Consider the following 144,179-nt stretch of genomic DNA (forward strand, 5'->3'; position numbering starts at 1 on the left):
GGAATGATCAGAAGTTACCAGAAACATTTAGTTGCACTTATTGCTGCAAAGGGGAGTCACACCAGATACTGAAAGCAAAGGTTCACATACTTTTGCCACTCACAAATATGTAATATTCATTCATTTTCCTTAATAAATAAATGACCAAGTATAATACTTTTGTCTCATTTGTTTAACTGGTTTCTCTTTATCTACTTTTAGGACTTGAGTGAAAATCTGATGATGTTTTAGGTCATATTTATGCAGAAATATAGAAAATTCTAAAGGGTTCACAAACTTTCAAGCACAACTGTAGGTACTCTGTGCCAGACCAGTCCCAGCTTGTCCTTGATATGGACCCTCAAGTTCTTGTAGCAGTTCACCATCTTCACGACCAATCCCAGAACGGTGACTGGGTGTACAGGCAGTGGTGCGGTGAAAGTCAATAACCAGTTCTTTGGCTTTTCTGATATTAAGCTAAAGACAATTCTCTTTGTAACAAAAAACAAACTTATCCACCTGACTTCTGTGCTCTCACCCCTCTTCTCTCAATGCACCCCATTAGTGAAGAAGCATAACACAATTGTTATAAGTGACTTAGCCTAGTGTTATTACACTCACAGTCCAAGATGTACAAGGTGAACAAAAAATGAGACCAGTTCAGTGCTCCAGGGTTGCTCACATCCACAAGAGAGATACAGATGTGTAGATTATAAGAAACAGTACAATCTGTTTTCCTAACCTGCTTTTCCACTTCAGCTAGTGCCAATTCTTTGAGTCTTCTAGGCACACCTGTGGACAGGGTACCAGTTATTCTCTGGTCACACCAACACACCCATTGACACTCACTGTAGAACAGACGAGAGACTGATAATTCTGAATATTTTATATATGTGGCCAATTATTGCATCCACTTTACAATTTTTGTGGAAGCATTACAACGCAATTCTATCACATTCAAACAAACTACCATGAATTTCGGATCGAGGGACAATCTGGTTTAAAAAAGCAAAGAAAATGATATTCGCTGTGTATAATGTAGCAAACATTACGTTCCTACAACATTTACATTTGACGTGCAGTTTAGATACGATCGCCCACGGGCTGTAATCCACTTCCAGCTGACAGAGCCGTTTTGACTCGGAGTGCCCCGCATCAGCTGCTCTAAAGCCACGCCCTCTTGTCAGCTTGTTGCTAACGCCTCTGTATGCCACGATTGGATGGCACTGTCGCCTCCGTCAGTTATGTCACTTCCTGTGAGGGGTGGACCCTCTTGATTTTATTTGCTGCAGCAGTATATGCAGAATTAGCAGGAGAACGAGAGCTCGAGAAACGCAGAGAAAAAAAAAGAAATAGTGTTGTGTAATGTGAGTTTAAGCGTGCGGTGCACGGCCATGGATGTGCAGCCTGATGGATATTGGAACCTTCTGGCAAAGCGTTAAGCAAGCATCGTTTGCTGCAGTGGTTATAACAAGAGAAAACAAAAGCTAAACAATGGTGAGTAATACTCTGCTCTCAAAAGATTTTTTTTAATAATACACAGCGCTTTGTCTCCGCTTCATCACAAGCTCACGACAGCGAAAGCAACTGCAGGAGACTTCACCTTAAGTACGTTTCCCGTGCAGAGCTACTGGACCCTAATGTCGTATACGTGAAAATGGGGCAACTGCGGCTCCGGTAGCCACTCGGCGATATTTGCTGGACATTGGGATTGTGGGACTGTTTAGTGGTACGGGGCGAGGGTGCGCGCATGCGTGAGGTGGGGGCAAAGGGAGTGGGGTACAAATTCATTGTGACTGCGTTCAGGCGCAGAGCCGTTTTTTTCAGGGAGTCAGTCGGTTGATTTACGTGAATATATTGTGCTTGGGATTTCGAGTTATGTAATTCTTGAGTTTCGTAACTTGCCTGAGGGTCCCTGCTGCTTTGAAGCGAATAGTATTGCCCATTCTTTAAATGTCCAGTTTATCGCAGTAGACCGTTCAACAGCTACGTGAGCCGTAGACCGCACAAATGACGGGAACGTCGTAAATAAAAGGCAGACTGTCCACGCGCTCGCGGCGTTTAATGTCGGGGAGACCTCAGGTTTGACGCTGTCAATCAAAGGGGGGGTTGGTTTCTTCATAGTATTCGCGTTTCGTGTACTAGTCTGTGGATAACACATTGTGTATGTCTGCCTTTGTCTCGTCTTTGCGCCGTTTTGGTTTTCATCGAGTAGAGTGTCATTAATTTGATCATTGAAAGTACTCCCTTTAAACTATCAATAGGCCACCGTCCCCGCGACTCCACCGTTGTATATTGTGCGAGCTGACGCCGCTACAAGGCTTAATCGTTTCCACGAGGACCACTCTGGATATTAAGATACCTTCAAAAAGTTCTTCGACGCATTTATTTCCTATTAATATTGCTGAAGCAGCAGGAACAGTAGGTTCCTTTTCGTTGTTTTGTTCTGTAAGATTCGGACCGTTTAATAGAGCAAAGGTACTTTGAAACTAACGGCCTCGGCTTGGCAAGCGCTTGTCATTTATTTTCAAAGTGTTGATTACAAGCGTTCTCAAAGATAAGTCAAGCTTCAAGTACTGTATTTACTTGTCTTTTGTTATCGTAAGAGTCGGTTTCTTTTTCCCTTTTGAACATCCTGCGTATGTTTAGATTTTTTTTTCTTTTTTAGATTAATTTGTAAAGGAAAAGGAGACGAACTTCTACCCTGGATGTAAGCAAAGTTTAGTTTTGGAGCTATTAAAGGTCTAATTGTAAAAGTGATCTCTTGTGAAATCCTATTTTTATTAACATTTTAAAACTCGTCTTTTATTTGCTGTCCACTATGTTAGTTTATGGCTACAGTATAAAATGTGTGTTTTTTTAAAGCTTAGAAATATTAGTGTAATACAGTGACACAGCATTCGAGCATAGTAGTAGCTCATTAGATAGGCAAGAGCTTAAGTTCATACCAAGATAAATTAATTGTTTATTATGTAACAGTATCAGTTTGATTGTTCTATGGCAATTGTAGGTGTGGAGCATCATCCACTGAATAATTGTTTCTAGTGGAAAGAGCATGGAATACTCTTTCATCCATCCATCCATTCCATCCATTATCCAACCTGCTATATCCTAACTACAGGGTCATGGTAGGTCTGCTGGAGCCAATCCCAGCCAACACAGAGCGCAAGGCAGGAAACAAACCCCAGGCAGGGTGCCAGCCCACCGCAGGGCAAACACTAGGGACAATTTAGGATCGCCAATGCACCTAACCTGCATGTCTTTGGACTGTGTGAGAGGAAACCGGAGTACCTGGAGAAAACCCATGCAGACACGGGAAGAACATGCAAACTCCACGCAGGGTAGACCCGGGAAGCTCACCCGGATCTCCTAACTGCGAGGCAGCAGAGTTACCCACTACGCCACCGTGTTGCCCCATACTCTTTCAACTAGCAACAATTGCATTTACTTATTTGGCCGACGCCTTTATCCAAGGCAACTTGCAACATTTATGATGCAACTGGTTACATTTCCTTTATTTCTAATTGGAGCACAGGTAAGTTAAGTGATTTGCTCATGGTCACACGTGTCAGATGACGAATGTGAACCCACAACCTCAGGGTTTAGGTCCAAAGCCTTAGCCACTACACCGTACTGCTGGCCAATTATTCATTGGATGATTCTTGTCACCTACAACAATACCACCTTGATCATTTGACTTTCTTGAAGTTTTTTACTAATCCAGCACAGAAAATCGCATTGGCCATTACAGAGTATTAGAACAGATAAAGGATGTCACTAATGGCATCAAAGGAACATCTCCTAAGAATGAGACTGCTCTCTACCCTTTCTAATATTCTGTGCAAGAACAGTTCAGCCTGTCATTGATATGGTCCCTCAAGTTCACAGGCATGCTATGGTGTCAGATACTGATATAAATTTAACACCAATGTCTGGCACAATGAAAAATGCTTCACACTGGGTTTTGCTGTGGTGGGAGCCAACACTGCTGTCCTTGAAGCTTACAAGTACAACACCTTAGCTCTAAGTCCACTCATTTATTTTCTGACTAAAATTGCTGTGCTATTACATGTAATTTTTCCTCCTCAATTATATATAAAATGCAGAACTTTCAAAGCATAGTACTTTCTTAATACAAAGGCAACAATTTTTATAGCCTGAAGGACTAGTAAGATGAAATATTGACTGGTCCATTGTATGTCTGTAGTCCTGTCCTCAGTAGTCAAATTTCAAAATGAAACACAAAAATTCTGTTCTGCAGTTAGCATCATACACAGTGCGTTAAAGCTTAGCATTAACAAAGCAGTACTTTAGTAAAATCTGAATGTGTACCTAGAATGGGATCCGTATTTTCCAAATCTAAAGCCACACAAACAAGCATATGACAAGCAATATTAACAATGAATGTTTGTATTTCTTTCTGTTTTATGCCTGCTCCTGTTTTAATTTTGGTTACTCAAGTGTTTTCTTGTCAAGCTATCTAACAGTGTGCTATCATGCAGCTCAGTGCACCCAAGTAAACCACAAGACTTCTCTCCTGTGCACCTTTCTCACTGTGCAATTTTATTAATGCATATTAGTCATGCTCGCTTTTGTCATGCCACCAATCCATTTGAACTGCCACTCTAAGGGGAATTCCATAATAAATGTACTATTAACTGAAGTCATTGAAATAAAGGAATAATGGGCTATGAGTAGTACCAAAGTTACTAATCTGACAGAAAATCTTAGTCTTTCTCACTAATAATTGCTAATGATTTTCAAAAAGCCATCTTCAGTTATTTCAGTAGCAAAAAAAAAAAATCCATAGTTGTCATCAAACATGAACATGAATGACTGTCAACTAGAATTACATTTTGATTTGTTATATAATTAGGAAGTAGTTTTTAAAATGCTATAGGTGATTTTATTTTAGTTATGAAATGTATTGTCATAACACTAGGTTATGACTGGAGAAAAAAATAAAATCTGCAGGGGTTCCAGGCCACGAGACCGCCTAGTCCCAACTGGGCATTCTACCTAACACAAATGAAATAGTCCTCTTTGTATTTAGGGTTCTTACGGACGTACTTGATGATGATGTGATGATGATGGTCATGCAGACTTCTGGCTGTCTGTTTCATGGTAATACAAACTGAACATTTCAAAATTATGAAAAGGCAGATTGCAGAAGTAATATGCAAAAGCAGATTTGCAAAATATAGCAGGATTGCATAGTGTGTCTGGAGTACCAAACTTCCAAAATTAGCACAGGGTAGAATAAACAACCCTTCTTCCTTCTTTTACAATCAAATGTCAGATTTTGCCTTGAATTAAGACTTTTACCAGATACATTTTGAGTTGTAGTCAAATGAAGATCTTTAATCTGACGGTCCTTCTTTAGAGTATCGTGGTAAGATTCTGAATTATGGTGTGTGTGGTTTTTTTTTTTTTGTTAAGACCCAGAGCTTTCAGTAATTGTACTGATTTGACACTTCCTTTTTGTCACAAACATCCTAATAGGTTCAATTTGGTAATATTCTTCAGTCTTAGAACTGGCCTTCGCACACTGTGTATCTGTCAACGTTTGGAAAACTTTCCTTTTTTGTTGGTAGCATTTTTTTTAATTGCTTTGCAACAAAAATCTATTTTTATATTCAGCATTCAGGAAATGCCACTTATTATACCACTTAGATGAGTAATATACAAAATGCAAATAGAACAAGAATCTGAACTTTGATAAGCACTGTATGATGATGTATTATGTATGTAAGTTTTAGTATGTATTTGTGTGTTATCTTAATTGTAATGTGACTTTATGAATAGGAAACGTGTTAATAATCTGTAATTATTAATTAGCTTAAAATTAAAGGATAGTTTGACAAAAGGATGACAAAAGTTTTCTCACTCTTTTTCATTACATCGATCATAGCAGAACAGCAAGCCAGAAAATCTTACATTAGTGTACTACGGAAGATTTGATTTTCTTCAAATCAGTCATTGGTGGGCAGTGTACTGGTATTCTTGTATATTGTATATTGCGGCATGTCATGTTGGCACAAGATGGCTCAATTTAATTGGCCAGTTTAATAAATTAAAGTCGATTGTTGATTAAACTTTTATTTAATCAGAAGGCTCACTCTATCCTGAGAAATGACTTTCAGAATCAAAAATGTTTATTTGATAATCCTTAAGTAATTGCGTTTTTCTTTTTAAAGTTTATGGACTAACCTATTCTGATTCTTCCTGAAACCATTTTACTGATTCCTTTATAACTAATATTTGAGTTGGAAACATTGATAAAACTGAACAAGGATAGCTTTACATTTTAAGACCCTATAACATTCTGCACTCCCTGATCTCTATAACACTTTAATTCTTGCAAAGGAAATCCATGTTGGGTTTGCTTGTTGACTTTTGTGAAACCTTGTTAGTGGAGCAGAATGTGTGACATTCCACTTACCTTATATACCCACGTTTAAGTCGGGTCTTGAAACCTGAAAAATCGATCATAAAATCAGACCCCGACTTATATGCCCGTTCAAAAATGTGACTTTTTTTTTTTTTATACATCTTCTTGCTTCCTCCAGTTTCTCAGACACGTCAAATTCTGTTACCAATTTCTTTCGCCACTTCAATGACTTTTAATTTAAAACCAGCTTCATATTTTCTTCAGATCGAGCACTCCATCATAGATAGGGGATGCTCTTAAAATAAAGGTGTATGAGGGTGTGAGATGCAAAAAACACACAACAGTGCAATTGTCGTATTGAAATAGTTCAGATATTACTGCGTGGTTAGGTTGGGACAATACATAGGAAATAAAAGTGTGCTCCGTGGTTACTCTCTCAGGTGGGCGTTATCATAATCTCTTGGATCAATCGCGCGAGTTTTCCGTATTTGACTTCTACAACCAACATTATAGAATACCAGAAATTATACGGTAAAATCAAGCCCCAACTTCTGCGGAAGAACTTAAACGCAAGTATATATGATATTTGTATATCTCTTATGATGATTTCAGAAGAGTGGAGCTGTTCAACCTGTATTTCTTTGCTGAGTGCAACCACATACAGACATTTTCATCTTGGTCAATATGCTTTTTAGTCTGGACAGAGCTGAAGCAATACATCGGGCCAAAATATGTTTAATTTCCCTTAGTATGGCCTGGTAGATTGATATTACAGCAAACTGCAAAGTAAAGAATAGAGAAGCAAAACATCCTACAGTAAGCAACTTGAAATATGGTGTAAAAGTGGCAAAAAATTGAATGTCAAGCTAGTACTCCTCCTATGTATAAAAAGTGTTTATATAAAAAAAAATATTAAACACTTGCAGCTTAACAAAGCAAGCTGATATAAAAAGTGGCTTTGCTGCTGTAACATAATGCAGCTTGTTCACAGTGCTGCCATTCAGTACCATTATGTAAGGTGATATCATTTCTTTTTCTTCCCTAATCCTATAAGGTTCCGATGGATAGGGACTGTTTTAATGGTTCTTAATGTAAAAGGCTCAACTATCACTTTATCCTAAAACCAACTAAGAAGTCATTTAAGGAAAAGATAAGAAAAAAACAACAGTAATTACAAAGTGTGAATATGGTTAAACTTGTATTTAGGTTTAACTTCACAACATAGCACGCAGAAATAAATTTAACAGTAAGTATAAAACAGCTATTCAATAAGAATAGACTTTGTAAACAGGTTAAGCCGACTGCAACTTTCTTTTCTTTGAGTCTCCTGAAAAATAATGAAGTGGTTGAAGCAATCGATCAAGGGCTTAGAGGGAGAGTAAAGTGCTATCACTCGATGAGAAAATAAAAACCTTGGATCATTTGAAATTTTGCCATCACTTGCCAAAATCATTATCTTATAAACATCACGGTACTGTATAACAACTATTTTATATAGCATTTACCTTGTATTAGGGATTATACAGTGGTGTGAAAAACTATTTGCCCCCTTCCTGATTTCTTATTCTTTTGCATGTTTGTCACACAAAATGTTTCTGATCATCAAACACATTTAACCATTAGTCAAATATAACACAAGTAAACACAAAATGCCGTTTTTAAATGATGGTTTTATTATTTAGGGAGAAAAAATCCAAACCTACATGGCCCTGTGTGAAAAGTAAGTGCCCCTGTTAAAAAATAACCTAACTGTGGTGTATCACACCTGAGTTCAATTTCCGTAGCCACCCCCAGGCCTGATTACTGCCACACACTTTTGGGAAAATACCTTGTGGACTGATGAGACAAAAGTTGAACTTTTTGGAAGGCAAATGTCCCGTTACATCTGGCGTAAAAGGAACACAGCATTTCAGAAAAAGAACATCATACCAACAGTAAAATATGGTGGTGGTAGTGTGATGGTCTGGGGTTGTTTTGCTGCTTCAGGACCTGGAAGGCTTGCTGTGATAGATGGAACCATGAATTCTACTGTCTACCAAAAAATCCTGAAGAAGAATGTCCGGCCATCTGTTCGTCAACTCAAGCTGAAGCGATCTTGGGTGCTGCAACAGGACAATGACCCAAAACACACCAGGAAATCCACCTCTGAATGGCTGAAGAAAAACAAAATGAAGACTTTGGAGTGGCCTAGTCAAAGTCCTGACCTGAATCCAATTGAGATGCTATGGCATGACCTTAAAAAGGCGGTTCATGCTAAAAAAACCCTCAAATAAAGCTGAATTACAACAATTCTGCAAAGATGAGTGGACCAAAATTCCTCCAGAGCGCTGTAAAAGACTCATTGCAAGTTATCGCAAACGCTTGATTGCAGTTATTGCTGCTAAGGGTGGCCCAACCAGTTATTAGGTTCAGGGGCAATTACTTTTTCACACAGGGCCATGTAGGTTTGGATTTTTTTTTCTCCCTAAATAATAAAAAACATCATTTTAAAAACTGCATTTTGTGTTTACTTGTGTTTATATTTGACTAATGGTTAAATGTGTTTGATAATCTTGTTTCTCTCTCATTTTGTGTGACAAACATGCAAAAGAATAAGAAATCAGGAAGGGGCAAATAGTTTTTCACACCACTGTAAGTAGTCTAGAGATGATTTAACATATACGGGAGGAAGTGTGTTGGTTATATGCAAATACTTTATATAACAAACTTGAGCATCTGTGGGTTTTAGTATCTGTGGAGGTCCTGGGCACAGTGAGCCATCTGTATTATAGAAAATGGTATAATATTGTTCACTTGAATAACAAAGTATTTTAATAAAAAATACGTTTGACACTTTTTTTCTTTTTTTGGCCATGGTATCAAGTAATGTAGAATTTCACTGGTATTGGTATCAATACAACAAATCTGGTATCGTGACATCCCTAATTACAACAAGTTTATGATTGCTTGAAAAAAATTTGTGAAATGTTGAGGCTGGAAAACTTCAAAAAGCTGCAACCTTTTATTGTAAAGTAACTTGTATACATTACCAGAAAGATTAATGTGACATCTACAGGACATCCCATAGCTGAACATGAATCCATTGTAGCACTGCTTGGAAGTGTGTACTGTGTGTGGAACATTTTCAGCCTAAGTATATGGGGAAACCACTCCGTTCAGGCCAGAAGTTGCATAAGTGTGCATGAATCCACTTTAGCACTTTACACTGAAGTGTATGGGGGATACTGTCACCCTAAGTACATGCAAACATTATTGATGTTGAATTCGTAGACTGATAGAAATTGGTATTTATACTTTATGCACTTCTATTATTGCATTAAACAGTCTTATTTAAAATTACTTCATGAATTTTCTATACCTGTGTAATCCAGTTCAAGGTCAATGGCTAATGGTAGGGAGGCATTAGGGCAGGAACCAGCTGCAGACAAAGTGACAATCACTACATATAAAAAGTGATGAATAAAAACTTATGTTAAATGCATTTATAACATTTGTATGTGAATGAATGAATTCCCCTTGGGATTAATAAAGTATCTATCTATCTATCTATCATTTCATTTACCAGGTGTAACCTGATTTTCCTAAAAAAAAAAAAAAAATAAATAAATTAAACTACCAGCTTTTTCCAAAATAGTAATTTCAGAGTCTTTAAAATTATTAGGTACAACAACAAGATTTCAGTTGAATAGGAAACACTTAAAGAAATTATTGAAAAGCAAGCCTATAATTATTATAATATATACAATAATAGCATTTGTATAAATGATTACTGTACCTCAGTTTTTGTGGTACTGTTTATGAACATCGAGGAAAAAGGCAGGTGGACCACAATTTCTTCTAATGCCAGAGTTAACCAAAAGATTCTTTAAATATTTTAGAAATTACAGCAGCAGTCAAGGAAGAGAGAAAGTGAGATCTAAGCGCCAAAAATATTAAGTATAATTTGGTAATGTCTGTAAAGTAGAGCTACTGTGTTATCTTAGAAATTTATTCACAGTTATTTACATATTCTACAAGCAGTCAAAAGATCATACTCTCAGGAAACAAGAACAGCCTAGCTAATGTTTATACAGGTTGTCATTGGCATCAGTTGACTGTCATTGATCCGATTGGCTCTATTGGATTCCAAACAGTAATTTGGTTCGCTGTGAAAGGTTGATAAGGCAGTCTCTGATTGCCTGGAAAACTTTGAAATGCACACTCCATTTGGCAAAGATTTCCATCCTTCTACATAGAGGGATGTTATGCAGTGTTGACTAGGAAATGGGATATATGCAGATTTCATGAAGATGCAAACAACACCGAGAAATGATGTATATCATTTGAATGCTTCAATGTTCTGCTTTTAATTGGAACTTCAAGCGTCTTGAAATATCAAATAGACCTTTAATGAATAATGCCAAAAATGTGGTTCTGAAATGAATCTGCTGCTATTTATTTGGCCTCCATAGGTTTAAGTAAACAAAAATTCAAGTGTGTAAAATTATGAAGATTGTCAGTAAGGTGGATGTAAGTTGTTAGTTTAAAGCTATTCTATTTTGGACACAAGGAAATTGTCTAAATGTTATTTCTACAGAGAGAAACAAGTTACCAAGTAGTGTATTCGAAAGCAGTGGTTATGGCACAGCAGTTAGATGCCTAGTTGCCTCAGATTTTGGCCTGGTCATCTTTATATTTTGCTTATCTCCATCAACACTGAAATTTTAATTTGGACACTGGGGTTTTTCTTCCACATCCCACAGGCACAAAGGTTTGGTTTATTGTTGAGTTCCAACTTTACACAAAGCAAACTCTCTGCTGTCCATAATGAATGGCTCTGTATTGATGACTGTTTTTCTCTCTTGACACAATTTGTTTTTTATGAAATAAACCTGTATTGACATTGGTGGTGGTATTTGGTGGTATCTGTGTAGTATATTATGCGTTTTTAACTAATTTTTTCTGTTTTATTATGTTTTAATACAAATTTAAAAAAAAAAAAAAAACTTTGGAAGGGGGAAAAGCATGCCAGTAACATGCTGCAGCTATTTCCCAAAATACAGTAAATACAAGTTGGAATCCCAAATTTCATGTTATCCTATGCACTCGACAAGTATCTCCTCCATATACTGTACATTTGTTTTATAATGTGCCTATGATGGTTCTACATAAAATTAAAGATTTTCATTATTTTTTTTTTTTTTTTTGCAGAATACAAACCTGTTAGTGCTGATGTGAGGTTGTGTTTAAAGTAATAAAGAAAATTTTCTAAATTTGCGAGCATCTGTGTTATGGAGATAAGTGATGCAGTTTCTTGGCGGTGTAATTGATCAAGAAGCCACTAACCCTGTTTAATCTTTTTATTGAATGTATTTCCAGTGTTTAACAGCTGCACAGACTAATGATATTACCATTTACACTGAAAGAAAATGCCTTCTGAGAACTTGACAGTTTCTGCTTCAGCATTTAGGGCAAATGCCATTATTAATTTTCAGAAATGCTCATCCATTTCAGAACTGCTTGTTTGTTCAGGCAGTTATGGTTTCTGGTGTATGAAGGACCTCCGTACACACATACACATCTGTAGTAACTGGTAAAACGTACTAGTGTTTCTAACAGCCATCAATTGTGGGAGTAAACTTTTGTGAAAACATCCTTCAGGAGGCATGAAACCCAAACTCTAGCATAGGGTCTGTTCCTACCTGCTGGTCAGATTATTTTCAATTTTTTTTCCTTTTAAAGGATTACCAGTCCTTGAATGTTATTGAAAGTTCCTCTTGAAAACTAATTTGATCAATGTGTACATGTCGTCCTAATACTGAAAGTGTATGTTCTTAAAAGTATGGATTATTTTCGTGCATTGTGTTGCCAATGGCTTTGGGAATACCATTTAAATCATGCTTCTCTAATCCAGTATAATTTCCAAAAATTAACATTTTTCGGTAGCCAGAGCATGAATACATATACTGTAACATGATCTTTATTGCAACAGTCTGTTGCTGTGAGAATCCTTGCATCCCCTGCTGCAATGCTGTGTCTTGAAGGATGCTTTTGCTCTGTGTGTCATTTAACCTCAGACTTGATCTAAAAGGTGAAGAGGTACTTCTGATGGGAACCTTCATGACTTCATCTGAAAGCCCACCTTCATATGTCCAGAGTGCACGCCATTCAGCCTTTTCAGTTGCTCCCATTTAAGGTCACTGCAGTGTTGATACCTCTGTTCTTTTGTAGGGAGTTGCACATTGTGGTATAAATATCGGGAAATAATCTGGGTGCTTCATCACAGTTGTGGATGAGAATTGCACCACTGTTATGTAAGCATTGGAGGTGGGGGTGGACTGGAGTATGTGTTTCAGCTGCTATTAAAGGATGTGGTTTCTTTAAAGGAAGTCTGTGGGGTTTGCCAGATTGAAACATATTTGCAACAAAATGGGGATGGAGGGCTGCATGCTTTCTTTTTTGCTTTCTTTCTGGGAGGCCTGTAGTGGGTGTTTTTTGTAGTGCAATGTTGAAGAGAACCAGTGCTTATCCAGGCATAAATGGATGCAAATTTAGAGACGGTTGATATGCTATTGTGCACCAGTTTGATTTATTCAAATCCAAATGAGGGTCCAAGAACTGTAAGGCAGTGGTTGTGCCCAATTCGCCATCCACAGTGTAAATCATTTGTAGAAAATGACTTTAAGAAGTGTAGCAGCTAAGCTGCTGAACAAAAATGAAATTCAGTGACCTTCTGAGGCAGAGACGGAAAAGGGTGTTACTGTGATTTGGCAGGACTGTCAAATATGGTTCCACCAGTTTCAGGGGGCTTGTATTCATACTCAAGCTAATGATTAGGCCCCTATGACAGTGGTGCAAATGTTCATTTTTAGCTGTCTCTATCTATCCCTGTAAGGTGGCCTTAACCGTGGTATTTTTCAATATTATTATGAATTGGCTCTTTTCTAGCTAGCTGAGAGTGGTACGTATTGTTTTAGTATGTTGTGAATATTATAATCATGTAGTTTGCTTAGGGAGATGCTGCTGGAACACAGTAGTACATTTCTACCTGTATTTACATGACACCACATTCCCTTCTCCATCTGTCTATATAGGAGTCCTTCATCTGAAAGCAAAAGCAGTGTTATCTAAGGTGTAGGGTAAAAAAAATGATGCCACTCTAAGGTGCAAAAAAGCAGATTGTGCAGGCTTTGTAAAAGGCAGGGGTTATTTGATCCTGGCTAATTTCTGAATGTCCCTCATATTCTGCAGATATTGACAGAATAAAAAAGTGGCTGATACACTTCTGAATGATTTTGGGCAGGCAGTGAAGTTACCAAGTTAATACAGATATCATTGTGTCCATGTCCACAGACAGAAAGACCATGACAGTGAGCAGAGCAGACTACAAAGCTTTGAGTAGCAGATGTTACTGTATGACCCTGGAAAAGTCCTGCTGAATTGTGTCATATAAAAAACCAGCGCTGCTACAGATCATTCTGGGATTTTATTTTTTTTTTAACTTTACAATAAGTTTGTTATTGAGGGTTGGGACATGGGTGGTGTAAACCAGGAGAAGTTTAGCATGATTGATGTAAAATTCTGACAACATAATGAAAATCAGAAATCAAGAAAGAGAAATATTTGTGCTTTGGCATGTACAGTGGTGCAATAATTATGTTGTCTTATAGGTTAACATGGTCTTTGCCACTTTGTGCCTCTGAGTCCTTCATCAAATAAAGCTCTTATGCCTGATTTATTACCTTTTCTGTTATAGAAAATGAGAACAGTTGCATCTCAAAGTCATTGTGACACACATTGCCCATGACCACAGTCCAGCTCAAATGATTCTTTAGGAGAAAATGACAGAACCCATAACAATGAACGGGGAATCCCCAGTTTAAACACCAGGCCCAGGGACAGTACCCTTCATAATGTTTATTGGGGGGGGGAGCAGTGGCGGCATCGGCATCATCCATGATTTTACCCCTCTCCTCCAACAGTTTAAAATTATAAACCTAATGATTAAGGTGAGATTAAAGTGCACATTGCAGTATTTAAGGGTATGTTCATGCATTTCGGTCTGATTTCAAAAGGACAACAGTTTGATGTATCATTCATCTGCTGAACTCCATTTCTGTAGCCATCTATTGCATTTCTGGACATCATTCTTGCCTGTGCACTAGGTTTTTCTTCTGTATGAATGTATTTCTGTGTCACACATGGTGCTGTGAACTTACATGAACCACTGTAAATTGGCACACCCATCTACATTCTGCAGATGTCTTGTCAGAAGTGGTCTCTATGAAGACTGGCAACAAAGGCAAGAGATTTGCCTGTGTGCAAAAACAAAAGGATGGTGGTGCTGAACAGTGGCTGTTATATAAGTCAACATTTGAAATTTATAGCTCAAGCAGGAGACTTGTTCTCCGTAGAATTGGAAAACCGTATATGGATGAATGTCTGCAGTCATCAGTGAATCACACAAAAGGTTCCCCGCATGTTTTGGTCTGCATACCTACAAACACAGTTGGGGATCATGCCAGAATTAAAGGAATCCTCGATTCCTAGAAGTACAAGCAGATTTTCCTGTATCACTCTGTATGTGTGATTCGTACCAAGTTCATTCGGCCAAGGTCATATCTTCAGGAAAAAGAAACAAGTTCTGCAACAGAGTGCCTGATCACAACCTTCTCAAACTGTTTTAAGATTACACGGAGAGATGGAAGCAAGTAAAACTTCCAAAGTCTACAGAAGAACTGGGCCAAGCTCTCCAAGATGCTTGGGGAGAAGAAACATTGCCAGTTTTTTTTTTTTAAATAAAACTACACAACAGTGTACCTAAGAGAATGTATGCAGTTTTAAATGCAAATCTTGATTTAGTTTTGTTTTACTGTTTACTGCGTTTTTTATAACTTATTTCACTATTTTGGAAAAATTTTTGCTTTACATTTTATATCTATATATAGAAATATAACTATGCAGCTGTGTTCAAGAGGTCTGCGAATAAGCAACTGTAAATTCACTCTAAAACACATTCCAAATGTATTCAGCATAACAGAGATACCTATAATTATCATAAATTGTACTGATTGTATTTAAACAGAACATTTATTGTTGAGACTTCCTGTAAATTCTGAATATCGTGTATCCACACTTGTCTCTCCTCTCTCCATTTTCATAAATTTTGGCTTTCGGATTCCCTATGTTATTTAATCCTTGGGGGTTGAGTATAAAAAAACCTTCATATTCCTACTTGAAATATTCTGACAAAATTAGGTGAGTCTGGATTGAGATGGTTTGAGCATGTGCTGAGGAGAGGTATAGTGCATCCGGAAAGTATTCACAGCGCATCACTTTTTCCACATTTTGTTATGTTACAGCCTTATTCCAAAATGGATTAAATTCATTTTTTTCCCAGAATTCTACACAACACCCCATAAGGACAACGTGAAAAAGTTTACTTGAGGTTTTTGCAAATTTATTAAAAATAAAAAAACTGAGAAATCACATGTACATAAGTATTCACAGCCTTTGCTCAATACTTTGTCCATGCACCTTTGGCAGCAATTACAGCCTCAAGTCTTTTGGAATATGATGCCACAAGCTTGGCACACCTATCCTTGGCCAGTTTCGCCCATTCCTCTTTGCAGCACCTCTCAAGCTCCATCAGGTTGGATGGGAAGCGTCAGTGCACAGCCATTTTAAGATCTCTCCAGAGATGTTCAATTGGATTCAAGTCTGGGCTCTGGCTGGGCCATTCAAGGACATTCACAGAGTTGTCCTGAAGCCACTCCTTTGATATCTTGGCTGTGTGCTTAGGGTTGTTGTCCTGCTGAAAGATGAACTGTCGCCCCAGTCTGAGGTCAAGAGCGCTCTGGAGCAGGTTTTCATCCAGGATGTCTCTGTACATTGCTGCAGTCATCTTTCCCTTTATCCTGACTAGTCTCCCAGTTCCTGCCGCTGAAAAACATCCCCACAGCATGATGCTGCCACCACCATGCTTCACTGTAGGGATGGTATTGGCCTGGTGATGAGCGGTGCCTGGTTTCCTCCAAATGTGACACCTGGCATTCACACCAAAAAGTTTAATCTTTGTCTCATCAAACCAGAGAATTTTGTTTCTCTGAGAGTCTTTCGGGTGCCTTTTGGCAAACTCCAGGCAGGCTGCCATGTGCCTTTTACTAAGGAGTGGCTTCCGTCTGGCCACTCTACCATACAGGCCTGATTGGTGGATTGCTGCAGAGATGGTCGTCCTTCTGGAAGGTTCTCCTCTCTCCACAGAGGACCTCTGGAGCTCTGACAGAGTGACCATTGGGTTCTTGGTCACCTCCCTGACTAAGGCTTTTCTCCCCCGATCGCTCAGTTTAGATGACCGGCCAGCTCTAGGAAGAGTCCTGGTGGTTTCGAACTTCTTCCACTTACGGATGATGGAGGCCACTGTGCTCATTGGGACCTTCAAAGCAGCAAAAAATTTTCTGTAACCTTCCCCTGATTTGTGCCTCGAGACAATCCTGTCTCAGAGGTCTACAGACAATTCCTTTGACTTCAAGCTTGGTTTCTGCTCTGACATGAACTGTCAACTGTGGGACCTTTTATATAGACGGGTGTGTGCCTTTCCAAATCATGTCCCATCAACTAAATGTACCACAGGTGGACTTCAATTAAGCTGCAGAAACATCTCAAGAATGATCAGGGCAAACAGGTTGCACCTGAGCTCAATTTTGTGCTTCATGGCAAAGGCTGTGAATACTTACAGTACGTACATGTGCTTTCTCAATTTTTTTTATTTTTAATAAATTTGCAAAAATCTTAAACTTTTTTTTCACGTCATTATGGGGTGTTGTGTGTAGAATTCTGAGGAAAAAAATGAATTTAATCCATTTTGGAAAAAGGCTGTAACATAACAAAATGTGGAAAAAGTGATGCACTGTGAATACTTTCCAGATTCACTCTACATTGGGAAAAGAATGTTGAGGGTGGATCTGCAAGGCAAGAAGAAAAGAGGAAGGCCAAAGAGGTTTATGGATGTGGTGGGGGAGGACGTGAAGGCAGTCACTGTGGTAGACAATGATGTGAAAGACAGGGATAGATGGGAGACAGATGATCCATTGTGATGACACCTAAATGGAATTGGCAGAAAGAAGGAGTTCTTAGTCAACTGTTTTAATTGTAAATGTAGCCCTCATTTTTATAAGGGGTCATTCTGTACTGTTGAAAGGGAAGTCCTTTGGTAGATGGTGTCCTCGAGAATACAGACATTTCTGGTCAGCCTTGCCATCTGTTTTCACTTATTTTTGTTCTTTTCTTTCTGATTTGCAGAGTTCCTTCTTCAGCATCAGTGGAGTGACATCTTGAACCTCTTCCGTGCTGATTAATTATTGGCGGCGATCACTTACCTTGCCTAGTGTTTGCAGACCAGACTCCAAGCCATGTCTATTATGGACCATAGTCCCACCACTGGTGTGGTCACAGTAATTGTGATCCTTATTGCCATTGCTGCCCTGGGGGCTTTGATCCTGGGATGCTGGTGTTACCTGCGACTCCAGCGCATTGGGCAGTCAGAAGACGAGGAGAGCATTGTGGGAGAGGGGGAGACTAAGGAGCCTTTTCTACTTGTGCAGTATTCTGCAAAAGGACCAAGAGTGGAAAGGAAAACCAAGCTGACCCCCAATGGCACGGAAAGTCACAGTTAACTTTATAAGCCCTCGTTACGTGGGAGGTCCTCCTTTCTGACCCCATTGGAGGCTGAACTGCAGGCTGTGAAATTTCATACTGTGAAGATTTAAATGAATAAGCTGCTTCCCCCGCTCAAAGTTTCCTTTGACTCCGTAATGGACCGTTTTATGACTGGACAGTGCCTTGAGACTTTGGAGGGTGACGTTTTTAATGCAAAGACTGCATGCACTGAAGGGGAAAGTTTTGTTTTTGGAGGGGGTGGGAGAAACGACTGGGGACTTGGAGCTGTGGCTGGAAGTTGGGCACTTATAGACTTGGCTTTTTTTTTTTTTTGCACAGTACAGTATATCCAACTTGGCAAGTAAGTTGAGCCTAACCCTTCGAACAAGCAACTGCTAATCATGTAAATGTGAATTGTAAATATGCTGAAAATCGGGGAATTTGATCTCCTTTTCCTTGCTGTGTTACATACCGGACTGGAGTGACACGCTCTTGAGAGCTGTAGAGGGTGCGATGACACTACTGCTACAGGCTGTAACAAAGTTGGATTTTTTTTTTTTTTTAACAACTTGTACACCTCTAGGTTAGACGCAGGTGCTTATTTTGGAGAGTTTGTGTTTTAATACGTGAACAGTGTTCTCAGCATGGTGGATGTGTTATTGCCATTTTTTGTGTACAAGTGTAGCTGCTGTATTTTATTCTATGAAACTGTGCTAAAATTGGAAGATAGCGACTGCAGTGATGCTACCATGTTGTTGAAACCAGCAGTTTTGACCAGTGATAGATTGATTGTGAAGTGTGGTTGAGGTAGGACTGCACTCTTGGAAGCCAATCTGGATGGTCCACTGCGATCAACGGTGGTTGAGCAGAGTCTTTTTGCTAACTGTACAGAGCATGCTGAAACAATCCTGAGCAGAACTGATGTTTTATATTGTAAACTTTATTTTCCACTTGAACTGGAATGGCTGTAGTTTTCCCTTTTGTATACTGTCACCTCTTTAAAGATCAAGCGACGTTGCACATTAACAGGTTTCTTCCCTGATAAGTTTTAAAGAGCCACACTAAATGGGGGGGCAATTGTAAGTGTAGCAGATTTGTTTTTAAATGGTTGCTTTCAGATTTCAAATTTTATACCAAATTTTTCCTCCTTTTCATTTGAGATGAAATTATTTTTGGAACCTGAAGACTTCAATGGATAGCATTAATGAAACTTTAACCCTAATCATCCTTAAATACGTGTAATTGTTGTACTGTTGAAAATGGGATTTATGAAATCATTTCCACTTTAATTACCAGTTAATTCATCTTCACAGAGCAAGTGAAACATCAAGAAAATATGCAGGTGTGATGATGTTACTGTCCAAGCATGTGTAACAAAAATGTCTGCATGTTGACCCCTTTGGAGCGGCTTGTTGACACTGGCACAACCCAAGCAGCCGCTTAGCTCTCTTGTTCTTCTGTGAAAGAAAAATTAAAGAAAATCCCAAACCTCACATTTGAAGAGGGTGTATGAGTTTTTTTTTTTTTTGGTTTTCTGTTTCTATACTGATTGACATGACTTCATACCGACTAATGTACTGGTTATTCTACAACTCTCATTGGTATTTTACTGGCTTGAAAAGAAAATCAGTTGGTCTCATTAATAGGTGTAGGCTTCATTTTATAATAAATGCTGACAAGGGAAACGTCACTCATTTGCTACCAGACTGCAAGTTTTACAAAAGTGGACATCATCAGGCTCATCGGGTTAGCCGATGGCTACATTGTCCCAAAATCTCACCCAGATGCTTTCCATTTTCACTTCAGGATTCAGAAGTTTGTTTCCGATTCCCGCCTCTCCGAGCAAAAACGTTGTTCTTGGCTGTGGTCTTTAATACTCTTGGTTTACATTTCTATTGGGGTCCTCCACTATGGATTTTATTACTCTGTTGAAAGAGTTCTGCTGAATCCACCTTGGAAGACATGGATTAGGTCCACCACAGTCTCTTCTTGAGAGGTTTAAAGGACAAGTTTGAATCCCTTTAGTCGCTGTAAAAATCTGTCACGTGAAATTTAAAAATCCACTTTTAATTTTTTGCCCCATATCATGAAAGCAACAGCGAGGTGTGTGACTCCCCCCACCCCAGTTATTGTCTATTTGTGTATAAAACGGACGACAATGTTTACCTGGAAATCGACATTCGTAGACAACTTTTAAAAGTGAAACCACGTACACAGGCTGAAAGGCTGACGACGGTAGACAGTCAACAGGGTTAAGTGCACAGCTGGTCTCCATTTTAAATGGCAGAATCTCACAAAAATGATACGCTGTTTAGTAATATGTGTGCAATCTCAAGACATGGACCAATACTCTTCAGCTCTTGGCTTGAAGAGTGGACATATTTGGCAAGTTTAAAAGCCCTTGTTTTCATGTGTGGACCCCTGCCCCATCAAGTCAGTTTTAATATATGAGAAGGGACTCCTCAAAAAAAAAAAAAAAAGCAACACCACTTTTTGAATACGGGATGAGCAGGGGCTGCAGAGTTTTGTTCTAACCCAATTTATTAATTAAAAGTGCTGATGAAGCACTTACTGTTCAAGTAGTATTTCAGCTTAATTGGCGTTGTCTAACTTTTTTTAGTATTTCCCATCCTTAATTGCTTATTTTATTCTTAATTAAAAATCAGTGAATGAAAAGATTTATTTCTTACTAGAAATAAGAGGCAAATGACAAAGGAATTAGCAATTCTCCATCTAACTTGTCTCCATTTACAGTGGTGTCTGTTCATCATGTACTGTCTGGTTTAATATAATATTTGGAAGGAAACAAAAGAGGGAAAAAATGAAGGACTGCAAATTACTAATCTACTTCAGGTTACAAGTCATTTGGATGATATCTTTAGAATGGAAAAAGAAAGACGTGACAGAGTTAAAACACAAACAAGCCCTACAGTTAAATAAGGTTGGTTACTGGCAAGGCTGGTGCCCAATTAAGAAACTGGGTTGGAACAAAAACCTGCGGCCCTCCAGGACTAACGCTGCTCACTCTACTATATAACATAATTGTGAAGAAATAACTTCAAAAATGCCAAATGTATCCTTTAGCTCCCAGGTCTGTCAGACTAAGCCATGTCCTTCAGTCCCAGGATGCCCTTGGCTGTATACACCAGCTAGACCTGTTGCACCTTTTTTTTTTTTTGTTGTACTGTGGTGACCCCAGCAGTACATACAGTTGTCTAGATGGGACCTCAGTAGTCCATTATAAAGTCTAAGCATGATGTCCCCTAATTTAAATTCAACAGTTTTTATAGTATAATCTTAGATTTTACTTGCCTTCATAATTGCTTCTGCACGGTGCAACCGTCATCTTCCATGAATCAACCTAAATCCTTTTCAGAAGCTGCTTCCTTGTTATTTGTAATTGGTGCTCCTTTTGGACTTTATGTTCCATGTGCATCTTAATCACAAATCCAACTTCAGTGGAGCTGATTTGCACTGCAAGCTCAAAAGTACCCAGCGTTTCACACTGGGATTGGAGATGTCTGTGACAAGATTGATGCGATGACATCTTGTTAAACTTGTATTTCAGTAATCTGTAAAGGAAGATGTACTCCCACAGTTAAAAACATGCAGCTCTCTGGATCACTGTGTGATGAACATTTTTCATCCAGTGTAAAGGACAGGCCATTTAGAGTATGCAACTAAGAAAACAAAATAATTTATTCTTCAGATTGCAATTACGGATCACATTGCCTTCATGAATTCTGTAGTCCTGACGTAAAGCAGTAGTATGTTTAAACTAACCATGATTCTATAACCCTGAATCCCCAAAGTGTATTACAACTCGGTAATAAGGGTTTTTTCCCTCCATCCAAATGGAGAATCATTAAGAGAAGACATTAAGATTTTAGTGTCAGTTGGAAGCACCGCTCAGAATTTTTCACCTTTACCTCAGATGTTTTTGAACCTTTTGCTGATCCCAATAAAAGCCCTTATTTTTTACAGGAGCTAAAATTAAAGGCACACAATCTGTGCAATTTCTTCCCTCAGACAGCTTGTAACATAGAAACCACAATTGTCATTTTAACATAAATGCTGTAGAAATGAAATGATTACTAGAAGATTCTCCAAAAATATTTTATCCTGCTTCCTTAGTTTCTCAAACATATGTGAACATCAATTTGTTAGCGTCCAAAAAACACCTCATCACAATATGATGTCTGAACTTGGAGAAACCCACAGTGTTGTGCAGCTACCACTACCTGCTTAAGCTTGGTATTCGTCTACAGTTCTTCTCTTTGAGAATCGGACTTTTCCAGCAGATGCTCATCTGATGAAGATGAAGTTTCTGTCAGAGCAGCTTTTCTTTCTTCTTTCATGGAAGCCATCAAGATTTTAAGTAGAGTGTTCTCAGTTAGCAAGTTCTCAGAAGCATCAGCAAGCTCCTGGAGTTTCTCGACTGTGTCATCCAGCTCCTGCTTCTTCTGCTCGTAGAGTTTTTCAAGTTCGTTACCCTGAAGCTGAAGCTCTGTGTTCCTCTTCTCTAGAGTGTGGGCATGAATTGTAAGTTGCCGCTTCTCATGCCTAACCTCAGAAAGTTGCCTTGAGAGCTGATCTTTTGCTAGCTGCAAGGTATGGACCTCTCTGCGTAGTTTATGGACGTCATTCTCCAAGAGCACCATCTGAGCTTGCAGACTTCCTGCCTTAGTAGGAGGATTGGGAGCAGCCTGGCCATGAACTTCAGAAGAGGAGCGCCTACTTGAATACCGTATGACAAAGCGAACCAGATTGGGGAGGTTGATGGGCGCATCAGGAAACTTCACACTTAAGTGCTTTCTGGAAAAGGAAAAACAATTGTTACAACATGATGGAACATTCTTTTACTTTCATTCCTGATTGTAGACCAGTTCTAAATCAACTCTACAATTATAACATTAAAAGGTAGCAAGCAAATATTTTTCGGAATATAGTGTGGTTAAACCTGTTATCCAAGTAACATTCACCAGTGAAAATTTGGACATCTTTACATTAAAATTGTGGAATTTTTCGAGTCAAGGCCAACATACCACTTGAGCTCCACAATTCGGCTGTGGTCCACAATTGTTCTACTTTTGAACTCATTAGAAATTTTTGTGTTATGATATTTAGACTAACTTTGAAATGAGGGAATCTCTACATTTTGGCCTAAAAAGATGAGCTCAAGTGAAATAAACAGGCACAGAGACCTCACCCATCAGCTGCGGAGCCGCAGCCAGGGCCCGACTTCTTTAAAATGGTGATAGCGCACCGCACAACACGTCAAAAAGAAAAATGGCTGAAGTCATGTCTGAAAGGGCACTGAATTCAAGGCTAGAGAATTTCAGCATGCTATTGTGACAATGTGCCTTTTATAAAAAAAAAAAATATATATACTGTATATATATATATATATATACTGTATATATATATATATACTGTATATATATATATATATATATACTGTATATATATATATATATATATATATATACTGTATATATATATATATATATTATTGCCACTTTTATTTAAAAATTAAGTTAGTTTAGAAAACAATTCATGCATGCTTTGAAAGGAATGTTGTATACAGTTCAGGGTTGTGGAAGAACCACACATGCATCTGTCATTAAGCACATAGGACAATTGTAGCAAGTAAAAAATCAAAGAAAGTTTCAAATGAAGTGGCTGTGTGGCTTGTCTACACCAGAGATGAAATGAGCTGCTCAACTTGTTAATAATAATAATTCTTTGCATTTATATAGCGCTTTTCTCACTACTCAAAGCGCTCAGCAATTGCAGGTTAAGGGCCTTGCTCAAGGGCCCAACAGAGTAGCGTCCCTTTTGGCATTTACGAGATTCGAACCGGCAACCTTCCGATTGCCAGTGCCAATCCCTAGCCTCAGAGCCACAACTCCAACTAATACCAAAATAAGACGTATTTATTGTTTCAATGCTTCAAAGCACATCTACCTATTAATATTACATGTGCTGTACTAATTGAAATGCATATTCGCTGACACACACAGCAAAGTGAATCTGCAAACACTAAATTTGTGTCATTTGTTTGGTTTTTGAAGGCAAACTAAAGGTCATTTGTATAACCCCTGACATGTGAGGAACATACTGAAAGCACGTTATATACAGTACAGTGAGATCCATTAGTATTTGACAGTGACACAATTGTCATAATTTTGGCTATGTATGCTGTGACGATGTGGGTTCGGCTCCATGCTCCCATCGCTGCTTGGGAGCCCTTGAACCCAATACCGTTGGTAATGTCACCGATGAGCTAGTCAGTCAAGGCAACAATTGAGCAAGGGGATGGTAAAGATGTGCAAGTGCTTTTATTATAAAGACAATCAAAAACAGTGTTCAAATAAATAAAGTGCAGTGCATCAAAAGAGTCATTAAATAAACAATCCATTAAAAGAAAAACGGGGAGGTTAAAATCAATAAATAGAAAAAACAATCCTTTAAAACGAGGTTAAAACAATGCAGGAAGTAATCCTTTAAAAACACAAAGTCCGGTGTCTTTTTACCTGGTGGCTCCCCTGCTTCTCCCATTGGGCTTTGCAAGAGAGAGTCGCCATACCTGCAGCTGACCTTCTCCTACTCAACTGATCTGGTGGCCTTCCAATTCCTGGCTCTGGTTCAGCTCACCTAGACCGAGACTTGGGCTCCCCAGAAACCAGGATGCTCACACTGGGGCTTCTCTTCCCAATCTCCGACTCTTTGCTGCGGCGAGCCAACCTTCTCTCGGTCACTCCTGCTCCAAACAATCGCTCAGCAGGAGCGACCACTACCCTCGGCCCTCAGGTGCGGGCCAAACACCTCACTTGGGCTCGCCTCTCCCAGCTGCTCGTATACAGAGTGAGCCTGCACTTGCTCGCTCTCCTTCTTTCTCTCAACCGGCTTTCTCACTCCTGCTTCCTGCCTTCTTCTCTGCAACCTCTTTTTCTTTTTTTTCTTCCCCTCCTTAACCGACTCACGCTTCTTTTATCTAGCGTGGGGCCATAGTAGCGGCAGCACATTAGCCACGGGAACAATCACGGATGCGGGCAGTTCCTCACCTGTGCACTAGGTGAGAAACGCCCACACCGCAGATCGCCCCGTGGCTTGCTATGGCCCAACGCCCCCTCGCTAAGCCGCAGTGAGAGCAGTGATTATTTTAAAAAAAACGGCCTTTACTCAACGAACTATGGACCCATAACACCACATATACCAACACAATGGATCTGAAAGAAAGATGTGACTGAAGTGTAGACTTTCAGCTTCAATTTAAGGGGATTAACAAAAATATCATATGTGCCATTTAGGAACAATAGCCATTGTTCTGCATAGTCCCCTGATTTTCAGAGACTCACAATTTTATAGACATTTGACTGACGAGATGTTCCATAACCAAGTGGGAGCAGTTCCCTCATTATTTCATTTCAAGTAAAAGGTCTGGAATTGGTTCCAAGTGTGGAATTTGCACATGGAACCTGTCACCATGAACTCTCAATATGATGTCCAAAGAATGAAAAAACAGTCCATCATTAGGCTGAGAAAACAAAACAAACCCTTTAGAGAGATGATAGAAACACATGGAGTTGTTACAGTTCTTAAAGAGAAGGAACACACTGGTTAGCTCATCAAAACCAGAAGTTCTAGGAAACCACAGAAGACAGCTGTTCTGGATAATTGCAGAATTCTGTCCTTGGTGAAGAAGAACCCCTTCACACCATTTAGCCAAACCAAGAACACACACTGGGAGGTAGACCTATCATTGCCAAAGTCTACAATCAAGAAAAGACTTAATGAAAGTAAAGACAAAGGGTTTGCCACAATGTGCAAACCACTTGCAAACCTCAAGCATAGGAAGGACAGTTTAGACCATGCCACAAAACATTTTTTAAAAGCCTGTCCAGTCCTGAAACAAATTTCTTTGGCCAAAGGAAACTAAGATCAATAGGATGGAATGAGAAGAGTATGGAGAAGAAAAGGAATGGCTCATGATCTGATTCATAACCACATCGTCTGAAAAATAATGGAGGCAGTTTTATGGCATGAACATGCACTGCTGTGAATGGAAGTCAGTCACCAATGTTTATTGATGATATGACTGCTGTCAGAAGTAGTGTACTTGGTTATACTCTCTGCTCAGATTTAACCAAATTCTGCAAAACTATTAGGCCGATGCTTCAAAGTACAGATGGACAATGAGCCAAAATATACTATGAAAGCAAACCAAGTGCTTTTCAAGGGAAAGAAGTGGAATATTCTTCAATGGCAAGACACCAGTTCTTCTGGGGGGTGTGCTACATCTATCACCATGGGCATTTGATTACCTTACTGGAAAAAAGAAAATGTTTAAGCCTTTTATAGTCAACATTATGTTTTGTAATTTTATGAAGCTAAAAATATATCCCAAATTCTTTAAAACTGTTAAAAGCACTGCTGACTCAACATCAAATATTTTTGCTGTAATTTTTCTTGTCATACATCTGACTCTTTAGTGATTCACGACTGTAAGAAGGACCCAGATTTCTTTGTGATCTGACATCATTAAAATTTACCCAACTAATGCCATAGCAACCATATGCCAGAGCAGCCAGTCCACTTCTGCTTTTTAGAAGGCAAATAAACTCGTATTTGTGCATCTCACACAGAAAGTCAAGCGCATATTTCCCAGACACATCTACATATGAGCAGCAAAGTAACTAAACTTTGATTAAAGGGTGATTTAGGTGAGGGAAAAAAATTCTTTATCTTTTGTGACATTGCTCTCAATACATTTCACTACTCATTATGATATATAAGAATAGCAGCTCTGTTAAGGTAAAAAAAAAAAAAAAATGCACCAGCTTTAGTTTTATCCAGATGTGCTTTTTTGTTGGTCATTTTAAAGTACAGTATAGCAACCTAAGGAAACCATGCACACAACTGGGCTAAATTCTCTTATAAGGACATGTTCATTTCAGTGACTCTTCAATTAAATGGGATGAAAGACAGATAAAGCCGTGATGTCCAAACAGATCAAGTAAAACGTGGCCTAACTGTGCAGCACTCTGACACATTAAAAGAACAATCTAACAAAGCTCAGTTAACAGGAAAGACTTTTATAGACTGTGAATCAACAAAGAGACCAAACCATCATATTAATTTATTTTATTACTGCTTTCCTGTTTCCTGTTTATTTTGCATTGGTTATTTTGAAATATTTAATAATTAATCAGCTTGTAATCTATCAGCAATAGTTTTGTAATTGGGAAAAATTATTAAAAATATTTTATGATTTTAAATAAATGCATTTTCCAAATGTATGTCAGGATGAAACTTAAATTAATGAACAGTAGGGAAAAAAAAGTCTAAAACATCCCAGAATCTGTGCAGCTTCTAAGAAATGTTTACCTTGCCACCTCTTGTGGGTTATGAAGTTTGCTCATAATTACATATAATAAAAGGTTTTTAGTAACACACCCCTACTTTACAAAAAATAAAAGTTTCCAAATGTCACATTTCTTTCACAGCTGCTACATATTTTATTTCCCCTTGGGACAAATGAAGTAATAAAGTGCATCTATTTTAGTAGTTTTCTAATCTCTATTTTTAGTGGATTTTATTCTCAATTTACGGTACTATTTATTTTACACCCCATAAACACATCCTGAAGGTCACTTGTTTTCAAACTTAGGATGACCGCTAATACAGGTTATGATGACCAATCAATATAAAATAGGGCCAGGGTGAAGAATCAGGTATCCAGGGCACCTAAAAATGGGAGTCAGAAGTGGGTCAAAAAAGGCCTGTGCATGCAACAGATAAAAGAAAACAGTTTGGGGTATCTAAATAGACCCTTGCAAGGGTAATAATGAGATCAAATGTCAAAACAGATGAAGATCCACTTTGCCTTATATATCTGTTTAGTGATAATGAGAAATGACCACTGAGGCAAGGAGCTACCCTTCAACAGTAACTTTAGCATGGATTCTTTCTGGTTTATATCAGGCTTGTTAACTGCATCACCCAGTGAGAAAGAAGAAACAAAACAAATCCATGTACCAAAAAAAATATATATATCACTTTAGCAGCTTACCTGTCACTAGGGAAGAAAAGAATAGTTGGAAACCGGTCAACCATGTACTCCCAGGGCAGATCATTTTTAGCAGCATTTATTCTAAAATAAATATCATAAACAGTAATTTGTACCGACAATACTTCTTTTGTTAATCACACAGAACACATTTATGGTACAACTGCCAAGGCCTTGAATGGACACACTGGTCTTGGATGCTCAGGGTACAAAGCGCACCTCTTCAAAGGTATCTCCAGAATATCCACCTACCAACCTACTTCAGCATTATGAAATCTTTCAGGGCAATGAGGTAATAAGTAAGGTTATAAATTTATGGAGTCACCCAAAACCAGCCCTAAACTTCACTATTTTTGAAAATTAGTCTTGCTTAAAATTGCATTCTTATTAAAAAACAAACAGCTGTCAACTATGAGATTGTAACTTTACACACTAACCTTAAGCTAAGGCCTCTTTTGCAGAGCACAATGTGTCTGGCGATTTTTAAAAGACAGATGCTGTTACCAGGTCTGAGATCTGCTGATTTTAGCTAGTAAAGTAAAATTTATTTATAAAGCACTTTTTTCAGAAAGGCGTCATAAAGGGCTGTAGTACAATAAAAGGACAAAGAAGTTATAACAAAAATAAAGTAAAAATATACTAACAAAAACTACCCAAAAGCTTGTCTAAAAAGGTAAGTCTTAAGCTGGGCTTTAAACTGTTCAACTGAGTGCAGGAGGAAGACTGTTCCACAGTCTGGGAGCAATAGATTGAAATGCTTGATCCCCATGTGTCTTCAGCCTGGAGCAAGGGACAGAAAGAAAGCCTTGTTGGCTGGATCTCAGGGCTCGACTAGTGGTGTAATGGTGCAGGAGATCCATCATGTATTGAGGAGCCTGACCATGCAAAGCTCTATAAAAGAGTACAAAAATTTTAGCTTGTATCCTGAATTCTACTGGAAACCAATGCAAAGAGAACAAGATAGGAGTAATATGTGTCCACTTATGGGAGCATGTTAAAAGCCTGACAGCTGCGTTTTGAGTGGTCTGAAGGCGTTTTAACCAGAATTGCTTAGGCAGGTATAAAGAGAATTACTAAAATCCGTTCATGATAAGATTAAAGCATGAGTAAGTATTTCCATCTTGGCCTTAGAAACAAGAATCCTTAATTTGGAAAGATTCTCATATGAAAAAAGCAGGCGCGAATATGGGACCTCAAATGGCCATCAAAATTCAGGGATTGATCAAAAACAATACCTAAGTTGCACAAAGAGACCTGATAGAAGCTAGAAAGTGCCGGATAGCTTTTGGCTAATTGCTGTGTATAGGTCAGGAGGGGCACAAATCAGAAGCTCTGTTTTCTGAGAGTTTAGCTTTAAGTTGTTGGCTACGAGCCACTTATTAATCTCTGTCAGGCAATCAACAAGAAAAGCAAAACTGTATAGCTATTGGCTTGTAAAACAACAATATAGCTGGATGTCATCGGCATAGATATGAAATATCCTCAAAATAATTGAATATTATAAGGCATGGAGCTTGACAAGGAAGACAGCAACTGAGAGAATGTCAAAATATGGTATTGAATGAAGTGTCCAAAAGAAGTGGCAAACACCTGGTGTGTGTGTCTGAGGGCAGTGAGAACTTCTAACATCTGATGTAAGGATGCAGGATCAGTCATCAGCTAAATCCTCTTTGATCCCTGTATTTATAGACAAAAATCCTCCACATTATTTTTTTCCATCCAAAAAGTGGAAAAAGGGGTTTATGCAGACGGAATGCATGGTTCATGGTTATAAAGAGCAGGCTGTTTTAGAAGTCACCCTCCTCGGCAAACACAATGGGAACACTGACACTACCCATTCAGGTACAGACCAGATGCTTCTGATCCAGATGAGACTGTAGTGTATGAATTTAAATCAGTCTGATGCAATGATGTCTGATCAATCTCATTTGGTTGCACATCAGAGTATGCCACATTTTAGAGTATTTATCTTGGTTCAGCATATTCTGGTTCCTTTACACTGAGATATTTATTTCATAACATTTCTGAAAATAAGACAATAGTTTTGTGAAACACTTTTTTCATTTTTGTCTTGTAGTGTTGTGTCCATTGATTTAGTATAAAACATTATTTTAGATGCAAATGCATTATTGATGGAATGCTGTGTCCAAAAATTGACACCAAATTCTAATAACCATACAAACATGAAAACAGCTACCAAAATAAATCTCTGCAAGCAACTAGATATGCATCTATTCTCACAAAAATGTATAGTAAAACATGGTTTACATTTTTTATATATATATATATATATATATATATATATATATATATATATATATATATATATATATATATATATATATATAATTTTACCTGGATACAGTGAACATCTGGTTAAACTGAAAAAAATGAGCCAACTGGATGAGGACATGATTCAGGACAGAACAAAATCCACACCACTGTGTATAGTAGAATAAGAGGACATCCTGTGAGAAAAGAAATGAAAATGTCAAGTACAAGCTGGACCTGCTACAACAACACACTCTCAAGCTAAACATTTTAGATAATACAAAACTAAGATGGATAACCCAAAAAGTCCACTATCAAGGCATACTGCTTTTTAATGAACTGATGCAGTTATATGGGTCTCATTTTATTTTTGTCTGGCCAGGTGCTAAGTGAGTACATTATTAGTTATGAGGAGCACATAAGAAAATTATTGACATTATATGTGCTTTATTGTGAAAACACAACACATAATATAACAAAAATTGATTTAATTAGTAAACAGCTTATCAAATGAAGACATTTACAAATTAAGATGATACTTTTAGAACATATCTTGTGTAATGTGAAGAAAGGAAGGAAGGTAGAAAGAATGAAAGACTAACAAAAGTAAAGGAAATTCTCTTACATGGCAGGCATACAACTCCACAATCAAATGCAATTTCATCTTGATGTACTGTACTGAAGTGTTTTAAGAACAAATTAGTAACCACATTTAGTGCTATGAAAGGGAGTAATAATATAGCGATACAAATATTTAAACTTTTTTTTTTTTTTTTACTTAGAAATAATAAATATAGCACATATATATGGAAATGAAAATGTCTTCTTCAGTGATCTTTGAAATATGCTATAAAGACTGTATACTGTGTAAAAAAAAAAAACATAAAAGAGTATGAAAATACAACAATCTTGGTCCCTAGAAGTGCAAGCCAGTGGTATTCATGTGCAAATGTTACACAAAGCATTCAACATAGAAATAAATATCTGCTTATGGAATACGTGCAGGTTGCTTTGCGATAAATTGCCTGTCTTGCCTAAACTTACAGGCGACTGTTGATCATGGATAAACATCAATCATAATTTTTATATTTCTTTTCTAAATATCTTCACACGTTCCAGGCTTACAATCTGATGTCAGCCAGGTGATCCATAAATATCCTCTCCCTGCCTTGTACAAGAAAAGTAACTTATGTTTTATCAGTAGATACACTTCTCAAATCACCACAAACTTTCTCTTTTGTTTACAAAGCGTGGCTTGTACGTTTGCACAGACAAACCCACGTGTTTAAGAGGCCAACAGGTGTTTTTTGTTTGCTTTCTTGATCAGAATTCTAGTGATAATTCTCTCTCTGTGCTTTTACTTGGCACTGGTGACCACTTTATCAAAGACGACATTGTCACATACTATTTGTAAAATGCATTGTTAAAAACTTTCCATCCAGCCAGCCATTTTCTGCTCATAAGATGTAGCAAAATGCACAAACCAGTCAATTCTAATATAAAAATGTAACTTTTCACTTTGAGTACTTTGTATTGAATGGCAAACTCTGCTAAATACATTGCAATTACAAGCTGTAACAAGACACAATATGAAAACAATCCCAAAGAGGGACAATGTCTTTTAAGTCATTCTCTTTGGATTTGCTCCAGGTACAACAGATTTTAAGAAATCTTCCATTTTTTCAGTTTGCAATGACCATAAGAAACCATAATGTGCACTGATGAGTTCAGAAAAACCATTATATAAGCAATGCTCAAAGTATCACTGTATAAAAGCACATACAATATAGAAGTCATTCTATTAACTACTGTCAAGTGTTTGAATAAATAAGAAACTTCTCAGATGTAAAGAGTGATGACACAAGAAATGGTAAAACATTTTGACACAATGTACTGTATAGTTGCCTATATAATGATTAAATAATGTAGATATTCTCCATTTTATGGAATCTATACTTTAGTTAAGTATACAGTATGAGCAAGTCTAGAAATTCTGCAGAAAAAAAAATAGATGCCTTTATGATCATCGCAGCTTATTGGACTCCATACAAGAAAATGAGCAGATTTAAGTATGAAGAAAAAGGGCTGACTGTTGAGTATTATGGAATTTATATGTGGATAAATGATACTGTGATGCAATATGCAAAATCTCCAGTTAAAAATATAACTTTTTCAAATATTGAGATATATTGTGCATTATTATTAATTGTGTTTTCAAGAGACTGGAAATATGCCTAAGTGATTAAATGATTTGATTATACACTGCTAACACAGATACAATTATAACAGCCTCCTGCAGAACAAGAAAAGCTAACATTATTATTATTAACATTATGCTACAAATAATTGGCTCAAAAGGTGTTTGTTCATTAGTTAGAATAAGGGTAAATAAAATATTGTTTGAAGAATGTAGTAAAGTGAAAATAAGCTACAAATAATAATAAAATAAGCTATGAAACACCCGTGGTCAACCATATGATGGCCACCAGCACTAAGTACAATTCAGTGACCTGTTATTGTCATCTTTCAGGTTCAAGAGGGATCACCAAGAGCCTTTAATGCTTGTTTTAACCATATAGTAAATATTTCTGATAGCGTTCAAGCAAGCATACATACTTTTAACCATACTTTGCCATTAGGGTAAAATTATTAATATTCTCACTATTACAGAATTGACTTCCTTACCGTTACTCAGACCCCCTAAAATAAGCTATTACTTTGGCTGCAGCCTACTGGTCAGTGTAGGAATCCTGTAAACCACACATACAGTAGAGCATCTTATCAACTAAACAGTGTAAGACCAGGACACACTAAGCTTTCAGGTATTTTGACTCAATCAAAAATTTTGGGAGCATCCATGTAGTGCTAAAATTTGATAAAAGCTGAAATTTTGTCCTACAAAATCATTCATTCTGTTTATCCATTTCTAAACTTGTTTTTTCTTTCATGTTTAGCAAGAAGTCATGAACCCATTGCTGGAGAATCGTATGAACCGCACTGTGCAGGAAATTACTCTTGATGGAGTTTAGACATTTTCATTAGTTATTAAATCAGTACATCAGTCTGTTTGTTATATCTTCACAGAATAGGTATAACAACTTTCATTGAGAAATCCTTAACAATTATAGAGAAACAAGAATCAATATAAACATTAATGAATAAAATAGCATCGTACAAACATTTATTATTAGCTAGTATGATGCTTGGCGTGGTATATAAGCGACCTCTGAAAAAAGGGGTGTTTGTTTAGAGCAGGGGTCACCAACCTTTTTGAAACTGAGAGCTACTTCAAGGGTACTGAGTAATATGAAGGGCTACTTGTTTGATACAAACTTCCTGAATAACAAAGTTGCACGGTTCACTTTTAATGATATTATTAATATATTGAAAATTTTCCTTAGCTTTTCTGCCACGTTTAGTCATAGGGGGCTTTGACCGCAGACAGAACAGCAACACAATTAAATACAATTTTTAGACAGAGCTCCATTGTGTCTAGCTCTATTTTTAGAAAATGCCCTGTGGGCAACTCATGTGGTCCCTGTGGGTGACCAAGTGCCCGCGGGCACCGTGTTGGCCACCTCTAGTTTAGAGCTAGAAAAATCCTTCAGTTAAGGTTAGCAGTTTGCCTTTTCATGTTCCTTATCACTTTTCCATATCCCAAATCTACTTCACATAAAAGGGCTTATGTTGTTATAACATATTTCCATAACATATATTTGCAGGTGTGTGCATTTTTTTTATCTTTTTTTTCCCCAATGCTGTTTTTATGGGATTCTGAATCATGACATTATAACTACTAACGTCAGCAATAAAACAAACAATCTGCCTACTTATTCAGTATAAAACTAATGTTGAAGCCGATATTCAGTCCCAGTGCATCAAACTGCATAAATCGTTGTAAAGTGCTTTGTGAAATATGGCATAAACAGTAAAGGCTGAAGCAAGGGTGTGATAATAACCAAGTTAGGATACAGAAATAAATTAGGATTTGAAAAAAATGTGACAGACACTGCATATTTATTTTATTACCCACTTACCACTGATGAACTGTGGGTGTAAATAAGTGTAAGTAAATGGTATTACAAAACTGCATTATAAAAAATTTGTTCAATTACATAATAATATGTACGCCCCATGGTAGTGAGGGCCAGTGTGTAAGAAGAAGCAGTTCGCTCCTACACACCAGTGTGAGAGCAGCACTAACCTTAAACTCTCAAAGGTAACTTACCGACTAAAATACTCCAGACCCAATCTCGCCTAAAAATCACACAGCTAATCTGCTTGCTATTCTGGACTTGTATACTGTATTAGATTTTTGTGCATTTTTAAACTTAAACTTAAATTGCATTAAGTGCAGAAAAAAAATATGCTAAAATTACTTAATGGAACATAAGAAGTGCCACAAATGCATGGTTTTTCCTCTCACATGTAAATATAAATTAATTTTTGGTTAGTAATGGTAAAGGCTGCAATCACAGTTCTGCTCCTACCCATATGTTAGTTATCCTAGCTAACATATAATATTCAATGCTAACTTCTGCAAGCCAATTTCCAAGATGCATGACGGAAAGACTGAAAGAATTAAACCTTATAATGGGTTTTGTCATTCACACACTTTATAAACCAGGGGGGTTGGAGGAGGGAGAAAAGCGTGAGAAGTTGGATGTAATTTCAAATATGTTCAGTGAACATACGACATAGTAATAACAAATATTCACTACCAGTGGCAATTTTGTATACTGTGTATACACATATTTTTTTTGCTGTTTCACTTACAACAAAAGATAATCAACAGGAAAAACCTACCATGGGACACTCGCTTATCATTCAGCTTACTCAGACACAAAAACAAACACATACTGTACCCACACTCATTCAATTAAAGCCAATTTAACTAACATGCACAAAAAAGTAACAAGAAAAGTGTGCCAGTCTACAAATACAGGTCTAAGGAGCTTGGAGACAAAAACACTGACCACTACACAGCATGTTGATGAAGCAATTCATTGAAGTTAAATTAATCATAATGTAACCAGAACTCTCTCTCGCTCCCTGCAACTTTCAATGAACTGGGCAGATTCTGAAAACAGATGCAGGCTATGATAGTGTTAAAGAAATAACTGAGGTGCATCACCTCTCATTTGTTATTTTGAATAAAGAAATGGATATGTAATATACAGTGGATACGGAAAGTATTCAGACCCCCTTCAATTTTTCACTCTTTGTTATATTGCAGCCATTTGCTAAAATCATTTAAATTAATTTTTTTTTCTCATTAATGTACACACAGCACCCCATATTGACAGACAAAAAAAGAATTTTTGAAATTGTTGCAGATTTATTAAAAAAGAAAAACTGAAATATCAGTTTTCAGTATTCAGTATTCAGACCCTTTGCTCAGTATTTAGTAGAAGCACCATTTTGAGCTAATACTGTACAGCCATGAGTCTTCTTGGGAAAGATGCAACTGTGTAATTTAAAATGAGCAGTTTGTTAGAAAATTGCAAATTACCAAAAGTCTTTGCAATATATTTAAACCCTTTTTGGCTATTGACACATGTTCTTTTAAAAATCAGAATGAGTACATGAATTAAAAATAGTGAACTTCCCCTTTAAACATTTTAAAATTATGTTTGTTTTTTTAACATATAAACTAACTAACTAGATTTCCGAATGAATGAATAATAATAACCGTAATTTAGTTGAGGTATGACCGAGTTCATTATCCAAGAGTGTCACATTTCAAACATGCATATAATTTAAGGATATATTCATTGTTCGAGTCATCAGAGTACAATTCAGTGTTAAGACTTGTATGAGCACCAGGTTGAATTCAGAATAACCAGTCCTTTAATATCTCTTGCTTCCAATTTACAGTTAAAGATATATGCTTAGATCAAGTTTTTTCTTCCAGTGAGATGTGGCAAGAAAGTGACAAGTCCGAGATGATATTTTATCAGGAGGTCAAAATCAACTTTGAAAAAGTTGTTTAAAGCATGTTTACTCTTAAATGTGTTGAGTCCTCTGTAGACATACATAAAAACAAGCCTCTTTAAAAAATTGCCTGCTTTTTGTACTTTTTGGCAATTTTTAAAGAGGCTTGTTTTTATGTATGTCTACAGAGGACTCAACACATTTAAGAGTAAACATGCTTTAAACAACTTTTTCAAAGTTGATTTTGACCTCCTGATAAAATATCATCTCGGACTTGTCACTTTCTTGCCACATCTCACTGGAAGAAAAAACTTGATCTAAGCATATATCTTTAACTGTAAATGGGATGCAAGAGATATTAAAGGACTGGTTATTCTGAATTCAACCTGGTGCTCATACAAGTCTTAACACTGAATTGTACTCTGATGACTCGAACAATGAATATATCCTTAAATTATATGCATGTTTGAAATGCGACACTCTTGGATAATGAACTCGGTCATACCTCAACTAAATTACGGTTATTATTATAATTCATTTGGAAATCTAGTTAGTTAGTTCATATGTTAAAAAAACAAACATAATTTTAAAATGTTTAAAGGGGAAGTTCACTATTTTTAATTCATGTACTCATTCTGATTTTTAAAAGAACATGTGTCAATAGCCAAAAAGGGTTTAAATATATTGCAAGACTTTTGGTAATTTGCAATTTTCTAACAAACTGCTCATTTTAAATTACACAGATTAGTTGAAATGTAATCTATCGACCATTACAATTTATAGTGTCTTAATATCAAAACTTTTCAATACAACAATTGCCTACTTCTTTGCACAAGTCTATCACCTCTTCTTACAGTTTGCTTTTATCCACAAGAGGCTCAATAAGGGAAGATATTTTACTACTACACAAAACACTATTGCTAAAATGCAATCTGACATACATATCAGCCATTTCCAAATAATAATAGCCACAATGGAAATGATCTCTTACATATATTTCTCTTCTGGTTCGTCCTGCTTTCACTTCAAAACTGGTCCAGCCCACACGCAGCTGACACAGTATTTCTTGATTCCTATTCGTCCTCTTCCAAACCCTTCTCCATGCTGCCTGCAGCCCCTCTTCAAAACTGGTCCTACCCACACGCAGCCAACACGGCATTTCTCGATTCCTATTCATCCTCTTCCAAACCTTTCCTCACGCTGCCTGCGGCCTCCCATACACCTTGCTATTTTCGTTATACTGCAACGGTTGTTTCCTAAGCCTTTGTTATAAAATGAACGACAGTATCTTCTCTGTCGACATGTTTTAGTACAATGACATCTCTATTCCAGGATCCGGCAACTGTCGTCTCCAGCAAAACACCTATTCAAAACTTCACAGGGAGCCAGTGAAGTTGAGAGACAGTAGGTGTAATATGTTCAGTGGATTTAGAACAGCAGGTTATTATCCTGGCAGCAGAATTTTGAATACGTTGTAAGTGATGGATAAGTTTTTGTGGGATGCCAGTTAGAATAGCATTACAGTAATCTATACATGAGGTAACTCGGGCATTAACCAATACTTCATTACTGTGTTATGTAAGAACAGGACGAAGTCTAGAAATGTTTCGGAGATGGAAGAAGGCAGTCCGAGAAATGTTACTTATATGGGAGGAATTATTAAATAATAATAATTATTATTTAATAATTGCCATTATTAATGTATAAATGGATATAAATAATTGTATGTAAATGGTACTGTTTTAAACATTGTTTTTTCATCAGAAAACCCAGTTTCCACGTCTACCTGTATTAGTTTAAATGGCACTTTTCCACTCATATAGGGCGGACGCACTGGACGTATTGTGTCGACTGGGCAACACAGTGAATGTGGCGTCTATCTATATATGTCTATGCTCTCGACCACTGGCATTGGTTTTGCTCCTTGCTATTTTCGTTACACTGCGACGGTTGTTTCCGAAGCCTTTGTTATAAAATGAATGACAGTATCTTCTCTGTCGACGTGTTTTTGTACAAAGTCATCTCTATACCGGGATCTGGCAACTGCCTGTTCCTATCAGTGGGTTATTCCTTCACACAAATCGTCTTCAGCAAAACACCTATTCACAATTGTGTCTTTCAAGAAATATTTCTTTGTCCTTGATCTCTGAATTCCTTTCTCACCGTTTTCCATTCCTATTCTTATTCTTATTATTTTTGCGGGCGTCAGCTAGTACACTGATAAATCACTAATTCGTGCCTTTCAAAATGTGAAAAAAAAAATATACAATTTAGTATTTGGTGGGAAAAAAAATCTTGGTGACACTCAATTAAGGACTGCTACAGTCCAAGAAAAAGTACTGTTTGGGTATACATATTGTAAGCTGGGGTTTGACTTTAACAGCTTTCTCTGGGGAGAAATAATTGCATAAGTTTATTGATGTAAATCAGTTTTCAAGCAACACATGTAAAAATAGCCACTGACCCTAATGAATGTTACAATGAGCCCAGAGACAAAGATGAACTTCCACTGGCATCAAAAAGGAATGACTCAAAGACCTTACTTTGCCCCCTGCATAAAATCATTTTTGTACATGAAAATGAGGCAAGAGGCACAATGCTATTTGTTAACAACATCCTGCCTAAATTTGTTACGATGTAGGATGAAGACAGGAGGTTTTAGTTTGCCAACAGAAATGTTTCATTTACCTTTTCAGGATCCATCACTGTATCGTTAAATGTTTTTGTTGTTACTTCTTTAATTAAGGTATCTCTCAAAGTTTCGGAATTAGTATCTCCAACAAGATGTCTCTTCAGGGGACTGTATGGGATGCTGTAGTTATGAATAAACGCTTCTGTTGAGAATCAGAGTTTTTAGTTAATCCACCTTCTTGAAAACTTTCATAGTTACTTAAAACTTTTTAATTCTCTTTTTCCATCATGGGTTTATATTGTTTTCTAAAAGTAAACACGGTCATGGAAAAAGATAAAATCTCACTTAGCTCTTGCTCCCTGCAACAATAATGAAAATCTGTATTCTGTATAAAAACATGGAATGTTTAGTGTCTATTACTGTATTTATAAAAGTTTCAAGACGACTTCCAAGCTTAAATATACCCCGATATACACAAGGTGAAGCAAAACTCTTGTTGTTAAAAAAAAAAATCTTAAAAAATGGAAGCTAACTGGCAAAAAAGAAACTAGTTTGTACTTGAGATGGGCAGATCATTAATCTAATAAAACAACTGGTCAGGTATTGAAATTACTTAATGTCTAGTTACTAAGCAATATCCTTACACTATCCTATATGTGGACAACAGCGAGAGATATTTGTTAACACTTAAACCCAAAAAAGGCAAAAGGCATGTAAAAATATTTTCTTAAGATAATGTAAAAGTAGCCCAGTAGTCTCACAGCTCCAAAGTCCCGAGTTTGAATCCTGGGGTCAGGCTCTGTCAATGTGGAGTTTTGTATGCTCTCCCTGTGTTTGGGAGGGTTTTCTTCCTACATCCCAAAACATGCATGTTAGTTTATTTAGTGACTCTCAATTGGGTCAGTATGAGTGAGTTAGCATGTGCCCTAGAATGAACTGGCACACCATACAGGTATAGCCTGGACTAGAAAAGCTGTTTAGAAAAAGGATGAAAGGCTAGATAACAAGCTGCTATATTACATTTTAATATTTTGATTTAAACTACAAAAAAAAGTTATTAGCTGCAAGTTCCCTTTTCCTCATAGCTATTTTTAGTTTTCATAATGGATATACCTTAGTTATGAAGCCCAAAAATATAATTTTTGATGTATTTTTTTCACTTATAATTCATCAAGATATCTTATGTTAGACCTGCACAGTGTCCTCTCACTACAGTTTTATCAAATATTGATTAGGCTGTATCTCAGTAATTACAGAATATAAATTGGCAGTTAATTTGCTTTTAAACTGATTCTGTAGATTTCAAACTGGAAAAGAATGTTTTCTCATTCTTACAAGTCACGCTTCCACTTAAAAGCCCAGTGCATTATTTATGACTGCAAGCAACAGTGCAGTATACTTAAATTAAAACACAACCCGACATGCAACAAAAACACAAATCTAATTCTGAAGACAAAGAAAAAAATGCATCTTTCTTGCTGTATTTTCAAGGCCTTGCAAATATTAAATCCCATTGAAAGCAATCACATTCTCTGAATTTCAAAGTTTCATACACATCATTACTTAAAGTGGGACGGTTCTCACTGGTACCAGCACCTCTTTCTATGTCTGTTAGCATCACTGAGTACCAGCATGCAGTACCAGTAGCACTCAAAGTTTCAATGGGTTAAAGCTCTTTGATTGTTATTTTACTGCAGTGGTTGAAGTGTAAGGGTGGCACACACCTCACTCTTGTCTTCGATCAAATGTCATTGCCTGACTTCAAAAGTGGAGCCCCACCCCTGCTTGACTAAAATGTTGTGAAAAAACAAAACAAATAAATAAATAGCAAAAGGCAAGACACCAACTAAACAGAGCACCACCAGTAATTTGGTTCCACTTCAAGCACTGATACATTTATTCCTCTAGTAAGTATTTTTATTGATGGCCAAAGCAAATAATTTGTCAAAGATGTACTTCTAAAAACTGAAAAAACACTGTTTGTGTAAGTATTCAAACCCTTCAAGCTCCAAAGTCTTAAAAGCAGCAAAATATTCCAAAACAAGACACATTTACCTCTCATTTGGACTTAATTATTTTCTACCAGTGAACAATCAGAGTAAAGGTCACATTTTCGGGAAACAATTCACCCTGTGTAGAAATCATCAGCAAGACTGTAAATCCACTACTAAAATGAACACTAAAGAGCATACCATAGAAGAATACACAAAGTGATAGAAAAGGCTACAAAAAATATCAAAGTGCATGGATAGTGAGTCCATCATCAGGAAGTTGTAGGTGTATCACACAACTCAGTCATTGCGTAAAGAAAGCCATCTATCAAACCTTAGCACCAAAGCAAGATATTGACCGGTAAGGGAAGCAAAAAAGAAGGTAGTTCTCACTTCAACGGAACTACAGACATCATTTGCTGAAATTGGGATACATGGGCATGAGCCCACAATATTAACAGCTCTTCGTAGCAGTAGTCTATTTCGGAGGGTGGAAAGAAAGAAGCCACTACTCAGAACAATACACAATACATTAGATTGACTCAGTTAGGATGTGAAAAAATATTTGATAGTCAGATGAAACTAAAATAACTAAATAAACTTTTTGTTCAAAAAACACTACATATGGTGCAGGACCAACATTGAACATGTCTTAAAAATTCCATCCCTACAGGAAAGTGTGGTGGCAGAATGATACTGTGAGGATGTTTTTCATCTGCTGGGACTGGGAATCTTCTTAGGGTTAATGAAAGAATGGATGGAACTAAATAGAGGGACATACTGGATGAGATTCTGTTCCCATCGGGTAAGAAACTGAGGCTTGGGAGAAGGTTCACCTTCCAGTAAAATAATGGTTCCAAGCACAACGACATGGAAACACCAGCGTGGCTCTAAAAACAAAAAAACGAGTGTCCCAAAATAGCCTAGTCAAAGTCCTGTTCAGAATCTGCGGGACACTTCGAACCAACTAATCAAAATTATTTGCACAAAATCTCTCAGGAAGAATGGAACAGAATCACTCCTGAGCAGAGTACAAACCCAAAGGGGTTAAAGGAGGCCCTACTAAATATTGACGTGTGAGAACTGAATACTTATAAGCAAGCAGTGTTTTTTCAGTTTCTTTGTTAGCAAATACTTTAAAAAATGCATTCATTTTTAGAACTTTTTTTTTTTTTTTAAACGTATTAATTGTTAGAACAAGTCGGTTGTCAGTAAAAAAAACTTATTGGAGGAATATGTATGTACAGTATGTCTTTTGAAATCTAAGGAATGTTGAGATTGGATAAATTTGCAAGGAACTGTACTGCAGAATATTTGGATCCTTCTGTTTAAAATTTTAAACTTTACATCAAAATGCACTTTTAGAGAACTTGCCAAGTTTTGAACACTAACCGACTCGTTTATATATTTTTGCTCTTTCATCAGCGTATTTATAAGAAATCTGCACAACCTCACAAGTTTACTGACAATACTTGGGTCTACATGATTTGTATAAATCTCAAAGTTCTAAAACAGACTAATTACAAGCTTACCTGAGTGAATACTGTCTTTTCTTTAGTTTGCTTTCTGTATACTAATCACTTAGAATAAACTTTTCATATTTTTACATTTGTTGCTTCTAATACAATATGTCCTTTTATTTACTTAACTTATTAATATCTAATTTCCTGCCTTTTATTTTTTTAAGAAATTGAATATCATGCTTGAAAATTTCTGTACTGTTCAACACAATTTTCAATGCAAAGCTTAAGTATCCCCCTGCTGTTTAAAGGTTTTTGACAAATTTTTGTATTTCCTTTTATTTTGATTTCTTCTTTTCAAACCTCTATTAAAATCACTCTTTTCACTGTACTTTTAGTATTTTATTTATTCACGTAGGTTATAATCTTTTTTGCTTTTAGAATTTTTTTTTTGTATCTGCATGTCTAAAACATAGCAATGTGTTAACAAAATGCATGTCTTGATGTCCAATCCTAATTTTTAAAGATTTTTATTTTATTGCCCAAAAGTCCACATTTTATAGCTTTTTTCTTTTAGTGCTGATGCTTATTTGAGTGTATACAAACAAAACGCTAACTTAACTTTGATGTGAACAGTGTTCATGGTAGATCAAATGCCATACTTAAGTAGCAGAATGAATGAGGAGTAATCATATGTCCTGTCTTAAACTATATTTATAAATATATGCAGCACGCAGGGCTTGTAAATGGAAGTCCGATATACAAGAATTAATCAATCTGAACTGCTTTTCTGCATTTTTACTGGGGTAATGAGAATGAATAAAACCTTTGATCTTCCCATGTTACTAATAAAGTTTTGTTATTTTTTCCTTTGCATTTAGGCAATTATCTCAGACAGAAACATTAAGGATAAAAATGTTCTATTAATCTCCACTTTACTTTTAGCTAGAAGACTGGAATATAATTTTAGCATATCCTGGGGAAACCAAATAAACTAACTTTAGGGGTTAAATAGTAATGAAAGACATACAGGCAGCAGGCACCACTTAAAAGAGATTCAGATATCTAATTACTGCAAAATGTTGTGAGGGTTACAGGCAGATGTTATATTTGCAATCTAGCATTAGGCCTGTGCACAAACAAGTTTATTAAAATCAATGTTCAAATGAATATGCTCCAAGGCTCATTATTAAATTATGCACTTCCAAACCTGACAGGATCTAATCAATTACATTTTAGAATAAGTATGTTAATTGAGGCAGTAGATTCTTTACCCTCTTTTTTTTGTTTTACTCTAATTTTATCCGTTTATTAATTTATCTATTACTCTGCTGGCCTAGCTCTCTTTCTCATGGGTGGGGGTTGATTTGTTTCGAACCTAGTTTTGTAAAACTTGACTTATTTGTATGGAATGTTATTTGATTTGAATAAAATCAATAAAATAAAAAATAAATAAATTATGCACTTCCTAAAAATAGTAAAATAAATAAAATAGTATTTGATTATTGCAACCATTCTCCCTCCTCCAAAAGAAATGATTAAAAAAACAAGAGATTTAGGATAAAAATATATAGTCATACCTAGTGGATTTTTCTTAATTGCTTCTTTCTGATCCAAAACATGGTGAATCTCTTCAGGAAGATTCACTATAGTTACAAACTTCTTCATGGTCTCATTCTCTGAAGCACCTAGTCGTACTGCAAACGTCCAGTGCAAATAAGAATCCAACAGATAAAAATGAAGAGTCTTATTTGTTATACATTTGAGCCCAGTAACACTGGTAGTCCTAAAGGGCAAATAAATGTCATCCTCAATGTGAGGAACAATATTTTGAGGATCCTTATGAGCTTCTTTGACCTGTGAAAATGTTATATACCCATGCCTCCAAATGGCAGATGGGTGCAAAAATGCTGTATTGTTTGCAAGGCTTGTATTTACAGTTTTACAACATGCTGAATAGTAACGGAAAGGGTTGTGTAAATCATGGATGTTACTACACTCAACATTTGGTGACATAAAGCGAGTAAAAGTGTGTTCTCTGAGGTAGAATGAGTCTAGAGCAGCCCCCATCTCCTGAAATTGGCAGTGCCCTGCCTCAAGCTTGGTTGGCTGAATGCTGAGAGAGTGATTGATGCATAGTTCACACACATTGTGCTTTCTGGAGACAGAGTGCCACTGAGGAATAACCACCGTGTTACAGCATAGAAAGCGGCTTGACTGGAAGGCAGAGTATTCTGGTGAGGTCCTAATACCCATTGCTTCCAGAGATGGACTCAAAGTTGGGATTCTATTACAGTTATGATATTGTAGAGCAATGTCTGCTACCTGAAAAAGAGACAAAAAAAACTCTCCGTTATCAAATATAAAAGCAATATGTGGCGCTTGTCAGAGATGGCTTGTAACTAGAGAAAACAAATGGGCTTCATCCACCGTCTATACACTCTCCAGGGATTAAGATTTGTATACCATACCTGTTTTTTTGGAACAAGATAGCAACATGTATTGTATAATAAAAAACAACAAAGCATTAAAAAATAAACATTTGTGGTGAAAAGTCTATTTTTGAATCTATTTATTTAATGTCATTTATTCTTTGGAACTTGAGCCAGTCCTGATCATGATGGTTGCCATCACATGACCCATGTAGTTCAGGCAAGCTACATGCAAAGAAACCACTGTGTGAACTTACCATGCATAAAGCAAAGGGAAAATGTAGTATCAGTCAGGTGACAGACATACCCCATATACTGGGACAGATCTAGGCGGACTACACCCTTGACAATGGAATATGACTATTAGGACGTAGAATGTTAGCAGTGTCAAGGAAAAGGCACAAAGACTGTACTGTAAATCCAAGATAAAATATAAATCACATATTCATTTAAGATGAACAAGTGCAAGCTGAAAATCACTTTTCTCTCAAACCTACAACTATGCAAAACTCCTTACAGAAATAAAAATGTGAGTTACCTTGTGAAGATATGTTATTAGGTACCTCTTGGTGCGCACATTGTAAATGCAGGCCTGCATCTGACATACATACTGTTCTGCCCATTTGGTAACAGTGGCTTACACTTATGAGCACCCAATAAGTAAAAAAGAATCCTTTACAAATGGTAACAACTTTGTTTATAACTTAACTCTACAAACTATTGATGCTCCTTCCTACCCCTCTTTTTCCTGCTTTTGTAAAATATACAGTCATTAGCAAAAATAGTTAAACATTTCTTTACTGACGCAGAATTTTGTTTCATGGAAAATAGCTAAAAAATTCAATTTTACTTGGTATCATATTGTTCAGTCTCATTGAAGGAAAGGGTGGTGCTCAAGGCAGAGAGAGAGAGATCATACATAAAAGCAGCATATTTATCTACTAGAAAAGGGGCTTTGCTGATTAATAAATCAGCAGATTATTTTATGCTAGCAGAAGATGACAATTGTGTGTGACCTTATAAGACTCTAGCTGCTATACAGAGTAACATGACAAGGTGCAACCTTTTAGACAGCATTAGAGAGACTGTATTTCTTTAATGAATAAAAATGGCTTTATTTTAAAACACAGTTCCCAAGGAAAATTAATGCACATCAAGATGGTGGAAAAATAACTGAATTCCAAAATACCAAAGTTTTAATTCAAACACCACATTCATACAGAACATTGCTCATGAAGTGTACCTTGTTTCATGTGAAAAAGGTCAATGATAAACTTTGTAGTTGTGCAATCTCACTTTAAGTTATATGCTGTGGAAAACTGGCCAAAGGGAGATGCACATCTGTTAATGGACTACTTAGTGGCGAGTTTGTTCAGATGATCAAGGAAACAGCTGAACAGACCAGAGGACAAAAGGTAAGCAATGGTCTCCTAGAGACACCTATTAGATGCCTTAATTTTAGCGGAGATCATTTGTTACTTCCAAATAACCTTCTCTCATGTCAGTGAAGGTCAGGGACAAAGTGCACTTTAATTGATGTTATTCAAGACCTCAGAAGCAGAGAAGATTAAACAATCGTTACACCCTGTCATGAGGATAACCCTAGAATGAGATGTTTAATTAAAATGAGTCATCATTCCATGAATAATAGCCAGGTTGTGTCTAAATCTGAGAAGGATGCCAAACATATTGAGAAAATAGAAGTGGTCAAAGTCTCAGAGTAAAATAAGATTGGTGAGGTTGTAGAGTGACTCACGAGTGGCCTTAAAGAAAAAACAGCAGCTGGGACATTACTCTGGTTGTTCTCAGTAAAGGTGGAGAAACATTGCTGCTAATGGAAAACAAAACTTGGAAGGAGGACTATACAGAGCCTCAGAAGCAGAAATCCTGTAACTTATTAAATACATTTTAAAGACTTTATTTTCATCTTTGGAACAAACCTAACTTGTTTTAACTACAAGTCACCTGGGAAAAGGCTTTCGTTTTTAAATAACAGTACCTCTTTGCCCAACAATGTTATTTTCCATGACAAATGAGTACACCACAATTATGAGAGAGAGAAAAAAACATTGAATTCTTTATTCTCAAATCTCAATATGAACCCGAAAAGCCCTCATCCCCTTCTGCAGGCCTGAAGTTCAAAACAGAATCCTGCAAAAAATATTTGTAAGCAACAGTTGACAAAAAATAAGATACTTATCTGCTACATACATTTTTTATTTCTGGACAATAAATTCACCAAACTACTTTGTACTTTTCACTGATGATGATATAAACTACTGTAAAGCCAAAACGTTCTGGATAGGTATACAGAATAATGCTGCTTCTACTTTAAAAAGGGTTTAAAGATAATTAATCCCACACCCTGGCACTGTAACCTTGCTGTAGCGGGGTGGCTTGTGTGCTTCGAGCCTTAGAGCCACATTATCTGTACATATATGGTTTTGATAGGTGTACCCATAATAAATTAGTGAAAAGTAAGTGGATAGTCAAAGAAAAACCTAAAATGAAACCCAGAACAATATGCTAATTAAATTTAGAGGCACCTTTCCTAGAAGAGGCTCACATCTGCAGCCAGGCCCGAGAGTGTTGTTCGCTGGCCTGGTGGTGGGGTGATTCATGTATTGCAGTTAAGCCTGTAAGATGGACTGACATTATCCATTTTTGCTATGGCTAGACACAAGTCCTGGCTTAAAAGCCAGGGCCTGACACACTTAATTCCAGATAAAAAGTCCCAGTTTCGATGACAGAGCCTCTCTGTCTGGGGTGCAGATTTCACCAGTTTATCCGATAAGATGATTGATACAAGACCATGTAGCACTGCAGAGACATCTCTTAGAGGCACAAACTAAACACCTAAGTTTGAACAGAGGACCATATTCTCAAGGATAAATAACATTGATGAACAGAACTTTGCACCAATGGTTAACCAAAAGGATGTGCACCCAAGAAACAATGGCAAGACCTCTATTTCTTCCTTTAAAAACCTCAAAACATAATCGTCAATGCTTTCCTATAACAGCTCACTGTATGGAAGAGGAAAATTTATACATTAGCATAAATAGCATATGTTAGCGTAAATAGCCATACAAGTAATTAACAGCTTCTGAAACATTAGATTTAGCATAAATTAGAATGTCAAGCAAATAAGATATGTCAAGCAAATAGTTAAATAAAAAACATTAATCATATTTCATTATTTTTAAGCTTGAAGCAGAATTACCAATTTGGGAAAGGAAGGACAGAACAGAAACAGAACGACGCATAGAAACTATCAAGGACAGAAGAAGGGGGAACATGTGCACCTGTTGTTCAAAAGTTAGGAAGCTGAGGAACGGTATCTATACTAATAAAAGGCAAAGCCCTCACTCACTGACTCATCACTAATTCTCCAACTTCCCGTGTGGGTGGAAGGCTGAAATTTGGCAGGTTCATTCCTTACAGCTTCCTTACAAAAGTTGGGCAGGTTTTATATCGAAATTCTACGCGTAATGGTCATAACTGGAAGCTGTTTTTCTCCATTTACTGTAATGGAGATGAGCTTGAACGCCGTGGGGCGGAGTTTCATGTGACATCATCACGCCTCACGTAATCACGCAGTACATAGAAAACCAGGAAGACCTCCAAAAAGCGCTGAAGAAAACATGCATTATATAATTGAGAAGGCAGCGAAACAATAAGAAGCGAGCGAGTGACATATACAACCATATTTATGAGTTCTGCTACTTCGGAAACAAAGCACGATGTAAACCTACACTTTAAATTAAGTTCATAGACAGGCTGCCGCTGGCGTTTGTAATTTAGTGCCTGCCCATATAAGGCCGTCCGTCAGCGGAAATCCAATAGCAAACTCCCACTAAATATTCACGGGTTAAGGACTGTGCTTATGCAGAGGAAGATGAGATGGTCAGGGTGGTGTTTGACACAAACTCAGCGAAACTGCGAGAGAAAGTTTTAAGTGCCAGGACTAAGGTAACATTAAATACAGCCATGGACATAGCACGAGATGGCACCAGCACAGCTGGGAAACTTCGATGCATGTACACCGAGCGGCTCACGTGAACTGGCGAGTGCACAGATAAAAGCAACAGTTCCAAAGAGCTGAACAAAACCGAATTACACAATTGAAAAGGCAGCAAAAATATGAAGCGTCTGATACATACAAGCATATTCATAAATCCAGCTACTGCGGAAACAAAGCACACGGTGGAAAAAGTCAATGTCCCGCTAAAGGAAGACAGTGTAAAAAACCCGTGCATGCAGTGTGTCAGGTCTCAGATAAAGAAGAAGACGAGCTGTTTATTGATGCAGTAAGAAACGAATCGATGAATGAAACCTGTCATCTTTACAACGATTGACAAACACGGAATGTAACTTGAACACAACACATCCTACAAATACGAACCTGATTGAAAGAAATAATGATAATCAAATCCTTGATGACAGCAACACTCAGTAACACTCACAAAACAAATACTGTATATTGACAGTCATGTTACGTTATTTTTAAAATGTTCCCTTTTCTTTTCTAGCTTTTTAACACACTACTTCTCTGCTGATATACGGGTATATATATATGTATATATATATATCCCGATCTACATACTCGAATAATGGATACTTTATTCGCCATCAATGATTGTTTTGGTAAAGCCATACTCAGTGTATTCATTAGATGAGCGGTAAAAAGTAAGAGCGAGGGAGGATGACTTATTGAGGCATGCAGGCTGTAGTCTTGCGTCAACTCTATCTGAATTGCGATCACATTTGAAAAAATATATCTTTTCAAGTTCTATTTAGTCCATATGTGTCAAACTCAAGGGCGCGGGCCACATCCGCCCGGCGTGTAATTATATCCGCCCCGAGATCATTTTATATACTGTATTATTGTTATTAATGGCCGGGTATATGAAGCGCTGGTAACACAATAAACTACAGATCCCATAATGCAGCGCTTCAGCTGCCTTGGCCGAACACTTATCGCGTTAATCAAGTCTAGCTTATGATGCTGCAAGTTATTGCGAAGCTAGCTCACACGATGCTGAAGAGAAAAGTTGATTCTAAAAATAGAGCCTTTAAAAACCGATGGGAGGCTGAGTATATGTTTACTGAACCCGTGTGTCTCATTTGTGGAGCTAATGTGGCTGTAATTACAGAATTTAATCTAAGACGGCACTATGAGACAAAACATCAGGGTAACCTAGACCTGAATGCAATGCAGAAGATACAGAAAGCAGAAGAATTAAATAAGAATCTGACACTTCAGCGGACGTTTTACCGTGCACAATCACAAAGTGATTTCAAGTGAAGCTGCTTTTATGGGAGACACAAATGCACCAGTGCAATTTGCCCCACTTTCCCTGTTGCCAAGTAATGTTAAACCAAGTCGTCACTACGGTGTTCCCAAATCGCACTTTGCTGATAAACTGGCGCACTGAGTTTGCACGGCGCTTTGGTGACTTTGAAGAACAAAAAGTCCGTCTACATGCGGCTCGAACCTTGTGCATGTTTGGTAGCACATATCTGTGTGAGAAGCTCTTCTCAGTGATAAAGACTAACAAAACAGCACACAGGAGTCGCCTCACTGATGAGCACCTGCAATCCATCCTGAGAATCTCCACAACACAGAACCTCACACCAAACATAAACGAACTTGTTGCCAAAAAGATGCCAGGCGTCCAGCTCTAAAATGACATATGAGCAAAGACAACTGAATGATTTGATTTGTTATTGCTGAAAGGAACACATTTTATTTATATTTCTAGGTTTTGTTATGCAGCATGTTCATATTTGAATTTGTATAATTTTGACAGGATATATTTTTATGGAGAGCAAAATCTTTTGGGATATTTAAAATCTAAGTTTATTTTTATATAAAATTACATAAGAGTAAAGAAATTTGAATGTTTGTTCTTTTAACGTTTACTTTATTTCTAACTTGTATAATTTAGACAGGATATATTTTTATGGAGAGCAAAATATTATAAGTTGTTTAAGGTTTGAGTTGATTTATTCAGAATAATATTCCTGTCTGTTTTACCATTCCTACCAAAGATATTTCTGTCGACTAAATAAAAATTCCTTCTATTTAAAATTTAAATAGAACTTGAACAAATCTGATAGTTCATAATATCCACGCAGACTTGCACGTAAGAGCGGAGTTATCCGTTTTAACAAGCAGCGTATTGCACTGATACGAAATAGCTGTGTGTGTATATATGTAGATATGTATGTATATGTATATATGTGTATGTATGTATGTATGTGTGTATGTATATGTATGTGTATATATGTAGATATGTATATATGTTTATGTGTGTGTGTGTATATATATATATATATATATATATATATATATATATATATATATATATATATATATATATATATATATATATGACAACAACACTCATCACTCACAACAGTGACAAAACAATTACATTGACAATCATGTTACGTTATTTTCAAAATGTTTCCTTTTCTTTTAATTGCTTCTTTAACACACTACTTCTCCGCTGCGAAGCGCGGGTATTTTGCTAGTCAATGACATAATATAGAAAAATGGTCCTGGTAGACACGTGAGAAGCCAGCTAGAATAGTGAATCAGCAGAAACAGCAAAAGAAATTGCTGCTAACAAGGTCAAGATGATGTAATGCATGAAAAATAAAATTACTATATTCATGTACTAGTATAAATAAATATAGAAAAATATATAAGCATTAACCTTAGTGATTTTTACTTGAAAATTACTGCAAGTCAAGCACACCAAGCAAATGATTAAATAAAGGCACATGCCATATTTCTTTTTAATTAAAGCTTAGCTTTGGGTACCAAATAAACTAGCTTGAAGGCCAAGGAAGGGGAAGCAATAAGAGAAAGCCTATAAATGGAAGAGAGGGAACGTCTGTACCGGCCTTGGCCAATAAAAAAAATAAACAAAACAGAAACTAAAGATGGACAATAGACAGTAAAAATACCGGAGGCCAGCTGCAGGGGTAATAATGATTCCCATGAGAACTCGAGGTATTGGCTGGACAGGTGCAGAGGGTAGTCACAGAAAAACAGCAAATGAGCTAATCTGAGTGAAGTCGGAGTGATAAGAAATTACTATACAAGTTTTGAGTTCTGAACTGTTCGGGACTCAATCTGATTTGGCTGAATTGGGTTGAGTCTGTGTTATTGTTTCATTGCAATAAAGCTATAAACTCTGTTTGCCTATCCTGAGTCCTAATAGCCTTCATTTCAGGTAAAAAGCTCTTTGGTGGCAATTTTTCGCCACGACAACTGCTCAACCTGGCCATTACGTCTGCTACATACAAGAGACCCAAGTGCTTATAGGATGTGGCCATTATGAGTTTCTCATTATAAATCCAGTATGAAAGTGCAGAGCAGCATCTAACACACAGAAACTGCTATCTGGGGGTGGTGAGCCAATACAGATTAGCTGTGGGCAAATGAATGCCACGGTGCAGAAAAATGAAGCTAAATAATTAGCTAAATACCTTAAACATCCTGAAGGTATGAATTGGAAGTGGCAAAAGGTGGGAGGCCATGACAGTGGGCAAAGTGAATACCCTTGTGTTGGTTGAGGTTAGGGAGGCTATGGAAAATTACTTTTGGACAGCTTCAAAGAAGTTCTTGATGACCCAGAAAATACTGGATTAACATTACCCAGGCTGTTCTCATCAAGGTTGGGGAATCCAGTGTACATGTTCTTTGTGGATCTGGGAAACATTTATGATCATGCACCTAAAGGCATCTTGCTGACAGTGATATGGGTATGGAGTTCAAGAGTCTCTCCTGCATGTTATTCAGTTCCATGTATTTATGAAGTCAGGTCAGGTTGAGGAGCATGCAGTGGTACAGTGCGTTGCCACACTCGCTACACGATGAAACAGCTCAGGATCCAGGTTAGCAACCCCCCAGGCAGACATGTGGTCCAGTCCTACCCTCCAGAAATTTCCCCATATCTGGAGTTACATGTGCATCCCCTTGGCCAGGTCCAGCCTCTCAAGTCCTCAACAAGGATCACCCTTGGGGAATCGCGCCACATGGTCGAAGTGCCGTAACTGATGCTCCCTCACAATGCAGGTAATGTGCCTCATTCAGGACTCCATAAGCAACACAAGTTCAACACAAAGTCAAACCAGTGGTACCTAAGGATTCTCCAAAGAGACACAGTACCAAAGGAGTCCAGTGTTCATCTCAGGACAGGAGGAATGTCTTGCAGAAGACCTCCTGAGAAGCCATTAGTTAGGCATACAGAATTTATGAAATGTTACGTCTATTATTGCCAGTTACGAAACTTACTGTTTCACTGATATTCAAATGTCAGTTGGAAATTCATATTATATTTCAATTGAAGTTGCATCATAGAAAGCTATAAATACACAACTTCAAAGACAGTTGCCATCAATAAATTACCTCCTATAGACTTTTTAATGTTTATATGTCAAAAAGTGCTTAATATCGACTATATACTGTAGAGTGTACCAATAGTCAATTACAGAATTATCGGTTTAAAAATTCTACAAATGGTGACACTTTATGGCAAGAAGAAAACGGCATAGATTACTATTTTAAATAAATTAAATATTAACTGGATGATGCAAGTACCAGCATTTTTACTACAACGGATTCATATTCTATCAATAACAGATGCATTTACATTTAGTAGGCTGTATTCTTTCCTGTACTGATATCACAACACTAGGTACATGGAATTAGAATTGGTATAGCTCATATAAAGAAAAGAACAATAAAAAACAAAAGGGTAAGACAGTAATAATTAATCAATAACAGCATTCAATCTTCCAATTTAACAAAACAAGCATATCCATCAAACTAGTACAACAGACTCTAATATCTACACGCTAAGTTAATGCATGTCACATTTTGTAGATACAATATATAATGAAACAAGTGATTGGGCAATATCCTGGCAGAGACATAGCCAAACCACACAGTGAAGGAGAATGACAAAAAGGTCACCACTTTCTTTTATATTCCTAACTTCTTTAATGATCTCAGAAGCAGTATCTTCTGATCTCTGTTTACCATAACAGGTGTACTTAATTGCCATCCTAGAACATTTAAAATGGTGCTTCTCCAGAACTTGAACTTCTTTACTGCATCTACAATCTAACCTATGACATATACAATAAATGTAAGAGTGTTCTATTGCATTGCTTAAAAATTACGACGTCATGTTTTCTTTTCGATTTGACATTGAGTTGCAGGCAACTTTACTTTAACAATCTGATTACCTCACTCCTGCACACTGACCCATCATAAATTTTGATGCTGTCATTCACATACAATTAGCATGAACACTTTCCTAAAAAATAGTTCAGGGCATCTGTAATAAAAGGGAGAGTAGGTTTTAAAATAGTATCATTGGGGGGTGGGTGTTGGAGGGGAAATAAATAACAACCATAGAATTGATTGGTACCTATACTTAGTTTTTTAGAGGGAGAACTATGTTAGAATGAGGGCCTCAGACACACTGCTCAACTGATTTATGTGCTTTACAGGAACATTTGTATGGTTACAAATGTATATTAGACAATACACTGCGAGTCATTAAAATACCTTCACTGTGGCAGATGTCAAGGAAATGTGTCTGTAATCATCAAGGACATGCACAGAGAACACTTGTTCACAAACATGAACTTTGTAATATATTTTTTTTAAATCATATCTTACATTAAATTAATAGATCGAATTAACATGTAATGTAACTTAGTATTCCATAACAGTTTTAAACTTAGTATTCCATAACAAACAGTGCTCATTTTATATATACACAAAACAGTAACATTTTAACTGTAAACTATTCTACATATACAGTAGCTAAGGTTTCCACATCTTTTATGAGAGTCTTCATTGTCCAAAGATAAAAGTACTAACCTCATCAATTTGCGGTTGGCTCTCAGCCAGTGGGTCAAATGGGAGGAATACCAACAAAGCAGCCCCTTTTTTCAACTCCTTGTCCATCAAACGGCTCTTTCCACCATGTGGTCTCAACCATCGGTAAAACAACTCCAGATTTTCATATGCCCATTTACAAATATTCTCAGATGTAAAGTTTAGTGCATGACGTGGGAAAATCTACAAAATAAATATTAAATACATGAAAAAAATAAAGAGAAAAGTAAGTGTAGAACAAGTTATGTACAGAACTACAAAATTAAAAAAAAATATATATATATATATATATATAAAATACAAACCGGATTCCAAAAAGTTGGGACACTATACAAATCGTGAATAAAAACTGAATGCAATGATGTGGAGGTGCCAACTTCTAATATTTTATTCAGAATAGAACATAAATCACGGAACAAAAGTTTAAACTGAGAAAATGTATCATTTTAAGGGAAAAATATGTTGATTCAGAATTTCATGGTCTCAACAAATCCCAAAAAAGTTGGGACAAGGCCAATTTCACCACTGTGTGGCATCTCCCTTCTTCTTACAACACTCAACAGACGTCTGGGGACCGAGGAGACCAGTTTCTCAAGTTTAGAAATAGGAATGCTCTCCCATTCTTCTCTAATACAGGCCTCTAACTGTTCAATCGTCTTGGGCCTTCTTTGTCGCACCTTCCTCTTTATGATGCACCAAATGTTCTCTATAGGTGAAAGATCTGGACTGCAGACTGGCCATTTCAGTACCGGATCCTTCTCCTACGCAGCCATGATGTTGTGATTGATGCAGAATGTGGTCTGGCATTATCTTGTTGAAAAATGCAGGGTCTTCCCTGAAAGAGATGACATCTGGATGGGAGAATGTTGTTCTAGAACCTGAATATATTTTTCTGCATTGATGGTGCCTTTCCAGACATGCAAGCTGCCCATGCCACACGCACTCATGCAACCCCATACCATCAGAGATGCAGGCTTCTGAACTGAGCGTTGATAACAACTTGGGTTGTCCTTGTCCTCTTTGGTCCGGATGACATGGCGTTCCAGATTTCCAAAAGAACTTGAATCGTGACTCGTCTGACCACAGAACAGTCTTCCATTTTGCCACACTCCATTTTAAATGATCCCTGGCCCAGTGACAACGCCTGAGCTTGTGGATCTTGCTTAGAAATGGCTTCTTCTTTGCACTGTAGAGTTTCAGCTGGCAACGGCGGATGGCACGGTGGATTGTGTTCACTGACAATGGTTTCTGGAAGTATTCCTGAGCCCATTCTGTGATTTCCTTTACAGTAGCATTCCTGTTTGTGGTGCAGTGTCGTTTAAGGGCCGGAGATCACGGGCATCCAGTATGGTTTTACGGCCTTGACCCTTACGCACAGAGATTGTTCCAGATTCTCTGAATCTTGGATGATGTTATGCACAGTTGATGATGATAGATGCAAAGTCTTAACAATTTTTCGCTGGGTAACACCTTTCTGATATTGCTCCACTATCTTTCTCGCAACATTGTGGGAACTGGTGATCCTCTACCCATCTTGGCTTCTGAGAGACACTGCCACTCTGAGAAGCTCTTTTTATACCAATCATGTTGCCAATTGACCTAATTAGTGTTTATTGGTCTTCCAGCTCTTAGTTATGCTCAAATTTACTTTTCCAGTCTCTTATTGCTACTTGTCCCAACTTTTTGGGATTTGTTGACACCGTGAAATTTTGAATTAACATATTTTTCTTAGAAATGATACATTTACTCGGATTAAGCGTTTGATCTGTCATCTACGTTCTATTACAAATAAAATATTGACATTTGCCATCTCCACATCATTGCATTCAGTTTTATTCACAATTTGTTTAGTGTCCCAACTTTTTGGAATCCGGTTTGTGTGTGTGTGTGTATAATATATACACTCACCTAAAGGATTATTAGGAACACCATACTAATACGGTGTTTGACCCCCTTCGCCTTCAGAACTGCCTTAATTCTACGTGGCATTGATTCAACAAGGTGCTGAAAGCATTCTTTAGAAATGTTGGCCCATATTGATAGGATAGCATCTTGCAGTTGATGGAGATTTGTGGGATGCACATCCAGGGCACGAAGCTCCCGTTCCACCACATCCCAAAGATGCTCTATTGGGTTGAGATCTGGCGACTGTGGGGCCATTTTAGTACAGTGAACTCATTGCCATGTTCAAGGAACCAATTTGAAATGATTGAGCTTTGTGACATGGTGCATTATCCTGCTGGAAGTAGCCATCAGAGGATGGGTACATGGTAGTCATGAAGGGATGGACAAGGTCAGAAACAATGCTTAGGTAGCCCGTGGCATTTAAACAATGCCCAATTGGCACTAAGGGGCCTAAAGTGTGTCAAGAAAACATCCCCCACACCATTACACCACAGTGGTAACAAGGCATGATGGATCCATGTTCTCATTCTGTTTACGCCAAATTCTGACTCTACCATTTGAATGTCTCAACAGAAATTGAGACTCATCAGAGTCCAATTTGGGTGTGCTTGTGCAAATTGTAGCCTCTTTTCCTATTTGTAGTGGAGATGAGTGGTACCCGGTGGGGTCTTCTGCTGTTGTAGCCCATCCGCCTCAAGGTTGTGCGTGTTGTGGCTTCACAAATGCTTTGCTGCATACCTCGGTTGTAACAGTGATTATTTCAGTCAAAGTTGCTCTTCTATCAGCTTAAATCAGTCAGCCCATTCTCCTCTGACCTCTATTTCAACAAGGCATTTTGCCCACAGGACTGCCGCATACTGAATGGTTTTCCCTTTTCACACCATTCTTTGTAAACCCTAGAAATGGTTGTGCGTGAAAATCCCAGTAACTGAGCAGATTGTGAAATACTCAGACTGGCCCGTCTGGCACCAACAACCATGCCACGCTCAAAATTGCTTAAATCACCTTTCTTTCCCATTCTGACATTCAGTTTGGAGTTCAGGCGATTGTCTTGACCAGGACCACACCCTAAATGCATTGAAGCAACTGCCATGTGATTGGTTGATTAGATAATTGCATTAATGAGAAATTGAACAGGTGTTCCTAATAATCCTTTAGGTGAGTGTGTATATATATATATATATATATATATATATATATATATATATATATATATATACATATATATATATACATACACACAGTGGTGTGAAAAACTATTTGCCCCTTCCTGATTTCTTATTCTTTTGCATGTTTGTCACACAAAATGTTTCTGATCATCAAACACATTTAACCATTAATCAAATATAACACAAGTAAACACAAAATGCAGTTTTTAAATGATGGTTTTTATTATTTAGGGAGAAAAAAAAATCCAAACCTACATGGCCCTGTGTGAAAAGTAATTACCCCTTGTTAAAAATACCCTAACTGTGGTGTATCACACCTGAGTTCAATTCCGTAGCCACCCCCAGGCCTGATTACTGCCACACCTGTTTCAATCAAGAAATCACTTAAATAGGAGCTGCCTGACACAGAGAAGTAGACCAAAAGCACCTCAAAAGCTAGACATCATGCCAAGATCCAAAGAAATTCAGGAACAAATGAGAACAGAAGTAATTGAGATCTATCAGTCTGGTAAAGGTTATAAAGCCATTTCTAAAGCTTTGGGACTCCAGCGAACCACAGTGAGAGCCATTATCCACAAATGGCAAAAACATGGAACGGTGGTGAACCTTCCCAGGAGTGGTCGGCCGACCAAAACTACCCCAAGAGCGCAGAGACGACTCATCCGAGAGATCACAAAGACCCCAGGACAACGTCTAAAGAACTGCAGGCCTCACTTGCCTCAATTAAGGTCAGTGTTCACGACTCCACCATAAGAAAGAGACTGGGCAAAACGGCCTGCATGGCAGATTTCCAAGACGCAAACCACTGTTAAGCAAAAGAACATTAGGGCTCGTCTCAATTTTGCTAAGAAACATCTCAATGATTGCCAAGACTTTTGAGAAAATACCTTGTGGACTGATGAGGCAAAATTTGAACTTTTGGAAGGCAAATGTCCGTTACATCTGGCGTAAAAGGAACACAGCATTTCAGAAAAGAACATCATACCAACAGTAAAATATGGTGGTGGTAGTGTGATGGTCTGGGGTTGTTTTGCTGCTTCAGGACCTGGAAGGCTTGCTGTGATAGATGGAAGCATGAATTCTACGGTCTACTAAAAATCCTGAAGGAGAATGTCTGGCCATCTGTTCGTCAACTCAAGCTGAAGCGATCTTGGGTGCTGCAACAGGACAATGACCCAAAACACACCAGGAAATCCACCTCTGAATGGCTGAATAAAAACAAAATGAAGACTTTGGAGTGGCCTAGTCAAAGTCCTGACCTGAATCCAATTGAGATGCTATGGCATGACCTTAAAAAGGCGATTCATGCTAGAAAACCCTCAAATAGAGCTGAATTACAACAATTCTGCAAAGATGAGTGGGCCAAAATTCCTCCAGAGCTGTAAAAGACTCACTGCAAGTTATCGCAAACGCTTGATTGCAGTTACTGCTGCTAAGGGTGGCCCAACCAGTTATTAGGTTCAGGGGGCAATTACTTTTTCACACAGGGCCATGTAGGTTTGGATTTTTATTTCTCCCTAAATAATAAAAACCATCATTTAAAAACTGCATTTTGTGTTTACTTGTGTTATATTTGACTAATGGTTAAATGTGTTTGATGATCAGAAACATTTTGTGTGACAAACATGCAAAAGAATAGGAAGGGGCAAATAGTTTTCACACCACTGTGTATATATATTAGTTTAATTACGTAAGAATACTCAGTGAAGGAGCTGCTTCTATGTTTACTCATATAGTAAATAGACCTAAGCAGTATAACAGGCTGGAAGCTACTAGATAACAAAAAAGTAAAATGCTTAATTTGGAAACCACCCTGATATGAATTAATCTGGGCTCCAGAAGAAGCATGCCATCTTTAATTATATTTACCGATTATTAGTTGATTTATAAAAGTAATTACATGTATTCTACATTTTCGACTGTTCCTATCTGGTTCACTTTCACATTTAGCATACAGTATTACTCGAAGAGAGGAGTAGAAAATAATGATGTAGTAAATTCACTACATACAGTATATTTTTACTACTGAGTTTGCCTCTATATAGGCAGAACAAATTGGCGGCAATTGGGTTGGGCACTTGATCATTTCTCTTCTGGTAAAATCATGTTTGTTGATTTTTAAGTAGTTGTCATAATAGAATAAAACTGAAAAAAAAACACAATCATAATATATTTTGTATGGTTCCTGCTTTACCTACCAAAGAAGTGTTAAAATGCCTGTGCATGAAGACTGTCCCATGGCTGGTCAAGGAAATACGGTTTGCCAGCTGCCTACTTGTTATTACACCAAAGCGTAACACACCTTGGAAATCTGCAACAATAATTCAAACATACTTTAATTTAAATGAAAAATACAGAAATGTTTTATGTTTATTTAATTTATGGATCTATTTATAAACAAAATTTATTGTACTTGCTATTGTTAATGTTAAAAAGAAAAATTTACTTAGAACTTGTTACATCTATATAGACTTGCTATATATAATGCCTTAAGATTAGTAACATTCAAAATATTTATAGATATCTAAGCCACTTCTTGCTATTACTGGCAAATCAAATTCGGTGCAATACAGTTCCAGTTAATTTCATGGCTATGACAAAATAATAAAAACTGAACAACTTTAGTATCATACTTGCACCAATTAAAAGTACTTCAATGTAATCTTTGTGTATCCTTCTATCTTCCTCCCCCACACTATGTGAGTCTTCAATTCCACCCGGGGGAGTAAATGCTGACATTAATTTTATTTTAATTTTAAATTTTTATTTTTTTTTCCATTTGTATTACTATTTAATTTAATATTGTTTCTTTGTATCAGTATACTGCTGCTGGATTATGTGAATTTCCCCTTGGGATTAATAAAGTATCTATCTATCTATCTATCTATAAAGAAGGCAGTTTAGACACATGGAGTATTTTAAGCATACTCTCTCATTAGAAGTATGCATATACCTATACTAATTGTTTGCTTATAGGCCTGTAATGGACAACTGCTTTTATATTTTCTTTATTACAATCACTTCCACTAATTTACACACAATACAAATTAACTGGCTTGTAATTACCAGGTTCAGTCCCATTGACTTTTACTGCATATTATAAATGTTTGCCAGTTGCCAGCCCTAAAATTTCTCCAGTGTGAAAAAACTAGGAAGTACACAGAACAGGATTATAGCAATATAATCACTAGCTTCTACAAACACGTATCCTGCTTCTTCAAATTCTTGGCATAATATTATCAACTATATAAACTTACATTTCTTATATTTGCTTTTAATTTGCCCTTCTTTGTGTCTTTGAAACACGTTCCTTAACAATTGTCAGAACGATTCCCTCTTAGAGAATCGCTGCTGATAATCAACACATGGCAACCCCCCACAGGTCACTTTGGAAATCATACATAATCCATTCTTATTACATACAACAGTGAAATTAGGTTTGGGGATTATTAGAGACTTTAGTCTCTGATCTGTTACACCAAGTAACTTTAGCTTTTTTCAGGACTGTATAATAAACAGTTAAGCCCCTTATTGCTTTATCTGTCCTGTTTGATTCAGCCCCTGATCACAGCACAAAATGGAAAACCTCTTTGAATTTATAAACTGGACAGATAACTGTACAACTTCAAGAGGAAAGCCACTTGCCGCACAATCCCCATATCCACCCCATGGGTTCCTATAATGCACCTGCTATGCGCTTCCATTCTACATGTGTTAAAATATCTGTACCAAAATTATTCAACTTTAATCTGAATAAAATTCAATATATGCTAAATAACGTTTGTTCAGTTATTGTCCCTTGATTGCAATATATGTGTTTTCTTCACCTCTCCCTCCACGCATATGCGTAGGTTTCCAGGCTAGCAGTAGGTTGTTTCTTGTCTTATACCAGGGGTCTCCACCTCCAGTCCTAGAGAGCTACTGTGGCTGCAAGTTTTCATTCTTATTTTTTTCTTAATTAGTGACTTGTTTTTGCTGATAATTAACTATTTCCCTTTATTTTAATTGACTTTTCTTGAGACTCTAACGGCTGAATTGATTCTTTTTTACTTAAATGGCACCTAAACATAAACCTGAAGTCTAGTATGCCAACAGATGACCAATGGGGCCTCAAACTCCAACCTTCATTCAGTTTCTTAACTTGAAGTCAATTCTCATTGGTAATTAAACCCGTTATGTAATTCCATGGTGCTCATTCTGCCATGGCAGACATTTCCAAAACTGTTGATGTTTTTTTTAGTTTTTAAGAGCGCTGTCAAAATGTTTTGTGGACCTAAGCAGTTCAACATTACTGAGGCCTTCACCTTTCTTTACTTTCAGCTATTGTGTGATGGGCGCAGGTTGTTGTTTATGTGTTGGTTCATTTTGTGTCTTAATATTGTTTGGTTGCTAATTAAGGAAAAAAGGAAATAATTAAGGGGCCTGAGTCTTAAGTTGTACATCAATTAAAATTAAGGCAAAGAGTTAATTAGCAGCAAAATCTGGTCACTAATTAAGAAAAGGGTTAGAATGAAAACCTGCAGCCACAGTAGCTCTCTAGAACTGGAGCTGGAGACCCCTGTCTTATACCCTCTTCTGTTGTGATGATCACTGCCTCCCTGTGACCCTAAACTGTGCAGATTAAATTCACTCCTCAGCACTTGCTGCATTAAATGTATATGTATTACTTTTGTTAGGTTCTGTCCAGAACACACGCATGCACAAGGACACTGAATAAACAAGAGCAATATCTATTGTGAAATAACAATACTTTGCTAGACTATAACCTAACCCTTAACAAATAATTAATTCTTGCTCTAAAAAGAAATATTAGAGCAACAACTAAAATACACAAATGTTAAAAAAAAAAAACTAAAGCTTGTTAAATTTAAACAAGCTATTTAATGACTTTTTTAGTTTATTTATTGTTTCTTATTATTATACTTCTGTTTTCTTTGTGATACAAAATAATTCCTCGCATTAAAGGAAAATTAAGAAATTAATACAAGACAAATAAATGGCAAATTTATTAACCAGCATTATTACTTACAAAGACAAAAACTAAGACATGCAGTTATAATGCGAATAAATCCTCAGTCTATCATTTTATATTGCCAACACAGAGAAACAATGAACAAGGCAAGTTCTGTGCATTAAATTTCAAAGCATTATATTGCTGAAATATTACAATAATTACCTCTCTTAAGTGCCTGTAAAGCTGACATAAGAAATGTTAGGTATCCAGGTGGCTGAGGTGATGTATTGAATTCAAAATAACCCAGAACTCCAGGCTTAAAAAGAAAATAAATGTACCATGTGTCAGAAGTATTTGAAAAATGCAAGGCATACACAGTGAAACTTAGAAAAAAAAAAATCTTTTAACATTAACATTCAGAATTGGCTGACTTGGAACCTAGAATAGTCTGGGATTTTACTCACTGATAAATTAGATATTCCTTTATATTTCTGAAAGCCTCATAAAAGACTAACTAGATAAAAGAATACCACTAGTCTGCCATCTGTAATATATTGTACATCTGAAAAATAAATGTTGTCTACTGTGTTACTTTAACAGTATATCTTAATTGTGCATGCTGTGTTTATAAATAATCAAATGATTTACATTCAAAAATGTGAATTTTATATATTATCAGATCCATATTTTGTAATGATTAATAGACATATTCTTAACTCATCAAAATGGAAAAAAGATTCCTGTGCATTAAAAGAAAACACAACCTTAGGTACAATTTTACCTTCCCCCCCCCATATTAAATTATATTTCCTTTTGAGCTAGATGAAAATAGGTACAACAGTAATCTGTTTGGAATAGTATTCAGATATGGTCTGATAAAAAGCATATGAAAGCCCTTTAATTCTTTCAGTCTTTACTGTTTAGTAAACCTGTAATTTCACTCTTCTCCATCAATGCTTTAATATTTGGAATTCTAATTTAAGAGCACATTCTATCACAATACCACAATGAGTTTCTTTGTGCTTGTACTGCTTTTTGAGAAAAACCACTATTTTTATAATCCTCCGTTAATGACAAATTACACATTTTGCAGGTGTGGTTTTTCCCTTCAATTAAAAAGTTACTGTTTCAAGCAATGTTGATCAATTTGATTTTCTAGATGTTGCACTGTTCTGGTTTTAAACTGTACTGGAAAGGGTAGAAACTGATAAAATTAGACTAAAGTATGAAATTTCAAAAAAGTGATAATTACATTTTGAACACAAACACCACAAAAAAAGGAATACTGTACATTTTGACGGTCTACAAGGTTAAATAGTTATAAAGCCATTTACCAAAGCTGTATTTTTCCACATCCGTGAATATTAAAGTCACCCATAAAGAATACCTCTATAATGTTTAACAACTATGGGCTATAACCCAGGAGGGTTTATAGGTTAGTAATAAAATTATATTTTATTCTGATCAAATTTATTCTCATCAGAGGAATATATTTCAATCATATTCTTCAGTCAATACACAATTCTGATCATTACTTATCCACTTAAATACAGCTTCATTAATTCTTACTGTACAAACCTCTTCTAACAAGACACTTGTGGAAATACATTTACAGATAACATACAAATCACTTTAAAAACAAAAGGAATCAAAACTGAGTTTATGATCCAAAATCACTTGATTCCTTATGACACTGTTCTGTTTAAGTATCATCTACTTTACCTTTTGACTGCAAATGCAAAGTATTACATATAGGAAGGAAAAATGGTTAATCTAAACACAAATTTGGGAGGTTTGCAACCTGTAAATGCATCTTACGAGAAACACCTAGGAGGTGTGGACTGTTCAATTTCTACATTAAGACAGCACACAGAAGCCACTAAGAAGGTTAATAGAATGTTAGGTAATAAAATGAGTTATGAGATCAGGTTTTGATTTAACTATATAACACACTGACGAGACCTCATTTTGAATACAGTCTGCAGTTTTGATCACCTTGTTACAAAAAGAATGCAAGACAGAATCCAATGGAGAGTGACTAGGCTTACTCTGGGACTGTGAGGTACAGTTTGAGTTATGAGAAAAAACTATGGGAGATGAAACTTTTCAGTTTAAGAAAACAGAAATTAACAGGTGACATGATTGAATCATTCAAAATCACAAAAGGAATCAGAATAGTGGATCCAAGCTGTTTGCGGTAAATAAGACTTTAAGAGACCTTCAAATCTTGCCTTGATGTTGTTTTGGGTAATTTAACTAAACATAGTTTACACAGTTTACTGAATTAAATGACCTTTTTTGTCCAAATTGTTCTAATATACTAATGTTCTAATCAGCAGACCAATTCCAATAAAGTCATTATATTAAAATGTGATGCAATAAATTACAAAACTTGTCAACTAGAGTTATTGTAATAAGTAGAAAATCCCAATTTTGTTTTATAGTTTCACTTCAAAAATTATTTGAAGCATTCCATATTATCCATCTCTAAAGAATATTGTATAACATGGACTTATTTTGCTATTATTTTGATTGATACCTTGTTCTGGGTACATTAAAATGTTTCAAAGCTGCTGATCAATTAGCTGTGCCATCTACCATTGACTACAGGAGGCTGTCCAACATACTGTAGTGTGGAGGTGCCCCCAGTATTTGTCTTTATATTTGAATTAATATGCTTTTGGTTTACTTGCAAAGAACTTAACAAGATGTCAGCAACTGTACAGAAACTAATCTTAAGTTTTACATAAGTGCATTGAAACATCAAATTTTGTTTTTAAAGTTTTGTGTTTGTCCTTGAAAACATGTTTAAGTATAAGTTTTGTTATAAAGATGTGACAACAGTCTTCAATTATGAAATATTATGCATTTCTTGAGCATTACACCTTGCAAGGTGTATCAAGTCTCAAAGCTAACTTGTGTAGAAGGAGTATCTTCAAAATGCACTATGGAACGTACAGACGTGGTTAATCACAAATTCAGCAAAGAAATTAAGGCTAAAGACTACTGAAAGGGATAGTGCTGTAATATTTGTCACACATCTACAAACCTGTTACTACAAAATGGAAAAGGTGGCTTATATTTACAATAAATGCTATAAAAGAGTGTAAGTAAGCTTTGTTTATATTGACATGATAAATTATGTATCTGGAATTTAGCTGGAGTACTTCGCATTTTTATTAACACTCCATATTACGAGTTTCAGATATCCTTGTAAATGTAATCATTGACTTCATTTCAAATTGTACATTTACATAACAAAGACAGTCGCACAAAGCCACCAAACAGTTAAAATATGATGTGACCACTGTGTGGTGGTTACTGCTAGTTAAGCATAAAACGCATGTCTAAGTCGTTATTTTCAGCATTGGAACTGCTATTACCATTTAGGGTATTCATGATTTCAAGTTTTTAGCTTTTACAAGAAAAAGATTTAGGGCTACCTCCCGCTATTTTTAAATAACCAATAACTGCACCCTAACTGTAATTTGATCTACAGGAAAAATCTGTTAAAAGTATGAGTATTAAAGACAATAGTTTCTAGTTCACAAACAATAATAATCAGTTTACAGCAAGCATTCTATGAATGTTTACTCAAAAGAATAAAGGATCAATAATTAAGAGTGAGTTCATAGAAATTACTTTTATTACCTGCAATAAGCAATTGGACAACTGAAGTAAAAAGGAAATTATCTTCCAGAAATAAAAGATACTCTCTTGTAATCACCAAAAAGGCAAGACACAATGTCTCTTCGCTTGACATAATGGGAAGAATCAAAAGAAATCAGCCAATACCTTGGAAAAAAAAGTGTACCTCCACAAATGTGGTTCATCCTTGGGAACAATTTCCAAATGCCTGAAAGTTCAATGTTCTTCTGTACGAACAGTAATATGCTGTTTGGCCATATATTTGCAAGAACAAGGGTGAGGTCTGCAAGCCAAAGAACACCATCCCAAACACCAAGCATGTTGTAGAGGGGCTTTGCTGCAGGATGGGACTGGTGCACTTCACAAAATAGATGGCATCATGAGGAAGGAAAATTATCTAGATATACTGCAGGAACATCTCAAGAGCTCAGCAAGGAAGATGAAGCTCAGTTGCAAATGGGTTTTCCAAATGGACAGTGACCCCAAGCATACATCTAATGTTGTGGCAAAATGGCTTGAGGACAACAAGGTCAAGGTATTGAAGAGACTACCAAAAACCCCTGACCTCAGTCCAACTGAAAATTTGTGGACAGAAAAGAAAAAGTGTGTAGGAGCAAGGAGGCCTACAAATCTGTTTCAGGTCCAACAGTTCTGTCTGGAGGAATGGGTCAAAACTCCAGCAGTTTACTGTAAGATGCTTGTGGAAGGCTACCCAAAATGTTTGGCTCAGGTGAAACAATTTAAAGGCAGTTCTGCCAAATATTAACAAAGTGTATGTAAACATATGACCCACTGAAATTGTGACATAGTCAATAAAAAGTGAAATATTCTCTTTGTGAACCATGTTGAAAAAAATAACTTTTGCCCAACACAAAGTAGATATCTTAAATGATATGCCAAATTTATAGTTTGTTAGTACAAAATCTGTGGAGGGGTTATAAACTAAGTTTTAAAGTATTCACCATAGTCTGACTTTAACTGTAAGCATTAAACCATTTTTGCAGTACTGTACTGTATTTCATTTAAGCTCACTCATGAAAACACAAATAATTAAGGAAAACACATAAAGCTTTTAAAATATAGTGAACCTTCATTTACGTCGCGATAAGCAAGACAGTCAGAATAAACAAGTAGAGCACACACAATTGTACACTCCCATAGTTTCACTGAACATGTAGTGCTTTCAGGAGTAGGTCTGAGTTGCTCTGCACATATTATATTTTTATTCCCAATTTTTGTTTACTGCTCTATACGCCACAGATTTGTGGAGGTACTAAATGGCCTGTGTGTACTTCAGAAAAGGAGGACAGGGAGAGCCAGCAAATGGAAAAAATTAATTACCTTTGCTACTTTCACTGTTATTCCCCAATTAATTATTTATCCTACAAATATTACTGCAAGAGAATATTGTGCAAGCCTGAAGAAAGTAACATCTATTACATGTAATAATGTCTGTAACCATGACACTATGATAAGTAAAAAGCACTACAAAAAAAAACAAAACACACACACAACAAGTGGTACTCAATAGAGGTACCACATAGTAAACCACCTTCTCCAAACAAAAACACTGCTCCCTATATTAGGTTTAACACTGGAGCAAAATGTTTTAATAAATGCACACAACACATATAAGTGGACATATCAACAAAACTTCATATCAACTGTGAAGTTTGGTGGAGGGAGCATTATGGTATCAGATTGAACTGAACTTTCAAAGCTTGCATAGAAACAATGAATTCAAAGTTGTATGCAGAAATTCTAAATGAGAGTATTAGGGCAGCAACCCCATCTAAGGTACAAAAGAAGCTGAGTGATGCAGCATAACAATGATCGTAAACACAAGAATAGATCAGTGACACAGTGGTTAACCAGAAGACATTCTGCATTTTAAAATGGCCAATACAGGGTCCAATCTTTATTTTCTATTGGGTCTTTTTCCGTAGCAGAAAACATCCCATGATAGTTCATAAGTAATGGCTAATAATAATATTGTTTACTTTGTTTTTTTATATTAGGAGCACAAGCAGGTTAAGTGACTTAATCTGAGTTACACAGTTAATCGAAGGAATAATTAAACTGGTCAAATGTTGGTTTAACTACTCAATAACTGAACCACACTCCTTAACAGCAAAAAGACATGCAGAATACTTTTCCCCCCACATCCATGACTTTTATAAAGTAGGTTGAATATTGTTATCATACTGTCATTATATGCACAATACATGATTATATGTGCTATGTGTTTAATGAGACTATCTTCATCTATTATTAAATGAAGAGCAGATCACATTTTAGAAGCTATTTATACAGGAATCTGTAATAATTCCAAAAGTTTAACATGATTGTACATTTTTATTATGAAAAAAAATATACAGAATTAGAATTAATTTCTAAAATAAAATGTATGATTAACAAAGAAGCTCCATGCAATGTAGGTATTGTTAATTTCACTTCATTAATTCTTCATATAAATGAAGATATAAAGAATAAACTACCTCATAATGGGACAAGAATTTTTTGAGCCTTTCTTCAGAAGGTATGTAAACAAGAGGAGCAATAACTCTTCGGACAAATTTCTCCAAATAGGCAGCAGTAAAAGGGCCAGTGTACTCAATAGGCCCAAACCTAAAGAAAAGAAAAACAGAGTTCCTAACCAAAGTTTCACAGAAAAAAAGAAATAGTAAATCAAAACTACCTTCTAAAAATAGTTGTTGGTTTCATTAAAAATGCAAAAGTAAGATACAATTAAAAAAAAGGCCAAAAAGACATTCATCTCCTTATATTTGTGATGATCCAGTGCTAACAACACAACGCTGACACCAGCATACATCACTGCAAGAACAGAGCTAAAAAGTCAGTTTAAGAGTATGTATACAGAGCAAACATACAGTATACAAAAGTAAGCCAAAAATAGCAGTACTGGGAAAAGCTGGATCTTTTAACTTTAATATTTCAAATGCTGTCAGTCAAGTTGAGAAAAAAAAGTCATTTGTTTATTCCATAGTTAAATTTTCTCATTCTGAACTTACCGGTGTTGCAGCAACTGCTTTAGCAGTTTAGTTAGTTACAGGTAACTCATTTCATTATTCACAAATAAGTGCTATGCAGCTAGATGACAAGTGTCCTCAAAAGACCTCTTAAAATAGGGCAGTAGTGCTGTGTTACTAAAAGAAATGATCTGTAATCAGAAAGGTGGTGTTTTAAATGTATATAAAGCAGCAAACTGCTCTTCACGGCTGAAAGGATTCAAGTAACATTTGAGAGTCATATGTTCCAAGTACTAAGGTTGTCAAGACACCAGAATTTTTGCACTCGACCAGTACCACAGAAAATTCACAATACTCAATACCCATTCAGTACCACAGCAATAACAGAATGCCATCCAACATGCTCTCATTCAATAAAAAAAACATTTTCATGCACAAATAAAAAAAAATAATAATGGCATGCAGCCCTTCAAGTAACTAAACAGTTGCTTTTAATTAAAAGTACAGCCATCTTTAAAGTTATATATATTGTGCTTTGATTCTGTAACATATACATTTATATATATATATATAAACTGCTCAAAAAAATTAAAGGAACACTTTGAAAACACATCAGATCTCAATGGGAAAAAGAAATCTTCCTGGATATCTATACTGATATAGACTGGGTAATGTGTTAGGAACGAAAGGATGCCACATCGTTTGATGGAAATGAAAATGATCAACCTACAGAGCCCTGAATTCAAAGACGCCCCAAAAATCAGAGTGAAAAAATTATGTGGCAGGCTAGTCCATTTTGCCAAAATTTAATTGCAGCAACTCAAAATTGTACGCAGCACTTTGTATGGCCCCTGTGTTCTTGTATACTGTACATGCCTGACAACATTGGTGCATGCTTCTAATGAGATGACCGATGGTGTTGTGGGGGATCTCCTCCCAAATCTGGACCATGGCATCACTGAGCTCCTGGACAGTCTGAGGTGCAACCTGGTGGCATTGGATGGACCAAAACATAATGTCCCAGAGGTGTTCTATTGGATTTAGGTCAGGAAAGTGTTGTGGCCAGTCAATGGTATCAATTCCTTCATACCTCCAGGAACTGCCTGCATACTCTCACCACATGAGGCCAGGAATTGTCGTGCACCAGGAGCCACTGTACCAGCATAGGGTCTGACAATGGGTCCAAGGATTTCATCCTGATACCTAATGGCAGCCAAGGTGCCTTTGTCAAGCCTGTAGCGGTCTGTGTGACCCTCCATGGATATGCCTCCCCAGACAATCATTAACCCACCACCTAACTGCTCATGCTGAATGATGTTACAGGCAGCATAATGTTCTCCATGGCTTCTCCAGACCCTTTCACTTCTGTCACGTGCTCAGGGTGAACCTGCTCTCATCTGTAAAAAGCACAGGGCACCAGTGGTGCATCTGCCAATTCTGGTATTCTATGGTGTATGCCAATCGAGCTGCATGCTGCTGGGCAGTGAGCTCAGGGCCCATTAGAGGACATGAGGCCCTTGGGTCACCCTCATGAAGTCTTTCTAGTTGTTTCGTCAGAGACATTCACACCAGTGGCCTGCTCGAGGTCATTTTGTAGGGCTCTGGCAGTGCTCATCCTGTTCCTCCTTGCCCAAAGGAGCAGATACTGGTCCTGCTGATGGGTTATGGACCTTCTATGGCCCTCTCCAGCTCTCCTAGAGTAACTGCTTGTCTCCTAGAATCTCCTCCATGCCCTTGAGACTGTGCAGGGAGACACAGCAAACCTTCTGGCAATGACACGTATTGATGTGCCATCCTGGAGAAGTTGGACTACCTGTGCAACCTCTGTAGGGTCCAGGTATCGCCTCATGCTACCATTAGTGACAATGACTTTAGCCAAATGCAAAACTAGTGAATAAACAGTCAGAAATGATGAGGAGGGAAAAATGTTAGTGGCCTCCACCTGTTAAACCATTCCTGTTTTGTGGGTCATCACATTGTTGCCCCTCTAGTGCATCTGTTGTTGATTTCATTAACACCACAGCAGCTGAAACTGATTAACAACCCCCTCTACTACTTAACTGACCAGATTAATATCCCATAAGTTTCATTGACTTTATGCTATACTCTGATTAAAAAGTGTTCCTTTAATTCTTTTGAGCAGTATATATATACACACTATATATATATATATATATATATATATATATAGGGAAGCGATTATCATAGAAGGACCAGCGGAGAGAGCAGATTCAAGGCATTACCTCCCCGGGTCACTAGGTGACAGCCCCCTTGGGTTACAGTGGTGCCTCGGACTCCCACAGGGCTCCATGGGAGCTGGAGTTTGGAGCAGCCCTGTTGGGTTCCACAGGTGCTGCCTAAGGAGCCAAGCGCCACTACTCTAAGAGTCAGAGTCAGGAGGGAGGGGACAAAGATTGTCGGAGAAGGAGTGGAGGCAAAGGAGAAAAAGAGAGCAAGAGAGAGGAAAAAGAAAGAAGAGAAAGTACTATGTTTCTTGTCCTTGTGCTTGGTCCTTTGTACTATGCTGCTTTGAGGAGCGAGAGAAAAGCGCTCCCCACATGAATAAAAAAAAAAAGTGTGTTGTGCTGGAACTTATGTCTTGGTGTCTGCTTGTGTTGGGTTTGGACAACTGAAGCACCCCTGTCAGGTCACTATGTATGTATGTATTGTATATCCTCTTTAATAAAACCCCTGTGTGCATCCAGGTGTCCATGTGTGTGTGTCTTCTGGTGAAGTGTGCATGCGCGGGGCCGCACCGCACCGCACATCGCACCGTGCCCCGCCCATGCGCACAACAAGGTGGACGCACACACACTGGAAGCTGGGCACACAGTGAATGGCCTAGCAGTGGCCGCGCATGATAAGCAAATAAAGGACACCATTGCTGGGGAAAGTGCTGATTGGGTAGTCACGACCACGCACTTAAAATCTGTTGCTGGGGAGACACCACAAATACAATAATCAGCTGCACACCACCACAGATTAAAATACTTGTTGGGGAGATGCCACAGGCACGATTATAAGCTGCACGCCACACATTACATCAGTTGATGGGGACACTCTGCTGATTGCCCACTGTTGTGACAGAAAATTAAAGTCATATTACGGAAATCAAAGCCAGTATTACAGTCAGAGAAAATTACAGGCATTTTATGGAAATACAAACCAGTATTACTGCGAAAGAAAATTAAAAGCACACAATACAGTGACGCATATTACAGCCACATACAAGCCAGTATTACTGTAAGAGAAAATATTACAGACGTATCTACTAACAACATGCCACCCAAAAAAAAAAGACACGTCAAGTAGGACAAAAGACAGAGACAATCAAATCCTCTATATAAGCAATATCTCCTGGAACAACGGTCAGCTCAACAAGTAAACATCAACAAAAGAAAGGCTGAAAGACAAAGAAAAATACAAGCAAATAGATCGATTGAAGAAAAAGAAAATGAAAAACGCTAAAAGAGCAAGACTCAGAAGAGCAAACCTTAGAAAAAGTTGGCATTTACTTGCCAGAACCAGTATTCAGCCACGGTCAGTTATATGTTGCCTTATCAAGAGTTAGAAGTTTTCCAGATGTTGTTGTCAAGGTTGTAGATGGTCCTGAACAAGGCAAACTGTTGCCAAACTCTGACAGAATATTTACAAGAAATGTTGTCTATAATGAAATTTTATAGAAACATTTCATGAGGTAAAAAAATTGAAAATTTTTCCTAAATATCTTCTTCATATATTGTGTATTACAGATTGTTACAAAGTTTTACACTAAGGCAATATTAGTTATACTTACTGTGTTGTCATATACGTTTTTATTTTATTTTTATTATTATTTTACTTTAGACTTCTTGCAAAAATATTTTGGACAAAAAAAAAAAAAAAGACAATAAACAGAATGAGGTCAAGGTCCGTTGCCATTTAATAGAGACTGTTCCTTACTAATGACTAATGTTTATGCACTACTGTTCTAGTGTCCGTTATTGTAAAGGGCTTAATGTCTAGTATATTATATATATATATATATATATATATATATATATATATATATATATATTGTGGAAGACTGCCGGCTTCGAGGCGGTCCGCACCCCCAGGCCGACAGGAGGAGCTCTCCCGACAGCGGGATCATGCCCCGAGGTCCAGCAGGGCCTTATGGACTCTGTGGTGTTTATACACAGCCCTGCTGGATACCTTGGCGCCACCAGGAGTCGCTGTGGGGGACTTATGGGCTCTGTTGTGCCTTATGACCGGGAGTACGCCACGGTCACGTGACAGGAAGGTATGGCGTGCTCCGGGTTGAAGTAATGGACTGATTGCCCTGACCCGGAAGGAATAAGGAACTGTGGACTGCTGGGACAGGAACACCTCCGGGTCAGGGGCTATAAAAGGACGCTGCCTCAGTCCAGACACTGAGCTGTGCTGGGTGGGAGAGGAGCAAAGTGTCTGGGCGAGGAGGAGAGGTCATTGTGGTTATTATTAGTGTGAGAAACAGATTTGTGAGGAGTGTGGGAGGTGCTTGGTGCACTGCGAAAAATAATAAAAAGATTCGTGGACTATTACCTGGTGTCAGGAGTCGTACCTGAGGGTTCAAGGGTGCACTACTGCCCCCTACTGCCACACTGGCGTAGCCGGCAGGATTCTCTGGCCGTCTGTTGGCAGAGGACCTGCATAAAAAACAAAATTTGTGTGGGCAGACAACCCTCGGTCGAATCCCCATTTTACACGGAGGTGCACAACACCACCCGCTGCCAAGGAAGCGCAACAGTGCGTGCTATCCCGCTCTACAGGGCCATGGGAAAGAAAACAGGAAAAAGAAGGTCAGTCCCAGCCGCCTGCAGGGCATGACGGACGCCGCGATGTCCTGGACCCTCCTGACCGGAGCGAGGAAGACAAAGCGCTGATACGGGCCAAACAAGCCCGGCCGCGGCGACCCGCACACGGACAAATCCCGGGCGCAGCGTACTCCTTAGACGGTCCGGGGGTGCCGCATTCCGTTACGGAGGCGGCTGCAGGTAAACCGCCCGATGTCCCGTCTTTGTTGTTTTCCTATTTTGCAGACGTCCGCCGGGAGGATTGCAGCGGCGTCTTGGATGACGGCCTCATGCCTCGGCAAAATGGCCGCGGCTCCCAGAAGGCAAGTCGCGGTGAAAGGCGGCTAGAGACAGCGCGGTTGGTGACAACAGACTGGTCACCAGCGGGGTTGTCGGGACGGTGGAGGAAACCCGGAGTCCGCCGACGAGGCCGGTCGTCCCCTAACGGGTCCGAGCCTCCTCGAAGGGGAGGGGAAGGCGGCGCGCCGCCGAAAGAAAAAGCTGCCGACAAAGAGGGGCGGGTTGTGGCTGACGAGTCTGCCGCGGTAAAGGAGAAGGCAGATCGCAGCCGGCTTGTAGTAGCCAGCCGTCCCTCTGAGGACTCCAACTCCCAGGAGCCTTTGCGACCCAGCGGAACACGTGCCTGGAGGCGGCGTGCTCATTGGTTCCCGGCCGGAAGGTAAGCACACGCGAAGCGAAAATGCAGCCGGCCGTAGTAACTGACTGTTTGGACTTACGGGTCTCGAGAAATACCTCGAGCCCCTGCACCGTTCTTGCAGGGTATCAAGACCTAAAGGAACGAGTGGAGGAACTAGAGCGACGGCAGCAGCACCTGTAAAGGCGCTGAAGGATTTCGTGCAGCGGCTGCGCCGGAAGCTCGGAGATGATCGCGCGGGAGTACAGGTGAGTCCCTCCCGTGTCGTAGAGAGTAAGGGGACACAGTGCGATCGGGCACCGCTGAGAATGAGTAGCGCGTGTCAAAGCACTGTGTACCCGACAAGAGACTGGGGCACGATGACCGATTGGTCGGGGACTGGAGCAAACAGCCCGGGGCATGCGGCGTGGCGCGGCTTTCGGGCAGTACGGCTCACCAGGACCCGACCGGTCTTAAGTGCGGGGTAGCGCCGATGGTAGGAGTGCCGGGGGATGCGCCGCTCGTGCCGGTGCAGCTGAATAGTGCTGTTCATCGGTGCGGGACGGGGCAAATGACGCCGACTCCCAGTAAGCGGAAGGTAACGGGTGTGCAGACAGCACAGAGGCTCTCCTCTTCCCATGGAGGGCCTCAGGCTGAACGCAAGCCCACATTAGCGGAGATCCCCAAAAGGAATGGTGGGTCTCCCAACAGGATGGAAGGAAGGCTTGAGGGCGCCAGGCGGCCATGATGACTTCCCTGGCAGGTGAAGGGCGGAGACGACGCTGACGGAGTTCCCGAGATGTTTTTGGTCCCGCAGAGGGGAACAGCCAGGAGGACTCCGTCGGTGCTATAATTGCCGGCGACCGGGCCACGAGAGGCGCCATTGTCCCCGGAGAGACAGGAGGTACACCGTCCCCCCAAGGTTCGCTCGAGGACAGGGGCAACGCACTCAAGGCCCGGACGACGCGTCCTCCTGGAGGAGGACGTCCCTCGGGCCGGACGCCCGCCCAGAAGTCGCCACTAAGGGGAACTGTGGAAGACTGCCGGCTTCCGAGGCGGGTCCGCACCCCAGGCCGACAGGAGGAGCTCTCCGACAGCGGGATCATGCCCGAGGTCCAGCAGGGCCTTATGGACTCTGTGGTGTTTATACACAGCCCTGCTGGATACCTTGGGCGCCACCAGGAGTCGCTGTGGGGGACTTATGGGCTCTGTTGTGCCTTATGACCCGGGAGTACGTCACGGTCACGTGACAGGAAGGTATGGCGTGCTCCCGGGTTGAAGTAATGGACTGATTGCCCTGACCCGGAAGGAATAAGGAACTGTGGACTGCTGGGACAGGAACACCTCCGGGTCAGGGGCTATAAAAGGACGCTGCCTCAGTCCAGACACTGAGCTGTGCTGGGTGGGAGAGGAGCAAAGTGTCTGGGCGAGGAGGAGAGGTCATTGTGGTTATTATTAGTGTGAGAAACAGATTTGTGAGGAGTGTGGAGGTGCTTGGTGCACTGCGAAAAATAATAAAAGATTCGTGGACTATTACCTGGTGTCAGGAGTCGTACCTGAGGGTTCAAGGGTGCACTACTGCCCCCTACTGCCACAATATATATATATATATATATATATATATATATATATATATATATATATATATATATATATATATATATATATATATATATATATATATATGGTGTGGCAGAAAAGTAATGAGACTGATTTTTTATTTACCAAAGTTTTTATTTTTTTCAAACATCAATGTTATCCCCTTCAAAGTAGTTCCCTTGGGCAGCTACACACAGATGGAGACGTTGGTAGCAGCGCTGGAAGTCTTCAACCGGTATGGTCTTCAGCATGTCCGTTACACTCTTTTGGATGTTTTCTAAAGTCCCGAAATGACGTCCTTTGAGGACATTTTTCAGTTTAGGAAAAAGGAAAAAGTCACACAGACTGAGGTCAGGTGAATAAGGGGGCTGGGGAACCACAGGAATTCCTTTTGAGGTCAAAAATTCTGTTATGGAGAGGGCAGTTTTTGCACCATTTCGCACAGACCTTTTACATGTGCAAATGTTCAGTCAAAATTTGATGAACGGTAAATCTGTTCAAATTTAATTGTTCACTCAACATTCTTAATGTTAAACGACGGTCTGATCTCACAAGAGTGTTCACACGCTCGATGTTTTCATTGGTTTTCGAAGTTGAAGTCCTCCCTGAACGGTGTTCATCTTCAACGTGTTTTCTGCCTTCCAAAAATGATTTGTGCCAGCAAAAAACTTGAGCTCAGGATAAAGAATGTTCCCCATAGGCCTGTTTTAACTTTTCAAACGTCACACTTGCCGTTTAATGGAACAACGTTGCTCCAAATTCCGCTGTTCCATTTTGCGTGACGCACAACCAAAAACACAACTTCGCTAATAGCAGTCACAAAAATCACGTAGTTAACGGAAGGGGTTGAAACTCGCACTGAGCTATAGGAGGGGACTGATACACTTGCTCTATCAAGGACAACAGCGCAGCGTTGCCAGATCGCTTGCAGTGTTGCCAGTCTCATTACTTTTTTGCCACACCTCGTATGTATATATAAATATATATATATATATATATATATATATATATATATATATATAGACACACACATACATACATACATTCTCTCTAATGGTAGCAATTTCTTATCCAGATATTTTAACAAGCACTTTCACTACACAAATAAGTACGACGAGCTTCTAGAGGACACCATTCAAGTCATGAAGCACATTAGGTTAGCTAACCAACTCAATGTATAGATTTTATATGGTCACGAGCAGAATATAGCAAAATTCTTACTGTACAGCGCAGAAGGGCAAATTTTCAAAATATATTTACATAACAGCTGAGAGATTAATTGGCTTAAACATGTACAGAATTATATGAACAATTCTCAATTTAAAGTGACACAAGCCACATAACATTAAAACTTTACAAAGGCTAGAACACTTACTGTTTCCAATTCACTTACCTTCTGTAGTACACATATATAACTGGATAGTAATAAAAATTTTTCTGCTTTCTGCATTTTCCTTGGTTCCACCAGCAGTTTATCGCTATAAATTGCACCTGCAGACCACGCAAAAAAATTGTTATCAAAAATATTCATATTCTATGAAAACATAGAAGAACAAAAGTATTGACTGAAAAATGGTAGCTTGAACCACGGCAATAACAATATCTTATTTTCCTATAATTGAACATTAAATTCCTAACTGAAGAGCAGGCATTGTAAAAGAGATGAAATAGAACATATTGAGAATTAACTGAGGGTGTTGTTCAAGCTAGGTTTAATCGTTATTATATCCCAAGACCGAGTAAACAAAAATGCTATTACTAAGAAATGGATTTTAACCTATACATTTTGACCATGTTTCATAATCAATATCTTGATTTCATGAGGGCTAAAAGAAAATATCTAAATCAGAAACATGTGATGCAGTTCTATAAGCTTTTGCTTCAAACCCCCAGGAAACTGGATTAAAATCATGGTCCAGTAACCATTAGTGTGGAGTTTAAACCATCTGTCCTTTTCTGTGCGTTTATTTTCTCTGAGTACTCTTGTTCTTTTTTTTTCTAAGCAAGCAATGACATACATGATAAGTTCATTTTTCTCTCTAAATTGACCCAGTAGGAGTTCATTTGTGTAGGTTGTGTATAAGCATGTCCCGCAAAAGAATTAGCACCCAGCCCACAACTGGCTCCTGCCCTGATGATACCTGGGTAGGCTTCAGAAGCAATAACCTAGAATACAATTCAGTGGTTTTGTTATTTGATGAATGTGACCCTGAAAAATTTGACTTGGGTAGATAGATGACTGGATGGACCATCAAACTAAAAGTGAACATTTCTGAGGAGTCATTGCCATGCACAATCAGTGTAAAATATGGAGAGTGGGCTTTAAAAAATGTTTAATGATGCAACTAAGTAATGAAAACTCTGTTGATTAATCAATTATTTAATCAAATCTATGCAACTCCTCTTCCCATTTTTTAAACAGTTTATTTCCATCTCAAAGTAGTTGGAAGGTGAAACCTATCATATCAATATTGGGCACAAATTATAAAAAATGGAGGATATATCACAGTGTGATCCAATGGCACATATATTTTTAAATAATCTAATTTATATTATATCTAGTGCAAACTGTCAAATAGTACCGCACCGCAGCTTACAAAACATAACCACTAAATTAAAAGCAGCTTAAACTAAATAATTAAACAGGCAGGAGAAGAGGAGGAAAATAAAAAGAGTGGAACTGAGGGTAGGAACTTTGAATGTTGGCAGTATGACTGGTGAGGGAAGAGAGTTAGCAGATATGATGGAGAAAAGGAAGGTTGATATATTGTGCATGCAAGAGACTAAATGGAAGGGGAGTAAGGCCAGGTGGATTGGAGGTGGATTCAAATTGTTCTATCATGGTGTGGATGGGAGGAGAAATGGAGTAGGGGTTATTCTGAAGGAACAGTATGTCAAGAGTGTTTTGGAGGTGAAAAGAGTGTCAGACAGAGTAATGAGTATAAAGCTGGAAATTGGGGGTGTGATGATGAATGTTGTTAGTGCATATGCACCGCAAGTTGGGTGTGTAATGGGTGAGAAAGAAGATTTTTGGAGTGAGTTGGATGAAATGATGAACAGTGTACCCAAGGGAAAGAAAGTGGTGATTGGAGCGGATTTCAATGGGCAAGGTGAAGGGAACAGTGTAGACGAGGAGGTGATGGGTAGATATGGTGTCATGGAGAGGAATGAAGAAGGTCAGAGGATAGTGGATTTTGCCAAACGTATGGACATGGCTGTGGCAAATATGTATTTTAAGAAGAGGGAGGAACATAGGGTTACGTACAAGAGTGGAGGAAGATGCACACAAGTAGATTACATTCTATGCAGAAGAGTTGATCTGGAGGAGATTGAAGACTGCAAAGTGATTGCAGGGGAAAGTGTAGTTAAGCAGCATAGGATGGTGGTCTGTAGGATGACGCTGGAGATCAAGAAGAGGAAGAGAGTGAGGGCAGAGCCAAGGATCAAATGGTGGAAGTTGAAAAAGGAAGACTGCAAGGCTGAGTTTAGGGAAAAGGTGAGACAGGAACTGGGTGGCACTGAAGATTTACCAGACAGCTGGGAAACTACAGCAGATGTAGTAAGGGTGACAGCAAGAAGGGTGCTTGGTGTGACATCTGGAAAGAGGAAGAAGGAAAAGGAAACCTGGTGGTGGAATGAGGAAATACAGTAAAGTATTTGCAATGGTGATGGACAGATTGACAGATGCGATTAGACTGGAGTCCCCGTGGACTATGATGTTTGCTGATGACATTGTGATCTGTAGCAATAGTAGGAAGCAGGTTGAGGAGACCTTGGAGAGGTGGAGATATGCTCTAGAGAGGAGAGGAATGAAGGTCAGTAGGAACAGGACAGAACACATGTGTGTAAATGAGAGGGAGGTCAGTGGAATGGTGAGGATGCAGGGAGTAGAGTTGGCGAAGGTGAATGAGTTTAAATACTTGGGATCAACAGTACTGTGTAATGGGGATTGTGGAAGAGAGGTGAAAAAGAGAGTGCAGGCAGGGTGGAATGGGTGGAGAAGAGTGTCAGGAGTAATTTGTGACAGACGGGTATCAGCAAGAGTGAAAGGGAAGGTCTACAGGAGGGTAGTGAGACCAGCTATGTTATATGGGTTGGAGACTGTGACACTGACCAGAAAGCAGGAGACAGAGCTGGAGGTGGCAGAGTTAAAGATGCTAAGATTTGCACTGGGTGTAACGAGGATGGATAGGATTAGAAATGAGTACATTAGAGGGTCAGCTCAAGATGGACGGTTGGGAGACAAAGTCAGAGAGGCGAGATTGTGTTGGTTTGGGCATGTGCAGAGGAGAGATGCTGGGTATATTGGGAAAAGGATGTTAAGGATAGAGCTGCCAGGGAAGAGGAAAAGAGGAAGGCCTAAGCGAAAGCTTATGGATGTGGTGAGAGAGGACATGCAGGTGATGAGTGTAACAGAACAAGATGCAGAGGACAGAAAGGTATGGAAGAAGATGATCTGCTGTGGCAACCCCTAACGGGAGTAGCTGAAAGAAAAAGAAGAATCAAGAGGGAAAATAAAACTAGTACTGAAATCGATTGTGCACAAGTACTTAGCTCCACAGGCCTGTATTCAACCTCCTATCCCATTTGTGTTCTTGGTAAGAACAATTTGCCAGTTTACTAAGACTTCATAAAGGAACAAAGCCACTACAGTGTTTTCTTGTGTTAAACAATCATGTCATACTGATCAGACTCCAGCACCTGATTCTGAATTGGGTGATTTATTTTTCTTTTCATGATTCCTTCTTTCAGATATGTTACTTTGAGTGCAACACTGTCTTTTATGATTAGGGTTAACACCACACAAATACCAATCACCAATCCTTCCACGTTCTAACCCACTTACACACTTCAAAGTTCCTGGGAACTGGTACCTACCCTGGCAGCAGCGGCCACAAAGTACTAACCAACTTTGGAAGTGGCAACAGTCCATCACAAAACACATATATCCACACTCACTCATAGTTATTCAATTTGGAGTTGACAAGAAATAAACACAAATTTATTGGGATGTAGAAGACAAAACTGTGTATGAAGACAAATGCAGACTCTACACACATCAGATACCCATATCTGGATTCGAAGCTTAGACCACAGACCTGTGAGGCAACAGGAGCACAAACTACTGGACCACTGTGCCACCTATATTGAAACATATTGAATGCATTTAACAAAGAATTTAGCTGATGTACACCTACGTGCACATTAGATATCTTTAAAATGCATTATATTTGGGGGATCAGAAGAGTGGTGGGGAAAAGGATACACACATCACAGATATACAGTAACACTGAAAGGAATATTTAGGGTAACCCAATGCTCTGTTTTTATAGTCTTGAAAATGGGGTTTAATTATAAAGCATTTCTGATTGCATTACATATTGCTGATGTTAATATTTAGTCATTTATAGTTCTTTCAAAAATATCAACCATTTGGCTCAGTTATACACCGCAATATACTGTCAAACATTAAGAAGAGAAAACTAGCACCACCATAGTGATTCCATGGCTGTGACACAATTCTCTCAGAGAATGTTAGTGTAGCCCTGGGTCATAAATGTTTCATTCCTGAGGATTCATATCCCACACATTTTAAAACAAGAATATTTTTGTTACAATGGAATTTTATGAATCTAATATTCAATCTGCTGTTAGTGTCCATCTTAACTTTTCATTGACAGGTGTAAATATCCTCATTACATTTAACAATAAAACTGTTTTCCTTGTTGTAGTTCCTGTATTTACTATGGTTAAAGCAATATAGCCTGCAGTATACTTGCATGTACAGTATCTTACCACATCCGATATTTTATTGTAAAATGCAGTATAGACGTATTTAATAATGAAGATGCTACATAAAACCTGGCTAATTAATGCTACGTAACTGCAAAGAAAAGTTACCTGGTCCGAAAGCTTCTTAGCAACCTGCTCTATCGCCACCCTTGCCGAGATAGATTCTCCACACCATGGAGCGTAGAAGTAAATTAGAGTGACATCAGAGTTACTCCTCAGCCTTTCAACTTGATCTAGTTGTCCCAAGTACAAGTCAATAATAGGTGCACTGGGCGAGAAAAATCGTACAGGTGGTCGGGCAGGGGATACCACATTTTTAGCACGACTGAAACATAAATTGACAATCACACAGAATAGTTAATTGAAGAATAAAGCTGCAAAAAGTAGTTATTAATGCCTAATAACCAGTGGCTTCATTAAATGTACCTTATCCTTCCTACAGGTAGACTACCAAATAGAATTAAACATATCTTGTTCTTGTCCATTATCATTAAAGGAAGATAAATATTCCTGTGTAATACTTACTTCCATTAATTGAAATCTTAACTAGTATCGCTTTGATAAAACCATCATAATTAATTTTATCATAATACCAACAAATAGAAACAATTGCTTCAGCTGATGTACTTGTCAAACAAATGTATAAGTGCTTTAAAAAAACACCTGCATGTAAATGAAATTGTGATAAACATTGACAATTATGTATTACTTGCTTGACATATAAAATTATAACTAGTTTCTAAAACACATTATTTTAGAAAAGAAAAGCCAAAATAATATTAGTAGCATTATGAATAAATGAAGTTCAAACTTTTATTCCCACACCCAGTAATACGGTAAGGCTTCATTTGCATCAAAGTGACAAATTTACATTAGCGTCCGAAAATGCAAAATGCCTGCGTTAACATTTTAACTGTCAGAGAGAGAGGGAGGGAGAGGGAGGGTGAGGTTGGGAGGATGCACTGATACAGTGTGTTGCTGCACCCACAACTCGGTAAACCCCCTCAGGAACCCAAACTGGTAAAAATTAAATTACAGTATATTTTCAATATGACATACAGCAGTTGGGAAAATAAATTGCTTTTATTAAAGAAGTAATCAAGGATAAGCTAATACCAAAAATCTAGTGAAAGAATAAATTGTCTATATCTTTCAAAAAACACAATAACTTGGAAGGGAAAATTAAGAAAGCAAATGAGGTCATGGATGAAGAATGGCACAGTCTTCCAGCCATGAATTAATTATATCAAGAACTTCCAAAGCATGTTCAACTAGAAATATTAAAGGAAGCTACAAAATTCAAGACCACATAAAACATTGACATTTATATACTATCAAATACAGCACATATATTTTTTTCCTTTTTTCTAACCAGCTTATCCAGTTCTTGATTGTAGGCAGCATTAGTTTCAAGGTAGAAAACAGCCCTGAACAGGATATGTTACCATTGCCAAACCCTTACACTTACACATACACACCTACACTCACTCACACTGGGACAATTTAAAAGTGTGCAAACTCCACAAAGGAAGTGGTTGCTTTGAGATTCCATTTGAGATCTCTGCCATTGCACAGTGTAAACCAGTACGAAAACAATGAGATAAAATTATGTTCTTGCATTCTTCCTGAACACACAGAAGAATAACAATGACAGAAATATTGGATTTCTGGACAATGGGCTGCTTAAATAATTCATGAGATTGACTTGGAAACTGCCGTCAGTGATGGGATGTGCTAATGAATGAGTTTGATTAATAGTAATAACACTCCATGATCAAAAAGTGCAGAGGCCTAGAGTTCATTTCATAGCACAGATCATTACAAGAAGCAGTGTAATTTCATCTGTAAATTTACAGCCTTACTAGTCAGCTAACAATAAAATCTTAATATCTACAGAGGTTAATGTTTCAATACCAACTTGTCAACAAGAGCAGTTATCCCCAACTTTGCAGTGATTTACAAAATGCCTATGTCATTTTATGACAACAAATTAAAATTAACAGAGAAACAGTATATCAAGGCATCAAGCCAACCAGATATGTTTACATGTTAAAAAACATACAAAAAACCTTTAACTGTCCATGAGCAAACATTATGTGCTGTATTTGACAATGCATAGCACATACTTTTTTTATTGTGGTTCTTTTGTTGCAAAAGTTGGTCACTTGTTAGCATAGTCTCTACTGAAACTGTACATAATCATTAACAAGTGGACTGCAGTAGTGTTAGCACAGCTCCGATACCTAACCACGACTATAGTGATCATTTACATAACAGCAACAATTAACCCAAACAAATAAAAATGAAATGCAACCATACATTTTTGAAGTTTTGTGTTCATAACAATTCTTACTTTGAAATCAGTGGTTATTTTTTTTTTTTTGTTCAATGCCTCTTGCGACACCAGTGAAAGAAAACCCCAATATATGATATACTGCTCAGCTCATTATAATGTCTAGTTATGCAAGATGTTGAACTTTTTGGTGATCCTCCCTATTTTTGACCCTGTAGACTAAAAAAATAATAATTTCTATGCCATTTTTGACCCTTATTTTTCATGAAATTGCACACTTATTACAAAGAGTAAACGAATGGATGTCTTCAGCAAAATGCCTTAAAGTTGTACATGCCATTTAAACCTGACCCAGTTGTTCACACCTTGGTGGGATATGAGGGGTCAAAGTTACTTCTCACAAAAAAAAGGGGGAATTGGTAATGGAAGCATATGTAGTGTCACTTTATGCTATTTGGAGTTTGCCGATTGGGAATGTACATTTTTTTGATATGCAATTCTTTACCAGTTGTCCTAGCCCTCTAGCTGCCACTCTCAGAAGGTGAAAAATGGCAAGTTTCAAACAAAAGCATGAGGGTATCACTTTAGACTGTTTCATTAATATGATGTTTTTTTCGATTGGTTCCTATGGATCTAGCCCTCTATGGACTTGTATTAGATGGTGAAAATTTACAAATTTCATTTACAAACGAGAACATCTAGACGTAAAAAAATTTAAATTGGACCACACATTTTGAAATTTCAAATAAATCATTCAATTATTGCTGTTTATTATGTACTTCTACCTCATGAAGTAAATCATTAAAACTCTTCTGAACACCCTGGATTAGAGAGGCTAATTCAGACTTTTCCTATTATAAGGTTATCAAGAACAGCAGTACATCATGGAGGAAGCAAGCCGTTGTCAAGAAGCAACTCCGGTCGGGATGCCAGTCCTTGGCAATGCATACTCACTCATAATGGTATAAAATTATATAAAATATTTCAAAAACCCAAAACCAATTGTAACTAATTAACATAGCATACGTGTCTTTGGCATGAAATTGGAAAATGGGGTAAACTGAAAACATACACATATATTGGGGGAATGCGCACGCTACAAAGGGAAAGCTCCGGATAAGAATCGAACACAAGTCCCAGGAGATGTGATGTATTGGAACGAATCATGAAAATGGAAAATGAAAGGATTCTGTCTATGCTGCTTAAAAAGACACTACAATATAACCGTACTGGGTTAAGTATTACATATATTGATAGTTAATGTTTCCAAATTGTTTTAAACAACCATAATAAAACTTTCTATGCAAGTATGCAAATAGTTCCGCCACCGTTTTGACGCAATAGAGTCGCGTTCGATTGTCCCATTAGTGATTCGACTGTTTTCTTAGCAACAGGACTTAATCAGACTGGAAGTTTTTGCCCGTGCGGTGACAGAATCTGTGACAGGTGTCTGTAATGCCAGTTAGTCTAAAGAAGCTCTAAACATGAGTCTGGTTGCCTTTGTGGTGTCAATACTTAAACGATTAATCATGAACAAGGTGCTTCTTTTACCTGTAGGCGAATTTGACAGACAAGATGAGGGTGCAGCTCAGCACGATGGCTCCACACAGCAGGTCAGGTCTCCGGGCCATCTGAATGAGCAGCTGCCGGAGAGAAAGCCGCAGTCGGAACTGCATACCGAGCTTAACCCACCGCTCTCATTTGTACAATCGCTTGGTTTCGATACTACACACACACAAGGTGTCAAAGGTAGAGAGGGGAGGGGCGGTATGCTACGGGAGTCTACGGAGAACCAGGACAGGGGACAGGCCTCAGGCGACAGCCTATTTAATTTGAGGAGCGTCCGACCTCAAACAGTACACACTCGGCTAACAAAACCCAACGAATCTTCGCCACGTACTCCCGACACTTCCGCCTTGCGTCTCCAAAAAAAAAACCTTAGGGGCTGTCCTCAAACTACCACATGATAGAAAATGTGAGCAGCTACGCTTTATCAGTACCCAGGGTGGCGCGCGAGCCCACAAACACAGCCCGACACAAAACCAGCGCGCACATTGAACATCTTTCGGATTTACTGGTCAACAGGGCCTTGTCTATCCGTGTTAATGATTTATCCTGAAAATTTTATCGCGGGTTTATTCGATCTGAAACGTAGTCATTTAATTGTTGCAATTTTGTGTCATCTGGAAGACTCCATTGGCAGCGGAGCAGGCGATACTTGTGAGCAACGCTGTTAATTGGGACGGTAATTTATTCTGTAATGAAACAGTGAGGTGCACTTCCCAGGTCCGCGCTTTATGACAGGGGGGTACAAGCAAATTAGCTTGTCAACCCTGAAATGTAAAATTATACCGCACTATGGTTCAGAACTACATAGTAAAAGCATTTGTTTCGAGTTGAAAAAGAGTGCACATTTTGCCACACTCCCCAGATTTGCTCCTCAGTTACACAGGCCATGTGGCCGTAAACGGGGACGCTTTACTCTGCGACGCAAAACTGCCAAAGTGTGTTGGAGAAGTTATGTGACAGGTCCAAACTTTGATGTCGAGTTTTCAACATATTTAAAGGTTTTAGACATCCCTAAGACCTTTTTTAGGAGTGATGCGAATCGGTGATCATGACCTTTCATAAATAAATTACTGACTGAGTCCGGGTGAAACCTAGCAGTTAACACTGGAAGAAATAATAATAATAATACATTTTATTTATGTAGGGACTTTCCCATGCGCAAGGCACTTAAAACAAAATGATGCACATGGTTTCTGCATAGAACAATACACAAATAAAACACAGCATATACAAAAGTATTAAACAATAAAAGAAATAATAAACCAGAGTACAATACTAAATTCAATACTAAAGGAAATGCCTGAACAAGTTTATGATAAAACACGCACGCGCGCGCACACACACACATATAAATCCTGAACATCTGGACAGAGAGGTAAACTGAAAGAAGGGGCAGAGTGTTAGGTTAAGTTAAGCCTTCCTGTACAGATGAGTTTTAAGTTGTTTTTTAAAAGAATTAATTGAATCAGCTAATCTCATTAATTTCAGTAGGTCATTTCAAAGTCTGGGCGCTATACAGCTGAAGGCCCTGTCACTCATAGAGTGCAGGTTAGTGTGGGGCACAACAAAACCAGAATCAGAGGACCATAGTGGGCAAACATGTGCATAATGATGGGGAAGGTCACTAAAGTAGTCTGGTGCAAGGCCATTTAAAGCTTTGGAGATTATTAATAGAAGACGGCTATTTAAACTGAGCGAAGTCCAGTAAGTTTTATGTCTAATTCTAGAATATAAAGGGAAAACATACAGATGGTTTTTCTGTAGAGCTTTTCATATCAGACTGTCTATTACTAAGGTGATGTCCCTACTTTTGTACGTTTACATCATTCCTTTAATGCTGTGTATAATCTGTTACACAAACCTCCAAGGGATTCCTGGTGTCTAATAATGGTACATATTTAATAAGAGTGTTCATTCTTAAAATTGTAGACTTCAGTTTTTATTATTTAACCAGTAACGGGAATACACTTGACTTGAGCATTCATAGTTTTCATTCTCTTTCTCTGTACATTTAGCATTCCTTTGCTCAGAGGTTGATGCGCTTGCTGCTTCCTGAGCAGCTCTTCTTTTCTCCATCCTAGCGGCTTCTTCTCTTCTTTTGTTGGCATCTTTTTGCATTAAAACTGATTAAATCAGTTTTTGTGTGATTTAAGATATAAAGAGGTAGGGGTAAGTGATGGTGAAGGTAGGTAGGGAATGAGAATGGCGCCCATACACATGCGCCGCAGGACCGTCCTGCTGGCCATTGCCAGAGTTGATTCTACAATAAAATAAAAATAAGATTCTATAATAAAATAAAAATGACAAGAGGAATAACCTTGGAGGTCAATCATCACCCTGAAAGCAGATAGTAGAGGTCACGTAGTATATGTGTATCAAATTTCAGGTCAATAGGTGAAACGGTGTGCGAGCTACAGGTGATTTAAAATCCTGGACAGACAAATGAACAACCACGGTAGTGTATTATATATAAAGACCAGTAATGGCATAATGCACGATAACATGCAGTGAATACACTTGACTTGAGCATTCCTAGTTTCCATGCTCTTTCTCTGTACGTTTAGCATTTGTTTTCTCAGAGGTTGATGAGCTTACTGCTTCCTGAGCAACTCTTCTTTTCTTCCCCCTAACGGCCCGTTTCTTCTCTTCTTCCGTCAGCATCTTTTTGCGTTAAAACTGATTAAGTTAGTTTTTGTGTTGCAATTACTTAGTACATTTTTCTTAATTTTTCACTTAAGTCTTCAATTAGCCTTAAGAATGATTTAAGATACGAAGAAGATGAGGAAGTGACGGCGAAGGTGGTAGGGATGAAAAGGGCGCCCGTACTCATGAGCCGCATAGCCTGCTGGGTGCTACTGAGAGTTGATTCCACAATAAAATAAAATAAAAATAAAAAGAGGAATAAAAATCGTCACCCCGAAAGCAGACAGTAGAGGTCACATAGTATATGTGTACCAAATTTCAGGTCAATAGGTCAAACGGTTTGCAAGCTACAGGTGATTTAAAATCCTGGACAGACAAAGGGACAGCCACAGTAGCATATTATATAATAAGATATTATATTGTACCATAGCTATCCATGTAAAGTACCTTTTGTTTGTAGTAGTGTTTTATAAAATAAAAATTAATTGATTGGAGTGTTTTTTGTGATGCGTGTCAATTTGATGAGTTCCCTATTAACATCTCACATACATTTCAAGTATTTATATAAAACATAACTGTAGTCTGCAGTACTCTTCGGAGCACACACACTAAGAAGTGTAATACCTTTGTCAATGGTGTGGGGGCTGAATTAATGTGCTGTAACGATACTGACAAGTTGCATTAGCTTGGTGATATGTCACAAAAGTATGAGAGGACATGCCATCATGTTAATGAGCAGATTCAGAGTCAGCTGCAGGGGCTCTTAAAATACAACACGTTTTCAAAGTTGCATATGAATTCCATCTAGTGTGGGAAAAGCAAGCAGTCCTCCTAAGGATAACAAGCTACCCAAAATAGTGACGTAAAGAAGAAAGAAGCCATATTACCACTCGGTGTTAGAAGTGGGACAACAATAAGTCCTTCTTCAGACACCAATTTAGCAAAGTGTCAAGTGCCACACAAGCGTAAAATGGATTTTGTGGCTCTTCTGCGGAGTTGCTGGAGTGTCTTGATGACAAATACGGATATCTGAAATTCCGTTTGAATAATTGCTACTGGGAAGGAAGACAGCCAAAAGACTGCAACCTCTGCAGCTCCATCAATGCTTTTCCATCTGTTAAGGTCCATTGGCCTGCGTTCAGGCTCACTGAGCTAGGAACAAGTGTGGCAGATCAAGTTGCCACTGACACAAGATGAGCCTTATGAAGCAGATCCTGTGGTAAAACTGTGCAGAAAAATGACTAGGCAGAATATAAAGGCACTACAGGGCAGCCCTTAGGGAGAGTCTCAAGTCTGAGATGCGGAACGCCATTTGTAGTGTCAGTTCCATGAAGGAAGACAACCAAGAGACCAGCACATCTGCATCTTCACACAAGGAGGTTCTTCTATCCACATATAATAGACAGATCACAGCACAGAAGTTCAGAGATAAACACCTCTGTTGCACCATGGGACAGTGTAGCAGTCCCTGCTGTACAACCTGACAAAGCACTCAGGACCCCTGCTGACATATTTTTGTCACCAGCTGCATGTTTGAAAAGGAAAACAAAGACCATCTTGTCATTCAGAAGTGTCTGTGTGCTGTTACAAGGACTACGTCTTTGAAGGGAGGGCTATATAATAGTGCTGACAAATTGCACAAGCCTAGAGATGAGTCACCACCATTGTGAACTGACATTCTGCCATGTAAATGAGCAGCTTCAGAACCATCTGCAAGGGAGTATATAAAAACAGGAAGCCTGCAGAGTCACAAAAAATTCAATCCAATAAATACCAATAAAAATACATTAATTAATAAATACAGTAAGTGATAATACAAAATTAATTCTGTGTTTTGCACACTCACAACTGTAAAGCAACTTTTACAAACTGCTATACAAGAATAAACTCTGTGTTTCACAAGCACTGGTCACAGGGACCAGTCATTTTAAGGCGAGCAAGCTACCCAAAAGAGAGATGTAAAGGGGTAAAGAAGCCAGCGAGCACTATAGTTCTTCAGTATTTAATATTTTTTGAAGTGTTCACATTTTAAAATTCAGTCCTGTATACAGCATACAACTAAATATTTCTTAATGAAATAAGTTGAATAATTCCTTTATTTATTTTTAATAAAGTGCAAACACAGTTCAGAAAAGTCAATGTTCAAGAAATACAAAAGAATCAAAGTTTCAGCACTGACAGTTATTAAGTGAGTGAACCTTTAGGGTTCTGGAATGAGCAGCATGCTTTGTCTTTTCCAGTGTAGTTTATAATAAAAAGTGAATCCAAGGTTTCATTCTCTTTGTAGGCCCTGTCTGTCATGTGGTGCTCCTTTGCGAAGGAAAGAATAACCTAAGCAGATCCTATCTGTTACTGCATAATAAAAAAAAAAAATAAATCACCTTGCTTAACTAATGACACACAAACATTAATTACAATTTTCTTAAGGCATCACATTTTGTTTTCACCAGAATAGATTGCTGCAAATTATTTTCTTTTTCAGCTCCACTGTTTTAAAGAAAAAAAGGATTTAAATTGTGTCATTGCACATAACAATTTGCATGTCAAACATCTGCTAAAGATTAGATGCAAAACAAGAAAAACACATGTTCTAAAAAATCAGTTAGAAAGGAAGGAGCTCAGAGTGCAGCTGTGCAAACCAAAATGGTATTTCTTGTGTTAATGAGTCACTATGAAAAAAATGTAAATATAATAGGAACAGTTATTTCAGTGCTATAACAGATGTCCACAAGAAAATCCAAAAAGAGCTTCTAACTTACATTTGCAATGGGAGAAGTGGTTTGCTTCAATACTATCTTCAGAAGAATCTCCTGTGTCGTCAGTAGGGAGTGGCACTTAGCCCAAACCCCAGACACAACTACCACAGACACAGTCCTAGGTCAATAAAAGACTTCATATTTACATGATCTGTACAACACAGCCACAGGGGATGCACAAACCAATGTGTTTCTTCGTGCCAGTCTCAAACCCAGATAAATGGGGAGGGTTACATCAGGAAGGGCATCCGGTGTAAAATTTTGCCAAATCAATATGCAAACAACAATACAAATTTCCATACTGGATCGGTCGAGCCCTGGCTTAACAACGACCGCCACCAGTACTGTTAGCCAACAGGGTGCTGGTGGAAATTGGCTACTGTTGGCTGAAGAAGACGAAGGAGAAGAAGAAGGGGGAGACGTGTCCGGAGGCAGGAGGAAAGTAAAGAGAGTGGAACTGAGAGTAGGAACTTTGAATGTTGGCAGTATGACTGGTAAGGGGAGAGAGTTAGCAGATATGATGGAGAGAACGAAGGTTGATATATTGTGTGTGCAAGAGACTAAATGGAAGGGGAGTAAGGCCAGGAGGATTGGCGGTGGTTTCAAATTGTTCTATCATGGTGTAGATGGGAGGAGAAATGGGGTAGGAGTTTTTCTGAAGGAACAGTATGTCAAGAGTGTTTTGGAGGTGAAAAGAGTGTCAGGCAGAGTAATGATTATGAAGCTGGAACTTGGAGGTGTGATGATGAATGTTGTTAGTGCATTTGCACCGCAAGTTGGGTGTGCAATGTGTGAGAAAGAAGATTTTTGGAGTGAAGTGATGAACAGTGTACCCAAGGGACAGAAAGTGGTGATTGGAGCGGATTTCAATGGACATGTTGGTGAAGGGAACAGAGGAGATGAGTTCTGATGGGTAGGTATGGTGTCAAGGAGAGGAATGAATAAGGTCACAGTATAGTGGATTTTGCCAAAAGGAGGAATTTGCACATAGGTAGATTACATCCTATGCAGAAGAGTTGGTCTGAAGGAGATTGAAGACTGCAAAGTGGTGGCAGTGGAAAGTGTAGTTAAGCAGCATAGGATGGTAGTCTGTAGGATGACGTTGGAGATCATGAAGAGGAAGAGAGTGAGGGAAGAGCCAAGGATAAAATGGTGGAAGTTGAAAAAGGAAGACTGCAAGGTTGAGTTTAGGGAGGAGGTGAGACAGGCACTGGGTGGCAGTGAAGAGTTACCAGACGGCTGGGAAACTACAGCAGATGTAGTAAGGGTGACATCAAGGAAGGTGCTTGGTGTGACATCTGGAAAGAGGAAGGAGGAAAAGGAAACCTGGTTGTGGAATGAGGAAATACAGGAGAGTATACAGAGGAAGAAGATGGCAAAGGAGAAGTGGGATAGTCAGAGAGATTCAGAAAGTAGACAAGAGTACAAGGAGATAAGGCGCAAGGTAAAGAGAGAAGTGGCGAAGGCTAAAGAAAAGGTGTATGATAAGTTGTATGAGAGGTTGGACACTAAGGAGGGAGAAAAGGACCTGTACCGATTGGCAAGACAGAGAGACCGAGCTGGGAAAGATGTGCAGCAGGTTAGGGTAATAAAGTAAAAGATAGAAATGTACTCAGAAACATGAGGAGAGTGTTTTGAGCAGATGGAAAGAGTACTTTGAGAGGCTGATGAATGAAGAGAACGAGAGAGATAAGAGGTTGGATAATGTGGAGATAGTGAATCAGGAAGTGCAACAGATTAGCAAGGAGGAAGTAAGGACAGCTATGAAGAGGATGAAAAATGGAAAGGCCGTTGGTCCAGATGACATACCTGTGGAAGCATGGAGGTGTTTAGGAGAGATGGCAGTGGAGTTTTTAACCAGATTGTTTAATGGAATCTTGGAAAGTGAGAGGATGCCTGAGGAGTGGAGAAGAAGTTTACTGGTGCCAATATTTAAGAATAAGGGGGAAGTGCAGGATTGCAGTAAGTACAGGGGAATAAAATTGATGAGCCACAGCTTGAATTATGGGAAAGAGTAGTGGAAGCAAGGTTAAGAAGTGAGGTGATGATTAGTGAGCAGCAGTATGGTTTCATGCCAAGAAAGAGCACCACAGATGCAATGTTTGCTTTGAGGATGTTGATGGAGAAGTTTAGAAAAAGCCAGAAGGAGTTGCATTGCGTCTTTGTAAGCCTGGAGAAAACATATGACAGGGTGCCTCGAGAGGAGCTGTGATATTGTATGAGGAAGTCGGGAGTGGCAGAGAAGTATATAAGAGTTGTACAGGATATGTACGAGGGAAGTGTGACAGTGGTGTGGTCTGTGGTAGGAGTGACGGATGCATTCAAGGTGAAGGTGTGATTACATCAGGGATCGGCTCTGAGTGTTTTCTTATTTGGTCATGGACAGGTTGACAGACGAGATTAGACAGGAGTCCCCGTGGACTATGATGTTTGCTGATGACATTGTGATCTGTAGCGATAGTAGGGAGTAGGTTGAGGAGACCCTGGAGAGGTGGAGATATGCTTTAGAGAGGAGAGGAATGAAGGTCAGTAGGAACAAGACAGAATACATGTGTGTAAATGAGAGGGAGGTCAGTGGAATGGTGAGGATGCAGGGAGTAGAGTTGGCTGAATGGTGGATGGTGGATGAATTTAAATACTTGGGATCAACAGTACTGAGTAATGGGGATTGTGGAAGAGAGGTGAAAAAGAGAGCGCAGGCAGGGTGGAATGAGTGGAGAGGAGTGTCAGGAGTAATTTGTGACAGACTGGTATCAGCAAAAGTGAAAGGGAAGGTCTACAGGACGGTAGTGAGACCAGCTATGTTATATGGGTTAGAGACGGTGGCACTGGCCAGAAAGAAGGAGACAGAGCTGGAGGTGGCAAAGTTAAAGATGCTAAGATTTGCACTGGGTGTGACGAGGATGGATAGGATTAGAAATGAGGACATTAGAGGGTCAGCTCAAGTTGGACAGTTGGGAGACAAAGTCAGAGAGGCGAGATTGTGTTGGTTTGGACATGTGCAGAGGAGAGATGCTGGGTATATTGGGAGAAAGATGCTAAGGATAGAGCTGCCGGGGAAGAGGTAAAGAGGAAGGCCTAAGCGAAGTTTTATGGATGTGGTGAGAGAGGACATGCAGGTGATGGGTGTAACAGAACAAGATGGAGAGGACAGAAAGATATGGAAGAAGATGATCCGCTGTGGCAACCCCTAACAGGAGCATCAAAAAGAAGAAGCATAAGATTTACATGATCTCTACATTTTACAGGCTTCCTTTTCCCACAAACAGAACTTTTGCTTTTCCTTGCATTTTCCTCCATTCGTCCCAGTTGAGTGTCACTTATCCTCTCTCCCGACTCTAACTCTTAAGGCCAAGTGGAGGCCTCTCTTTCAAAGGCTGACCTGAGAGTACTTCCAGTGGACAATCTATTGCACCTGTGAAGCACATGTGGATCAGACAGGACCACAACAGTCCTTATGCCATCAATATCTAATAGCTCCCCCTGGCAGTCCCTTCAGAACACAACAGGGTAGCCCAGTGGAACCACAACTCCCATACTGCCGTCCTTATTGGGGCTGCCACCCAGAGTATGGGGGGATGCTCTGCCCATGACAGGAAGTTCTCCACTGTTCTTGTCCTTCCAGGTTCCCAAGCTCATCCCTTGTGTCGTTCTATTGATTTTGGGGGATGGAGGGAGGGGGCAGCCCTAGTGAAGCTGCTGCTGCAAAGTCCTTCAGTAACCAAATCTAGTCTCAGAAGGAGAGTATCATAGATCCCTTGCTGACCTGCTGGTCTTCCTTTACCAAAGCCTTCTGGCCAGGTAACAGAGCAGCATCCACCCCAGCTGAGGAACCTATCTGTCCCTTCCGCCTGACATTTGCTGTTAATATTTAAGCCCAGAATATCCTTCCTCATAATGATGTCACAATTGCCAAATAAAAAGTATCATTTTCATAACATTTGTATCATTCACTATATTTATACCCTGGCAAAACTTATGTGGCTACAGAAATTAAAAAAGGCCAGTCTATAATATTGGGGTATAAGTGTCCATTACAAAAGTATATAATTGTCTGAAAGTGTAGTCCAGCATATTATCTATCCATCAAGCCATTTTCAAACCTGTTTGATTGGGTGCAAAGCAGAAACTAGTGGTAGATATGGTGATGATGATGATAATGATGATAATTCAACTTTATTGTCATTGTACAGGTACAAAAAATGTTGTTATCGCACCCCCTTGGGGTCAGAGTGCATGGTCAGCTTTTGTATAGCGCCCCTGGAGCAACTGCAGTTTAAGGGCCTTGCTCAAAGATGCCAGTCCTCTAAAGTGCTAACTCACGTGGAGCCACCTAAAGTCAGCAGGTAACCTAACACACACTTATTGAAGTTTTGAATGAAAAAACCTATGGGGAGAGCATGCAAACTCCATGTATACTGTAACTAAGCTCATCTTCCAAAGCTGTGTGGCAGCAATGGGCTGGAATTCAATGAAAATTCAATCAGGGCAGGAAGCACTCTATCTCCATGCCCTTAATGTCAGTAGCAGTTCTGAAGGCTAATTATACTATGTGGCTAAACGTAGGTAGACACCCATGCAAACTATCGAGTTCAGGTGTTCTCAGCTGTACCCATTGTTAACAAGTCCATAAAATCAACCACATAGCCATGTAATCTCTGTTGACAAGCATTGACAGTAGAATGGGCCCTACTGAAGAGCTCAGTGACATTAAATATGGCACAGTCATTGGATGTCACCTTTGCCACAAATCAATATGGGAAATTTCTGCTCAGCTAGATCTGCTCCGCTCAGTTGTAAGTGTATTTATTGTGAAGCATCAAGGAGAAGTAACAACTCAGCCATGAAGTGGTACATCACATAACCCTAACCCTATCCTGAAACATATAGCACTTAAACACTGCCTGTCGTGTATTGTGTCACTCACAATAGCGTTCCAAACTGCCTCTGGAAGTACTGTGTGTCAGGAGCTCCATGAAATGGATTTGTGTGGCCGAGCAGCTGCACACAAGCCTAGGACCGCTATGTGAAGCTACAAGTGTTGGCTGGAGTGTCATAAAGCACAACACCATTGGAGTCTGGAGCAGTGGAAGTGAGTTCTCTGGAGTGGTGAGTCGCACTTGACTATCTACGCAGGGTGGTGGATGGATTTGGGTTTGGTGGATGCCAGGAGAAAGTAACCTTCAGGACTGAATAGTGCCTACTGTAAGGTTTGGTGGAGGAGGGATAACAGTCTGGGGCAGTTTTTCAGGGTTTGGGCCAGGCCATTTGGTTCCTATAAAGGGTATTGTTAATGCCACAGCATACAAAGACATTTTAGACAATTGTCTGCTTCCAGTTTTGTGACAACAGCTTGGGGAAAGTCCTTTTCGGCTCCAGCATGAATGTGCTCCTATACTCAAAGCCAAGGCCATACAGACATGTATGAACTCAAGTGGCCTGTGCAGAGCCCTGACCTCAACCATACCAAACATCTTTAGGATAAAATGGAATGTAAATTCTGAGCCAGGTCTTCTTATCCATCATCAGGTTCCTGAACTCACAAATGCTCTTTTGGCTGAATGAGCACAAATTCCTGCAGACACACTTTAAAATCTTGTGGAAAGCCTTTTCCAGAAGAGTGGAGGCTGTTATAGCTGCAAATGTGTGTGTGTGACAGGTTGGTGTCAATATTAATGCCCAGGATGTCTAACAAGTTCATATAGGTGCGATTGTTTGGTGTCCATACATTTTGGTCATATAGTGGATGAAGTATGCTCCTGAGATCTAAATGTCAACAATAATATCAGCAAAACAGCTCTTTAATATGTCCAACTTACTGAAAAAAAGCTTTACAATATTTGCACATTAAATAATTTACTTAAAATGAATTATTGAGACACTTTTGCAACACAACCCCACAAAGCAAATGAGCAGTTTCAGAATTATATACAAGAAATGTCTTTTGAATAAACTAAATCAACAGGATCTCACATTCTTCAAAGAAAGAATTCTTCCATGATGTCTGATAGGTTTACAATATAAAATCTATTTTGTATCTATAACAAAGGAAAAATGAAAAGCAATAGTTTCTGGAATTAAAAAAAAACTGCAGGTCTAGCTTGTCTACTTTCACAAAAAGATGCCAATTTGTTTTAAGTCCACTGCTCAACCATTCTGTTTTTTGCAGCATGGTACTGCAGCTTGTGAAACGCACAAAAGCTCACAGGGTGCATTTTTACCCAGTGATGTCCAGGTGGAGCATGGCTGATCAAGGCGCCTTTAAAAACACTTTCTTTCAAAGCTTAAGTCACAGCAGGACAGAGGTCACACTTGGTCAGTTTTCTATGCATTCTATAAGGAAGGTGATCATTTGTCTGGCTGCGGACAGGCATGTCATGTGCCAGCGTTGCCAGACCCTCAAGTTAAGCCACTGCACTGTGTCCTGACAGTATGCAAGGTTTCAGCAGATTGGCAGGACAAATGACTTACCGATATCTGGTCCCCCTTAAGTGACCACATCAGAATGTTAAGTTTCAGCCAGGGTTGTTCCTTTGGTTGGGATTCAAATTCTTGTCTGTTTTGTTCACTTTTGATTCCTTTGTTTATGTTGATATTGTACCTAATAAAAGCTTCCAAAAGAGAGACAACTACAAGTTATCTCTCTCTTTCTACTCCTCGAGGCCAGCTTTGTTTGTCTTCCATCTGACTTGAACTCACTTGGATGAGCTTCTTTTATCTTAAGAGTATTTCAGATGCTAGGACATAGCCTTTTGGAAGCACTTCCTGGTCTAACAGAAGTCCCCTGAAAGCAGGGATCACAAATCCCCAAAGAACCTCTTGGCAGCACTCATGGAACCTAACAGGGTTGCTTCACAGCACTACAGTTCCCAGCATGCCTTGCAGGTATCATTTTTGGGTACCGAGGCCCAGGGGTGCTGCCACCCATGTCCCATTGTCTCTTCTTGTCCATCCAATGTACTGACCTACCTACTGGGTAACTGTCTCTGCTTAATGCCCACAAGGATGGCAAACACTCTTCATAGCATGAAAGGTTCTGTTTCTCCTTCTTCCTGGCCTCCTGGACAGGTAATGAACCATTGCCCATCCTGCACGGGGTGCCAGCCAATGGGTACTGTCCATCACATTTGCCTGGTCCCTTTTAAAAGCATCTACTATTATAAATTTACTTCAGATGTAACTGTATGTAGGCTTTGATGATAAGAAACACCGATTTTATCTACCTTATCATTCAATGTTTTAACAGAAATTATGCAGAAGCTTTGGACTTTGTGTCCATCTAAATTACGAAATGCAAGCGCATTCCCAGCTTACTGTGTTACAGTCTATTACATGTGAAATTCCCTTTAATAAAGCATACACCATATCCTCCAGATAAAACCTTACTTATTCTGATCAACACAGCATCATCTCATGTGTAGCTCTTTATCATTTTCATGTTATCTCTTGTATTAATTTGATCAAACTCTACACTCACTGGCCACTTTATTAAGTACACCTTGCTAGTATCAGACCTCATTTTGCTTCCAGAACTGCCATAATTCTTTGTGGCATAGATTCAGCAAGATGCTGTAAAGATTCCTCAGGGATTTTGGTCCATATTAACATGATACCCTCGCGCAGTTGCTCCAGCTTAGTCGGCTGCACATCTCTGATGCAAATCTCCCATCCAACATACAAAAGGTGCTTTGTTGGATTGAGATCTGGTGACTGGAGAGGCCATTTGAGTACAGGGAACTCATTGTAATGTTTACAAAACCAATTTGAGATGCTTTGTGACATGGTGCACTATCCTGCTTGAAGTAGTCATCAGAAGATGGGTACACTGTGGTCATAAAGGGATGGACATGGCCAGCAACAATACTCAGGTAGGCTGTAGCATTTAAACGATGCTCAGTTGGTACCGAGGGGACCAAAGTGTGGCAAGCAAATATCCCCCACAGTATTACACCACCACCACCACCACCACCACCACTAGCCTGAACCGTTGATACGAGGCAGGATGGATCCATGTTGTTGACTCCAAATTCTGACCCTGCCATCTGAATGTCACAGCAGAAATCAAGGCTCATCAGACCAGGCAACGTTTCATGATTTTCTTCTATTGTCCAGTTTTGCTGAGCCTGTAGGAATTGTAGCCTCAGTTGCCTGTTCTTAGTTGACAGTGTGGTCGCCTGCTGCTGTAGCCAGTCTGCTTCAGGGTTCAACGTGCTGTGCATTCATAGATGCTCTTCATCATACCTCAGTTGTCACGAGTGGTTATTTGAATTGATGTTATGTTTCTAGCTTCTCAAACCGCTCTGCCCATTGTCCTCTGGCCTCTAGCAACAAGGCGGCATTTTTGCCTAGAGAACTGCCGCTCACTGGATATTCTCCCTTTTTTTGGACCATTCTCTGTAAACCCTACAGATGGTTGTGTATGAAAATCCAAGTGGAACAGCAGTTCAAATACTCAGACCAGCCTGTGTGGCACCAACAACCATGTCACATCCAGAGTCCCTTAAATCGCATTTCTTCTCCATTTTGATGCTTGGTTTGAACTTCAGTAGGGCACCTTGACAAATGTCTACATGCCTAAATGAATTGTGTTAACAAGCAATTGAACAGATGTGCCGTATAATATGGCCGGTGAGTGTATATGTAGCTCTCAGTGTTATTGGATCCAAGGAACAGAGACAAGCAGCAAAGAAAGCCACAGCAGATGAGCGTGGCAGGGATGAATGGTTCTCTCTTTATGGGTAAAATGGCACGCACAAAGAACGTTAATGGCCAGTACTTGCTGACAAATGTTCGATTACTTTATTGGAAGTGTAATAAGCTGCAATGCCAAATCAATACTCAGCTAGACATGGAAGCCTGCTGTGCGCTCATTTTCACAGAAAATCTGTTCAAAGTAAGATTTTTAAGTTACATGCTTTACAGTTCAGCCAGCAAACATGGAGAGATGAGTGCTTTATTTTTTTTAAGTAAATTTTCTATTTATGAAAATTCTGTAATAACTCACTAGGACGAAGCAATCTGAACGAAACAATGTGGAATGGGCTCATCAGTATATGGAGCTTCAAACAAGCCGTGATGCCCCTGTGTTGGAGCGATGAGGTAGGCGTTGGACAGCTGTCACGACGTTTAACCTCCGTTTGCAACTTCTGGGTGCATACTGCCCTTACTCCTTCACTCAGTCAATCGACTTCTCATCAGGATGGTGGTGTACAGTATTGAGCAGCACGTCTTCATGGTGCAAACCTATTGGGTCACCAACTCGTTTAAGTGATGTCAGAATCAACTGGATGATCTTGAGTTAACAGGAGGTTACTTCAAGCAAGATGGAGCAACGTGTCACACATCAGGCAGAGACGGAGTTCTTCTTCGGCAAACAGGGTAATTTCAAAGGTGCTTTGGCCACTACAGTCGCCTGATCCGACACTACCAGACTTCTTCCTTTGGGGTATGCTCAAAGGAAACGTCTATCAGAACAAGCCTGCACTGTGGAAGATTTGAAGGAAGACAATCAACATAAAATTGCTGCTATACAGGAACATGGATCGCCATGTGGAAATGTGTTTGGCCGAAAACGGAAACCACTGTCAAGCATCGCATGTAATGCAATCCGATTACACATACGTCAGGGTATATTGCATATTTTTGGATTCAGATTGCTTCTTCCTAACGGGAGTTACAACAGAATATTCGGGGCCTTTTTCCAGTGAATCTCCCTATAGTAGTGAACAAAATGAAATTGAATTTGCATTGAGTCAGTGTTTTGCTTTAGAAAAAAATTTGCAAAATAAAATTGCATTTTGTCTACCAGCAAAATTCATGCCATTCATACAAGAAGAAAGTTATTTAGTCCCTGCCTGGAAACATTCACATGAACTAATATGCATACGCTTTCCTTTCATTTAGTATTTAAATAACAATTGCTAGTTTAAAAAAAAAAAAAAATCACCCCCCGAATCATATCCTGTCACGTGATGACATTTTTGCGGAGTCGTCAGTTGCATGTTGCAGTTCTTGTTGTACGTAATAATAATAATTCTTTGCATTTATATAGCGCTTTACTCACTACTCAAAGCGCTCAGCAATTGCAGGTTAAGGGCCTTGCTCAAGGGCCCTACTGGCATTTACAGAATTCGAACCGGCAACCTTCCGATTGCCAGTGCAGCTCCCTAGCCTCAGAGCGAACACTCCACCTAAGATGATCACTTTGCTAAAGATACATGGGAAACAGAAAAGAAACAGAAAAGTACATATCTGTAGCTTCCTTAGCGTTATATTTATCTCCTGGAAAAACAACGCAAAAACACTGAATTTTTTTCAACAAGAAAAAATGTCATTATGTGTAACAGAAACATGTAAATATCAAAACATCGACATAAATACAGGAAGAAAGGTATGTCAAGTTTCCACTACTGCACCGATGCAGATTTGGTACATGTCCTTCATTTGATACATTTTGAAAATGTAACCAAAACAGTTTGATGTTGCCAACAGGACAATAGAAATGAGTGTCTTTGCACACTTTGCTTGCGCGCGAGAGGCTAGAATGTCAGTGCCTGAACCGCACGATCGACGGACCCCTTGGGTTATTGTAAGCTACTACAGCACAAGGCTTAACAACTTCCACATTTCCCAGACAAAAACATTGACTGTTGCTGCATTCTGATGTCTTGCTGGTCTTCCCACTTGATCATAATCATTTTACCTTTTTTGCCACGTTGACTGAATTCACCAGACATATCATGGCAGTTTGCTCGCACAGTGCATTCACTTGATTCAACTAATGTTTTAGTTTCAGTTAAAGCTAAAGACAAGATTTATATTTTTTCCCCATTTACACTCCATTTTGTGTTTTGTTTGAAGGCTCATGAATACCACAGAGTTGCAGCATGAAGTTTCTTTTCCCATTACATAGCCGCAGACCACTGTACATGTGAACATTACAGCTGTTCCTAGTAGATGACTCAGGCTTAACTGTATTTACATAGAATACTGGGAACAAAATATTCATTGGGTTAAATGCCAAGTCATTTCGGTGCGGGGAGTTGTTAACAGCAACTTTCTGAGTGGAAGCGCAGCATGTCATATTCAAAATGAGAAAAAAAAAAAGTATTGCACTCTTCTGCTGTTGCATCCCATTACAAGCAAAAGTCCAATACGTTCTGTGTTCTAAGATGGCATTTTGCCCACAGATGCTGCCTGGGTGCGGTCCCTCTTTTTGCTTGTTAAAGTCTTGCATTTCTCATTAGACTGTCAACCTACAAGCCGTTTACATCCAAAGAATTGACAATAGGCTTAGCACAGCATTCTGGTTACACTCTTGAAACAATTATGTGTAAAAACAACATGGCAACAGCAATAACTATTTGGAAGAAGCTAGCTCTGACATGTTAATTGCCAACTATCATGCTACCTTGAAAGTCGCCAAGATCACACATTTTGGCCATTCCAGTCATTAGCTGAACACCAGAAACATTGGTCTGCCCGAGTCAAATTACACATTTCTATCTCATGGTATATATGTTGAAATGTAGCATTTGTGTGTGAGGGGGTTTGGGGTTGGTACCTTGTAAACTGGCAACTCCATAAAAGGATTCTGTAAAACAAGGAGACCTGGCTCTTTCTATCCAGTTTTTAGCCAATCCAGGCATTCACTTACTATCCATCCATCGATCAATCCAAATACCCACTGAATCCAAATCACGGTCACAAGTTATTCAATTAAGAAGGCAAATGTAAGAAATGAGAAAGGAAGAAAATATTTTACAAGAAGAATACTTTATTATTATTATGTAAAATCACTGCTTTAAGAAAATTAATTTAAATAACATTTTTAAAATTGATAAAACATAATGCATTGAAAAACTAACAGTGCTTTGGAGTGGAATGAAAGCTAGGCATCCCAAGAAGCCTAACCGTAGTAACACAGAAGGAATGATATTACATATACCATTAACAAGCCCAGCAGTTTTTTAAATCATAATTAAACAGGCAGAATCTGTTAGGAAGAGAACACTATACATTTTTTATTTCAATTCAATGAAAACAAGTCATAGAAGAGGCATCTTTCACCTTGTTCACAAATCATACCTTGTCCGTATTTCCAAACGGTTGAAACACAGGCTCCATTTGGAAAGGAACGATTCCAAACTATGGATTTAGAGCCATTGGAATGGCTGAGGTGCAAGAGGTTAAAAACTTACTTCATGAAATACTTTTATGTAACACTACAAATATCTGTTAAGTAAACATGCAAATATAATCAGTACTTCATTACTTGTGCAGAAAATGGCTTGGTTACTCTTTTACAATGAAAAATACTTTCAGTTGTTGCATTCATTCTTAATCATGTACAAGTATGGTCATTGCTTGCTTCACAGTTTTTATTCAATAAAGATTTTTATTCCATATCCAAAGTTACTTATTACAAGTAAGTTTGATGTGGACCTACATTTTTTTTTGTCAAGAATAGATTCATAATACATTTCTAAATATATTACTTCCAAAACACGTGCAAGTTTGAGGTTACACAGTTGCTGTATCAGTTTACCCCAAATTTTGGCGAGGGTGAAAGAACATTATGGTTTTGTTATGCAGTCTTATTGGATTGAACTCAAGGTTCAGAACTTAAGTAGCAGCTTGTTCTGTGAATTAGTGAACACCACTATGCTGCTGTGTGAGAAAAGTGCAAGACACTTAGCTACATAAGAACTGTTTAAAGCAAGAAATGGCTTAAAAATTCACTTTACTCTGTATAACTTAAAGCTGTAGGGGAAATTGTTTTTAGAAGATCAAGACCCAACAGATGATCTTCATGATTTGTTGAAATTCAACATTATGAGGAAGAAGAGCTACATGCAGAAGCAATCGTTGAGCATTATTAGTATTATTATTCTTTATTTAGCAACTGCTTTATTTTTTAGGGCAACTTTAAGAAATAAACCGTAATACATGGTACTTCAGTGATCAGATGGTATACATTTAACAAGAAATAAAGAACAAAGGTCAGGCTCATACGCACTGAATCTGATTTATGAATGATTAGACTTTCGTAGTCATGTAACAGTTGCTGCCGTGTGCCATGTATTCAATGCATTTTTCTTTCAATGAAAAACTGGCAATGACATAATACAATTGGTATCTTAAATCAGGCTGCAGAGAGCTCAGTGAGGAAAAAAAATTAAAATAAATAAGCTAAGCGAGGTGGTGACAAGAAAGAAAGAGACAAAGGAGCTGGACAAAACTTAAGGATGACAAAACACAAGTCAGAAGTGAAATATACAAACCAAAATGAAGAGAAACATCTGCTCTAGGCACTCAAAGACCACAATGAGCGTTCAACGTAACACTACATAATCCTAACTTTTACACAAGATATGATAATGAAACAAGCTCTCTACCAGTGCTGTGGAAACTATTACTTGGTAAAGCAACCAGCAAAGACCAGGCAGTGAAAAAAAAAACACACATACACATATCCAGCAAGCACAGAATCAAGTAAATCATTTAAAATTTTACAGCAAAGTACACATAAGCGGGTTGGGTGACAAAGTATTCCTAACTTTGTCATTTTTGGGTTATAAGTTCCAAACATACTGTATTTTCAAAATACAAATATTCTTTTGCACTCTTACCAATCTATGAGATAACCATTTATGACTGATAAATGGATTAACTTCAGCAGTTAGTACTGGTGTGATTAGTCCATGAAGTTCAATGATAAATCCCTCATGAATTTAAATAAGCCTTAAAACAAATCAAATAATCAAGCATCATATGCAACATTAAGGTAAGAATTTAAAATTTCTATAACACAGTCCCAAAATCTTATAAAGTCTTGGAAAAATAAGTCAACTTTCAACCAATAAGAAGATTACAAGTGGATAAATCTCTGTTTTGGAAAAATACATTCTTTGACACCTATTCATATACTGTGTCTCACCTCCCATCAAATTCCTATCCCAATGCTTACCCACTTTAAAACCTTGCAATTTTACAACAGTTTCATCAAAGGAGGTTGCTAATGAGTTTTTCAGATTTTAATTTGTGTGTGACAGTCGTAAAAGGACATTCTGTTCAAACGTAAACAGCTCAGTGTGTCTGTTTCTATCATATGCTCATGATGTTTTCCAACTAAATATGTTTCTTGCAGCTGACCAATTACTCATTCATTTTCAGTTTCAAGCACTGAAGTGACACTCTTGTCCTGACATGAGGTTGCTTGTATCACTTTCACCTCACATTTAGTTTGTTTTTCTTTTTAACCTCGCTGAACATGCATAACTCTGTACCTTTTACATTTAATCAGTTAATATCTTTAAGTAAAAAACTGTATTTTCCAAAATCATTATCATCAGGGGCAATGAGATGGTCCTTTCTTGCTTTAGCAAGTTTCATTGCTAGAAATTCCTTTCTGTCATGCCATTCCTTTAATTCTTCATTTCCATGGGCCAGTTTACAGTTTTCTTCTTCTGTGCAAATGCCTTTAAGGTGCCTAAAATATAATAAAAATTAAAATTTACATTTTTGTTTTTACTTCAATTGGTATAATATCTGCGGGTTTATGGATATACATTACAAACCCTGCCCTTGTCATAGAGCACAACTAAAACAAATCTCAAATAAGTTGGAGTTGCTTTTTAACTTGCTTTTAACAACGCTAGACTTGTTTATTTTTCCCCAAAGTTTGGCTTTCTGAAAAAATTTGGGTAATTATGATTGAACATAAATAATTTCAGTCTGACAATATCGTGCAGGAATTTGAAGAAATACAATATTAACTTGAATTGAATTTAGTATGTTTAATTGATTAATGTTGCTGACATATTGCATTAATTTAAATTGAGCTAAAAATATTTTACTGTCGATTCTTGTTTGTACTCCGCATCTGAAGCTTCTTGTTTCAGTGTCCAGCAATAGTTGACCAGCACATTCAGTTTTCATTATATTTAAAAAATTTTTTCTTAGTAAGCACAGCCATCTCCATTTGCTGTAATATGGCAACTCCCAAGATCAGGCTAAGGTAAAGTCGACATCTGCTATGTACAATTCAAGAAACAACACACAGTCTTCTCTGCGTATAGCGTATTCAGGATGATTAAATTATTTTTGCTTATCAATTAACTGATCAATTATCATTTCAAAATATCTGGAATTTTAAAAAAACGCAACATTTGCGCAAACATTTTATTAGAAAAATTAAAGTTTTATTCTTTCACAATGCTCTCATTCATAACGATAGTACAAGTATACTTTAGCACTAGAATCCATGTAGCTTACAATTTTTTTCGTTGTCCCTGACATCCTTAAATTTTCTGAAATACACAAAGAAATATATAGCTCCTTATCACTGCACTATTAGCCCGCTTTTGTTTTGTAAATATGCAGTTTAGCAGAACACACCCTGCTACATCCCCTCCACCCCCTCATTCAATCAGATGAAAGATCCTCACAGTTCAAGTCTATATTGAAATATTTATCTTGCGATGTGTTTGTAAGGAATTATATACATAATGAAACATTGTGATTTGAAATACATACTTTTCATGTGTGTTCTGTGTCTACAACGATCTGTTTAAATTTAGAACGACAGGAAATGTGAGGCAAAAAATGCTGAACACACAGCTAAAACAGAAAATGTTTTCATTTGGTACAGTAATAACAACATAATTTTGACATGAAGTGAAGGATATGAAGACTGAAGCCCAAATATCAATTAAACACTTTCACAAAAGGTGCAACAAAACAAGTATGCTTTTACTCAAGAATAAAACAGAAGAAAAAGAAATTGCTCATTTGACATGTTGCTGAAGCCCAGCTGTCAGTCGGTACAAAGTAAAAGACATTTTGCATACGTGTGTGTTAGCAGGTTTCATTTTCAACCAGTTGTCACAGTGTTAATGCTGCCTAGTCACAGATCAGTGCAGATGGCGTAGTGGATTAACTACCGTTTAGCAATAGAGAGGTAATGAGTTCCAGTCCTGCGTCATCTTTGCATTTAGTGCTTTGAACAGAGAATAAAACTGAATTTGAACAATTTTTTTCTCAGTTTTATTCTTGGACTCTTGAATAAAAAAAATCGTTCAAATAACATGTTGATGTGAATATCTGTGTTTGATGAAAAGTAACGTCGACCATAGACACTGCACTGTCTGTTTGTTCAACAAGACACCAAGAAGAAATGACTGAACTGTGTTTGTGTGTCTGCTTTTATCCTTCCAGAGCTAACTTTTACAAGTACCATAAATTTACACCAGCTGTTGCAGACTTGAACCAAATTTATGTTTTTATTATATAATAGTAACAATAATGGCAGCTCACTACTCAAAAACGGATGACCAGGGATCAACCCACAACCTCTTGGTTACGAGACAGCAGTCCTTACCTCTGCACCTGCCAAATGGACGTGTTTACTTCCTATCGATAGATAGTTGGGCTTCAATTTTCACACATTGCCAATAACATGTAAATTGAACCACTTATTTTTCTTTAGTTATACTCTTGAATTAAAGTGCAATTGTTTTGTTACACCTTTTGTGAAAGTGTTTATTTGATATTTGGACTTCATATGTATTCTAAATAACAATATGTTATTTATCCTATACAATTCCAGACACCTAACTCCCAGATAAAGAGACTTAACACTAGAATCCCTGAAGCCTACGAAAAAACCTGTAATCCTGGCCCACCTTAAATTCCTTCGCACCTCCTCATTAGCGTCTTTTGTTTTAGAAATGGGTTGATCAGCAAAAACAGCAAGCAGCCTGCTGTCCCATCTCCACCTTGACAGAGCTCAACTCGGGCAAAAAGTTTTCCCCGGTCAATCCAAGGGTCCTTATCTGTGTGTGATATGCCTGGAGTTGTATAGGGTAAATAATGCAATATACAGTGGAACCTTGGATTGCAAGTAACTTGATTTGTGAGTGTTTTGCAAGACAAGCTAAAATTTTTAATAAATTTTGACTTGATAAACGAGCGAGATTTTGCAATACGAGTAGTACATATACGCTTTGTCTGCCGAGCGTCACGTGATCACAACTGAGCTGATGGTCCTTCTCTCTCTCGCTGCAGGATTGTGGGCAATTGTCTCCCATTCTCGGGCTCTGTTGGCGTGCCTCACTCATATAGTCAATATCCGTAAGAGCATATACTGTTTACTATAGCATTGTGACGTGTGTGTGTGTATTGTAACGTGCGAGTCTCTGTCTTGCACCCCAAAATACGAAGCTGAGTCTCAGTACTTTAGCAACACCAGCTTTATTTAGCTTGAAACAGGAACAGCACGGTTATTTATTGTAGCGGGATCTCCCACTGTCCTATACACAGACACAGCAGTCAGGCAAGGTTGGGGCCAGGTTAGTTGCCAAGTAATACTGTGCCCTGCACATTTATAATGTTCCTTGTATAACCCATCAACGGCGGGTGCTTATGGCACGTCCGCAATCTTTTCGGATTCGCTTTTACGACAAACTGCTACAGCACTGGGAGCCTGCGGTTGCTTCAGGATGCTCTTCCGCGTGGCGTCCCGTTGGGTGGAATCCCAAAAGAGTTTAGAAACTCACTCACACCAACCATGATTCTTTTCAAAGGTAAAGTGCAGGTTAATTTGCTTTATGTATTTTTACTTTATATTTTGTATTAATCATTTTATATGAATAGTTTTGGGTTGTGGAACGAATCATCTGAGTTTCCATTATTTCTTATGGGGAAATTCGCTTTGATATACAAGTGCCTTGGATTACAAACACATTTCCAAACGAATTATGCTTGCAATCCAAGGTGTATAATGTGTGTAACTTTAGTCCAAATATCAAATAAACATGTGAGCTTTAATTCAAGAATATAACCAAAGTACTGTGGTGGGCTGGCACCCTGCCTGGGGTTTGTTTCCTGCCGTGCACCCTGTGTTGGCTGGGAATGGCTCCAGCAGACCCTCATGACCCTGTAGTTAGGATATAGTGGGTTGGATAATGGATGGATGGATGAACCAAAGAGAAAAAAAAAAAAAAAAGAAAATCATTCAATTTACATGTTGCTGTCAATGAGTTACAAACCCAAGCTCAAATGTCAATTGACGGAACGCTAATGCATATTCCAGGATAGTGTAGAGGTATGAGCTGCTGCCTTATAACTGAAAGGTTGCTGGTTTGAGACTGGGCGCTGCGTGTTTTGAGTAGTGAACTGCTATTATTATTACTGTAATATAATAAAAACATAGGATTGATTTGTGTCTGTAACACCCAGTGTAAATTTTCTATTGTTAAGCTCTTAGAATTTTGCATCTGACTTGACTTCTGCTGCCTCAGTGGAGGATGAGTAAGCAGGCTGCCAGTCCTAATTGACACATTTGCAAAACAAAGACATCGATGACAAGGTACAAGGGAATTTAAGGTGGACCAGCATTACGAATGTTTTAGTAGGCTTCATGGCTTCTAGTATTAAAAAAACATTTTTACATTAAAATAAATTTGATAAAATGTGTATCATAATTATTCTCATTACTAACTTTAATAGCTTAATACTTTCAAGACTGTTGCAAACATCAAGCGGAGTAAGGCTGAAACCACTATTCTCCATTGACAAAAGCTTACTGTATACATACAGTGTATTGTTTGATTTTATCTGTTCGATCAGTGGTTCTAGGTTCAGACCTGGGGGCTCTTCTGGCTGCCAATTTTTGTTTTTGTAATCTCATTATTTAATTAGCTGCCGTTTTTTTCCTTCTCTTATATTAAGAAAGGTGCATTACAATTTTTTGCAGTTGTTTTTAATGCTTAACTCTGTTTTGGCTTTTTTTTCATTTTCCTTTTCAATGGAGTTTGCGCTCTTAATTATATTTAATTACAGACACCACTTGAAATAACGAATTAGAAAAGCAAGTTATTTCACAGTTAACAACTTGTGTGCGTATTTGTAAATAACAGCTTAAATGATTAAAACATTTAAAAACAACAAAATATTCAAAAGAAAAATACATTTATTCTTCTGCATTTAACACACACATTTTTGCTTCTATTAGTAAATATTTTAGCAAATTGAGTTATAGAATATTTGCATATCGTTGATGGGTCAGGCTCTGCAATTAGATAAGGATTTTGAATAGCTAAAGAAATGGAAGGAAATAACACAGAGTGATGCTTAATTATTACCAATTGTGAGTGAAGGAGGGATCACTTGTACACTAACACATTTTCTTTTTGGGTGCTCCCACATAGTGGTTGTGCTCCCATACAGAGAGAACAGATTCTTTTTATAGATATTGCAAGACACATTTTTTGTCAGATATGAAGTTGAAACAAGTCCAAACTTTTGAATTCACTGCTCTTCAATCCCCTACAGTAGTTACATAGTCTGTCTTCACTGTATCTGAAACTGTGATTAATGTTAATCTATTTTAATGAAGTGATGCATGTAACATATATCAAGCCAATTAATTTGTTATCAGTTAGTTGCCAACTATTTTCAGTATTGATTATTATCAACGACACTGGCTAGGTGTTGCAGCTGTATTCAGTTTCTGTGCTTAGTTGTTTAACTCATTTGCATTACTAGACCAAGGCCACAGATGATTATTATCATACATGTTATGCTCCACAAAAAAGAACAGTGAGAAGCCTATCTGCTCAGTGTCTCAAAAGTCACTCTTCCTTTCTGACCAATCAATCAATCAATCAATCATTTATTTATATAGCACATATTCATACAAAAAATGCAGCTCAAAGTGCTTTACAAAATGAATAAAATAAAAAAGTAGAAAGTAGCTATTTTATTAAGATTAATGTATTGCTAGTCTCATGAATTCCTATTGCTGAACAAGTGGTTTATAAGGTTATTCAAGATTTTTTTAAGTCAATACATACCGTTCACAAATCCTAAAAACACCCGTTGGGAAACGATACTGCCAACAATTCTGATCATCCTCAGAGTTGAAGACTTTCTCTTTGTGTTTCTCTGAGGTGATGTGCTTCTGCCATTGTTTCTCACTGTTGCAGTTCTTTCCACACAGCCAGCAGTGGTAATTAGCCTGAGATTAACCACAATGGAAAATGTATTAATTGAAAACTGAAATAAAGGACAGTGCAGCAAAACTCTGAAATGGTGGTTAAAAATGATGAAAGAAGCAGGCACAAAGTTTAGTAAAATCACTATGTACTTTCTGTTCATATCACTCCAAAGACTTCACATGATCAGTACCTTCTATAGCTGGCAACTGCCATTTCCTTTACTTTTTATCACATCATTACGGTTAAAAAAAAAAATGTACGTATGGCTACAAGCATGGTAGGGCTAATTAATTTAAATGTATGCATTTTCAAGATATTCAAAATAAAATACACTAATTTATATTAAAACAATTACATCAAGAGCAGCTCTTATTGTAACCAGTTATTTTTTCATGGCATAAACAAAATAAAAACTGAAAAAAACAAAAAAGATTTTTGTGTAACATAATATAATATCACCTTCAAAAATTAAGACACATAATAAACACTTGAATAATAAGCACACCCTCAGTTGATGTTATGATACTATGATAAATATTGTCATGTTAAAAGGAGACTCTTCTTACCAGCAGTGTGACACTGTGTTTTGAAAGAGCAATATGAAAACACTCCTAATCTATATTCCTCACACCGCCTAAATCGGGGTGCCCAAAACGTCAATCATGATTGACCGGTAGATTGCAAAGGTAGTGCAGGTATATCGTGTTGCATTCAAAAAAAAAAAAAAAATTTTAAACGTTAATCTATCATATATCCTCCCTATGGCATTTGCCACTTGAATGACATACAGGGCGGCCAGTCCGAGATCTCTTTTCTTCTAACATACTGGTCACGATCACATGCACGAGTTACTACAAAACTCCGGCTGTGATCTAGTTAGCCTTCCAATTTATATCAACTAAAGAAGGGATTAAAAAAAAAAATTGTGTGGGGAGGGTATGAGCTGGATGTGGAATTGGAAGAGGATTTTTTTTTCCTTACAATATCACAATCGAAGTGAATTTGTCTGATCTGTCAATCTATCATTGCTATTCCAAAAAAGGAAAAATGTGGAAAGGCACTTTCGAACTGTTCATAAAAACTACGCAACTGACTTCCTTCCAAAAAGCGATCTGGCAAAAAGAAAGGAGAGGGAACTAAAATTGCAGTTAATCAGACAGCCGTCATTTTTCACTCGGCGGAATTCAAAAGGAAGGGCAGACACACTGAAGCATTGTTCTGGGTGACTCACTCGATCATTAAGCATAAGAAGTTCTTCCAAGAGCTACTTCCTTGACTGCATTATTCAGGCTGTACTTATTTATGTGAGTCAGCATTTTCCCACATGAAGAATATTAAATCCAAATACTATAGTGACCATAAATGTATTGAATTGTTATTGTGCCATAAAGGTTTTTCAGTTATTCAAGGTACAACAACATATATTTTATGTATAAAGTATACTCAGTATATATATCATTTTTAATGGAGGTAGATCATTTCGACCTGGTCATTTTAAAAGTAGCTTGCAAGCAAAAAAATATTGCGTACCTATGGCTTAAATGAATCTACAGTATGCCTGCATTTTTCATCACTCTAAAAATCACAACCTTTAAAACACCATTATGGTAACAAGAGTCATTCAAATACATTTTTAATACTTATACAAACAATATGATCCCACTCTAAGGATAATACATACCACTATAGCCTTTTTCACTTCCTATAAGTACCACTATATTACATGATTTGCTCAGAGTCTAAAGATGCAAACCTTGGCTTCTTGGGGAAATACAGTCAAATCTTCCAGGCAGACAGATGCAAGGAATGTTTCATTTAAGTCAAAAGGAAGCCTGATCTCATGCTAACACAAACTTCTGGTCATTCAAAATACCTTCTAATTTATAAACTGTAATTGCCACCAATCCATTTTAGAAGTCCAACCTTTTTCTGCCTTCTCCCAAGTCAAGAATTATCTGATTTATCTTTATATAGAAATGAGCAGGTTACACAACATTGTATCTGTTTTAAATAAATCATCTTCAGTGACAGTTTTTGACTGTTCATTACCAAAGTGAGTGTAACGTTTATCTCACATTCAATTTTAGTAAATAAAATGAATTCCCTCTTTAGTACTCTATTGACTAGTTCTACTTACTAGACATTTAATTTTTGGTGGGCTCAAAAATCAATTAAAGAAAAATTAGCTTTGCTTTTCTGAATGAATGTGAGAAATAATACTTGTCTTCAATAAAACTGTCCTACCTTTTTGAACAAACTTTTTTAACATTTTAATAGAACAGAATTAGGTAGTGCCTGGTAATGAATCAAGCTGATTTTATTTTTATGAATAAACACCTTACATTACAAGTGTTACTTCCTACAGCTGGAAGTGCAGGTAATGTAAAATCTTTCTAAGCAAAATTACATAGCACACTGTCAAGTTTCATGATGTTCCATTTCAACAACTGATGAAATACAATAAATAGGTGCTATTTTAAAAAACTGAGCCAAGTATGAACAAATGTATTCAGGAATAAAAGCCGACATTTGCCAGGTATTCCCATATTTATTTAGGGATTGCATGTATGGAAATTATTGCAATGTTATAAAGAAAACAGAATAGAGGCAGAAATCTGCTATTTACAGTCTCAATCAAACTGAGAAACATGAGGTTCGTCATCAGCTAGGCATCCTAAAGAAACCGGTTTTTGGCAAAAATGACAACTCCTTTATTGAACACTGTGGTCAGTGAAACAAGGCCACTGCTAGGTAAATATTTGTGTTCTTTAATATTGTGCCTTTTGTTGATCAGTTCATTTTCTGCTCACTTTAACTATTCACAGTAACAGACATTTTAAACAAAGGTCCCCAAACCTTTGCATGCCACCGTACGTGAAAATACGTTTCAGATATTTCAAAATATGCTTTGCTTCTCTCTATTACTCAAGTGTATTAACCTTTATTACTACTCATATTTTTATACAGCAGCAAAGTGACTGAATTGTGCCAAGTTGACTTTAATCTCAAATTCATTATGGTGATTTATCAGAGGTCACCATTAATATGAGAGAAAAATTCCTAAATCATCATGGTAGTAAAATGGAATTGTCATTTTTTGCCAGTGCTGTATTGAAATAAAACACAGAATGTCCACAGTGAGTCTGAAGATTTGGGTGACTATAATATAATGGTTAGATTTTGGAGAAGAATTTTTAAATTAAAAAAATGTGTATTTCATGATTTAACTCATTTTGTTCTTTTGTTGCAAGTTACTTTGTGTTTTAGTTTTAAATCAGTTTACACTGATCTTTCCTGAAATTAACTGAATTCAGAATTAAGGGAAGCAGAACACAGTATTTAACTTAATTATCCATCCATCCACCCACCTATATCCTAACTACAGGGTCGCGGGGGTCTGCTGAAGCCAATCCAAGCCAACACAGTGTGCAAGGCAGGAAACAAACCCGGCAGGGTGCCAGCCACGCAGAGTACACACACACACACACACACACCAAGCACACACTAGGGACAATTTAGAATCGCCAATGCACCTAACCTGCATGTCTTTGGACTGTGGAAGGAAACCGGAGTACCCACGTAGACATGGGGAGAACATTCAAACTCCACACAAGGAGGACCCGGGAAGTGAACTCGGGTCTCATAACTGCGAGGCAGCAGCGCTACCCACTGCGCTAGCGTGCCACTAACTGAATCATATAAATAACAAAATGAATCAATTCACTAACAAGTAAGAAACACTAGAATCCCTGAAGCCTACGAAACCTATTCCTTTGCACCTCTCCATCAGTGTCTTTTGTTTCGTAAATGAATCGATCAGCACAAGCAGCCTACTATCCCTTCCACCCTAAAACACCGACACAGCTCAGGTTGCAGAGAAGATTCTTAGAGTTTAAATCTATTTATCTGGGTGTGAGGTGCCTAGAGTTGTACAGGGTAAATATATTGTCATTTGGAATACACACATTTCGTGTGTGTTCCATGTCTACAAAGATCTGTGTAAATGTAGGATGAAATGTGAGGCAGGAATTGTTAAACATATAACTAAAAAAAGAAAGGTTTTTCATACTTTAGTAATAATTGACAAAATGTAGACATGAAGTGTATATAATGTGTGAAGAATGAAGTCCAAATATCAAATAAACACTTTTACAAAAGGTACAACTATAACAAAACAAGTGCGCTTTTATTTAAGAATATGACCATAGAAAAAGAAATCAGGTTATGGCACAACAATGACATGACAGCTTGGATGGTGCAGCAGTAAGAACTGCTGACTCATAATCAAGAGGTTCCAAGTTCGATTCTGAGCATGTCTGTTTTGAGTAGTGAGCTGCTCTTATTGTTACTGTAATAGAATAAAAAGTTACATTTGATTTGAGTACAGTATGTAACAGCTAGTGTAAATGTATTGTACTTGTAAAAGTCAGCTTTTTTTTTAAAAATTATTATTCAGTACCCCCCGATCAGAGGTGAACTCAGATGAGGATGAGGGTTCTACATCGAAGAAAAAGAATAGAAGCCCTCTCTGCAAGAAACATCCACTCACACACAAGAACAATGCATTTGGATGCAGCAACAAGTTGGGCATCGTCCTGCCAGACAATCTGCCATATGCACGTCCTTCAAAGAAAAAGCAGGGCTTACATAGCTCGTCCCACGCAAAGTCCTATTTGTGATGGTGTTTATACGAAAAATATTTATATGTTGCTTATATAAAAGCCAGATCGAATGTCATTTACCTTGATTTATTAACATATCTTCCTACAGTGTGAAGTCACAAGTAGATTGTACAGCTACCTGTGTTTGATCGACACAGGCATGCTGATAAAATACATGTGTAATGCCACTTCTTATTTAGGAAAAGATCCCAGTTGTCCCAAGGGAGAAAGACTTTCTGAGACTAAGGTCATAAAGCTTATGGAGTCGTTTCTGGACAATGGCAAAACCGTAACAGTAGTTGTGTAAACTGCAACAGGAGCTTCCACCAGCAGCTAAAGTCACTTCAGTACACATGTACAATTGTCTTAGGTCTTTTTCACTACTAGATACTCTTGCAGTCTTTGCTATGAGAAGATTCTAGTCACCTACTGATTTTCATCTAGCCACTTTCAGTTTGAGAACTTTTTGTAGTTTTTACCCAGTATCTATTTAAATTTTTTGCCCCACATTGGTCCAGTACTTGTTTGGTATTAATAAAAAGCCAGAAGTTGGAATCAATGCCAAATACGAGTACCTTGAGGTAACATGGAAGCAATATGAATGCCAACAAGCAGTTCTGGTGCACCCCTAATATTTACAATAAAGGCTAATCTAGTACAGGACACCAAGATCACAATGTTGTGAATGTGAAATTTAATGCACTAGCATATAGAAACAATAGTATTATCCACCCATCTTTTAGAAAAACATTGTCTGCACAGTTGACAATAGGCATTAATAAGGTTATGCATTCAAAATGTAATGCTACTTCACTGTGTGATTCCTAGAAGTCACTTAAATTATTCACATAAATAGATTAAGGTTAAGATATACCATAACGTACAAAATATATAACACTGATCAATAACATCATAATATCAAATAACTGGTCATTGGCAAAAATATGGAATATACTATTACTTTTTCTTATTAGGTGGAACTATACACATCAGGATATAATGTCAACAGTATAAGGTGCCCTAAATAGGATCACAATTCCAAAACAACAAACACTGCTATAACCACTAAAAAAATACATCCTGAAACACATACAGTTTATGTTTTGGATGTTGTAGGAAACACAAAAGTAGACAACACAATGCAGATATCAACAAAAGAAAAAGAAAACAAATAATTTTTCTAACCATCTCTTCTGCATAGTCTGTGGGCATGTGGATCTGCTTTCCATTTTCTCGTACTGCAAAACATGCAGACTCCTCTCCCTTCTCGGACTTTTGACTCTTGAGCCACAACTCATACAACTGCTCCATGTCTGAAACTGTGACAGGAAAGAGAGTGCAAGGATGAAAATTACATTTAAATCTACTTCTATTATTATTGGCTGTAAAATGATCAAATTGGAGAGGGGACTTAAATGATACTTTTAGCTCTTAATATGATATAAAAATTTATGAGAAATTAATTAGAGACTATACTTTTCGTAATTAACACTAGAATTACCAGAGCCTATGAAAAAACTCATAGATCCGGCACACCTTAAATCCGTTCGCACCTCTCCGTCAGCATCTTTTGTCCTGTAAATGTTCCGATAAAGACAAGCAGCAAGCAGCCTGGTATCCCATCCCCACCTCCGCTGTAGAACGTGCACAATGTTCTCCCAGCTCATGCCTTGATTGATTATCTGGGAGTGAAGTGCTGGAGTTTTAGAGTGGAAATAATAGATCGTTATTTGGAACACATGCATTTCATATGTGTTCCATTTCTACAATAATCTGTGTAAACACATTGTTAAAACAGAAACTTTTTCATATTTTAGTAGCAAATGACAAAATGTTGGCATAAACTATATAATTTGTGAAGCTTGATGTCCAAAGTTCAAGCAAACACTTTAACAAAAGGTTCAAGGACGATACAAGAGTCCCCGGTTCAATCCCGACTGCCTCCTATATTTGCCGTTTTCAGTAGTGAGCTGCTCTTATTGTTCATATTATACAGTACACACATACATTTGGTTTGCATCTGTAACAGCAGTGTACATTTATAGGGTTTGTAAAAGTTACCTTTTTGTTCACTTTTATTCTCTCAGTCACGACCACGATACATACTACCGTCCTAGGGATCTGATGCTGTTAGTTTTTATTTGAAACTGGGAGTAACTGTAGATGCGAGTGGTGTTTTGAGGCAATGGAACTGGACATTCTCTGATATGGAGGGATAAAACCTGACACACAAATGCTGGTGAATCTGCCTTTTTCGTATCTCACCATCATTTGATTTTATTTTTATTTTTTTCCAGTTTTATTGAGTGTTCCTGCTCATGCTGAATTAGTATGAACCTTATGGTCTATGATGTAAAAAAAAACCAAAAAAAACCCGAGTCAGTGTCAGGTGCCCTTTCAATGTAATAGGAACCACAGCATAGACAGAAGTGTGCGCATTGCAATCATCAAATTCAAATGTTAACAGTTCACATACATATGTCATAAATGTAGGAAGGACGGTCCTTGTGTGTGTGCGTGAACTGTTAACATTTGAATTTGATGATTGCATATAGCGCTGAACTGACCTCTCTGTACTATTCTTTTCTCTGCAAGTTTTCGAGTACAAAAGAAACAGCCCCATACAGCAACGTGGAGACTGGCAAAAAAACCTGGGGTCACCGATTACAAGCGCAAGATGTTATACGAATGAATATGAATAATGTTGCATCCATGCCACAATGTTTTCCGAAATGTACTATACAGGTCATAAAATGAATAACTTCAAATATCATATATACCTATGTCTCTGTTTTTTGTTTTTTTTTTGACATCATGGATCATAAGTATGGAGGAATATTTCGGACAAAATTAAATAAATAAATAAATGCGTAAATAAATAAAAGTACTGTGAAATGTGAGCATAAATAAATAAATGTGTCACAAAATATGTTTTTCGTTGCTTATTTATTTCATTTTGTCCGTAACATTCCTGCAAACCATCATGAAATACGGCTTGAAATAAAACTGTCACTTTCACTCGTCAAAGTTGAGGGGGTGGGCTCTAACACGCCCTCTAGTTACTGATTGGTGAATCGACAGCACAAGAATTAATTAGAAAAATGCTTACTACTGCCATTGAAATGGATTCTGACGAAGATATTACGTATTTCAGAGAGAGAATTGAAGATTTATTGGAAGAAATTACAATGTTGGTGGCCCTTTTAGACTCCGATATAGATGAAACTCCATCCATCCATCCATTCTCTTCCGCTTAACCGAGGTCGGGTCGCGGGGGCAGCAGCTTAAGCAGAGAGGCCCAGACTTCCCTCTCCCGGCCACTTCTTCCAGCTCTTCGGGAGAATCCCAAAGGCGTTCCCAGGCCAGCCGGGAGACATAGTCCCTCCAGCGTGTCCTGGGTCTTCCCCGGGGCCTCCTCCCGGTTGGACGTGCCGGAACACCTCACCAGGGAGCCGTCCAGGAGGCATCCTGATCAGATGCCCGAGCCACCTCATCTGACTCCTCTCGATGCGGAGGAGCAGCGGCTCTACTCTGAGCCCCTCCCGGATGACTGAGCTTCTCACCCTATCTTTAAGGGAAAGCCCAGACACCCTGCGGAGGAAACTCATTTCAGCCGCTTGTATTGCGATCTCGTTCTTTTGGTCACTACCCATAGCTCATGACCATAGGTGAGGGTAGGAAGGTAGATCGACTGGTAAATTGAGAGCTTTGCCTTACGGCTCAGCTCCTTTTCACCACGACAGACCGATGCAGAGCCCGCATCACTGCGGATGCCGCACCGATCCGCCTGTCGATCTCACGCTCCATTCTTCCCTCACTCGTGAACAAGACCCCCGAGATACTTGAACTCCTCCACTTGGGGCAGGATCTCTCCCCCAACCCTGAGAGGGCACTCCACCCTTTTCCGGCTGAGGACCATGCTCTCGGATTTGGAGGTGCTGATTCTCATCCCAGCCGCTTCACACTCAGCTGCGAACCGATCCAGAGAGCTGAAGATCACGGCCTGATGAAGCAAACAGGACAACATCATCTGCAAAAGCAGTGACCCAATCCTGAGTCCACCAAACCGACCCCTTCAACACCCTGGCTGCGCCTAGAAATTCTGTCCATAAAGTTATGAACAGAATGGTGACAAAGGGCAGCCCTGGCGGAGTCCAACTCTCACTGGAAACGGGCTCGACTTACTGCGGCAATGCGGACCAAGCTCTGACACGGTTGTACAGAGACCGAACAGCTCTTATCAGGGGTCCGGTACCCCATACTCCCGGAGCACCCCCCACAGGATTCCCCGAGGGACACGGTCGAATGCCTTTTCCAAGTCCACAAAACACATGTAGACCGGTCGGGCAAACTCCCATGCACCCTCAGGACTCTGCTAAGGGTGAAGAGCTGGTCCACTGTTCGCGACCAGGACTAAAACCACACTGTTCCTCCTGAATCCGAGGTTGACTATCCGACGGACCCTCCTCTCCAGAACCCCGAATAGACTTTTCCAGGGAGGCTGAGGAGTGTGATCCCTCTATAGTTGGAACACACCCTCCGGTCCCCTTTTAAAGAGGGGACCACCACCCCGTCTGCCAATCCAGAGGCACTGTCCCGATGTCCATGCGATGTTGCAGAGGCGTGTCAACCAAGACAGTCCTACAACATCCAGAGCCTTAAGGAACTCCGGGCGTATCTCATCCACCCCCGGTGGGCCCTGCCACCAAGGAGTTTTTGACCACCTCGGTGACTTCAGTCCCAGAGATGGGAGAGCCCACCTCAGAGTCCCCAGGCTCTGCTTCCTCGTGGAAGGCATGTTAGTGGGATTGAGGAGGTCTTCAAGTACTCCTCCCACCGACCACAACGTCGAAGTGAGGTCAGCAGCGCACCATCCCCACCATATACGGTGTTGACACTGCACTGCTTCCCCTCCTGAGACGCCGGACGGTGGACCAGAATCTCCTCGAAGCCGTCCAAAAGTCGTTCTCCATGGCCTCTCCAAACTCCTCCCATGCCCGAGTTTTGCCTCAGCAACAACGAAGCAGCGTTCGCTTGGCCTGCCGGTACCTATCAGCTGCCTCCAGAGACCCACAGGACAAAAAGTCCTATAGGACTCCTTCTTCAGCTTGACGCATCCCTCACCGGTGTCCACCAACGGGTTCGGAGATTGCCACCACGACAGGCACCGACCACCTTGCGGCCACAGCTCCGGTCAGCCGCCTCAACAATAGAGGCACGGAACATGGCCCATTGGACTCAATGTCCCCACCTCCCTCGGGGCGTGGTTGAAGTTCTGCGGAGGTGGGAGTTGAAGCTACTTCTGACAGGAGACTCTGCCAGCCGTTCCCAGCAGACCCTCACAACACGTTTGGGCCTACCAGGTCTGACCGGCATCTTCCCCCACCATCGAAGCCAACTCACCACCAGGTGGTGATCAGTTGACAGCTCCGCCCCTCTCTTCACCCGAGTGTCCAAGACATATGGCGCAAGTCCGACGACACCGACCACAAAGTCGATCATCGACCTGAGGCCTAGGGTGTCCTGGTGCCAAGTGCACATATGAACACCCTTATGCTTGAACATGGTGTTCGTTATGGACAATCCGTGACGAGCACAGAAGTCCAATAACAAAACACCGCTCGGGTTCAGATCGGGGGGGCCATTCCTCCCAATCACGCCCTTCCAGGTCTCACTGTCATTGCCCACGTGAGCATTGAAGTCTCCCAGCAAAACGAGGGAATCCCAGAAGGTATGCCCTCTAGCAACCCCTCCAGAGACTCCAAAAAGGGTGGATACTCCAAACTGCTGTTGGCATACGCACAAACAACAGTCAGGACCCTTCCCCCCACCCGAAGGCGGAGGGAGGCCACCCTCTCGTCCACCGGGGTACTTTGACATGGAATGCCAAAAGCAGCTCCAACTAATATTTTGAACTGAGTATTTGACCCTTGTTTTACGAGTATAAAGTCAGGTGCATATTCGCAGCTACTTTTTCAAACAACTGTACAGCTCTGATCAGTGGTAAAGTTGTTCAGTTCAAAATATTAGTTGGAGCTGCTTTGGGAATTCCATGTCAAAGTACCTAAACTAACATAGCCGTTGCAGTTTACCATATATCAAACTGGCTCATTCGCCTTGTGATCGTCTTCTCCGATACACCATACAGATCTGCAATCTGTCGTACTTTTAAACCGCATAACAGAAGGTGTTCTATTGACTATAGACCCCACCCTCTCAACTTTGACGAGTGAAAGTGACAGTTTTATTTCAAGATGGTTTGCAGGAATGTTACGGACAAAATGAAATAAATAAATAAGCAATGAAAAACATATTTCGTGACACATTTATTTATTTATGCTCTCATTTCATGATACATTTATTTATTAAGGCTTCATTTCATGATACATTTATTTATTTATGCTCTCATTTCATGACAAATTTATTTATTAAGGCTTCATTTCATGATACATTTATTTATTTATGCTTATATTTCACAGTACTTTTATTTATTTGCACATTTATTTATTTATTTAATTTTGTCCGAAAAAGTCTTCCATACATAAGGTGCGTACTAATTCAGCGTGAGCAGGAACACTCAATAAAACTGAATAAAAAAAAAATCAAGTGACGATGAGGTACGAAGAAGGCAGATTCAGCAGTGTTTGTGTATCAGCTGTTATCCCTCCAGATCAGAGAATGTCCAGTTCTATTGCCTCAAAACACCACTCATATTTACAGTTACTCCCAATTTTAAATAAAAACTAACAGCGTCAGATCCCTATGGAGGTAGTATGTATCATGATCGTGACTGAAAGAATAAACGTGAAAGAAAAACGGTAACTTTTACAAATCCTATAAATGTACACCGTCTGTTACAGACAAATCAAATGTATATGTGTACTGTATAATATGAACAATAAGAGCAGCTCACTACTGAAAATGGCAAATATAGAAGGCAGTCGGGATCGAACCGGGGACTCTTGATTACAAGTCAGCAAATATTACCGCTACGCTACAGAAGCTGTTGTATCATCCTTGAACCTTTTGTGAAAGTGTTTATTTGATCTTCGGACTTCAGGCTTCACACATTATATAGTTTATGCCAGCATTTTGTCATATACTACTAAAATATGAAAAACGTTTCTGTTTTAACAATGTGTTTACACAGATTATTGTAGAAACGGAACACACATGAAATGCATGTGTTCCAAATAACAAGTTCCAAATAACAATCTATTATTTCTACTCTAAAACTCCAGCACTTCACTCCTAGATAATCAATCAAGGCATGAGCTGGGAGAACATTGTGCACGTTCTGCGGCGGAGGGGGATGGGATACCAGGCTGCTTGTCTTTATCGGCACATTTATAGGACAAAAGACGCTAACGGTGTGATGTGAACGGATTTAAGGTGGGCCAGATATACAAGTTTTTTCGTAGGCTCTGGCAATTCTAGTGTTAAGAACATAGACATAGGAAAGCCATTAACAATTTTTGTTCCTTAACAGGTCATCACATAAGAGGCAAAACACTGTTCTATTGTAACACTGTAAATTATACTCACTATTATTCTCTTTCATGAATGTCCACATGTCTCTCTCTTCTGGGCTGTGAGCAAAAGTACAGTTTCCAATGTACTGGCATTTTTTCCCTGAAGCTATATGGATGCATAACTGTCAATATAAGCAAACAAAATCCAGAAATATTGTGGTGGCCTATTAATTTATATATTAATGAAATCACAAACAAATTAACTTGTCTGGTTATTCCAGTCTACTCACATATATTACATGTACATACAAACACATACAAATATGTAACACCTCAGAAGTGCCACAGGCCAATTGCCTCCATGCCACACTGAATTGATGCAGCAATTCATGCAAAAGGAGCCTCAACCAACTACTGACTGCATACATGGACATACAGGCCAACATTTCTGTATTAAAAATCTTTTTTTTTTTATTTTTATTGGTCATATGTAAAATTCAAATTTTCCGACATACAAAATTTTGAGTTTTTATTACCTGTAAGCCATAATCAACAAAATGAAAATAAATAAATGCTTATTTCTAGAGACTTTTTACATGAGATTTTTTCAAGTCCCGCGAGATGAAACTTTGGCGACAAGATTTTTTAAAGTCACGCCCTCCTCGCAATCATATTCAAATACACACATGGTACTCTCACCTCTCATTCGTGTGAATCCTTTTGACACAGTTCCTGCTCTCTCAGGTCTTATAAATTTTAACACTTTCCTCACTTTAAGTTCACAATTAAAGAAGACGTATTATGTCCGAATCTTATTGAAGAATTTCATCACAAAAGGTTATCAACAGAAAAAATGAGAACACTGTCAATCCTAGCACCGAAAAATGAAGTCAAATGAATTTACACACAAAATGTTGATTGGTTACACGGCAAATTGGTTAAATGCGTATCAATAGACTATACTGAAACAGTCAGTGGTGATTGTGTGGAAGATGAAATCAACAACTTACAATATCCCGAAGAATACCTACAACCGTTAACACCATCCGGTCTTCCACCGCACGAATTACTGAAGAAAGATGGATGTATCCAAGAAAGGTAATGTAGTACAACTTCTACGAATAACATTAGACAACAAAGGAGATCTTGATATGCCATTTGTATTAAAACATTAATAGTGTCCCGTTAGAATAGCTTTTGCAAAGACAATTAACAAAGCTCAGAGCCAAACATTCAAAAAAGTCATTTTATTTAATAGAACGAAAGAAATAAAATTCAATTACGGGCAGTTATACGTTGTTTTGTCACAATGAAAGTCCAAAACACAGACTCAAAATTCAATGCAGTATTGACGAAAATTGAATTTTAAAAAATTGTTTTTACTGAAGTTTTACAGTAAAAGTGTAAGTTTAAAAAGTATTTGCGTGTTAATTTCAAAGCCAAACAGAACAAAATTGTATTATGTACTGAATCGCAACATGAAACATAATTTACCTTCAAATTATTATTTTTTACTATTTTTTAATATGGTTAATTACTCGCTGTAATGTAAAATAGTTCATTTTATTATGCATATGTAACAATTCCCATGAAAATAATCTGTTTAAATTGTACGTCCTATTTTTGTTTTCAATTCTATTTTTTGTAAAAATGTATCTATTTGTATGGAATGATTACAAATAAAAATCAATAAAATAAAAAAATTGTACATTCGCATCCCCATATGCGAGCGGAAGAACCACAAGAGAGGCTAGCGTGAATCGCAGGACCGGGGGTTGGCGAGTGAAGCAAGGAGGGGGCAAAGCCCCCTAGTGTATATATATTTATCTTTACATTCAACTACATTTCTAACCAACCCACTTACATCAAATTGCAAAGGAATGGGTTTTTTTGTTGGGAGGTTCCGAATAGTTGTCCACTTTTTACGTTCATTAGACATCACCAGCATGACACGTCTCTCCTTAGACCATCTAGAAGGAAAATTGAGATGAATATAATTAGAAATTAGTAAATTCTGCAGAATATTGCAACTCTTATCAATTCAACTGTGCATTTTTTTTGGTAGAAAGGGTAAGCCTTAGGGAGTTATCAGCATTGTTGTTATGAAAAACAGTTGTGCATTTTTGAGCAAAATGTGTGTTCTGACAAAATATTCCATTTATAGTGCATCTGGAAAGTATTCACAGTGTATCACTTTTTCCACATTTTGTTATGTTACAGCCTTATTTCAAAATGGATTAAATTAATTTTTTTTTTAGAATTCTACACACAACACCCCATTATGACAACGTGAAAAAAGTTTACTTGAGATTTTTTCAAGTCCCGCGAGATGAAACTTTGGCGACAAGATTTTTTAAAGTCACGCCCTCCTCGCAATCATATTCAAATACACACATGGTACTCTCACCTCTCATTCGTGTGAATCCTTTTGACAGACACAGTTCCTGCTCTCTCAGGTCTTATAAATTTTAACACTTTCCTCACTTTAAGTTGAGGTGGATAAAAGCCCTATGAGACTGGCAACACGTCGGGCATGGCCACTCATTTAAAACAACACCACTCTGATGTGACAGGACCCAAGACGATGGCTGCGCAACAACCAAAGATATCCGCGGCATTTTAGCAGCCCTTTGCTGCCCAATCAGACTGGGCTAAAGCTATTACAAAAGCTATTGGGGTGTTTGTTGCAGCAGACATATTCCGTTGTGCAAAACAAGGGGTTTAAACATATGATACACGTGCTTGAGCCACGCTATGATATTCCGTCGCGCACTCACTTCAGTGACAATATCATTCCAAGTATGTATGAGCAGGGAAAGTCAAACGTTATGGCTGAACTGTCCCAGGCATTTTCTGTGACCCAAACTACAGACGGGTGGACCTCCAGGGCAACAGAAAGCTATGTGACCGTGACTGCTCATTACATCACAGCGGAGTGGGAGATGCGAAGCCCTGTACAGGCACTTCAGTGCCTATCGAGAGGGTGTTCACAACAGCAGCGGACATAGTTACAGCAAAGAGATCTACACTTTCCCCAGAAAATGTACACATCATCATGTTTTTGAAAAAAAAATTGAAATTATCAACTCTGCTTTGCTTTCTTTCTTCTTTTTTGATGATGTGGACATAAGCTAGTTTATATTTCTCTCTCCACGTTCAAAGTAAGAAGCAATGATGCCTTAAATTGCATTTAAAGTTGTTTTTTATTGTGGCCACATTAAAGGAAATAGTTATCATGCCTTACATTGCACCTTAATTTGTATTTATATAATTGAGTGGAATGAGTCTTGAGTTGAATGTTTTTAATGGGCAAAAATACTTAACTAAATAAATGGAGAATTAAATTTGTCTTTTTTTTTTTTGCTGATCCGAAAATTGATCCGATCCGTGACTTAAAACCATGATCCGATCTGAACCGTGAGTTTTTTGATCCGTTGCACCACTTGTAGACTTGGTCTGATGAGACAAAGATTGAACTCTTTGACCGGCGTCATATTTGGAGGAAACCAGGCACCGATCATCACCAGGCCAATATCATCCCTACAGTGAAGCATGGTGGTGGCAGCATCATGATGGTGGAATGTTGTTATACTACATGTTTCTTTATGTCACTATATTTGGACAATACTGTTATGAGTTTTATTCACACGTGCATGTTAAATTTGGCACACAAGGGCGCAGCAGTTAGAATTGCTAGCCAAGCATTGGATTAGATAGCCAAAGACAACTGGAGGAGGTATTTCTGTCCTCTGTCAGCACAAATCTTTTTTCCTTATTGGGGGAATGAGAATCGGCATGCAAGCACTATGATATTTCTGTATTTTGTGGAGGAGGAATTCAGCCCTTGTTTGGAGACAGAGAAGACCAGCAAATGAAGCAAGACATTATAAAAGGCTTGGACAGCAGCCAGACCCTTGGAGGCGGTATCAACAAAGTTCGAAGAAAAACCTCCCAGCGTGGTGATGCGAAAATGGCTGACTGTGTTGATCCAGATTTCCCACCTGGATTAAGTCTGTCCATATGCCTCCCTGTCTGTAACCGCGTTAACCGTCAGTAAATGTAAGCTAAAAGATATTTTTTCTCATGTGATTCTTGTACCACCGTAATCACGATGGGAGGGATATCGCCGTTTCTGGTATATTATGATATTGTTTAATTATTTAATATATCACAATTTTAAAAGAACACATTTCCAAGACAGCTAATGCCGCTTCAGGAAACAATGGCGTAGTCGGCAGGATTGTGGCTACATTAATAATTATATATATTAATTATAATATTTTATATATATATTAAAAATATGCTTATACTGACGATATAGGTGGCTCGGTCAAAATATTTGGTATATATTTTGGGATTGGTCGCGCGCACTGTCATGGACTCCCGGACCGAGAATTAAAACTGCCTTAACATGCCTGGCCGGAATTGGAATAGGGATATTAATTAAATCCCATCAAAAGACAAGAGGCGGTCTTGTCAAAAATTGGCACAGTGCATGAGGCTGGAAAGAAAACACGACATCTGTCGGTGAATCGTGGTAGCGTCTGCTACCTACGGTATGCGAGTGGACTTTTAAGTTCAATGCATAAGTGGGACTAAAATTGGACAAAATAAATGGAAAACAACAAGATTGAAACTTATGGCACGAGACTGGCTGTCCAGTAAAATAAAACGGCACTCACAGGGGCAGCACAGATTAATGCACTGCCGTACGAAGCCCAAAATCTACCTAGAAAAGTAAATGCTGTGTTGGAGAAGACGTATTTAAAATAAATTACATAGCTACCCATTAGAAAACAATATTGAAAAGCTATAAAGAATGGCGCGTTATTGTATTTAGTTGCAGCAGGCAGACATGCAGGCAATGCACTTACCTTGCCGTTTGCGTAATAATCCAGCGGAGCTGAACAAACTTAAAGATGAAATAAAATCAACAGTGATAGAATCCATAACGTCTCGATCACGATCGCTAAAATAATTTGTAGAAATCTTTAATGGCATACAAGCAGTCCGATGCAAAAATACAAGCTTCGTCCACGTGTTACAACCAGTCTGAAAGACGCCAGCTGTTTCTATCAATCTACCTACAAGGGTAAAGGTTAAAGGTTTTGGCAAAACCCACCTATTTTGGTACTTTTAAGAAATCGCAGTGTGTTTAAAACACACAGAAATAATTAAATTGCCTTCTAAATACAGTATAGCTTAAATAACGAACCTACGTTATAAGCTAATGTTTAAAAAGAATTTGTAAAACGGTGTACACATATAGCGCTAAAATTCAAAAGAGCTTCAACTAAAAAGTGGAAAAAGAATAAATACATGTAGTGGTTAAATCTTACAATGAGAAACATGCCTTTGTACCTTCTGGTAAGCACTGGCCAAACTTTGTTTTAAGAAGGGATTAATTGGATAAGTATGAAGTTAAAAACATGAGGCAGTTTCTCATAGTTTAAAGGAGAAATGCTCTTTTAATAAAACTAAATAATAAGGGAGACAAGTTCTCGCGGATATGTAGCATGTGCCCGATTGTGCATGAATGGAGGTTATGTATTTTGGGAACTCTTAAGGGAATATATGGTGGCGCAGTGGTTAGCACACTTGCTCGGTGATACGAGATAAAAGTTCAAGCATGTATGTTTTCCTTGTTAAGTCAGGATATTCTTTGTGACCGCGTAACTTTTTGTGGGAATACTTTCTTGTTGTGGAATTGTGCTGTGTGATTTCCCCACGAGTGGATTTCTCTTGCTGTCGCTGAATTTTACGTATCGCCATGGCAATATTTTGTCCTTGTTGCCGCTGACTCGTGATGTTTGCCACGAAATTTCCATGATCTGGAAAATCACGCGTATGAAACTAAGGTAAGAAGCATTCCTAATATTTTCAGTAATATCAGCTTGCGGCCTGAGATGTTGTTTGATTAATAAGAAGCATGAAGGAAAAGACGCGTTTAAGTATGTTGCATGGTGAAACCCTATAGATAAACAAAAAAAAAAAAAAGCATAACCTCGAGTGAGTTAATAGCACGTTTGCTAGAGATCGAGAACTTTATTCTGTGAATGAAGTATTGTTGAAAAAGAGAACGTGAATATATGTGAAAGAATGAAGCAATTGCCAAATACTGTGTGTAGAAATGACTGAAACGAGTGAAGGTTGATTGTCTGTTTTCTAGTGAACGAATTTCTGCGTTAGCCAAGTAATTCTGCTTGGACATGAAGCAGAGTTTAGAATCTAGAAAAGAAAATAAAAGACGAATAAATTATCTTTATTCAGAGTCTGGGGCGGCAGATGCATGTTTATGTAATTTGTAAGTCTGTCTTTCTATGTTTGTCAGCTGACTTAGAATGTTAAACTGTAGAAATGGGAGAACTCCCATATAATATGCAAAGTTAAGTGTAATACATGTGAATATCAATAGTGATCATGACTGGTGATTGATAACACAATCTGTGCCTGGTCTGTGTCTTTGAAGCCTGCAAACAGATGCAGAGTTTAAATAAACGCCATGAATTATTGACCTAGACGAATCTCAGAATAGCTTGTAACATGGTCAATTAAAGAGAAGAATTTTCAAATCTGAATTTCATGAAAAGTATTATAAGCATAAAAGTTTAATTAAAATCTATAGATGTTCTTTTTCTCCAGATTCAGCAAATCCAGTGACCAACAGATGGAAAACAAACTATGTTTCTATACAAGTTGCAAAAAATAGCTTAATAGCAAGTTTGGGCAGAGCAATTAGAAATAATCTAATCGAAGGATAGTGAATATTTATCAATCATAAATTAATGAACAGCCGCTATTGGAATAGTTTTCTTGCATGCTGATTTAGTGCAAGTGTTAAATGTTTAAATGAGAAAAAAAATGCAAACAAATGAACACTAGACTGATCTCTTTCTCTTCTTCTTCAGGAAAAAACAGCATAGAGGGTTTATATATATTTTGATGTATGACAAATGATTATTATTATCACTTCTGTAATTACAAACTGTATCTTATTTCAGCAGGACAACAACTCTAAGCACACAGCCAAGATATCAAAGGAGTGGCTTCAGGACAACTCTGTGAATGTCCTTGAGTGGCCCAGCCAGAGCCCAGACTTGAATCCAATTGAACATCTCTGGAGAGATCTTAAAATGGCTGTGCACCGACGCTTCCCATCCAACCTGATGGAGCTTGAGAGGTGCTGCAAAGAGGAATGGGCGAAAGTGGCCAAGGATAGGTGTGCCAAGCTTGTGGCATCATATTCAAAAAGACTTGAGGCTGTAATTGCTGCCAAAGGTGCATCGACAAAGTATTGAGCAAAGGCTGTGAATACTTATGCACATGGGATTTCTCAGTTTTTTTATTTTAAATAAATTTGCAAAAACCTCACATTGTCATTATGGGGTGTTGTGTGTAGAATTCTGAGGAAAAAAAATGAATTTAATCCATTTTGGAATAGGCTGTAACATAACACAATGTGGAAAAAGTGATTTGCTGTGAATACTTTCCGGATGCACTGTATAATAAGTTTTGTTTGTGCAAGTAAGATCAAATATTAGTGACTTAAAAAACTGAAAGAAGAAATTTTACACAACATCGAAGGTACCTGTATTCATTCCAAGCTGGAAAAAAAAGCCCTCCACTGAAACTACCTCAACACTGTCCCCTCCTCCCCCAAACCTCTCAGTCAGCTGGACATACACCTATTTTCACTGCTCACAAAAATGCAAACCAGGGAAAAAACTGTTACAGTGTTACATAGCATATTATAAACAAATCAACCTATTCCAATCAGAGTGTGCAGGCCTAATTTGAAGTATGTATGTTTGCCTTAATTAAACAGCTATATTTTGTTAATACAGTATTATCACATGTAAAATAGTTTTAATCCACAAGAGTTGATTGTATGATGCATGAATTATTACGTTTAAGTTCAAGAAAAATATAAAATTATTTTCTTATTTTTTTTCATTTAACCAAACATTACTTTAATGTTTCTTCAGGTTGAAAGTTCTAGCTGTGCTTGATCTAAAAAACAGGAAAGCATGACATTATAGTTTGCTATCCTTTTAGCTTGATTATTCAGTGAATGAAATATTATATGTGAAAAATACATATCATAAATAAAATACTTACCATATCATACTTAGTGTTTAAGAAGCAAGAACATTTCCTCCATTAGAACATTAAACTGATCTTGATGAGCACAGGTCAATCCAGACCAACAAGCTTGACAATCACATTCACACAATTTCTCCAGAATAATGTCAAGTTTTAAAAGTCCCCAAAGTACTATTACTTACTGCAATATTTAGTAACTTACTCCAGGTCTCAATGGATATCTATGTGAAGAAAGACTTTCTAATGTTTATGTGAAATCAACTTGAGAATTTTCCATCACGTCACCATGTTCATGTTAAAGAATTTATTTTACAAAAATGATATCATGTTACTTCTTAAATCTCCATTGCATAAAATAAAAGAGTTTAAGCTCCTTCAGTCTTTTCTTGCTACTCATACCTTGCAGAAATGGAATCAGACTAGTCACTCTTTCCTATATTTTCTCTAGTGCGACTAGGTCTTTTTATAATAAGGAGATCAAAACTGTCCACAGTATTCCAGATGAGCCCATACAAGCGCATTACATAGCTTAGGTATAACCTCACTTGCCTTATTCTCCACAAATTGGGCTACATAACTGATCCTATTAGCCTTTTTAATCACTTCTGTAGTCTGTCTAGATGTAGATAGTGAAAAGTCCACTATGACTGCATGGTCCTGTTCATAATGCGTACTTTCAAATTTCAAAACTCCCAGTGTGTATTGAAATCTAGTATTTTTACTTCCTATGAGTAATACTCAACATTTATTTACATTAAATTTAATCTGCCAAGCTGACCAAGCCTATTGTCTGTTTAGGCCAATTTGTAATGATTTGGTTAATTCTACATTCTCTGCCTTTCCACCTAATTTGGTATTATCTGCACTTTCAACAATTAGGTATGTTATGATCAAGATTGCTTAGAAATATACATTCAAACAAGAACTGACCCAGCACTGATTCCCAACGGGCACTACTTCTAACAGCACTTAATTCTAAAAAAGATCTTTGTACTATATATAACCTTTTGCTTCCGCTCTTCAAGCCAATTTTGAACCCTCTACACACGGTGCCCTAAATTTTCTTAGTTTAATCGCTACAGTTTCAAGTTGTATCTTTTAAAATCTTTCTGAAAATCTAAATAAATTATATCATACACACCTCCCTGATCATATGCTTCACCGATGACAAATTTGCTTAGCATGTATTGGCGCCACCTCCCTTTCAATGCTCCACGTCCACCCTGAGATGCATTGGCAGCAGGACTGTTATAATAAACTTGGCAAGAGAGATAACAAAGAAGCAACATCAAATTCTTTCAGCCTGACACAATATGATTTCTTGCATGTTTGTAGAATATCAGCATTTTAGTGTCATATGATCTTTCTAACTACTGTGCTGGACAACACGTATGGACTGGCATTCCTGCTGGGTTTGCTTCCAGTTCCTTAACTGGCCAGGAAGCAAATATAATAGGGAGATTGAGGGAGACTCCGTTTCAAGTCTGTATGCTCCCCCCTTTTTGATAGATAGCAGCATCCCATGGCGTTGGTACCCATTCAGACACTAGCAGGGAATGCTGAGAATTGTAGTCTGGTAGTACAACCCTGCAGGGGTCCATAGGTGCCACTAGGGGGTGCTGCAAAGAGTTACACTCTCCACTGTTTGGGACTTTCGTATAGCCTAGAAGTACTTCCAATGAGTGAAACTCTGGCACAGTAAGTACTCCAAGGCCTTCAATAAAAAACCAAACTGTCTCGTCCAAGTGAGTTGAAGCTGGGAGAGACAGACAGGGAACACTCGCTGGGGAAGAGGAGAAGGAGAAGCAAGAGCAGCAACAGAGCAGAGGAAAGGAGAGGAGTGAAGAAATGTGTGCATAATTACAGCGTGGAAGTATTTGTATAAAATAAAACCCTTTGTTTTACACTCAAAATGTGTCTGTGCATCTATGTTTGGGGCTTTGTGGCAGCCCCTGTTGACCACACTACTTAGTAATAAACCTGGTTCTTGAAATGTAATGGTCAATCATTGGCTTAATTGGTTCTATTAATTTACCTGTGATGTATGTTAAGTTTACTAGCCTGCAGGTACTTGATTCAGCCTGATCAACTTTTTATATAATGGGATATCATTAACCAACTTCCAGTCCATAGGAATGTCCTCAGTGTGCAATGACCTGTGAAAGATATGCTTCAAGGATTTATATATGATAAGTACTCACTAACCTCTTTAAGCACTATAAGTTAAAATTTTATCTGGTCCTGGTGATTTGATTGATTTCAGCCTCCTTCTATAGTTTCAAAAACTCTGGACTTGATGTTATTTTGGACAACAGGTGAATAGGATAAAGAGCTTAAGTTGGGCTAATAAGCCTGTTCTAGTCATAGTTCTAATATTTACTGTGTGTAGCTGACTGGGACTGCAAAATCTTTTATCCTTCTACCTTTAGTTCACGATCAGTCCCCAATTCAAGTCAACTAAATAGTAATATGGCAAAGAAAGCTCTCAGCACTATAATGGATCTAAAGTTTGAAATGGTTTAACACCATGATCTTGGCAATGCGTTAGTAGATTTGTATTACAAAGGTCAGGTATCTTGTCACACCCCCATTTGTTTTTGGCAATCTTTGTAGAAAGAGGATAGTAACAATAAGAATCAACATGTTTAACTTAACCTACAGCATAAACAAGCAGTAGAACAAGGGGGATACATTAACTAGTGAGATTTATTTTATCAAATTCCAAGTAGCACAAATATGAAAGCAATAATAGCTGACTGTAATCCAGAAACCAGAATACTGGATTTGCAAGGCAGCAGTGTGTTAATCACTGCTCTGCCATACACAAATATACGTAGTTATCAACAAAATACCCAAAAATACTGCGATATACTTATAGCATCATATGTAAATTTGACTGTAAACTATTTTAAGATTACAGGTGATTTTAATAACAACCCAACTTTTAATCAACCTAAAATAAGTTAGATGAGAACTGAGCATAAATTGCTAAGAGTAAAATGCAGGGGACTAAAAAAAAAAAAAGGGCATCACTGTACAAACTTTCCAGCTGAATATATACAAATTAGTTGTACCTTTCAACAATATTTAATATGTTTTATACCAAATATTCAGTCTGTTACTTACGGATGCCTTGCTTTTGCAGTACAATATTTCCTGTTTTTGTCTGGTTCATTAACTTGACCATTTCTCCAGCATTGTGCACAAACAAACTGTATCTTCAAATTTGAAGGTCCAAATCTTCCTTGTATTGTTGGTGCTTGCTTAAGGTTGAAAAAAAAAAAAAAAAAAAACAAAACACATGTAATTAAGAATCAATTTTAATATTTTATTTATACATAGTTCAATAATTGTTCTCATTTAAATTATTTTAAAAGTTCAACTGAAGGATAATGTTTTATTAGTAATGATTTTTTAAACTGTGTTTTATTATACAGATGCATAAAGGATCATCAATCTTGAAGAGTAAAACCTTTGCTACACTGCTTGCACAGTATCAAAATAAATAAATTTAACTTTTCAAAATGTCCTGTATTATTTATATTTATATATATATATATATATATATATATATACATATATATATATATATATATATATATTAGGCCCCGCCGGCTGGAGCCCGCCGGGACGCCAGGAGGACGTGAGGAGGGCTTGTGCCTCCTCCAGACCGCGAGGGGTGTCCGCCCTGGTTCTGTTGGGGGCCACGGGTTGAGGGCATGGAAGCCCTTCCCTGTAGGGGCCCGTGGTCACCGCCAGGCGGCGCCCCGATGCCGGCTTATCCCGGCGGTTGCCGGTCGGGCAGGAGCCCGGCCGGGACGCCTTGGAGGACCGGAGGAGGGCGAGTGCCTCCTCCAGACCGAGTGGGCGTCCGTCCTGGTTATGCAGGGGGCCTCGGGTACAGGGCTTGGAAGCACAGCCCTGTAGGGACCCGTGGCCACCGCCAGGCGGCGCCCCAGTGCCTGTTTATTCCGGGAGCCCGCACTTCCGCCACACCAGGAAGTGCCGGGGAAGACGACAGGGGACGCCGGACGGCTTCCGGTGCGCAGCCGGCATTTCCGCCACACGGGGTGTGTCCGGAGATTGCGGGGAGCAGCTGGAGCCCATCCGGTTCCTATAGGCCTCCCTCCAGTCGTTGACAAGAGTCGGGTGGAAGAGTGGCAACGCCTGGAGGAGGAAGGAGACGGTGGGAAGAAAAGAAAAGAGAAAGAAAGAGAGAAAAGGAAAAGAAGAAAAGAGAAGGCATTGGATTGGCCTGGACTAAGGAGTTGGGGTTGGTGAGCGAATTGTAAAAGGAATAATGAGAAATAAACCAGTGTTTGTGGGTGACATTGACGTGTCTGCCTGTCTGTGTCCGGGCGAGGTTCACAATGGCGCCCAACGTGGGGCCCTCTGTCTGTGCCAAGACGGGGACCCCAAAATAAAAATTTTGTGAACGGCCCGGAGCAGCAGGCAACCCCGCACAGGTTTCGAGGGTGCGAAGTGCTCACGGCCCCCGAAAGACGCGAAATTCCCCAGATTGCCACCGGAATGCGGTCGGATGCCTACCTGGTGCGGCGAAACTTCAGCGGACGTTGCAGGGTACAGCGGTCTCCTGTGTGGTTGCTGCCCATGAAGACGTCCGGGACGGCGTGGCGTGTCTGAGGTCCATGCCGGGCGGGTGCCTCGGTTAGAAGGAATCCGGGACGTAAGGTCCCTGCTTGCGACGGTCGGCCCGGAGGGCACATCAGAACTGGTGTTTAGCAGGCAGGAGCTGCCCGGGTCCAAACGGAGGACAATCGCACGCCGATCCGCGGTGCTTTGTGGTCACCACGACGGTGAAAGAATCCGCCATGGAGAAGGCGCTGCAACCCGAAGAGCCGGAATGGCGTCGCACCAGGAGGAGAGGAGCCAAGATGGCCCGACCGGAAATTCTTCCTGAGACGGGCACGGGATTGGACGGGGTGTCTTGTGTGCCCGCCAATGATTGTATAGAGGCGGGACCAGGGAACGTCCATCTCGTGCCAAGGAGAGACCCGATTGGGCTGGAGAAGCCCCACAGGAAGCAGGCGCTAAGACTGACAAGCAGGTAGGTCAATCGTCAACTGACTTTCTGTGCTTGTCAATGTTGCAGGTGCTAGGTGCCATCCAGGCTGAACTGCTAAGTCTGAAGGAGACGGCGGGCGCGTCAGTGACGTCAGAAAGGCGCGACGCTGAAATCTTTGACGGACTGGTACCGCGGAGACGGTAAGTGGAATCGACTCCGTACAGCATAAAGGAAAGCCCACCGAACTCGGCCGTGATCCGAATGAACGGTATCAAGTAGGGGGCTGTCCGACACTGCAGGCGTCGGTGAATTCTGTATGCAAGGGGAGGGGAGTGAAAGCGAAAGGGTTAGCAGGACACGGGCTGATGAGTGCCCTGGGTCCTAGCGCCCGATACCCCAAGCCTGCAACAGTCTCCCGTCGCTCTATAGGGACGCAAACCGGACAGGGTCTGTACCTTTCCCATGGGCAGACTCAAGCCGTTATAAGCGCCCCAAAATAAAAGGGGAATCGAGGGATGAGTGCCGATTTCCCGATAGGCAAGGTCGCCTCTGTGCGGGCAGAGGAGATCCCTGGGCGCTGGGCGAGCCGCCTGCGAGCGGTGCCGCGGACGGCGGACGGGCATGGAACCTGCGGCGGAGGACTTCAGCAGGCAAGTTGGGGGCTGTCGAGGGGGCAGGAGCACGGTCGTCTGAGGAGACCGACGGGCGCTCGGGATGAGTGTCCTGGCTGTGCTTCTGGCCCTCTTTTCTTTTATTTTACAGGCCCGAAGCCCCGACGAGCGCTGAGGCCGACGTCGACGGGACCTGCCCGCCTTGAACGGGCGCCCGCTGGAGTGCTCCACGCCGGGAGGCCTACAGTGACCCCGCTGGGGGGAACGGCGGGGGCGAGAGCGGCGCAGACCACAGGGGGACGTTTGCGCGGCGAGGTGCGCAAGACAGATGTCCCAGGGTGCCGTGTTGGACCCTGGGGACATAGTAGGACCCTCGCTGGGGGCGTGCTGCCCTTCGGGTTGTGCCGTTCGGACCCACGTGTCCTCGCTAGCGGTGGGGCACTGTGGCCCCGGCCGGGGCTGGAGCCCGGCCGGGACGCCCAGGAGGACGTGAGGAGGGCTTGTGCCTCCTCCAGACCGCGAGGGTGTCCGTCCTGGTTCTGTTGGGGCCACGGGTTGAGGGCATGGAAGCCCTTCCCTGTAGGGGCCCGTGGTCACCGCCAGGCGGCGCCCCGATGCCGGTTTATCCCGTGCGGTTGCCGGTCGGGGCAGGAGCCCGGCCGGGACGCCTTGGAGGACCGGAGGAGGGGCAGTGCCTCCTCCAGACCGAGTGGGGGCGTCCGTCCTGGTTATGCAGGGGGCCTCGGGTACAGGGCTTGGAAGCCCAGCCCTGTAGGGACCCGTGGCCACCGCCAGGCGGCGCCCCAGTGCCTGTTTATTCCGGGAGCCCGGCACTTCCGCCACACCAGGAAGTGCCGGGGAAGACGACAGGGGACGCCGGACGGCTTCCGGGCGCAGCCGGCATTTCCGCCACACGGGGTGTGTCCGCTGGAGATTGCGGGGAGCAGCTGGAGCCCATCCGGGTTCCTATAAAAGGGGCCGCCTCCCTCCAGTCGTTGACAAGAGTCGGGTGGAAGAGTGGCAACGTCTGGAGGAGGAAGGAGGCGGTGGGAAGAAAAGAAAAGAGAAAGAAAGAGAGAAAAGGAAAAGAAGAAAAGAGGAGGCATTGGATTGGCCTGGACTAAGGAGTTGGGGTTGGTGAGCGAATTGTAAAAGGAATAATGAGAAATAAACCAGTGTTTGTGGGTGACATTGACGTGTCTGCCTGTCTGTGTCCGGGGCGAGGTTCACAATATATATATATATATATATATATATATATAATAGTTTTATTTCCAGTATTTTGAAAAACTTCATTTAACACAACAGTTTTACTTTATATAAAATATATTATTTAGTAGGAAACACTCGGACATTCGGTCATCAAATAAAAGTGGTTCATATACAGTACAGCAAACTTAATATTTTGACCACACCTTCCTTTGTTTTCAGTTAGTACAACACTGATCTAACTGAAATTAGTGCTCATTTGGGCAGAAGTTTTAAGTATTTAACAATCTTCTTGTTTGGTGACATACTTTTCTCTGTTGTCATTCTTGCATTCTGTGCTGTAAAATGTGTGACATGTTAACGAGCCACAGTATTGGCCAGTTTCTCAATGGCTCTATATTCAGGCTTGCCTCTCGTCGTTCTTCGACACTGTAGCACTTGTATGGAGAGTGGGGTTTTTTTTGTATCATCCCAGTGTTTAGCAGTTTATTTTGCAATTGTAATGATCACTTTGGTGTAAAGACAGGGCAAAGCTCAGTTTGCACAGGCATTTATCATTCTTTGCCAAGCATGTGTTCTATTTCCCATTCTCAATATTGAGGAAACGGCATGGCTGTTCTTCTTCAAATGAGTATCTTCAGCAAATTGCTGCATGCTCAGCAGATATCAATATTGTTCTTTTCCTTTCTCCCTTGTTACCATCTTGAGCATTTTGCCATAAGAAAGATGCAAACCCCAAAAACTAACTACTTTGAGCAATTTTTTTCCTTCACCAGTGCATATCATGTCATAAGCTTTTAATTAAGACCCAGATCAATGTTCTAGCCCCAGTCGTTCACGGGTAATTGCATGACAAATGGACACCACCCTTAGCATTTTGTACAGAGATGATTTTTGAAATTTTGTATTATATAAGTACATCAATACATTTTGTATTAGATAACTTTATCTTCACCCTAATCATCTACACCATAAACAGACCATTTATAGCACTACATAGGCTTAATTTATACTACTTCTGGTTCACTTTAACTAGTACATGAATAGGTTTTTGCTCCTTTTTTGTTGAGCATGTTCATAATCTGCTGTGGTAGCTGTGGTACACCCAGCAAATTTGGACTTAACTCAATCTATATGCTTCCGTTAGGTCAGATTATCTCAGGTTACAACGTGAGCTACCACAGCTATGCTGATGACACACAGCTGTACTTATCAATAGCACCTGATGACTCCGACTCTCTCGATTCACTAACACAATGTCTTACTGGTATTTCTGAATGGATGAATAGTAATTTTCTCAAACTAAATAAAGAGAAAACTGAAATTTTAGTAATTGGCAATAATGGATTCAATGAGGTTATCAGAAATAAACTTGATGCATTAGGATTAAAAGTTAAGACGGAAGTAAAAAACTTAGGGGTAACTGTTGACTGTAATCTGAATTTTAAATCGCATATTCATCAGACCACTAGGACAGCATTTTTTCACTTAAGAAACATAGCAAAAGTTAGACCTCTTATATCATTGAAAGATGCTGAGAAATTTATTCACACTTTTGTTTTCAGTAGACTAGATTACTGTAACGCACTCCTCTCAGGACTACCCAAAAAAGACATAAATCACTTGCAACGAGTGCAGAATGCAGCTGCTAGAATCCTAACTAGGAAAAGAAAATCCGAGCACATTTCTCCAGTTTTGATGTCACTACACTGGTTGCCTGTGTCATTCAGGATTGACTTTAAAATACTGCTTATGGTTTATAAAGCCTTAAATAATCGCGCTCCATCTTATATATTGGAATGTCTGACACGTTATATTCCAAATCGTAACCTTAGATCTTCAAATGAGTGTCTCCTTATAATTCCAAAAGCTAAACTTAAAAGAAGTGGTGAGGCGGCCTTCTGTTGTTATGCACCTAAAATCTGGAATAGCCTGCCAAACACTGCTGAAAACACATTACTTTAACATGGCCTTCTCATAACTTCACTTTAACTTAATCCTGATACTCTGTATGTTCAATTCATCATAATAACTATTCATAGTGGCTCCATAATCCGTATTAACCCCACTCTCTCTTCCGTTTCTTTTTCCGGATTCAGAAGTCTACGTGACCATCATCATCAAGTCCTTCCAGGAAAACCCTAAATACAAAGAGTACTGTTTGATTTATGTTAGGTAGATTGCCCAGAGGGGACTGGGCGGTCTCTTGGTCTGGAATCCCTACAGATTTTATTTTTTTTTCTCCAGCATCTGGAGTTTTTTTTTTTTTTTTTTGTCCACCCTGGCCATCGGACCTTACTTATTCTATGTTAATTAATGTTGACTTATGTTTATTTTTTATTGTGTCTTCTATTTTTCTATTCTTCATTTTGTAAAGCACTTTGAGCTACATTTTTTGTATGAAAATGTGCTATATAAATAAATGTTGTTGTTGTTGTTGGACAGTACTGAACAAGTGTGTATTAAAGAAATCACCACCAGTTGCCAGATTTTCTGATTTTGTCTTGTAAATAACATTTATATTTTTAAAACTGGCATCTTACTTTGTAAAGCATGTGCCATGATGGTCAATTTTATTATCTGGAACTGTGAGGCCAATTTTACATGCCAATCGTCAGGCTAGTTTTTTATGGAAAGTTTGAATTCCTTAGGAATTAAAGATGCAGGGAATTTAACAGGTTTTTGCCTTTTATGAGGCTTCTTTTATTTAACCATTATGTAGGTTTTATCCATATGTAGAATTTAGTTTTGTTACAAATGGACTCAACTATAATATTCTTTTTTTGCTCACAGCAACATCAAAAACAATTCTTCCATAGTAATGTTTGTGGCTTTATCCTTCTTCAAATATTGAGACATCTGACTCAAATCTAAGTTTTACTCAAACATCCTAAAAAGCTAATGATTGTACTATACACACAACTAATCCTACAAGCCCATCATTCTTTTTCTCAAAAGTTATACTTGGCAAGAAAAGACAAACTTAAAAACTTGTCATTACAAGTACACAAATTCTGATCTATGTTCTTCAAAAGCATCAATTACAGTGACACATGTAGTATTATTAAACTTACTTAAAACTATGGCTGCCACAAAACACATTTGCAGTCCGCTGTCTAATGTCAGTATACTTTAAATTTAATGTCTGTTTATTCTGTTCCCCTGTAAGTAGGTCCTCCAACTGACAGGGAAAACTTGGGGGCTGGTGTCAGGACCTGCACTCCAGCCACTGTAATAATCGCAACAATTGCTCACTACAGGTAGGAAACTGAAGTGTTATTTCTAAAAAAGCATCTTTCTCTGATGGATGTCTACAGTATATGGAATTTTTGGAAGACTGCTCCATAAGGATGGCAGTGTGCCTCTCTGCTACTCTGAAGATTAACACCTCCTATCCTACAAGTATATCTTGTAAAGTACATCTAAATCATAAGAATCTAACAGAATGATTCACAAATTTCTGCCAGATAAGATGGAGGGGTTGACCTTGGTAATTTCATGCACAAAAAAAGCATGGGTATGCTGTCTTTGGGCTGCTTTTTAATCATTTCAGCAGCTTCCACATAGAAGCAGGTACAGAAGTGTGTACTTTATTCCTCCCCATCCCCCACCCAGAGAAAACATGAAAATCTGTTACAATTCCGTGATTGGGTGTCCTCTTAACAATTCAATCATTTGCAAATAGACAATAACCACTGAAGCATACAAAGCATTAATCTGCATACTTTGGTACTTATTCAGTTATATTCATGAAAGCTTTTATATTCCATCCACCCATTTACTAACCCACTTATCCAGTATAGTGTTGAAGGGGGCTATTGTATAGCATTATTTAAACTGAAGATTCCTAGCTATATTGTCAAAATTTCAATCCTTTCTCAAAACAAAAAAGTGAATGACTTTGCCTGTTTTCATAAATATACTCTCTTATTCGTTCTATTGCACAAAACTAAGTAGTGTTGTTAGCAAGACGCATAAGACAACCATTAAAGATGTTATGTTGATGGAGAAAATGTCCATTTTGACAGAGAGATAATTAATATGGTCAGAGTCTACTTCCATAGTAACTCTTTTAAAAATAAAAAAATGTAATGCAAAATGGGGGAGATTTTACGTTTTGATATTCTATTAATCCATTCATCTAAATGGAAATATTTGAAATATGTTACCTATATGCTCAAAGCAGTTCTTTAGTTTAAGAGGCTACATGCAATGTAATACTAAAGTACATATGAAAATTACTGTAGTATGCATCAAGTAAACATTTCTGTGAAATATTAATTTACTCCAAAATGTTCACATAATAGGGGTTTGCATGTAAGAAGTCTGTTTTTAATGGGATGGAGCAATGCCACTTCTGAATGAATGTCCAATATTTAATAACTGAATGAATGCAAAATAATCAATACTAATATTTACATTAAAATATTCATCATGCAGGTTTTCTAAAAGCATAAATATAATTTCAATAATTATTTACAATTAATGGTTAACAAACTTTACAAATTTTACCTATTAATAATATAACTAAATCATTAAAATTATAAAAGTTAATAGAGATTAAAATTAAAAACCCTTACTTGCACTCCATGAACACTGGGATCCATACTTGTCCAATATTTCTTAGAATCTTGTGTAATAGCTTCAAATGTAATACCTTTAAAAAAAAAAATGCGGTTCTAAGTATAATGCGCTGAAAAAACACCACAAAAGAAATAGCACTGACTCAACAAAAAGTATACTTTTTTTTTCCCTCTTTGTGAAAAAATAAAAATGTATACATGCGACCTAAATCAATAAAATTTGAAAATCAAATAAGTCACTTATCAATTACTTTTACATTTTTGACAAAAGTTTTAGTATTTTTAAAGAATTTTCCCTAGTTTGAAAAAGGCATTAATGTGCAAGTGAAAATACTGAAATGAGAAATGTATTAATTCAATAAAGCAACAAAATAATTCCATATCAAAAATTATCCTTGTTGTGACTGCTGTTTAAATCTTTAGCCATGTCAGAAGTTCTCATTCTTTTTTGCAGCTCTTTTCATGTGTAATTGATGGATTTTTTTGTTTGTCATTATATAAGAATTATCTACTGATTAACTGAGCTTCCATACAAAGTCATAATTTCTCCCTGGGGATAATACAGTGCTTGCTTGCTAGCTAACTAACTATCTATTCATCCATCCATCTATTCAGGCCTAATGAATAAAATCATTTCCCACTTTGGATTGCTTCATAGTGTCAAACAGACTTAAACTCTTGGCTTTAACATGGACTAAACAGAAAGGGAAATAACACCAAAATTATGCCCGAAACCTTTAATTTTGTTTTTGTTCTTCTTTTCAGCCTAAAGCAATGTCTTTGTGCTCTTAACAATAAACTGTAATGTCAATTAATTTGATCATGTTTTCTTTTTCTGTGAAAATAAATTAATTTATTAATTTCTGACAACAGCTGTGGCACTCAAAGGCAAAACAGTAGTGTTCACATCTATATTGTAATAACATGTATAAACCTTTTAAAAGGTTGTAAGATTCCAAGGAAATAAGCTGATTGAATGAAAAAGTATTTTAGCAATCAAATATCTGTAAGTCAAGAGTT

General features: G+C 38.5%; 3 protein-coding genes across 5 annotated transcripts in view; 1 reads left to right on the forward strand and 2 right to left on the reverse strand.

The window, feature by feature from the left end:
- The first annotated feature begins 1,248 nt into the window (after positions 1 to 1,248).
- On the forward strand, positions 1,249 to 19,500 carry snn (stannin). The gene is made up of 2 exons (XM_039775863.1): positions 1,249 to 1,476; positions 17,651 to 19,500. The coding sequence occupies exon 2, from the start codon at positions 17,761 to 17,763 to the stop codon at positions 18,022 to 18,024; it is 264 nt and encodes an 87-aa protein (XP_039631797.1). The 5' UTR covers positions 1,249 to 1,476; positions 17,651 to 17,760; the 3' UTR covers positions 18,025 to 19,500.
- Positions 19,501 to 21,688: 2,188 nt separating this feature from the next.
- Positions 21,689 to 86,440, reverse strand: txndc11 (thioredoxin domain containing 11). Of its 2 annotated transcripts, XM_039775861.1 has the most exons (12): positions 86,078 to 86,440; positions 82,342 to 82,558; positions 77,834 to 77,931; positions 68,902 to 69,031; positions 62,978 to 63,071; positions 60,000 to 60,112; positions 54,710 to 54,910; positions 43,948 to 44,692; positions 38,973 to 39,118; positions 30,435 to 30,547; positions 28,083 to 28,163; positions 21,689 to 22,822 (listed from the first exon to the last, which is right to left on the reverse strand). In XM_039775861.1, the coding sequence occupies exons 1-12, from the start codon at positions 86,200 to 86,202 to the stop codon at positions 22,270 to 22,272; spliced, it is 2,616 nt and encodes an 871-aa protein (XP_039631795.1). In that variant the 5' UTR covers positions 86,203 to 86,440; the 3' UTR covers positions 21,689 to 22,269. The 2 variants fall into 2 exon arrangements, with proteins under 2 accessions (XP_039631795.1, XP_039631796.1); XM_039775862.1 differs by lacking the exons at positions 38,973 to 39,118; positions 43,948 to 44,692.
- Positions 86,441 to 103,305: 16,865 nt separating this feature from the next.
- Positions 103,306 to 144,179, reverse strand: part of zc3h7a (zinc finger CCCH-type containing 7A) — an 80,349-nt gene continuing 39,475 nt past the window's right edge. For both annotated transcript variants that reach the window (XM_039776445.1, XM_039776444.1), the window contains 7 exons: positions 143,157 to 143,233; positions 134,857 to 134,993; positions 125,492 to 125,597; positions 123,701 to 123,809; positions 117,341 to 117,474; positions 111,351 to 111,514; positions 103,306 to 105,985 (listed from right to left, as the gene is read on the reverse strand). In XM_039776445.1, the coding sequence (XP_039632379.1) occupies positions 105,796 to 105,985; positions 111,351 to 111,514; positions 117,341 to 117,474; positions 123,701 to 123,809; positions 125,492 to 125,597; positions 134,857 to 134,993; positions 143,157 to 143,233 (917 nt within the window). In that variant the 3' untranslated portion in view covers positions 103,306 to 105,795. The remainder of the gene's footprint in view (positions 105,986 to 111,350; positions 111,515 to 117,340; positions 117,475 to 123,700; positions 123,810 to 125,491; positions 125,598 to 134,856; positions 134,994 to 143,156; positions 143,234 to 144,179) is intronic.

This window comes from Polypterus senegalus, chromosome 13 (genome assembly GCF_016835505.1).
Source record: "Polypterus senegalus isolate Bchr_013 chromosome 13, ASM1683550v1, whole genome shotgun sequence".
Lineage (NCBI taxonomy): Eukaryota > Metazoa > Chordata > Cladistia > Polypteriformes > Polypteridae > Polypterus > Polypterus senegalus.

Coding starts and splice junctions, on each gene's coding strand:
- snn (XM_039775863.1), top strand. CDS start 17,761: ATGTCTATTATGGACCATAGTCCCACCACTGGTGTGGTCACAGTAATT.
- txndc11 (XM_039775861.1), bottom strand. CDS start 86,202: ATGCAGTTCCGACTGCGGCTTTCTCTCCGGCAGCTGCTCATTCAGATG. Junction 63,072..68,901: donor AATTCTTGTCCCATTATGAG/GTAGTTTATTCT, acceptor TTTCTTTTTAAG/CCTGGAGTTCTGGGTTATTT. Junction 39,119..43,947: donor AATTAAGAAAAATCCACTAG/GTATGACTATAT, acceptor GATTCTCAACAG/AAGCGTTTATTCATAACTAC.